Here is a 125,259-nt window from a genome sequence, read left to right on the forward strand (position 1 = left end):
GGGAAGAGTCCTGTTGTTAAGTGACCATGGTCCGAGTCCTGCTCTGCCACCAGCTATCTGGGTGACCTTGGGCAAGTCACCTATTTTCTAAGCATCAAGTTCTTCATCTGGAAAATGAGAGCTTGGCATTGGGTCCCTTCTAGCTCTGTGACTAATTCTTAGCCAGGATAAACTGGGAGTGTGACACAGAGCAGAGTGGGGCAGAGGACAAGCAAGGTAGAGAAACTGAGGCTTATCTGTGAAATGGGAATTACCCTTGAATGATCTATGTTACAGAATGCTATGAGGAAAAAGCAATATACAGCCTTCCAGAAGTGAGTTACTGTTAGCATTATAAACTAGTAGACATCGGGGTTTCACAAGCCTTGATTGTAAGAAAGCCCTGCTTCAACATTTATTTTCCTAAAGTTATTCTCCAAGGCTCAGTCGACAGCACACTGCGTGACTCGGGTCTTCTCACACCAGCGAGTGAAAGAGATCCAGCCTCTCACGGTACAGCTGGTGGAACAGTTTGGCCAGACAGCGGAAGGGAGCCTCAAAGTTTTCCATCTCCTTCTGCAGAAAGAAGTGGAAGAAGTCAGGCAGGGGAAGGTTCTGCCATCTACAAAGCAGCTAGAGCAGCCCACTAGAGAGACTCCCAAGGGTCAGTGGGGAAATGCCAGAGCATTTGGGGAAGGGACAAGATATTTCCAAAGGAGTCTAGAGTTGGAAAGAAAGACCCTGGACTTGGAGTCCAAAACCCCGGGAACCCATCTGTAAGATGGCAGGACTGGGCCAGATGATCCAAAGTCCTTTCTGCTCTAAATCCTAAAAACTAATTACTCCAAGTTCAGTGTTTTTTCCTCAGAGATGAAAAAAAATCCCTCAAACTCAAAGCCCCATATGGGCAAATAATTTAGAGCCTAGAATGCCTAGAGTTGGAAGGGGAGGAAGGGGAAGAGAATAAGCATTTATGTATCACCAGCTGTGTGCCAGGAACTGTTCTAAGTGCTTGTAAATAACTGAGGCTGGATTTGAACTCAGGTCTTCCTGACTCTAGGCCCAAGTGCTCTGCACACACACTTAGGTGCCTCTGACCTGGAAGAGACCTCAGAAACCACTGTGCACAGCAACTCTTACACTTTATAATAGATAGGAGCTTAAATAAATAAGTCAATTTAAGTTAGTGACTTGTGGTCACCCCCAAAAGTGGGTGAGCTCCAGCTCTGGCCTAGAACCCAGATATCTCCCTGCCATGTCCAGTGGTCTTTCTACTGATCTAATTCAGGGAGGGAGAAGCTGGCAGGCTAACCTTACAGAAGGACTAGGTAGGAATGCTAGCGCCAGAACCAAGACAAACGCAATAAATTCCCTATTAGCTGAAGGTGCAATAGTGCTCATGCAGTGTTTTAAGGAATCCATGGAGAATGGAGTCTCTGCCCACTCGCATTCTGGCCCAAATCACAGAGGTTTGTCTACCACTGGACAGATGGAAAATGACCCAGTTATGATGGAAGGACAAGTGATTACTCAGCAAATCGCTGGGCTGGCTACAAGTGTGGGGTGAGACACTGGATGGCAGTCATCTAGGGGTCAGCCTCCCAGTACAACCCCCACCATGAGACAGGGGCCTGGCCAGTGCTGCCCTTTGCCCTTACGCTGCCCAGCTTCTCTAGAAGGTGCAACCCTGAGCCTTGGGCCAGCTAATCCAACTTCAGCCCAACCCTGGTACTGGGCTACCTGGATGGGTGACCACAAGAAGAATCTGTCATCTGCCTTGGGCTGCCCCCACCCCCATCCTGACTTCTGCCTTCCTCACCTGGGCCCAGCAACCAAAGCCACTCCTCCAGTGCTTGTGGACAGGCAGCCCCACAAACCAACTACCAGGCAAAAACTGCCCCCCAAGACCTCCCTCTTGAGTGTAAGCACCTCACAGGCAGAGACTTACACTTTTCTGTTTATGATCTCAGCCCTTTACATATTTCCTGGCCTCCCTCCCACCTGCTCTCTGCCAGCCTTCCTCCCTCCCCTTTCCTTTTCCTCCCTCCCACTTTTCCTCTTTCCCTTCCCTCTTCTCCCCTCCCCTTTCCTCTCCTCCCCTGGTCTCTCTTCTCCTCCCCTCCTCTACCCTCTCTTTTCCTTTCTGCCTCCAAGAATCTGAAACCTAGTCCAGCCTTGAGAGGCGAGTACTTTCTGAACAGACGGTCTCAGTCTCTGGCACAGAAGCGGCTTCACAGAGGCTTCTTCAGGGAATGGATGTTAACATGAGTGATACAGCCCGTGAGCAGAATGTTCGTGAAACACATGTGAACTGAATCATGTTTTCCGTGTTGGGGGAAGGAGGAAGAAGATTTCTATTTAGAGGGCTTCTCAGGTGAATTCTCCAGAAAAGCAAAGAACTCTCTGGAAGGTGAATAATCATGTGATGATGGGGCTTCATGTAGTGGGGAATGCCCCTCTATCCCTGCAGACACTGAAGCAGCATCTCTGCCACCACTCGGTGCTCGGGTATGTGAGGCTGGCCTGATAAGGTGGCTGCTGGGGCACCCCCTGACTCTCCCACCCTGAGGGCCTGCCTGTAGTTCAGAGGTCTGTCTGGTGCTTTGTGGGAGCCTGTGACCTTCAACCTCCAAAACACCTCCTGTAGAGGTGGATTATTCCTTTTAAACACTTCTGACTTTCCTTTCAGAGGAAGAATTTGAATTCTTGGTCCATAAACTTATCAAATTCCTTCTTGAACCTATTTGCATTTTGATGTTTATAAGTTCTTTGGGGGATGAATTTCCCCATTTATTGCAAATTCTATCCCCTAGTGCCTTCTGTTAACACTGGGAGTAAGAGTCAGAGGCAGCATTTGAAGCCAGCCTGACACTCTTTCCACTATACTACAGAGTGCGGTGAGGTACCACTGGCCATGGAGGGACCAGATATGGAGCTCTGACTAGGGGGTAGAATTGGTAGGTCCTCTGGCTTCAGGGTCAGATGGTCTCCCGAGGCAGGCCCGATTGGCTTTCCACCTGCCTACCTGCCTGAGCTAATCCTCAGCACCTGTGCTGGCTGTGGGCAGGGGGATTTTAATCTGTTCATTACAGACCTCTATTGGACAACACTGTGTGAGCCCAGCCTTACTCCATGTTCTTGAAGACATGGGAGTTAGATTACTTCTTTTTAATCACCATTCGTACTTTCTATGCATTGTGATGGGCTTCTCCATCCCAACTGGTTGAAATATTTCAACTCTCTGTCTGTTTTCTCATCTGTAAAATGAGGTTGTTGGATCAGCTGAGCTGATGAAGGGGAGCATCATGCCCCAATGTCCCTACGGCAGTGAGAAGGCACTGATGGGGGCTCGTGGCCCCAGCCACCTTCTCTCTACCATGGGAACAAGGATAGCGATGCTCATGAGGAGGGAAGAGGGGTGCAGCAGACAAACTACTGTCCATCAAGGGCTGCCTGACTGAGTTGTGAAGGAAGAGTTTTACAATGGGAATTGCTCTTGTATCTGTTTCCTGCCCTTGTGTCAGGGGGCTCCAGAGGGCAGCCCCAGGAGGCCTAAGGAGGAGGAGGAGGGAGGCATATGCCTTTGCCTTTGGCCTGAGAAGAGCACGTCTTCAGTTGGAACAGAGGCCTCTGGAGGCCAGGAGCTATTGGTCCAGAGGTGTTCTCTATGAGGCAGCTTCCCTGGAAGGGGCTTGCTCTAGCAGTTCCCCCACTGTGACCCGGGGCTCCCCAGTAAATGGCTCTGCTGAGCAACTTCAGGAGATACTCACAGCGGATGTTTCGAAATATTCCAGGCTGTGGCTCGCAGCCCATTCTCGGGCTCGACTCGCCTCCACCACGCGCCTGCCAGCCAGGTCAATCTTATTCCCCACTAAAACACCTGTCCAGGGGAGAGGAACAGGAACATTTCAGTGACGGTGGCTGAGCAGCACAGGTGTGAAAAGAATGTGAAAAGTCTAGTGTGAGAGCATTTAGGGCAGGATTGGGATAGTCAGCTGAGCAGTGGGTCAGAGCCCAGGGACGCCTAGCTTGGCCACATGCTAGCTAGGTGACCTTGGATAAGTGCCTCCCTGCACAAAGACTCAATCTTTTCATCTCTAAAATGGGGATCGTAATGCCTGTATGACTCATTGTGAGGGAAGCAATAGAGAAGTGTGGGCTACTGAGCACGGCTTTATAAAAGGCAGGAAAACAAAGATGCAAAACCCAGAAGATTTTCTCCCTGGCCCCAAGCGGCTGAAGACAAGCATGCTTTGCTTTTATCCTTTCGGCATTTGATGTCTATCTCTAGGCTCTTTTAGACCACAAGCCCTGTTATCAAAGCCCAGACCAGAGGTCCAACATAAGGCCTGCAACTGCTGGGGCCCCTCCCAGAATGCACCTGGCATTTCTTTTGCATCGACTTATCACAAGACTTGCTATCTCCCTAGGAGAATGCACACTGCAGGAAGGTGGGGAGGGCCTTATTCTTCATTTCCATGTCCCTGGGGCCATGAGCAGTGACTGGCCCATAGTATAGCTCATTGACACAGACCAGGCCCATGCCATCATCCATGAAGACTCTCCAAGATCCAGTTCCCTTTTCTGGCAGCCATGTTCCAACTCCTCTGCTGCTCATGACTCTACCCAAGAGCTGATGCTGGTTGGGACAAGGATGCCTACCTGGAAGAGAAGAGCCTTGAAGTTGGGCCCGCACCCTCTCCAGCCACTTGGCACAGTTACTGAAGGACTGCTCGTTGGTCACATCAAACACAAGACACAAGAGGTTGGGGTGTTCCCACTAGAAGAAAGAAAGAAGGGGTGAATGGGAAGGCATTTATATGTTGGCCATCTGTGGAACCCCATGCTGGGCTCTGCTGGCACAAATGGAGAAGACAGTCTCTGTTTTCAGGGAGCTTACATCCTAATGGCGTTTCTATCACAGGTCAGAGGGAAAGGCATGGGGAACCTCTGGGGGCAGCAGCAAAGAGGATGGTCACTCATCTTCTTTACTGGAAAAATACAAGGTCAGCAACAGTTGAAGCTGACTTCTAGGTATCCAGTCACACTAAAAAACTTTAGAGAGGAAGGAGCTGTATGAGCAGTGAGGGCAAAAGAGAACAGCAAAGGATTCCACAATTAAATGCAGTAGGACCCCATAATTAGGCCACTGACCTCCGGTGTAGACTGAGGTCTGTCACTAACATCAGGAAGGGTGTGGGGCAGAGCCCTGGCCTGTGGGTTCCCTGACACAGGAATTGACCCTGAATCGGCCCTGACCAGGGCCTGTGAGAAGCCTTGGGAAACTGGGCTGAGGTTCCAGAGAGCCAGGCCTGGCTCCTCAGCGGGGTCAGGAACATTCTCCCTGTGGTGGATTCTGCTCTATACATCCTAGGAGACAGCTGTGAGGCCCTGAGCTGGAACTCTCCCATTTCTAAGCTGTGTAACGTTGAACAAGGGCCTGCCCTACATGGAAGGAATAATGGCTGTGAAAGTGGAGGGGGAGACCTAAGACACCATGTAGGCTGAGATCTAGACTGCAGATAGCACATTGCATTAGATGGGGAGGAGGGCAACTACCAGTCTCACCTGACCCATCCTGGCTCATGAGCCTGGTGTCTCCATGTCGTGGTGCTGGCCAGGGTGCTGACCTGCACTGATGGGGGAGTCCCCTGTCTCAACCCAATCCCAGGCCCTATCCTTGCCCCTAAAGCATGGCATCAACATAAGATTCCACTATTAGGGCTCTGGAGCATCTGGATGCAGCTCCTGGAACACAGGCAGCTGTCTGCCCCACTCCCCAGCACAGACTAGGATGGCCCCCTACAACCCAAGACACAAGATACACTGGTTCTGGGCAGCCTCAGTCAGTGCCACAAGAGCCATTTCTGGGGAACATGGCTAGCCTGAGGGGCCGAGGCCTGGACAGGAGAGCATGCCCAGGCTGAAGCAGTCCCTGGAGGGCCAGGCTAGGGCACTCATAAGCTGGACTAGCTGCGGTTCAGTCCCACAATTACAAGGAGCTCTGTCTGTCCCAAGTGCTAGTGATGCTGGGATGGAGAGGATACAGGCCCTGCTCTCAAAGAGCTGACACTCTAAGGGGAGAAAGGGGAGCATACAAACCACTGCTCCAAAGGAGAGAGAGGTGAGGGCAAAGGAGAGTCCAGGGAAGGTGTTCCTGTGTGTGACGCACCTCTGAACTGCAGAGCACCCCAGGGATGCTGGTAACAACCATCCTTCATCCTCTCATTCTCCTAACTCCCAACTCCCAACTAAAACCTCACATCTATGGGCAGCCTCTCCCAACCCCTCTTACTGCCTTCCCTCCACTCACTATTTTCTATTCTGCAAAGAGCTTGTTTGTCTAGCTCTGGTGACAGGGACTGCCTTTTCCTCCTTGGGTATCCCCAGTACTTAGCCCCGTCCCAGGCACACAATACATGCTTAATTAATGCTGATTATTTATTACTGAAAGAGGGTGCTGAGGGAAGTAGAACAGTTACCCCAAGATATGCAGGATGGAGTTGAGGCCAGGTCTCGGGTTTTCCACATTCCTCTGGGATGAGACCCAATCCCTCCCGCCTGGGCCACAAGGGCACTGCCATATATATGATCTTCTTGTGGCTATTCTGCTAAAGCCTGAGCTCTGGACACAGAGTCAGTGTGTCTTAGGAATGGTGTTTTCAGGTGAGTCTTAGGAATGGATACGGGGCTCAGCCATTTACCAGTTTCTCCAACATTTCTGAAAACAGTTCCTTGCCAGCAGAATCAAAGATGAAGAGTTCCTAGAAACAGAAACCAAGGTGTATCTCAGCTCCATCATGAGGCAGGAAAGGACCTCTGCCAGGGCTGCCCCAAGTCTGGGGTGGGGGGTGGGAGGGTGGAGGGGGTGGGGAGGAGAGAGTGGGAGGGGTGGGCGAGGTCAGACAGAGGAGTAGGGAGGGGGACAAGCTCAGGACTTCATCAGGTGCAGCACAAAGCGTTCTCCCACTAACCACAGCCAGACCCTCTCTAACAAAGAGCCAGGCACAGAGCAGGCCTTTAGCTGCCCTTACTGAAAGGTCTCTCAGCCAAGTGGTCCTTTTTACCTCTTGTCGAAAGAAAGTCACCAACTGGCTTTAGAGATAGAAACCCTGGTTCCAGCCCTTCCTCCAGAACAGGGGAAAGCACAGGTCAGTCACTTCACTCAGCAGCCTGGGAGCAAAACGTGTCCTGCCTACATACCCGTGGGTGGCACTGAGAAAGACTAAAGCCTTCTCCCTGTGCGGCTTTAGGAGAGGAGGCAGAGATCATCTAGTGCCCTTGTTTTGATACTGGTATAATTGAACTGTAGCTCAGTAGGATTGGTTTCCTTTATAACTGTATCTTTTTCTATTTTATGCATTTAAAAATGTGATTGTGAAAAGGGTTTACCAGACTGAGGGCCAAAGGGAGACTAGGACACAAAAAGGCCCAGGCCTTCTTTTTCTACTCATGACCCCTTCAGTGCTGATCTAGCCCAACCCCCTCATTTTACAGATGAGGAAACTGAGGCTGAGAGAAGCGATGTGACAGTCCTGAGGTGATCTATTAGGCAGTGAGCAGCAGAACAGGATTCAAGGCTCGGCCTCCTGACTCCAAACCAAGTATAGCTTATGCCAAGCTGCCTCTCTGGGCCTCTGGAGGCTGGACTGAATGGTCACTAACACCTCTTCAGCCCCCATTCGAAGCTGCCTCATCATGGCAGGCAGGCAGGAAACTGTGGCCAGTCTGACCACAGTGGCAAGGCCTTGAGGACTGTGTGTCACTCAGCTGATGGGCAGTCTGGTGAGGCAGAGAGGCTAGGCCACGGAAACTGCCAGAGATGGCCCCAGGATGCAGAAAAGAGAGAAAAGGCACAGGGAGGAAAGTCTCAAGTTAAGTAGTCCCCATGTGTAAATGTGCACATGTATCACTAGCCAGGCTGATCAAGGTCATTTTCCCTCTTGTTCCCAAGGAAATCCCCATGGCATGACACCAGTTTTCTCAAAGGAATGATTTTCTGTGCTGCCTGTGAGTCTTGAAAAAGAAGAGTCTGTCGGTTTCTGGGGCAGCCAAGGCTTGGACCCAGAGGCCACCAGCTCTTTCGGCACCGACACCTGATCAGAAATCTGGATATGTGCAGGCTGCATGAATGTTTTACAATTACAATGACTAATTAACCCAAGCCTGCTAGCATCACACCTGGTGTCAGTGAGTTACGCAACAGTAGCTGGGGAGTGTCAGACCCTCCTGCCCTACCTGTGTGTGGATGTTTGTTAATTAGGTAAAATTTGTTTTAATACAAATAATACAAATCGCAGGCAGGTGGTGGCTGGAGGTCAGGCAGGTTGCATGCTGGACCACTAGCTTGGAGATGCTTTCCTAAAACCAGTTTCATGATGTGGCTTCCAAATGCTGGCAAATATCCAGGTCAAGAACTAGGAAGCCAGTCACCAGCTGAGATTCGTGGGCCTCACAAGACAAGGTCTGGGTGGCTTTTGGCGGTGTCATGGTGCAGGCAGGACTTACCACACTGTCGTTAGTGTCAGGAACGGCCAAATGCTTCACCAGCAAATCCACCCCTGTAGTCTGCCAATGAAAACCAAGGATTAGCAGGGGAAGGCTCCAGAGGCACGTGATCTCCCTGAGACTGTCAGCTCCTTGAAGGCAGGGGCTGGGAGGTTCTTAAGCTCTGCACCCACAGGACTGGGCAAACAGTGGCACATACTAAATGCACTGCATGGATCTCAGCACATGGTGCTTCATATGAGGGAGAGGCTGTGTATCAAGACTGGTCAAGACTGACACTGGTGAGATCTGTAAATACCATGTTATTGTAAATACCATGCTATCTGAGACCTTTTGGGAAAATGATCTCCACTGGGTTCTCTGGCAGGCATTCCTTTTGCTGGCTTCTCTAAGGATTTACTCCTCTTTCTTCCTCTCAATCACAACTCTAACTTGGGTCATGGACTGCCTTTGGACAGACACTCACCAGCGTATAGTTCTTCTGGAAATGGGCCCCATCGCTCCGGAACATCTGAGCCAGGGCACTCTTCCCCACTGTGGCATCACCTAGGTCAAAGGAGCAGAAGAAAAGCTACAAGCCCTGGTCAGACTCGGACCTTTCTTGCCCTTGGACAAACGATTTGCCTTCAGTCTGGGAACTAAGACCATCTGCCCCCCATGGCTACAGGAGATGCTGCAAACATCCATGAATTTACTAAAGGGAAAAGGTTATCATTAATAGAGACTTTCAACGACCACAGGCACACAGTGTGGCCTTTGAAACTCACAACATCCACACGGTCTCACTTCCTGCTTGCTTACAATAACAAGTTGGTCAAAAAGCATTTATTAAGTTCCTACTGTGTGCCAGGCACCATGTTAAGCACTGGAAATACAAAGAAAGCAAAAGACAGTCCTATCCTCAAGGAGCTCCCAGTCCAATGGACAACTCTAAAATAACGTGTCGACAACTACGTACAGACAAGCTTCAGACAGAGGGGCTGCAGGGGGAGGCATTTCGTCTAAGACAAAGTTGAACAGAAGAAGGGAAGCTTCCCCCCACCCCTGAACATTTAATGACAAAGATGCCACTGTTACTACTAGCTGGCAGTCCCACATACCAATGTGACTAAATGGAATATTTCAGGCATGGAATTTCCATCTGGATGACTGAGTTCAAACCCCATCTCGGACATTTGGGCTGGGTGACCATGGGTATCTTCACCTCTCTCGGTGGGTCTCCTTTCTGCAGGCTCTAAAATGAGAGGGTAGAACTAGCTGACCTAGTCCAGCTGCAGCATAAGGGTCAGATTGACTCACAGAGAACCTGATTTGGAGAACCGGCTCTGCCATTTACTACCTGTGTGAACTAGAGCAAGTCACACAATATCTCTGGGTCTCGGTTTCCCCATCTGTCACCTGGGGATAATAACCCCCTGCAAGGATGTAGGAAGCAAAATGTTTTTTAACGTCCAAAATTCCACAAAAATGATCCTATAAATTAATTTGGCCAGGGGAGGGAGACCAGTGGTCTTTTAAAACTAAAAATCAGCTGCAGTTATGGGAAGCCCATGTTCAAGTAATCTCGCCCAAGCTGCTCAGCAGCCTGTTACCATCACCGTTCTGTCCCTACAGACGCTGCTCCTCTGGTTCCTCTTGCAGATGCTCAGTCTGTTTCGCCAAACTCCCCTTACACCTACTGAGATTGATTTTCTCAGCTTTCCTTGTTACTTGATAGCACCATAAATTGGAATCTCAAAATGAAAAGGGCTCTGGTACTGAGTTCACCCTGGGAGCGGCTGACTCGATGCAGCGAGCCTTGGAGAAATTGAATTCTTCTTGGTCGGACAGCACTCAAGGGCGCCGGTGTCTGGCCTGGCCTTTATTTCCTTTTACCCTCCCTGCCTTTGCTGTAGATTGCTGGCCTTTCTTGCGATGTCTTGGCTGGTTTGTTTCTGCAATATCTTCTCCTCTCTAAGAGCCTGTTACTGTAACACCTGGCTCCCTGACAAAACCACCTGCTTCCTCAGCCCCTTGATCTACAACCAAATCATCTTCTTTTTGATTTGCCATCCTTGGGGCCCTCTCCTCACCTTCGCTCCCCACAATGCAGCATGACCTGGACTGACCTAGTTACTCTTTCTCAGTCCTCTGCTCACTCCTGACTTCCCATGACAAAAGCCTTTTTGCAAACAGGTGTTTGACTACTAGAACCAGCTGGGGCCCAGCGCTTCAGATCCAAGTATTCCTTTTTTTTTTTTTGTCCTGGGCAAGTTTCCTCTTGCCTCCACATCCCAGATCAGAAGCACTACCAGACCCTCTCCCTGCAGGCCAGACTCTTAGGCCACCCTTGGGTCTGGATAAACTGTTCTGAGCCTCTGGGAATCTCCTCCCTGGCCCCTCCCCCAATCTGGATGCCCTGGCTCACTGGCATCTTGGCCTGGAACATGCTCCCCTTCTCTCCCTGTCTATTGAATTTCTAGCCACCCCTTAATGCTTAACTCAACTGTTGCTCCTCCATGAAGTCTGTCCAATGTCCTCAGTCAGTGAAGCTCTTCCCTCTAGGATTTCTTAGAGCGTATGGCTTTGAAACTCTCAAATGCATTTATCACGAATTGTAGGTATTGTATGTTTTATTACTCTACTAGACTATAAGCTACATGAGGGCAGGGATCACATCTTAAACTTTGTATTTCTGCCAGTGCTCGGCTCATACTGCATGTTGGTTGTAGTGAAAAAAGCACTCCACTGAGGAGTCAGGAGCCCTGGATTTGAGTCCTAACTCTGAAACTTGCTGGCTGTGAGAGCACACATACATACATCACTTAGCCAATTTGAGATTCTCTTTCCTTGTCTATGAAATGGGAATGATTATAGTTGGATTTGCTACCTGACATCATTGTGAAGAAAGTAGCTTGTGAACCTTCAGGCACTTTATAAACGTGAATTAATTTTTAAGGAAATGGGGATGTTTAGCATGGACAAGAGGTGACTTGGCAGGGGGTGGGAACATGGCTTTTGTCTTCAAATATCTAAAGGGTTGTCAAATAGAAGAGGGATTTATTTATTGTATGATTTCAGAGTCTAGAACCAGGCCTGATGAGGAAATGATAAGAAGGCACAGGTTTCAGCTCAATAGCCACAATATCACTATCAACAACCTAGCAACTAGAGTTGTCAAAAAATGAAAAGCCCTGCCTAGTAAGGTAGTGAGTGCCCTGCCACTGAGGGAGTTCAGGTTGAGACTAGATGACCATTTGTTGGCCCTGCCAGGAAAGGTTGAATGTACCGAGGCAGGGTTTGGGTGGGATGCCTTTTTGATCCCTTGTACATCTTGTAGTCTATGACAGATTGGACAATCTCACTTGTTACTATCCTAAAGAGGAAGAAATCAAGGAATTCCACATTGTACAAGGAGTCCTGGGGCCCTGGTGCTCTCTTAACTTCCCTAGAGGGTGTAGGCTCTTTACAAGTGTCTTTTTGTCAAAGGAGGCTCTAAGAGTTAGGAGTTAATACATGGTGGCCGAGTGTTCCATCAACAACCCATGACACATCCTCCTCATGCCAGCCCATGTGCCTTGTAACTTTCGTCTTCCTCCAAATAAACCCTTGGCTTTTCTTGGGTGCAAGGTCCCCTATGATGTTTCTGTTCCAGCTGGCTTCCTGCATGGATCCTGCTTTCAGTCACTCACTAGAAGGTCACCAGTGCTTACAGAAAATGGACTGTGTGGAGGGAGTCAAATCCACCATCGCAAAATGACTTAGAAGCACATTTGTGGAGGAACAAGGCAAGTGCAAACTCAGCTGGTCCAATCAGAGACCCAGCAGGCTTAAGCCAGGGTGGTGGAAAAGAACAAGCTGTCAGGCGGGTAAAGCATGAAAGGCCAGGGCAGAGCAGCTGGGGCGGATGAAAGAAGTAGCCAACCCCCACCCAGAGCCAAGACAGCAACGTGGGTGGGTACAGTGGAGATCGTGAAGCCAGCTGGAGGAAGTGGATGATGCAGTCAGTGACCTAGGGGTCACAGAGATGGCACTGACAGCCACAGTGGGGGACAGAGTACCTGGGACATGCCAGACTGGTCCTGTTGAAAACTTTCTTTGCTCAGAAGGTGGAATGACCTGAAGTGCTGCTCTTTTGGGTCTTTTCTATGATCAATGAGGAAGAGTCATGTAGGGAAAGAAAAACAATGGGTTCTTGAGAGGAAGGAGTGCGCCACCTTCGAGCTTGGGAGGACCAAGGTGAGGGATGCTGGGCAGAGAGGGTTTTAAACTCCCGCCTAAACATAAGCATTGTTTACTTCAGAAAATTCAGAGATAAGAGAGGTTCCTCCGATCCTTCAGTAGAGTCTATGAAAGTCAGTACAAGAAGGATGGGGATTCATAATAATAAAATTCTGCCCAGACATTTCTCATTGATGGCAATTTTCATTCCAATCAACAGGAGAGGAAGGTGTCTAAAGAGAAGGATGTAGCTAAAGAGGGAGCTCATTAAACACACTTGAATTTTTAAAAAGGACTTATAAAAGGGAGGCAAGTGAGAGCTGGCACCCGAAGACAAATATTTTAAAATGGTAAAGTCCTCCTATTAGAACAAAGTCAGGAAGGTTAAAGTCCAGCATGAGCACAAAATGCAATAAATGCCAAAGACAATAAAACAGGCCTATTTTTGGGCTAAGAAGAAGACTAAGTAAGGACTAGGCTTCCCATTCCCTTTATCCTCCCATTCAGTGGGGATGCGAAATTGATGACAAATGATAGAGATGTACAAAACGCCTCAAATTCTATTTTCTCTGTGGTTTCCCTACTAAGGAGAGAAAGACAGAACCAAGGTGGTTAATAGGAAACTGAAATCCAGGAGAAGTAACGAGGGTAGAAAGCATCGTGCTGCCCCTGAACGAGGGTAAGTCACCTGGTCTGGAACAGCTACATCCCAGAACAACTCAAAGAACCTGCAAATGATTAAAAAATCGATAATGAGCTTTGAGGAATCACTGCAAACAGAAGAGGATGCTTGGGAATCGAGAAGACAATTTTCTGATTTTGAAAAAAGAGAATATTCATTCATCCATCCATTCTTTAAGCCACAGTCCAGAAAGACTAACATAATTTCCTCATAAAATTCTAGACCAGGTTATGACAGGAACAGTTTGTGAGCATTTTGAAAGGAAGGGGTGATCACTGAGAGACAGCATGGGTTCATTGAGATCAAGTTAAGCCAGTCTAACTGTGTTTTCTTTTTCAACAAGGTTACTAGATTTGGATTTCAAATCAAATATATTTTAATTTCAACAAGTCATTTAATAAAATATTTCATCATATTCCAGTTTATAAGAGGGGGTAGAGATTAGATGCTAATATAGGGTAGGTTTTGGAGCTGACTGACAAAGAGAGGCTTCTACCAATCCTGCTGGTAGAATATCATGATTTCTTCAACACCCAATTCTTCCTAAGGCACAGAATGAATGGTTAGGAGGCAGTCAAGACCAGTGTTTCTTCCATGTGAGAAACCAGTCCAACACCTTAAGGAAGCACCATCAATCAGGTGGCAGCCAGAATCAGGTTCTCAGGGAGCTTACTGCCTACTGGGGCAGAACTAAGAGCAGTGGGTAGACATGTACTGTAAAGCTTCTAATAGGGAGTAAAATGGGGATTCAGCAAAGGCTGGTAACTGCATCAATCAGGGTTTCTTACTTAGGTTTAAGTTGGAGACAAGCCCACCTCGGTGATTAAGAGCCGTCCAGTTTATAGGCAAAGGAATCGGCTGTAAGGACGAGAGAGTTGTCCAGCTGGACAAGAGAATTACTCTTAATCTGCCTACATGATCTTGGGCAAACCACTTCTTTTTGGGTATCAGCTTCTTCATCTGTAAAATGAAGGAGGAAGATGAAATGACCCCTTTCATCTCTATGTCTGTGAACCTATGAGAACGGAGGGACTTCTCTAGTGAAATGCCCTGGGGTTCTCACCCACCAGGTCAGCTCAAGAGTTTATCACTGGGTTGTTTGCTCTGTACTGATTAATCCACCTCTGGAGTCCTGAGCCCAGATGCATGCCCAGTATCTTAGAAAGGACACTGGCAAGGTAGAGTGCATACATAGGAAGGTCTTCAAAGAGGAAACAGATAATATAAACAATGACAGTGGATCACTGGATCAGTGGAAGGAAGGAGGGAGGCAGAAGAGATGAAGAGCACCAGGCTTGAGGTCCAAAGGCCTGGACTTAAATCCCATCTCTGCCTCTTCTCCCTCAGATGACTCTGGGCAGGTCACTTCCCCTCTGAGCCCCTGTTTCTTCATCTGTAAAGTGATAGGGATACAACAGAAGATCTGGTTACCTCTAGGACAGACACTCTGGGCTTCCATGTTGAAACAGGAAAAGGTGAAGAGAGGGAGGACATTTCAGTCTTCAAACATAGGAAGACCCTAATTCTCCTTCATGTGGCAGAGGGATTATCCCATGCTCTGGAGGACATAACTAGAAGCAGAAGAAAGGGAGATGGTCTGACTTTGGCTTGGCAAAAGGAAAAATTTTCTAACAATCAGAGCTGGGGAAAAAATGGAATGGATTGCCTGGGGGGAGAGGAAGCAAGTTCCCTAGCACTCTAGGTCTTGGAGCAGAAGCTCTTATTATGACATGTTGAGATGGAATTTTCTAATTTTGTCCAGAGGCTGGATTAGATCTATAAGGTCCCCTCCAACCATAAGAATCTGTTCTTCCAGGCTTATTAAAGGCAGGAGTTTTGACATATGTTATGAGGCAAGAAATGGACATCATTTTGACATGGAAAGGGAGATGGGTAATTTTGGTGACTGGGGCAAAGCATGAATCACATCATTAAATAAAAGATAAATTCAGTTGGTGGGAAAGGGGTTACACACCTGAGTCACCATGGTGGGGGGAAAGGGGAGCTGGAGAAAGCTCCCTGGGGCCTGGATGCTGGAGGAGAAAGTACCTTCTGGACTGTTTCCTATAGCAACTGATTACTCTGGCTAAGTACGTGATAAGTCTTCTCAGACATTATAAATTGCTCCTGGGAAGGAGGATGAAACCCAGCCACCCCACCCCACCCTGTGACCAGCCCTGGTGACAATGTTCAAAGATAGGATACCATGAGGTCACCAAATACCTTTTCTCCATCCTCATGCTCTTTGATCTGCTTACAACACTTGACATTCCTTGAGACTTTTCCTTTGGTTTTGATGTCATGGGACCTAAGCTCCAATCTCACCTGAGACTTGCCTTTGTGACCTCTGTTAAAAGGGAGGAAGGTGGGGCTGGGGTGCATGGGGTCCCTCTGAGGCTAGACATCCAGGATCCTCTGATCTAGATCCTTTTCCTCCCCTGTGATGGGCAGCTCCTTTCATGTTCTTTTGAGGGACACCTTCCTGCCACCTGCATTTGCCAAGGTTTGGTCCCAGGCTCTCCTTTCTTCCCTTTCAGCCTCTCTTCTTCCTGAGTAACCATCTCCTTCCTCAAGTCCAACTTACTAGTTGACTCCCAGATGTTTATGTTTAGCCCAGCCTCTGCCCTTCCCCCACACATTTCCAATTGCCAGCTAGTCACTTCCACTTAGGTATCAGGCCTTTCCCTCTGCACTTCAAGACATGCTTCCCTCCGGAAAAATGACCATTTTCTGCTGACTTGCCCATTTCTGTTAATGACCCCTAGCTCAAAACTTCAGTCATCTTAGATTCTCGCTGTCTGCATTCCCCAAAGCCTCATTAGGCACTGATCCTTGTCAAATCTCTCTTCACAAAATCTCACATGTATGTCTTTCTTCCTATTAGGAAGTGCCTCTTAGCAGTGCCAACACTGGTCCGGGCCTTAGCACTTCATTACTGGATCGGTCCTTCCACGCACCCCTCAGTCTCCACCAGATTCAGCTTCCTGAAACACCACTCGCCCTCGGTCACTTGCTGCTCAAAGTCTTTTAAACGATGCCCACTGTCTCTATGACTTCTTCTCTTGGCATTTACGACCCTCTCAAATCTGTCCATAAACTGTGGCCAATCCCATCTCTTTCTTCTCCTTCTTCTGTGATAGTCAAAATGGCCTACTTGGTGTGCTCTAACTACTCCTTGCACTGCAACTACTCCTCTGTGCTTATGCTTTCTAAAGGATCACAGGTTTGGAGATGGAAGGGACTTAAGGACTATCTAAGGCCCAGCTTCCTCACTTTACAGCTGAGGAAACTGAGGCTGAGTGAGGTTAAGGGACTTGCTCAGGGACACACAGTTACTAAGTATCTAAGACAGCATTTGTCTCTCCTCCTACCTCTTAATGTCTCTTCCTACTCCCCTCCGCCCACCCCCACCCCCACCTCAGGCCATCTGGGATGGCCTTCGCACTCTTCCTCATCTAGCCAAGTCCTGTGTGAGGACCAGAGTCAGAGGATGGAAGGTACAGGTAGGCACTTTTGGGCCAATGTAAGGGAGAACTTCCAAGCAACCCGGGCTAACCCCCTTTATGTGGGGGTCACTGGGCTTCCCTGCCTGCTCCCCCCACCCTTCAGCAAGAATCAACCATCCAGATTGAGATGAAGGAGACTCACATGAGTGGGAGCATTTGAACGATGACAAATCCTGGCTATGACACTTACTGTCAGTGTGATTTGGGGAAATCACCAACCTTTTCTAAGGCCCAGCTAACTCACTTGTGAAGTAGAGCCGTTGGTGCAGTCATTTCAGAGATCAAGGAAAACATCTGGAAACTGCCACATGCTCTATGACAACTATCATTTATAGAGTGCCTACTGTGCGCCAGGCACTGGGCTATGCCCTTAACAATTCTCATCTCCTTTGCTCCTCACAGCAACCCTGGGAGGGACATCTCTGATCTAACCTTGATTCAGGCCAGACTCCTAGAAAGAGAGCCTGGTACTCAGCCCCTCCCATTCGAGAGGCCTCCAGCCCCCAATGCCAACAGTGTCCCTTCTTGCAAGGTCACGTCAGGGGTTGCTGCTCCCAGGAGCATTTTCCGATTCCTTCCCTTCCCTTCCTTGCTCCCCAGCTAATGAAACCATTTCTCCCTCCTCAGGCTGCCCCATCCTTTCACCTGGGCCTCTTTGATTTGTAAGAGTTCTTTGGGCATGAGCCTTCCCTTTGTATTAAAAAATAAGCCCTTTGGGCTTACCCAATTTTTTAAATCACCAGGGCCTAGCATGAAGCAGATGTTCAATGCATGTTTGTCAGGAGGGAAAGGACTTGATTCTCTTGAGGCATATTTTGGATTCAGGGCCTGCTGTGAGCCCAGCAGTAGGCCAGATACTTAGGGAGACACAAAGATGGTTGAGTAAGACACAAGGTCTCTGTTCTTAGATGACTGATGGGACCCAGAGGTCATCCAGGCCCTCACCCCTTTATGGAAAAACTGGTAACCTGACCACGTCAAAGGCAGGAGCCAAATGCCTAGATGATGAAGATCAAACACAATGCACTTTCTACCGTGTTGGTGAGAATGGTGACTCAGTCTAATGGGTTCACAGTTATGACGTTATGACCCATCAAAAGGACCCCATGGTTAGGAAGGGAGGCAGAACCACAGAGGACAGGGGAAGGCTCTCATAATGTGAAGGCCAGGACCCTCTGTCACTTTCTGTGGGATGTCGATGACCCCATGATTCTCTGGGGCTCCTCCTCACCCTAAGGTTCTATGGGGAGAAAACTTGGTGTGGAGGAAACAGTGCTGACTTTGGAGTCAACAGAGCTGAGTTCAAATCCTGACCATCACTCACTAAATCAGGGCTCCTTGCTAAGATAAAAAAAGAATAAGGGAGGGTAAAGAAAAGTTCTCTCACTCTTGTAACTGCCCCCAAATAGAACAGTCTGCCTTGGTGAGTAGTGAGTTCTCTGTCACTGAATGTCTTGAAGTAGAGAAGAGATGCCCAGGTCTGCATGGCTAACCCTAATACCAGACCTTTCCTGACCTGACCCCCTTGTCCACACCCTCCCTCCCTCTTCCAGTGATTATTTGTAGAATGCTGCACACACATTGCCTTTCCTCCTCTGTGACAGGGCATAATTCGGAGTCCAAGAACCTGGGTTTGAGCCCAGATAGGATCTCAGTGGTCCCTTGTAGCCCTAGATCTGGCTAGGATCCCAGAATTTCCATGTGCAAAATGAGGCATCTCACACATCCCAGGAGATCCCTCGTCCCCTTCCACTTCTGAACTTCTAAATCATTTCACCCTCTGAGCCTCAGCTTCCCCCAGTGTAAAAAACAGAAGGAGAGGTTTAAACTGGATGACCTTGAGGTCTCTTCCATCTTTAAAATCATGATTCCCAGTGGCAGAACTGGGGATTGATGTCTTAGGATCCCAGACTCAGACTTGGGTCACAGAACATCGAGTTCAGACCTCTCATTTTAAAGAGGAGAATAGAGAGGGGAACTTGTTATTTTAGATCTATAAAATGGGGGTGATCATAGACCTCCCTGTCAGGGTTGTTGTGAGGAGCAAAGGAGATGAAGTTGAGAACAAACCAAAGACTTGGCAAAGGCCATCTAGCTAGTAAGTAAGCAAGCGATCTGGGACTGCTTTCATTATACCACACGCCCCTCTCTGTGACCCGCTCTGCTCTTTTGTAAAATGAAGATGAGACCCAGACAATCCCCAGAATTCAGGGGATAGATGTCACCACAGAATGTGAACTCTGGAGGCCAGGGCCAGACTCAATCTTACCTCCATCATCTCAGGTTATGATTCACAACTCTGAGAGAGAAATTTCAGGGAAGGTGCTGCTGGGAGAGGGAAATGCTCACCAGAAGCTCCCTGTCCTGATGAGAGCAGAGGCCCCGAAAGAAAGAAATAAGCATGTAAGTAAACAGATCTTAAAAAGGTAAAGAAATAAACAAAAACAGAAATAAAAATATAAATGGGTAACTATATAAGCAAACAAATGGATAGATAAATATAGTTAAATAATCAAATACAAACATAAATAGGTAAAGTTAGATAAATATATAAATAAATGTAAATTAAAACATAAATAGGTAAATAAATGAGTAAACAAATTGGAATCCCAGATGGAGTGCAGCAGTATGTTGTAGGTGCTTAATAAATGCTGAACTGAATTTCAAGAGCAGACTTGGAGCCGAAGCCTCTGAGGTAATGGCCAGTTGTGGGACTTTGGGAATCATGGCTTTAGAGATGGAAGAGACCTCAAGGTCATCCAGTTTAAACCTCTCCTTCTGTTTTTTACACTGGGGGAAGCTGAGGCTCAGAGGGTGAAATGACTTAGAAGAAGCTTGGAAGTGGAAGGGGACGAGGGATCTCCTGGGATGTGTGAGATGCCTCATTTTGCACATGGAAATTCTGGGGTCCTAGGCAGATCTAGGGCTACAAGGGACCACTGAGATCCTCTAGCCCATTTTACTGGGGAGGAAACAGAGACCCAGAGAGGGGAAGTGACTGACCCAGGACCGAACAGCAAGGAAATAGCGAGCTGGGATTTGAACCCATCCAGGAGTCTTTTCTCCTGTGATACTTCCTGAGTGACCATGGGCAAGTCACAGCCTCAATTTCCTTTCCTGTAAAATGAGAGATGTGAATTCCATGGCCTCTGGGGTTCCTTCCAGCCCTAGATCTAGGATCCCATAACCTCTCAGTGCCTCAGTTTCCTCCTCTGTAAAAGGACGGGGCTGGCCTCTAGCTCTAGACCCAGGACCCACTCCGTGCCTCAGTTTTCCCTTCTGCCACAGGCGTGAGGCTAGGCAGCTTAATCTCAAGCTCCTCCAGCTTAGACCCAGGACCCTCTCTGTGCCTCAATTTCCCCTTCTGTCATGCGGGGCGAGGCCAGGGTCCATGGGCGCTAAAGCTCCTCCAGCTTAGACCCGGGACCCTCTCCGTGCCTCAGCTTCCCCCGTGGCCACACCGTGACCCGTGACCTCAAGCTCACCTGCCAAGATGCACTTGGCCGCCAGCTTGACCATGCTCTCGGTAGAGGGCCGGGAGGCCGGTCCGGCCTCGGTATCCCGTCAGTCGCTGCAGGGCTCCGAGCCCCACCTCTGTCGCCGCCCCACCTTCTCTACGACTGCTTCCCTAGCAACGAAGCCTCCCTAACGACAGCGCCCAACCGCCCAGTGCTCGCACCCCGTTGGCCAGATCGCCCGTCCTTCGCGTGCGACAGTAAACGTGTCGGGGGAGGCAGCTATGCGTAACGTGAGGCGGGAATCTTCCTGCTTCATTTCAATTCGACAACCGGCTTGCTCATCAAAGCCACTCCACTGACTGAATGGTCAATAGCATAAATCAATCATGTCAAGTTCCCACCCCTTTCAGGACCAGGACTCCACCCCCACAGAATTGCTAAGCTTATTTAGACCCTCCGGAAAAGAACCGTCCTGTTGGTCACCCCAGCAATTGGTGACGAAAACTCTTCTGATTGGCCAGCGTCTCGGCGGGACCAAGTCGAGAAAACAGGAGAGAATAAGAATAGCACGTCATCCCCTCCTACCTTTGGAAGTCAGCTCACCGTTTGGGTGACGTCTCGTCCAAGCAGCGCCTGCACGAGGAGCGGGCGGCTGCGCGAGTCCTCGTGTTACCTGGACAGATGTGGAAGAGGCAGCCAATGAGCGTGATGCGATGTATGTCAGCCCCCAAGTGACCACGTTAGAGCCCAGTGATGCAACGTCCGTGGCTCACATGGAAAAGATGGCAATGATGGTGGGAAAGCCTTCCTTTTTATTTTTATTTTGGTTGTTAAATTAAAGTTTGTAAAGTATTTTTTTCCTTCTCCTACTCCTCCCTCCCTCTAAGGAGGGACATGAGAGAAGGTGTGTTTTACCTGGTGCAGAGAAATACAGTCTCCCCCTCCCCTCTTCCCCAGTCCTACCAGTTAAAGTTCAGACTCTGTGGAGGTCTCTGAAAGAGTGCATAAGAGCATGAATTTAGAGCTTAGAAAGACACCCCAGTCAATACCTTCCTCAAAGAAATGAGGAAACTGAGGCTCAGGTAGGCCAAGAGATTTGCCCAAAGTCAAACAAGTATTATATTTGGATTTGAACCCAGGTCTTCTTACTTTAGATTTATATTCTTTCACAGTGTTAGGCTGATGCTGCTCTGTTAGGTAAGGTCCATGACCTTAATATGTGTGTATACATATATGTGTATATATTTATAGAAAGAATTCCATATAACTATATGTAATAAATTATCTGCCCATCCATCTATCCATCCATCTATATGTATCTATGTACTACGTATTTATATATCCATCTATGTATCTATGTACCTATCTATTGTATCTATGTATCTATCCATGTATTTATGTATCTATCTATTGTATCTACCTATGTATGTATGTATATATGTATGTATCTGTCTATCTCTACATGTAAGTAAGTAAGTAAGTAAGTATGCCAAAGATACTAACTAGTCATTTCTCTCTGCTTCATCTGGAAAATGGGGCTAATAGCACTTATCACAGGATTATAAGGATCAAAGTGAGTTGACATGTATGAAATACTCTGAAAACCTTAAAGCTCTGTACAAAATACTTGCTATTATTTTATTTTATAGATCAAAAACATGATTCTTAGAAGGGATACATCCACAGAATTCCCCAGACTGCTCAAGGGGTCCAGACACAGAAAAGTTGAGTCCCTGTTGTAAAGAAAAGAGTGCTGTATTGGAATGGAGACAGTGCTAGCCCAGGGTTCTTGGACGAATCATCTCACTTGCTTTAGCTTTTGTTTCCTCATCTACAAAATGGGTGCGATAATCCTGATACTACCCAAGGCCCCTGGAGTAATTCAGGGTAAGTAAATCTTATAGCTCTGTTATAGGATTTAGAGCTGGAAGGAGTTTCAGGGATCAGTTAATTAATCTAATGTCTTACTTTTATGGAGCTGGGACTCAAAGCCAGTGCCTTTGAATCTAAAGGAGTGGGGAACCTTTGGTGTCGAGGCCAAATGTGGCCTCCTAGGTCCTTGGGTTTGGCCTTTTGACTGAGTCTGAGTTTTATAGAACAAATCCTTTTATTAAGAGTACTTGTTCTGTGAAGTTTGGATTCAGGTTCCCCACCTCTGACTCAAATCCATTGCTCTCTGCATCACACTTAATTGAACTGTCTCCTTTTACCTCTATGTCCCTCAGAAGATGTAATGCATTGCTGAGCAAAGAATAGGGGCTGGCTTGATAATTATTGATTGATGGCTGAAAGAATGAAAAATGTGACACTTTCATAAATCATTCCTTTTCTTCTTTTTGGTCAATACCTGTGATTTCATCAGTGTATGGAATTCCATGATATAGACTTTGCCTCCCCCTCTCTCCATCTCCCCTCATCACCAAGCCTCATTGTCTGTGGTTTCTAGTCTCAGGAAGTGGGGGAGGGGCATCACTGAGAGGCTAAGTGATTTTCTTTGGTTTCAGTTTGGATAGTGGGTATTTGTCAGAGGTAGGACTCGAACCCATTTCTTCCTGTTTCTGTAGCTGGCCCTTGATCTTGCCTCTTATAAAAATCACTGTATGTGAATGCAAACCACATTTGGATTGATGGTAGGGCATCCTCTAAAATGATGTGGAGAAGGTAGAGTTAAGCAATTGGATGTTAAGTAGGGAACTGCAAGAAATTTCTAACCTTAAGTCAGATAGAGGCTTTGGTCAGAAACATAGCTCTTAGTGAGCAGGAAGTATTAGTGAATTGCTTCTGGAGGCTACTTCGCTGGTCAACCATTCTGAATTCCAAAGATCTTGGCATCTCTAGAAGTTTCCTTCCTTCCCTTATGCTATGGATTTAAAAGCATGATTCAGAGAAGAGATGTGTTCTTTACCAGAATGACTATTTAAAGGATCCATGACACAAAAAAAGTCAAGAATCACAACTTTAGATTAATCGAGGAAAGTCCTTGAAAACTATTGAGTGAATTGCAGTAATATTTCATAGGAAGTCTCTTCCAAGTAAGTGAGGAGCTTGGCAAGGCCCTGTGGGGCCTGGAAAAATTGTGGAGCTAGGCCAGGGCTAAGCAGATTTGTGTAAACAGAGAGGAGAATGTTCCTGAGAAAGAATCTATGGTGGGTAGGGTAGGTGGGTGGGGGAAGTGGTGGAGGAAGCGGTGGAGGAGGAGGAGAGACCTAGGACTACACATATGTAGAACATTACAGACAGAAAGGGCCATAAAGCATAGAATGTTAGATCTAGGAGGGGCCTTAGAATAGGGAATGTCAGAGCTGGAAGGGGTCTTCGAACAGGGAAGGACAGGGTTGGGAGGATAAGAAGACACGTCAGCTAGAGAAGGACTTTTGAAATAGTTTAATCCAGTCCCCTGTTTTTGACAGAAGAAGAAACTGAATCCTAGAGATGGCATCACCCAGGGTGGCACAGCTAGCCAGGAGCAGCCTGAGATAGAGAAATGGCCGCTGTCATTTGTTTTCATTGAGCGTGGGGCTCTTGAGAGGGCTGAATCACTTCTCGCCAGCGACAAACTGCCTGCATATTCACTGCAGCGCTTTCCTAGTGACAGCAGCAGTATTTCACATGCAGGGCTTGTCTTCATCATGTCCAGCTAAGGGCCATTTCTCATTCTGCCTGTGAAACTCTCCCATTCTCTTTAGCTTAGTCTCTCCAGGAAGCATTTTGCATCACATAGAGTCAAGACAGATGGCAGTATGTTGTCAAAGCTAAAAACAAGTTTGAAAGTGTCTCTGTGAATTGGCTGTGGCCAAACCTGGCACTTGGGAATAAATATAGGCCCTTATGTCATGGGCATATAGATAGATAGGCCTTAGAACAGGGGATGTCAGAGCTGGGACGGGCCTTAGACCAAGGAAAGTCAGAGCTGCAAGGAGCCTTAGGACACAGGGTGGGCTGCTAGCACAGATTCTTTGATCTGTTTTTCTAAAGGAAAGACAGCTTTAAAGCAGTTAACAATCTTACTTTAATTAATAGACAAATAAAAACAGATAAGTAGTCCAAGAAAAAAATCTAATAGACAGGGCTCCAACTGTCTAAACACAATAATACAACCACTTACATACACCACCAGATGGGGGGCACCAATATGTGAGTAGTGGCTCAATTAAGTGAGGAGCTTGGTAAGGCCCTGTTGGGCCTGGAAAAATTGTGGAGCTAAAATTGGCTAGCTACCCAGAGTCTAGTCCAGGGAATCATAAGATCCTTTTCATGAGTGAGCCCCAAAGCAAAATCCCAACCTCCTAGAATATATAAGAAAGACTAGGCCCTGATTGGCTCAGAGCCAGAAGACATGAAACCTATGTGATTCAGCCCAGCTGTGAATTATCAGGGTTCAAAGGAGATTAGTCCTTCAGATATTTACAATTTAGCCTGAGCCTGGGAAATTGAACTCCAAAAAGAAAACAACAAAAATCCTACTTTGCTTGCATTTGCAGTATCTAAGGCAGAATTTGAACCTGGGTCTTCCTGATTCCAAGTCCAGTATCCTATCCATTATTGAGTCTACTCCCTCTGCCCTCTCCAATTCATAAAGGAAGAAACTGAGACCTAGACAGGTGAGTGACTTGTCCAAGGTCACATTGCTAGTCAGCAAAGGAGCCAGGCTTGGAACCCACTTTGGAAGTATTCTGACTTCTAACCCCAGTGCTCTTCAGAAGTCATGGGGGTATGGCAAGGAGAGGGGGTGGCTAGTATCCTGACTTATTTGGGCACAAGCAAAAAGCTGGATGACTACTTGTCAGGTGTGTTATAGCAAAGTGACTTCTGAGTTTCTGAGATTCTGTGAAATACAAACCTTAGTCTTGCCCTACTTCGAATTAGCCAATCCAAATACTTCTGGGATTCCAGATTCCAAACTCAGAGATCTTCAGATTATGGGGTTGGAGGTGGATTGGATCTTGATGGTCCTTAGTCTCCTTTTACAGATGAGGAAACTGAGGCTCAGTGAAGTAAGTGATTTTTTCAGGGTCACATAGGTAGCAAACAGTGAGGTGGCACAGTAGATAGAGTGTTGGACTAGGAGTCAGGAAGTCCTGGGTTCAAATGTGGCCTCAGACGCTTACTAGCCATTGTGACCATGGACAAACCACTTGTTAGTCTGTTGTAAAATGGGGCTAATAACAGCACCTACCTCCAAGGATTGTTGTGAGGATCAGTTGAGATGATATTTGTAAAGTGCTTTACAAAACTTAAGAGCTAAATAAAACCTAGCTATTATTATCATAATTATTATTGATAATAAAAATTTATCAGGCCATGCTTATGCTCCCATGGTGTAGAAAGGCATGGAAGTTGGATTTCAAATGTGTAGATTCAAATCCCAGTTCTGGGTGACCTTGGGTATGTGTCTTCCCCTCTCTAGGGCTCAGTTTCATCCACATCAGAAAGAGGGAGTAGGACCAGAATCCAAAGGATATCTGAATTCCTTTCCAGCTCTAAAATTCTAGGCATTAGGTTTAGAATTTCATTTGATGTACAATCCCTGGTTCTGCCACAAGAGGTCAGCAGCAGCTGAGGAAACATCCATCTCTGGACAAGCCTAGCCTAGTGGTCTCTGCTCAATACTCCTTGAATTTTTTTTTTTTACTCCCATTTATTTACAGTTGAACAAATAGTCTTTCTAAAGCTGTAAGCCACTTTAACAGCCCACTTGAGTTCTTCAGGAAAGCTCCAAGAGCCACTTTCTTAGAAATGTTGACTTCTGGTGTATTCTGCCTTCCAGGTTCCCAGCGAGATCCCGAGGACACTTGGTGTGATGGAGGTAGGCCAGAGGATGCCATACCAATAATATAGTTGAGCACTCATCTGGCCGCTGGCTGCCATTCCACCGACACTGTGGGCCATGTTTTCTCCTCTTGCCTGACTGTATTCCTCTGACTCTCTACATTCCTCCATACACCTCTCTGGAGCAAATGAGCCCTAAGAGAGACCAGAATAATATAGGATGGCCACGCCCTGGCCCAAGCAAACTCAACAAAGGTAAATATGACTTGGGGACCATCCTACCACCTTTTCTTTGCCCCTCCTCCTTAGTTGCCTTCATCCTTTGGTTTAGACTTAACTCTTTTTTCCCCCTGGGCACCCAGTAAAAACATGGCTGTCAGGTAGAGAGGCAGAATGGTGAATGGAAATTGTGCTGGACTGGGAAGGAAAAGTACTGAGTTCAAATCTTGATTCTGTCCCTTATTGCCTGTATGATGGTAGGTTGGTCATTCCAGTTCTCTGGGATTGTTTCCTCATAAATAAGAAGAAAGGCGTGTACTAGACAGCCTCCAGAGTCCTTTGAAATTCTAAATCTATTTATATTAAAAAAACCCTGAGCAATCACTTCCTTTTAACATGGGAAAACTGAGGCCCACAATTAGAGCCCCCAAATTGTCCTAGGATCCTAAGGGATCCTAAGGGATCAGCCTGTCACCCAGGACTGGTGATTGAGTGATGGAAGGGACCTCAGAGGTATAGTCCAAGTCCCTCATTTTACAGATGAGGGAACCTCATGGAGGTGAAGTGACTTGACTAAGTTCATATAGGCAGTAAGAAGCAGAGCCAATATTCAAACTCAGATCCCACGATCTTGAGTTCATTGCTCTTTCTGCCATAACACCCTGCTTCCCAAACCTCTCCTTTCACAATTGTGGAAACTGAGGCCCAAGCAGGAGAAGGGACTTGACCAAGATCAACTTAGAAAGTTTGTGATTTAGCCAAGAACTTGCACTAGATCCTCTAGTGCTCTTTCCATCACATTATGAAAAATCCTCCCCGAGTATTACAGTAAAAATGAGTGTCTGTGCTCCAGTTCTGCTGGGCAGGATTGATTCTAGGGTATCTGAACCTTGTTCTCTAAATCCCTCTTTGAGTCAAATTTCAAAGTGCTAGCTAGGGTAGACCCAAATTTAGAACCCCTCTCCAAAGAAAAGATTTGAAGTCATTGTGAGCATTGGTGTTTGATTCTCACTCCTTGTGGGAATTTGGATAAGACTCCTCACCTCTCAGAGCACTGTCACTAGAGTCTTGAAGAAGAGGCTGGCCAGTTATTTCTATCTGCTGAGCTAGCAGTATAAGTGCCCTCTAACTTTTGAAGCCCTAAGGCAATGGCTTGATGGCCAAACCTTAGTTCTATCTCTGCTGCTTTCCCACTGTTTGATTGTAAGCACATTGATATCCTTGTTTTGTTTCACAATAAATATTTGTTGAGTTGGAACAAAAATAGAGAGGGCAAGTTTCCTACTTTTAAGGATGTTTTAGAGGAGAGGGGCTCCCTCTTCGAGAACAGGCTGGACTGGATGAACCTTGATGTTCATCCTCTGAAATATGGGGATTTCCCTTCCTTGAAAATGCTGTTGTGGGAGGGTGTTTTATAAACTTTGTTGTTGTTCATTCAAGGGTCGTGCCTGACCCTTCATGACCCCATGAGACACAGAGCACATCAATACTGTCTGGGGGGTTTCTTCGGCAAAGAGAAATCTAAAAGTACTCTAATAGACTGAGTAATAATTCTGTTGACCATGTTCTCTGGAATGATGATAGATTATCATTCCAAATCGAAGGGCTCTGGGAATCTCTAAGATGCCACTAACAAGACAGGACTGACCTGGTTTGGGCTGCCAGGTGAACACCTTTCTAGGGAGTCACCTTCTCAGAAAGAAGTCTGAGAGCCAGAAAGGCCCTCAAAGGGCATCTAGTTCACCCCTCTCATTTGTCAGAGGAGAATCTGAGGCCTGGGGAAACTGATGGACTTGTCCAATGTCAAGCAAATGGGATCAGAGGCAGAATTTGAAACCAGGTCCTTGACTCCAGAGCTCTTTGTCCAGCACACACCTGCCTCCTCCAGCATGGAATTTTTGCAAATTTATTAGGTTCTGGTCATTTCCACGCTGGTTTCTGTCTGGCTCAACACATTCTGTGAAGGACCTAGAGCAGCTTCTCAGTGATGCTGCACAACTGCTTTGTCTGGATTCATTCCCTAGGACTTCACGGGCGTGCATGTTATAGAAAGTGTGACAAATGGCGCAAGACCAGAAAGAATGGAAATTGAAATGGAGGAGGGAGGAAAGAAGTGGTTTGGGGAAAGTGGTCACAGTCAGTACTGCAGAGGCCTCATGAGAAGGAAAGCAGCTCCTGGCTGCTGACTTTCATAGGGACCCAATGCAGAGCTTTTTTTTTTTTTTAGTTAATCTTTAAAGAATGCGGTTAAATAGAGTGTCACAACTAGAAAAATCCTTAGAATACGTAATGTCAGAGCTGGGAGGGGCCTGAGAACAGGGGAAGTCAGCTCTTGGTGAGGAGGGGCTTATAGATCTGGGAGTATCAGAGTTGGGAGGAATTTTAGCATATGTAATGTTCGAACTAGGGTTTGGCAGGAGGTGAGAGGGAACTTTCTAATAATAAATCTATAATCCTTTGACCTTTAGCCATCTATCATTATGTATGGAAACCATTAGCCAACCCTCTAGCATGAGCTTCCTTAGCTATAACATTAAAATAGTGTTACAGTCTACCGAGGGTGGGATACGCATTATGATACAGATACAGCTGAAGGTAAGACATGGTAGGGCCAAGGAAACATCCAGACAAATCAGCCTAGAAAAATTCAATATGATCTTTGACTCCTCTTTCTCTCTCCCCTCTCAGACCCAAGCAGGAACTAGCTCCTGATGATTAAACTGACAAAACAAGTCCTGAATCTGGCCTAGTCCTATCCCAATTCTATTATTATATTTAATATAATTAACATAATTATATTAATAATTACTATGTAATAGTATAATTATATATAACATAATTATAATAATTATTATGATGTTCTCAAATCCTTGGCAACACTTACCTGAGTGCTACAATAGCCTCCTTATAGTTTGCCTTGCCTCCATTTTTTTTCTATCTCTAATCTATCCATGATGCACACATCCTTTGTGCACAGATATAGCTGTGAATCATGATGTAATGAAAAATAATGGATTAGGAATCAGAGGACCTGGGGTTGATATTTGCCTTGGGCATATCATTGAAATGTTTGGTGTAGCCAAAAGAGCATTGGATTTGTAGATCTGGGTTCAAATCTCAACTCTGCCATCCATGTGACTTGGGCTAGTTCACAGCCTCTCTGGGATCAGTTACCTCCAGCCCCAAATCTAGGCTTCTGAGACCCTGTGGCTTATTTGACTTGGTTGGATGTGATGACTTTTAAGGTTCCCCAGTGTCTCTAAATCTTGGATGCTGTGGCTCCTAAGGCTCCTTCCAGGACTAAATTCTGCTCAAAGTTCTCTCGACTGCCCTGTCCTCGGAATAGCAGCATGGCCTCCCCTTCTGCCCTGCAAGACTTCCCTGAAGATGTTGGAGACAATATGTTGGACTCTTAGAGAGTCCCCTTGAAAGTTAGAGGGGCATCAGGGAGAGGAGTCAGGGGGACTGTAGGAAGCCATTTGTCATCAGATCATAGAGGCAGAACCATCTAGTTCAGTCCTCTGCTTGTACAGGTAACAAGAGTCAGAGCAGGAGCACAGGCTCCTATGTCTAAGGCTGGAAGGGACCTCAGATTCCATTTAACTTAACCCTCTCTTTTTGCCAGTGTGCCAACTTAGGCCCAGAGAGGTTGAGCAACCGGTCCCAGGTCACAGAGGAAGTGGTGGCAGTGGGATGTGAACCCGAAACCTCTGACCCCAAAACTAACATGCTTTGCACAACAACACAATTTCTTAATGTTGTTTCCTTGGTGCCCTACAATTTCCTCTGTTCTTTGATTTTTTTTTTCCTTTCCTACTGTTCTACTCTACAAGACACCTGCCACTTTCTACCCTCTAGGCCATATTTCACATCCCATCTTATTATCCTCTGGGCAACCTGGGCCTAGGGGCCACTGTTTGCAGTCTCCTCTGCCTTCTAGCTCCCCCCTCCTAATCTTTGCCACCCCCTACTTTTTACCTCTTGCTCTGAAAACAGTGAACAAATCAATATGACCATTGCTCCTGGGAAAGCAGGACAGGTAACTGACCTCTGGCTCATTCACCACTGACAAGTCATCATGGTGGCTGCCCACATTGAAACCCCTTTCCCTGGTCACCACTTCTCTCCATGTACCATCTACATGTGTTTGAATTTAAATTCTTGAGAGCAGGGACAGTTTCACATTTTGTATTTGTATCCTTCACACCTAGTACAATGTCTGGCACATAGTAGGTCCTTAAGATATGCTTTTTCATTTATTTATTTATTCACTCATTCATTCATAACATAAGCAAGAAAGAGACTAGCTCTTGGTAGTCTATCTTTGGGGTAGAGAGATTTTGGAACCTTGACCCCCAGGCTTACCCTCAACTCTCTTTACTTCAAAGGGACATTATCATCTTAAAGCCTTAATCCTACCTCCAGACCTTTTTTTTCTTAATTAGATTATGAGTTCCCTGAGAGAAAGATAGTCTGTTGCCTTTGAGTGTTTCTCCAGCCTTCCCCACAGTGTCTGGCACATAGTAGGTGCCTAATAAATGGTTATTGACTGATTATTCTATCAATTCCTACTGATCCTGCACCATCAAACTGGAATTTATATAGGAGTCAGAGGTTCTAGAGCTAAAAGAGGGCTTAAAGGTCACCTTGAACTAGTGTGAAACTCAAGGAGAACTGGAAACCATACATGGGGATCCCTGCAGGCCTCAAATTGACTTAGAGAATCTCACATTAATATTATCTATGTTTTATTGTATTTTTATTCATTTTGTTAAGTATTTTCCAGCTATGTTTTAATCTAGGTGGGGGGGTCATTCTAAAATGTGGGTCATGTGTGATCTGCAGTCTTTGTATTTGACACATAATCTAGACTGATCCATTCATTTTCCACATTGGGAAACTGAGGCCCAGAGAAGGGAATAGACTTGCCCAAGACCAGGTTGAACATTTAGAGCAGAGCCTGGAGTGGCAGCTTGAAGCAACAGCTAACTCTAGGACAGCCCAGGGGTAGAGATGTCTAAAGAGAACTTTGGGGTAGATCTAGAAAGGACCCTTGGACACAATCTAGACCTTTTTGTGTATGTCCTGGACCCCTCTGGCAGTCATTCTGGTGAAGCCAAAGGACCCCTTCTCAGAACCATGTTGTTAAATGCACAAACTAAAATATGGAGGATTACATAGGAAACCAATTCTCTCGAACTATAGCTACCAAAAGAATTTTTTTTTTCAAGTTCATGGACCCTACTTTAAGAAGTCCTGTTCTGGTCCAACTGTGATTTAGAGGAAATTGTTCAGAGAAAGTAAAAGACTTATCTAAGGTCAAGAGCAAGTACACAATAGCTGAGATTTAATTTAGGACTTCAGACTCAGTAGAGGGTAAGCTTCTCAAGGGCAGGGATTATTTCATTGTTTTTTTTTCTTTTTTGTGTCAGCACCCAGCACAGTGCCAAATCCATGCCTATTGATTGATTAGTAAATTAATGCTGATTGCAAAGACAATGCTCTTTCTGCAATACCATAAATCTACAGAGCACAGCATTATTCTGTTGTGGAACACCAGAATTTCATCTGAAACCACTTCCTGACCCTCAGTCTGGCTGTCAATGGCTGGCTCCGCTTTCTCAGTAACTCAGTTCTCACTAAAGTGGCAGCTGCAGGCTGATGTTTAACCCAACTGCCTTCCCCTTCCTCTTCTAGTCATTTTCTTCCAATCTAACTATTTTCTTCAGAGTGGGCACTGTAAAATGAGGGGGTTAGATTGGATGACCTCTAAGGTCCTTTCCATATCTATATTTCATGATGCTACAATATTTTCTGGGCCTCGGTTCTCTCATTTGTAAAGTGATGTGGGTTGATTAAGTTCCCTTTAAGGCCCCTTCCAGCAAAGGGTCTGAGATTCTCATGGTTTTCATCTCCAGATCTAGGATCCTATGATTCAATCCCATCCCTTCTCCCTTACCTGGATTCAAATCCTACATCGTAATGATCTTGGAGAAACCACTTAAAACCTTCCTGAACCCCAGTTTCCTGCTCTGTAAAATAAGAGTGTTTAACCAGATGACCCCCAGGCTCCTCTCAGCTCCAGTGAGGCCCTCTCTCCTCACCCATGTTAGAGAACCTGGCTGGGTGATCTTGAACATCCTGGAAAATGCCATTACTGCAGAACCCAGACTATCTTTGGATCTTGGACTTCAGTGCCCTAATTCTACCTTCAAGGAAGACTCAAAATGCTTAATACCTACAGATCCAATATACTCTGCTTTCTTCCCCAATGTAGAACACTATCATCTGGGTGGCTGAATCTAGGGCCTGAGTTTCTCAGGGGCTGAGCTGAAACTTTGTTCGGGCTGCTTCTTTTTTCCTGGTCTACCTTCCCATCTGTTAAGTGGGGATCACCAGTTGGCAGCTCATCTGGAACAGACTGTGTCTGGGCTCTCCCCAGCTGGCTCCTTGGGTGCCAGGCCAGCTGGCTCTTAGGTCCCTGCATGCACAGTAAGGCTTCCTTTGTGGCCTCTGTGCCTGGGGCAGCTTCAACAACTCACATTTATTCAATACTTTACAGCTTCTAAAGCACTTCCTTCACAAGAACCCTGTTAGGTAGGGAGGGTAAGTATTGTTAGCCTTACTTTACAAAGGGGGAAACTGAGGTTCAGATAAGTAAAGATCACTTGCCCAAAGTAACATAGCTAATAAGTGTCCTAGCCAAGTCTCGAACTTTGAAATTCTACTGTCTTTACTGCTGAATTCTCCACAGCTCATTATAATAGCTAGCACTTATTGCAATATGCTGTACATATGCCATCCTCTTTAATCCTCAATCCCTGGTAGGTGGGTGCTATTATTATCTCTATTTTACAGATGAGGCAACTGAGGCTGAGTGGCTAGGATCACACAGCTAGTCAGTGAGGCAGGATTTCAGCTCCCAAGTCCAAAGCTCTTACCTACTTTGGTACCTAGTTGGATAGAAGCCCAAAGCTTCCTGGTATGACTGACCATATTCAGCCACGCAGCCCCATATTCCTACCCAGTGCTGTTCTTTCCCCAATCATCCTCCTGGAAAAGGAAAGGGAATCAGACTTGGAATCAAATAACCTGATTTTGAGTCATGACCTTGCTGGGGATTAGCTGTATGACCCTAGACAAGTCTTTTGATTTCTTTGAGTCTTAGTTCCTTTCTCTGTAAAATGGAGCTGATGATACTTGTGTAATGGGGGTCAAGTATATCCCATGGAACAAGAGTGAGCGTAGTTGCCCCTGGCTACTTCTGGGGATAGATGGCTTCAGCACTGAAGGAGTTTGGGATGACATAGCAATCTCTTTGGTCTCTATGGCAGCGGCAGGGGGAAGGGAGCAGCATCAGGAGCAACTGACCTGAGGGTTAGGGAGAGCTGCCCACTCAGCAGATTTTAAAGGGAGGGCCAACTTCTGCTCCTATTTCTGCCTTTGTCTTTCAGATGTGGGTCTTGGGACTCCAATAGCTCTTTCTTGAACTTCATAGGAGGGGTAAGGGAAGGGGATTTGTTTCCCTTCTATCTCCTGGCAGCAATGGCATCAAGGTTACATAAACATTTCAATAAAGTCTGTGCTTGTTAAAATCTGTGTATATGTACACACATGCATATATGTATATGTATGTATACATACTTATATATAGATATATACACATATGTATATGTAGGTATATGAATATATACCTATATATAGATACAGATATATGTATATGTGTATACACATATACATACACATGCATGTATATATGTATATGCATGGATAATATCCCCCCTCCCCCAATTCTTAGCTCTTGGGCCATACAAAAACAGATGGTGAGCTGGATTTGGTTCACAGTCCATAGTTTGGTGACCTGGGATGTGTGTGTGTTCGTCCTTTGTTCCAAGTTAAGAACCCCTGATTCAGGAAGAGGAAAGGGTTAAAGATGACTCAATGGGTGTGAACTTGTTTGATTAGAAGGATGGTCAGGCCATAGATAGGAAAAAGGAAGTTTGAAAGGAGGATGGGAGAAATGTCAAGAGTAATGTACTGTAGCATGGCTCCACCCCACCCCTTCTCAGGAGACTTAGTCGAAAGTACACCTAGAGGAAAACTAAGAAATGGAAAGGAAGTAGCCTAAGCCACTTAGCTGATCCCCCCTTGACCCCTTTGCTTGAGCTCAATTCCCTACTCTACAGGAGATTGAATGCAGGTTTTAGACCATGATAGTTACAGTACCTTTAATGGTGGTACCTTCCCCTCTCCTACTTATCCTGAACAGTTGAGGGAGGTGATGTGTGTGTGTTCGTCCTTTGTTGCCAAAGAAGATCATGCCATCAGAGAAATGATGACATGATTTGCACTTGACTTTGTTTTGAGTGAGGGAGGGCTGTGCAGGTCACTAGCCTCACTTCTCCTCAGAGCCATCTGAATCCAGTGACCAGATAATTCATCAGGATGACCGGAGATGATCCAGGATGAGGCAGTTGGGGTTAAGTGACTTGCCCAAGGTCACACAGCTAGTGAGTGTCAAGTGTCTGAGGTGAGATTTGAACTCAGGTCCTCCTGACTCCTGCACTGGTGCTTTATCCCCTGTACCACCTAGCTGCCCCCCTGACCTGGGATATAGAGCTTTAAGGTCTGCAAAGTGCTGTACATATATTATCTCACTGGATTCTTACAACCATTTGGGCAGGTAGGTGCTATTATTATCCCCATTTTATAGATGAAGAAACTGATAGTGAGAGAGGTGAAATGTCTTGGTCAGTATCTGAGGCAGGATTCAAACTCAGGTCTTCTTAACTCCCTCACCCTAGAGCCCCCCCTGCTACATGAATGTTCTGTTCATCCTATCTACTATAGGTCCTTACAAATCCTCTACAGAAGATGTATAGAAAGATAAGAATCATCACAGAGAATGAATTTTGATCTGTGCTGGTATAAGGATTAGTCCCACTGCAGTCATCATGAATGCACTGAAATATGGGAGGAGAATCATGCCGTCATAGGCTTTCAAGGGTAGAAAGGACCTAAAAGGTGATCTGGTTCAAATATACCCTTTCAAAACACAGGTCCATTCAGTCTCTGACCAAAAGTCCCCCCGTGAAAAGCAATTGCTCCCTCTAGAGGCCGCCCAATCCACTTTTGGGCAGCTCTGATTCTTAGGAATTTATTTTCTTCATGACATCAAACTGAAATCTGCTCCTTTTCCATCTTCACAAGTTTCTCAGATGCCTGGCATATAGTGGGCATTTAACGAATGCATGTTAACTTGTTGAGATTACTGTTTTTGCCCTCTTGGGCCAAACAGAGTGAATCTAATCCCTCCTCCATAGGACAGCCATTTGAATCCTCAGAGACAATTGCCATATCCTGGCAAGTTTCTCTTACCCCCTCTCTCCCTTTCCTTTTTCTAAACCAAATATCCTCCAGTTTATCAGATCCTCATGAGACAGTTGCCAATACCCTCAGCATTCTGGTCACCTTCTTCTGGAAATGATCCAACTTGACAGTGTCCCCCTCCTAGGGTATATGTTGCAAAAAAGCTTTTGATTTGCATTGGCAGAGGGAGTTTCCTTACTGGGGAGCTCTCTACACCAACAAAATCACAGGTCAGGACAAAAAAAGAAAGAAAAAAGTACTGCATTAGCTCATTTGGTTTCTGTAATAGCTGACTCAGCTTAGGCAGCTAGGTGGTGAAACAGATTGAGCATTAGGTGAGGCTTCAAGAAATCTAGCCTCAGACACATACTAGCTATATGATCTTGGGCAAGTCACTTAGCCTTTGCCTCAGTTTCCTCAGCTGAAAAATGGGAATAGTAATAGCATCTAACTCTTAGGGTTGTTGGAGGGATCATATGAGATCATGTTTGTAAAGCACTTAGCATGGTACCTGGCATGTAGTAGGCTCTGTATTAATGCTTATTCCCTTTATCCCCCTTTCTACTTCATGTTAAACTTAAAGCCATTAAGGCCCTCAGATCTTTTTCCTCTTCCTTTCCGTTACATTTGTGTGGTTAGTTTTGTCAACTTGAGTGAAGGATTTTACATTTTTTTTCCATTTCAAGTTCATCTTGATAGCTTAAACTCACTGAGCCAGCCTGAAATGGTGCTTTTGGATTCTTTCTTTCAAATTGCTGGTTAAGATTTCCGGCTTCATGTCATCTATGCTTTAATCCAGATTATCCTTCTGGGTGTGAGTCATGGATCTCTTTTATTGGCCTGGTGAGGCCTATGGAACTTTTCTCAATAATATTTTTAAATGAATAAAACACAAAGAATTTCAAAGGAAATCAACAAAATTGAAATGGGTTATCAATATAGAAAACCCCCAAATATATGAACCCCAGTGTAAGAACTCCCACTTTAATGCAAGTCATTGATAAAAGAATAACTAATACAACCAGGGACAACTCTCTGAGTTACTCCACTGGAAACCAGTGTCTAGGTTCAGTAAACTCCTGTTTGGTTTAATCCAGTTCAATTTAACAACATTTATGGAGTGACTATTTTGTTCTAGTCAGTGTGCTAGGCATTACAGAGAACAAAAACAGAAATGGTCTCTGCCTTCAAAGAACTTATATTCTACTAGGGGATGCAAACAAGAAAACAGAAAAGTAATTGCAATCCATTACTTATTCTTTGAATCAAGTCATCCAATCAGCTCCCAATTCATCTAACTGTGCCACTGTCCAACTCTTATCTCCCCAATTTTCTGAAGAGCAAAACATGAATGATTTTGTCAAATGCTGAAATCTAAGCATCTTCCTAAATCAAATTCTCTAGAAAACTTATATAATAAAAGTTCCAACTGTGGAGAGGTTCCATATCTGGAGAGGGCTATCAATATGTGATTCAAAGAGTGGTTGAATAGATCTCACCCAAGGAGAAACTCCCCAAAGTCTCTAAAGTAGGGGATAGGGACATGATGGAGACTGTGCCTTCTTTCATGTCTTCCCAGAATCTTTTTCCTTCAGCAACATGAAGTGAAGTTGGTTTTTTCTGTCTTCCCTCTCAAAGTTGGAAGCCAGGAGTGCCTGAAGGAACTTGTCACTTGATGAGTCCTGAAGAGGGTTGGAGAAGGTTGGAGACTTAGAACTCAGTACAGGGAAGAGCTTCATCTCCACCAGAAAGGAGGGAAACGGGCTTTGGGACAGGGGTTACCTTTGGCTAATCTGTCTAAAGGATTACTGGGTACAGAACTGAGAGAAGTGCTGAGGACAGGCAGAGGTAAATAAGCCAGTTCCCGCCTTCATGGAGCTTATGGCCAAGGAGTTTAGTAGTCTCTTGGCTGAGGCAGGAATAATCATAATGTAAAAAAGGGGGATGTGAAAAATGTATTTGCCTGTGTGTGTGTACTGAATGCAGAGTGAAGAGAGTGCTGGCTTGGAGTTAGGAAACCAGAGTTCTAGTTTTTCTTTACTATTAGCTAGCTTGTCACATTGGACAATCCAGTTCTCTCTGCATCTCTGTTGTTTATGTGTAAAATTAGCATGGCAAGAATCATAACTCAAGACACCCAAATAGGCCTCCTTCAGCTTGACGACGTGTTTCCTCCCACCCTGCCCCTCTCCTCAGCCTAGGTTCTCCCATGCTAGGCATGGTCTGTCCATTGTGCTGGCCAAATTGAGGTTTAGTGTGAATGACACAGCAGGTTGGCCATGGTCTGGAAGTTAAGGTGAGTAGATGTGGGAGATGACAGGCCCTGAATTTGAATTAGTTGATGTGTTGCCAACAGGCCAGGGAGCCTGGCTTCAATGGCTGCTGTAAGAATCAGAATTCAGAGTGATGAGGAGATACTTATCACACCATGGGGACTAGAGAGAAACCTGTTCTGCATCAGGAGGGAAATTAAAGAAAAATAAATCTAATCTGAATTCTCCGTGACATGAGCATCTCCAAGATTCACGTAAGCTGGGAAGGTGATGACTGACACAATAAAGGACAAATTCCAGCCTACTCAGTGTGGGTTAGTGGGAAAAGCCCAGACCTTGGCTGCTAGGATCAAGAGGTGGATTCAAATACTGCTTCTGGCACTTGCTAGTTGTTTCAGTCAGCCAGGACAAGGTCACTTGACCTTGACACACTCTCTCAGCTTCATTCTGCTTCTCTGTGAAATGAGGATCATGATGCCCTTAGTACCTTGGATATGAGGCTCAAATGAGATCATGGAAACAAACTTTCACGTGCTCTATGAATACCTGATATTATTCTAAGCCATGAAGGTAACTGTAATAATGACAGCTCCCTATTACAGTGGTTTAAAGTTTGCAAAATGCTTTACATATATTATCTCATTTCACTCTGGGAGGCAGGTGTTATTATCATCTCCATTACAAGTTGGAAACTGAGGCAGACAGAAGTAAAGAGTCTTTCCTATGGTTAGACAACTTTTAAGTATCCCAGGTAGATCTGAACTCAGGTCTTCTTGATTCCTGACTAACCACTGCACCTCCTAACTGCCTCAATGATAACTGATATTAGTATGCTGCTACTGTAGGTAGAACACCTACTCCATGACAAGTAGGTTAGTTTTGTCTTAAAGGTAGTAAAACTGTGCTGGAGACTTAACTGGTCCAGCGGACCAACCCTTTACTGTTGCAGCTTCCTGGTTGCCTGAGTGCAAAAGCCCCCATAGGAGGAGCGGAGGACTCCTCAGGTTTGACTTGTGTTTGACTGGCCAGCTGCCATGGGAAAAACTGAGGCAGAGAAGCTGCTCCCAAGGGACTTGATAAAGAAGCTTGCTGAGGGCAGCTGCTGTCTCTTTTTTAATCTTTTTTTTAAACGTCTAGCCCTTAGTTCAGTGCCTGGCACGTAATAAACGCTTAATAAATGCTTTTTAAAAATTGAAATGAAACAAAAAAAGCAAATGCATGTTGTAATCTTTTCAATAAACATTCTTTGTCCAAAAAAAATGCAGCAACCACAAAACCCAATGGAATTTATGCTGGATCATTGCTGCATGTGCTTTTCATACTATGGCTAAGGAGGCTGACATTTTAATTGTTAGATGGTCTCTGAGCGCCTAGCCCAGAGCAAGTAATTAAAAATGTATAAAATGCTTGAAAAGCATTACCTTGAAAAAAAAGCCACATAAAATGCTGAGGTACGTACTTGAACTAGGATTCTTAACCTGGGGCCGATGAACTTGATTTTCAAGAGGAGATCAAGCCAGTACAATTGGTTTCTTTTTTAATCCTATGTATTTTTTTTAATATATTTAAAAACATTATTCTAAAAAGGGGTTCATGGACTTCACCAGCCTGCCAAAGGGGTCCATGAAACAAAGATGGTTTAGACCTCTTAGACTGGAGACATTATCAGCTCCATTTTGCAGATACTGAAGCCTGAAGATTAAGAGGTCGAAGTGACTTACTTCTAGTCACATAGGTAACAAGTGGCAGAAATGGGATTAGAATTTGGATCTCCCTAACTCCACTTCTAGCACCCTGCCCACGTTGCCATGTTGGCTTCCAGGGATAAAAGAAAGAACACTATATTTGGAGTTGGTTCAAATCTTGGGCTCAACATACTCCATGACCCTGGTAGTGGCAGATCTCATATTCTGCCCCTGCTCCCAATAATGAGAGGGTTGAATGAGAAGATCCAGAAAGTTCCTTCCAGCTCTCAATCAATGATCAAATAAGCTGTGACCAGAGTTCTATGGCATCTCACAACATCATGGACTTTAGAGATAATTCAGTTCAATTTTTGTATTTTATAGAGGGGGGAAATAGAGGAGAATGAGGAGACCCAGAGGCAGGAAAGGGTCTTTTTCAAGGTCACACAGGTAGGAAGCAGCAGAGCCTAGATAGGATTAAATATCTTCTGAGTCTAAATCCCATGTTTTTTTATCCCCATTGAAATACATCGTCTGCACTTTGTCAAGTCACATGATCAAGGTGAGATGTCCTGGGAACCTGATGGTTCATGAGATGACCTCCAATGTCCCTTTTAATGCTCTCTGAATCTGCTACCAATCAAGACAATTGTTAGTATAGGTTAGAAATTATTTTCAAAATTCTCTAAATATTCTTAACTCTTAAAACTTGCTTTTCCTCAGATCTAGACAGCCTTTTCTTCTGTTCATTTTAAGGCAGGAAAAAGCTAAGAAGTACAGGAAAGTCAAGCATGATAGGTTTAAGGATCAATGAACCAAAAAGTATTTGAGATTCTGGCACATGCCTAGATGTCATGGGAATGACAAGAGAGTGACAGGGTATTTAACACAGGGGAGCTTTTAAGCCTAATCAGAGAGATAAGACATTAATAAAAATAATTGAGCATAGTCCTATAATACTTTACAGTTTGCCTAAAGCATTTTCACCAACATTCTGGGAGGTAAGTACTCTAAGTATTATTACGTCAGGTATACAGATGAGGAAACAGAGGCTTTTATGAGTTCAGTGACTGGCCCATGGTCACATAGCTAGTAATTGTTTGAGGCAGAATTCAAACCCAGTTATCCTGATCCCAAGTCCATAATTTTTTCCATTTTACCTTGCAGCCTCAAATATATACGTGGAGGCAGAGCGGTGATTTTGTTGCTAACAGTAATTCAGGGCAAATGTAGGACCCTATGTCCTGCCCCTCCAATCTTTCTAAATGAAGCTCCTTATGGACCAGTATTGGAAAGATTTTCTCATTCTAAGTCAAACAAGAACTGAACTCACAGAGTTCAGTGGGATAGACCTGAAGTAAAAAAATATTCTAGTTAATAATAAGCCTGAGGACTCTTGCAGATTGTTTGACCCACTGTGGGGTTTAAATCACAAAAGGGCAAGATAGTCTAAAGATTATGATAACAATGGAAAATTTACCACTTATTTAGAAAGTCCAAAGTGGACGTTTAGCAGAAGATGGCAGCAGAGAGCAACCAAGTTATGGAGAAGTGGTGATGGCTGGGTCATAGAGAGAGTAGCCAAGCTGAGCAACCCAGCTTCCCAGTAACCCACTCCAGTCCAATCCAATTCAATCCAATCCAGTCCAGTAGCCTGCTACTCAGCTGACTTAGGGATCAATTCAGTAACATGAGCAGTGCTTTTGCATTGGACACAAGTAGGCTGGGTTGCCAGTCTAGGAGAATTAGTTGCTTTGGTTGTGTATGTTCTCAGTGTTGGTTGAGCCTACACTTCAGAGCGATGGTTTAAGTTCCATCATCCAGGGCCATCTCCAGTCATCCTGATCTGTATCTGGCCACTGGACCCAGAAGGCTCCAGAGGAGAAAGTGAGGCTGGTAACTTTGTATAACCCTCCTTCATTTAAATCCAGTTTACTTGTAAGTCATGGCATCACCTCCTGATATGATCTTTTCAAGAACGAGGGACAAACAAATTTGGATGTGTGCTTTTCCCCATCCATGTTACTCTGAACAACTCTATCTATATTCCCTGGCCATGTATGTTCCTTATGTGCATTTTCTTACTTACTATTGGGGTGGTAACCTTTGGGAAAGTATATATCCTCTCGTATGGGTGATAATCCGTACTATTTATTTTATGTATGTGTGCATAAATGTGCGTATACTGTTGAACTAGTGTGTACTCAGGTTGGTTTGACTGAAGAACATTGCTGGTGACTCATAAGCTACAGTTTTGATTGGATGTTAACTCAAAGAATGCCTTGAACCTGCTGTAACTCTTGGGATGGGGGACACCTGTGATGGGGCCTATGTGCTACACTGTGTACTACACTGAGTGCTATCAAAGTACTCAACTAGGAATCAGGAGAACTAGCTAACATTTCTGGCTCTGCCTGTCCTTTTATTTTCTTTTACTTTTATTTGGGGATCTCTTCCAATTTCCATGGGTTCATTCATCACCTCTAAATCTACATCTCTTGCCTCCCCCACTTCCTGCCTTACTTGTCCTATAAATAATTCCAAACTCAACATCTCCAAAATTGAACTTATCTTATTCAACTTGGGCTTCCTCTTCATTTTCCCATTTCTGTGTCTTACCCCAACTTTCTGTTTTCCCCAGAATCTAGCACAGTGCTTTGAACATGGTATTAATGATTAATGAATGTTAATGGATACAAATTCCTCTTACTACAATTTTTAGTTATTGTTGACTTCTCCTTTTCCTTTGCTATATTCAATCAATCACAAAGTGTGCTAATTCTACAATATACCTTGAATCTATCCCCCCCCCCCCATTTCCTCCCCAATGATCAGGATAATTCCTCTGCTTCTAGTCTCTCCTCCATCTTATTTGTATAAACTGCCAAATTAATCTTCCTAATCATCCTATGTCATATCATGTCAGTTTTCTGCTCGTAAACCTTCAATGGTTCCCATTTGCCTACTTAATAAAATCTAAGTACTTTGGCCTGACATTTTGTGATCTGACCTGGACCTACCCCCTTCTTTTTCATCCATATCTCCCATCACTTCCTTTCATGTACTCCATAGTCCAAAGATGTGAACCTTAGGAAAACCTCTTCACTGTTCTGGGCCTTATTTCCCCAATCTGTAAGATGAGGAATTTGGGCTACATTATTTCTAATGTCCTCTGACTTTGAATTCCTATGTTCTGAGGTCCTTCCTGGCTGTGACATTTCACATTCTAAGTTTCTTCCCAGCCTAACATTCTACGTTCTAAGGCCTCTCCCCACCTCTAGTACTCTCCATTCTAAGGATCCTCCCAGCTCTGATAGTCTGTGTTCTAACATCTCTCTTAGTTCTGACATTCTATAGTTCTATGTTCTGGTACTGTTATTCTGTCTGTAACTCATTGGAAGTCTTCTCCCACTGCACACAGTATATGCTTAATGTATATCTGTTGACTGATCCTCAAAGCACTGTGCCAATTTATAAACTGTGGACTCATTAATTGCCTCCTTTAAGCTGCCAACTTTGTTTACCAAAAGCCATTCAGGAACAGATTTGCCATCTCATCTTTCCAAAGACTGTCTCACCTCTCAGCCTGCTTCCTGCCTCTCCCAGACAGAAAGGGTCTTCAGATAATGAGTCTAGCCTCTCAATGCATAATAATGAACTAGGACTATTGAGGAAGGTTAAGACAGCAAGTCCTGCTTGGCTGAGGGGAAAGAAATCATGACAGGGAAGAGCAATGTATGTTGACAAATTTATTAAGGGACAGAGATCAATGGTGACTAGGATCACTTAATGGAAGATAGAGCCTGCTTTAACTGGCACCAAGGAGTATTGATTGGCAGGGCTTGCCCCCCATTCGGGTAATTTCAAGGGCCTCTTTTAATGAAACTGTTTCCTGAAAATCATACATTTGAAAATATTGTAAATGCCTTATACTCAAATTTATGGGAGCAATGCTACAAGTCAGTTGCATGAAGGGTAGTTTTAATCAATTCTCTTAACACATCTATGCAATAAATTCTTTATGAAACAGAATTACAAGGATGGGAGAATGTACAAACTGAAACCTTGGAAACCTTAAATGAGTTCCCTCTCTCTTCCTCTTGCATGCGAGGCAATCTAATCTGAGAATGATTTTGAAGTGTTCATGTAGCCATAATTAAATGTTGTTCAGGACACCTCAGTCTTGGACCTCTGAAGGTCCAAGGTTCAAGGCATTTTTGGGGTTATCCTCCGCTCAAGATGGGTAGGTAGGTGGTGCAGTGGATAGAGTGCTGGGTCTGGAGTTAGGAAGACTCACCTTTTTGGTTCAAATCTGGCCTCAGACACTTGTGACCCTGGGCAAGTCACTTAACCCTGTTTGCCTCTGTTTTCTCATCTATAAAATGAGCTGCATAAAGAAATGGCAAACCACTACAGTATCTTTGCTGAGAAAACCCCAAATGGGATCCAGGAGAGTCAGACATGATTGAAATGACTGAATAACAACAGACACTCAAAACCATGGCTTATGAGCTGCCATTCATTTTTCTTTTACTAGGCCAAACAGAGAGTACATTGGTTTCAAATTTTAAAAAAAGACATTTGCTTATCAGTATAGCAAAACAAACGACAAGGAAAATCTTCCCCCTTTTCCTGCCTTCACAGGAATGTTCTCTTCCGTAGATCATTGGTGGGAGAACACTTGGAAACTAATCATACATGGCAAGAGAGTGCATGGATATCCAGAGCAACTCATATTCCCAGGGCTTCATGTCAGCTAAAATACCCTCTCCACCTCCAAAACTGTTGTTGCTTCCTGCCCACCCCCAACATAACTGCTAGACAATTCTGTCTGTTATACTGCCACCTCCTGGGCCTCCATAGCGTCATCATCTATGGTATTTCTTCTGGACTTCTCTCCTTGGTCACATGCTGCTCTCTGCTGCAATCTGTTCATCTTCTACTAAATTGTAGCTTCTCTGTAATCTGCCCCTCAAAGAAAAGTTCTTGTAGCTATCTAGCCTCAGGACTCTCTTTGTGAGTCAAACACCCAACTGCCCCCAGCCAGCACAAGCTCTAAGGCTTAGCTTTAGCTTTTCTTTGACCTGTGTTTCTATTTCAGGATCTTGCTCCTTCCACTTAGCTTTCTCTTTAAGTTGTGGGCAGAAGTTCTTTTCAGTTACCTCTTGGTTGTGGGGATAAAGTTCCATGTCCCTGGTTATTGTCTGGGGCCATGAAAATAACCTTAGAAGTTTAATTTAGCAAGATCAGAGGGGCAGAATGGAACTAGGTATTCTGCTTTTCTGACAGAAGCAAAATATCTCCTCTTCCTTTACAAATGACAAAGAGCCAGTACTGCTTCATCGAGAGAAATCATGCCAGACTATTCTCATATTTTTTGGACTTCCTGACCTCCTATACTGACTATACCTGTATTTAACCAAGCATTTGCCCAAGTCTTTTATGTTATCCTTGTGGACAAAAGAACTGATGTAGACTAAATGATAGTATAGCTAGGTGAATCCAGTACTTGTTGAAGTAATGGGCTTAAAACTAACGAGTCAATGTCCACCTGGAGGGAAGTCTGTACCAGCATGTCCCAAAGATCTATCTTTGGCCTTGGACTGTTCAATACTTTTTTCCCCATTTTCATGTTATATTCTATTTTTACGTTATTTACTTTCCCAAAATACCTCTTCCCCTCTTTTACCAAGAGAGTTATCCCTTATATAAAATAATAATATAGGAAGGGGGAGAAAGTAGTTCAGCAAAACTAACCCATCAGTCAGATCTAGTACATATAGTGTTTCATATTCACATTCATGTTTGAAAAGAAAGGGGAAAGATATATTCTCATATCACTTATTGGGGGGAAATCCAGGCCTTTATAATTATACAGCATTTCATTTCAATTTTGTTATCGTTATTGTCAATATTTTCATTTACATCATTGAAGTCGTTGTGAATATTATTTTCCTGGTTCTTCTTATTTTACTTTGCTTTGGTTCATTTAAGTCTTCCAATGCTTGCTTTTCATATTTAATGTTTCTTACAACAGAGTAATATTCCATTACCTTCATGTACTTTTGCACACTTTTTATCAATGATTTAGATAAAGGCATAAAAGGATCATAAGATAGATTTAGAGCTGGGAAGTATTGCAGATTGTAGATACCACCTAGTACAACCTCTGTATTTAATAAATGAGGAACTGGGGCCCTGAGACATTAAGTGACAGCCATACTCATATTTCCAGCTGTCTAATGCATTCACTGACAGAATCAGAATGCAAAAATATTATAATAGGTTAGAATAATGGAATTGAATGGAGATAAATGTGAACACTTGGATTAAAAAAACCAACAACCACAAAAATTGTTGAGGTATTAGTAGGGAATAAGATGGAGAATGGGGGCAGGAATGACAAGAAAACAACTTGTGAAAAACATCTGGGAGCCCTGGTTTATTTCAAAGTCATTGGGAGTTGACCTTGTGACAAGGAAGCCAGAAGAGGCAATGTAGTCATAGACTGCACTTAAAGGGTTTGAGTCAGAATTAGGATTAGGGTTCGAGTCAGAGCTGGAGGCAGATTTGGGTTGGGGATAGGGTTAGTTTCAAAGTTAGGATTAATAATAATGACAAGTAGTTGCAAAAAGAACACCATGAAAATATTTGCAGCTTAGGTTGTTTAGGATGAAAAAGTAGAGAAATTCTATGAAAAACTTCAATAAGACCTTCAATAGCAAATCAATTCATATTTTAATAGTTGGTAATGTCAATGCAAAAGTGAAAAAACAGGCTTAGGAGAGAGATTTGGGCAAATGGAGTTCAGGAGAAAGAATCATGATGAGGCAGAAGCTTTCAGAAGAGAAATCTCACTCTGCAATGTTATGAACGTGTTCTTCAGAAAGAAATTGACAGGTAGTGGATGTGGCAAGCACCAAATTACATCACAAGCAATGAAACTTACTCTTTTTTAATAGACACAAAAAGACTTATTATGAGCATGGCAATTAGCTTGGAGTCAGCTGTCTGTTCAGATCATTGACTCATCGGAGCTAAGATCAGAATTTATAAGAAATGAGAAGAAAGAATAGTAATGAGAAAAGTATATTAAAAGTTATCCCTAAATTATTTAAGCAAGTTATTTAAAATAAAAATGGGAAGTGGACAACAGAAATGACATCAATATTAACAATGATAATTTCATCCAGAACTGATACTCATTTAATTTAATTGTTATATAGTAGCAAGGAGTCCAAAAAGCCTAGAAAAGACCTTCATCAGCAAATATTTAACTTACTCAAATCTGAAAAATTATAACAAATTACTTTCTCAATCAAAAACAGGAAAAGAGTCAAACTTGGACTCTAACATCACAATCTCTGAGGTGCATGATGGGGAGCAGAAACGTTATGAAAGACTTATAGCAAAGTCAGTTATATATAAAGGAGATCCAGGTTGGTGGTAATAAACTTAGGAGGGTATTAAAGTACTGACTTACAAAGTAAACCATTTTTTACAAAATTTACAAGGTAAATACAAGATATACAGGAAGGGAAGGCACAAAGAGCATGAGAAAAAAAATCTCAGACCTTGTTAACTCCCAACAAGATGACTAAGAATGTATTAACAACTACTGACTCATATGTCTTCTCTCCCATCTGGCTGAAATCTTTTTAATTACCTATATATATTGAGCACATCCTCAATGAGGTTATTAATAGGCAACCAGAAGGTTTTCACAAATGATATTTAACAACAGATCACATCTTTATCGATGTATACAGAAAAACATAGAAAATGTAAGATCTTACTGTGCTTATGTAATAACAGAATTCACTTTGGTAAATAGTCTCTTGGTAATAACCATCAGGCAAAGCATAAAAGGAGGGAAGGTATGCTTGCCACAATTTTTTACCACTGTGATGGAGGAGTAGAATCCAGGTTGAGGGGGGATTCTATGTGTATGGTGAGGTCCTCTGGACGCTCTTGTTTGCAGAGAATGGTTTATTAATTACATCAAACTCTAAGATTTTGCAGAATCTCCTAGAAGAGACTTATAATTACTCAAAGGGTGTTTAGCCTGGCCAGACACCCAAGAGAAGTCAAATGGATGAAAAATGTCTATTGTCCAGATTTCAACATGCACCTGAATGGACATCTTTAGAGCTTGTCCAGTTCTTGTGTGCCTGTATATTGCACATCTCCTACCTTGAGTAGATGGCTAGCTCATCAAAGATAGAGAATTAGGGACGGTTTTCAGTGTTGTCTTTCTTTCTCCAGTGGCTGGCACAGAGTTGCTCTTTAGCTAATGCTTGTTGATTGCTTGGCTTCATCTCTCTGGGCCTCAGTCTTCTTATCTCCAAAATGGGGATGATAATATTTGCTCTCCCTTCCATGGTGCTAGGAGGGAAATGTTTTTTATAAAACCTAATAGTGATACAGAAAAGGGTAGCTAGGGGGCACACTGGATAAAGTGCTGGTCTAGCAGTCAGGAGGACCTGAGTTTAAATCTAGCCTCAGACACTAGTTGTGTGATCCTGGACAAGTCACTTAACCTTGTCTGCCTCAGTTTCCTCATTTGTAACATGAACTGAAGAAGGACATACTCAACCACTCCAGTATCTTCGATAAGAAGACCCCAAATGGGGTCATGGAGAGGGGGACATGACTGAAATGTTGCAACAACAATAACAAAGTGGTACAAAAGTGTTAGCTATTTTTTCTTCTCTCCTCCCCTTAACATTTGAATTTCTATCTATCCACTAAAACCTAACTCAACTACCACCTCCTCCAGGAAGCCATCCTTCATCCTTTCTGCTCTTGCATGTACATATTTGTGTGTACCTCCCTCATTAGAAAGTGAGCAGCTTGAGGTCAGGGACCACGTTTTCACCTTTCTTTGCATCCCCATTAATTAGACCATGCCTCGTATACAGTAGGTGCTCAATAAGTGCTTCTTGTTGTTTATTGAACCATATCAGTGCTTGTTGCTGTTTACTGGACCTAGTCATTTTCCTTTCCTGGGCCTTACTCTCCTTAAGTAGAAGATAGGATTGATTCAAATGAGCTCAAAGATTCCTGTTCAAAAGGCAGCACCTTTTACTGGATAGGACACTGCAATTTGAATCAGGAAGAACTGAATTCTACTCCTGCCTCTGATACCTCCTAGACTGTGGGCAAATCACTTAATCTCTTTCTGTTCTAGTTTCTTCATCTCTCATTTGAGGATGTTTGACCTCATGACCTCTAAGGTCCCTTCCAACTTTAGGTATACAATGCTGTGATCTCACATCTTATATTCGTTAAAAACCAGACCAAGAAAAAATAGTCCCTTAAGCCAAAAGAGATTTGACTTTCTAACAAGTCTAGCTCTGTTGAGTCAGATGGCTCCAAGCACTGTTACAATTCTAAATGGCTCAGCTTGACATTGTTATAAGTTTAAAGGAGGAATGGATTAAGCCAGTAGGAAATGTCAAGGATGCTGCATTCTGTGGTTCCATATTTCTACTTTAACTCTGTTAGAAATGCATTTTCATTCTGAAGCATTTTGCCACATAAATGTCCTTGTGATTTCATAAGCATGTATCCGTCATACTTGTTCTAATTGTCAAAATTTCTCCTCCATGGAGTCAGTGTGGTTGCTCTTCACATTCACACATAAATCTTCTGGGCCAGTGGGGCACAGTAGAAAGATGAATGGCCCTGGAATCAGGGAAGACCTGAGTTTGTATGAATCCTGGCCCTGACTCTTATTAGCTGGGCAAATTTTTTAACCTCTCTGCCCATTTTCTCATCTGTAAAATGGAAATAACAGCATGCAATTGTAGTATATACTTCACAGTTTCTACTCAAACTCAATAAACATTGACTAAGCACCTACTATGTGCTGGTCACTAAGCTAGGTGCTGGCAAGACAAAGATGAAGATGAAATAATCCTTATCCTCTAAGTTCAAACATGGCACACTCATTTAATACACTCCTCATTGTTGGAAAGAATGATCACTCAAATCTGTGTTCTTACATGTGGAGTAGGCCTGAGAGCTTGGAAAAGGAAAAACTCTTCTAGTCCTCTAGCTTTGAGAAAGGAGATGTGTGGCTCCTGGATCTCTTTAGGGGGAGGCCCCTGGAGGGAGAGAAAAAATTTTGAGAACAAGTCAACTTAGATAAGAACCAGGACTCTAAACATATCCTTGATTTCACTAGAGACTTTGGAGTTCATTTTTTGGGATAAGACCAGGAATATATTCTCTTGGTTGAGCTATGATAATCCCAGTGGGAGAGCTCATTAACTTTCTGTACTGTATCATCTGGTATATTCTGATCTGTATGACCTCTCTGATTTCTATTTGCCGTTGACTTGGATCAAGGAATCTGCGAATCGCTATTTGTGATGATCTTTGTGTAACTAGCCTTTGTTGAAAATGGAGTCAGTGGCTAAAATGATAGATGCCCTTCAGCTGGAGAATGGCTAAGCAAGCTTTGTGTATACGATTATGATGGAATACTACTGGGATATAAGAAATGATGGGCTGTTGATTTACAAAAAACATGGAAGGACCTGGACCTATGAAGGAAGATGTTATTCACCTCCCGAGAAAGAACTGACAAATAGAAATATGTATAGTATAGTCTTACACACACACAGATATACAGACACACACATATATTTATATATACACACATACACGTGTGTGTATACATTTTTATGTTTAATTGTAGCCCTAAGGTGGGAGGGTGAAGGAGAAAATAAAATAAACAGTGAACAGCAGAGAACAAAAGGAAACCTAAAAGGAAGCACAGAAAAGCTGGGTAGCTTTGACAACAATGTGTGGTATTTATTACATAAGGTTTTTTGAAATGGAAATTTATTGTTTATATTGAATCCTCTCATGTTTGGCTGTGTACATGGAAAGTTATTTTCTTTTCTCATTTTGTACTTAAGTTTAAAATGAATAAAAGAAATTTTAAAAAAGGCTGTCCTTTCCATTATGGGAACAGGGAGAATAAAATAAGAAAAGAAAAGGAAGCCAAACCTTTGAGTTAATTTGGGGCACATTTTCCTTCCCTAATACTGCATAGGACATTCCCCTTCCATCCCTCAGGCTCATAAGTTAGAAGTCATCCTTGACTCCTTCCTCACTGTTTCCCACCCTCCATGTCCAATCTATTGCCAGTGTCTGTTGATTTTACTTTTGGAACATCTCCCCAATATGCCCCCTTCTCTCCTCTGATTCTACCACCCTGCTGGTGCAGTCCCTTACTACGTCACACCTGGATTATTACAATAGCCTGCTGGTGGGTCTGCCTGCCTCAACTCTATCCATACTCCAATCCATTCCCCATTTAGCCAGTAATGTGATTTTCCTAAAGCACAGGTCTGATCCCACTGTTCCTCCCTTCCCTCGCCTGTATCCACTGAGCAAATACAGAATCCTGTTTGGCATTCAAAGCTCTTCATAATTGGCCCTTCTCCTACCTTTCCAGTCTTCTTACAAGTCACTCCCCCACAGGTCTTCTTCAACTCAGTGACACTGGCCTCCTGGCTGTTCCATGAACAAGACATTCCACCTCTTGGTTCTGGGCATTTTCTCCACACCTGGAATGTTCTTCTTCCTCTGCTCCAAGAACTGACCTAAATAAATGTCTTTACTGGAAATTCTTGCTTTTATCTCCTTTACTGTGCCCACCCAGCCCCCACTCTAATTCAGGACCACATCACCCCCTAACCCATCTCACCTTCCTATCACAACAGCCTTTGCAGCTTTCCCTGACTTGTTTCTCTAAGGAATCTTTTACTGGAAGTTTTCCTCAACTCCTCTTAATTCTCATGCCTTTACCTCTGTCAATTATTCCCTATTTGTCCTTTATATAGTTAGTTTTATATATATTTATTTTCATGTTATTTCCATTTTTAGTTTTTTAAGCCTTTTGAAGACAGGGACTGTATTTTGCCTCTCCAACACTTACGCACACAACCTGGAACACGTTGAGTACTTAATAAATGTTTATTCATTGACTGAAGCTAAAGGGAGAGTGACTAAGAAAATGGTTTTACCTTAAAAATAATTTAACCCTAGCCTAGAAGTATTTGGAGGTCAGGGTTAGGGTTATCCGGCTTATCCCTCTAGTCTTGTATTTCTTCTCTGAGGAGTGCAGGGAGGGCCAATTTTGTGGCCCCAATATACTGCTTCTCTCTAGGCAGGAACCCAAATCCCTCTTGGAGAGAGGTGGCTGAAATTCCAGAGATATCTATTCATGAATTCCTGTGGACCACATTTAGAGAAACCCACAAGAATGTGTACATAGCCCACATAGGCAATGCACACACTCTACATGTGAAATAAGTCCGTAATGTTAGCCTAATGCCAGACTATGGAGGACTTCAAATGTCAAAGAAGAATGAGTATTTTATTCCACAGGCAATGGAGAGATGCTAAATCTTCTCAAGAAGGCAGGCGAATGCCTTATTCTGACATTTAGGAAGATTCTTTTTTTTTTAATTTTATTTTTCATTTTTAACACAGTTCATATCACATAAAACAATTCCAACTTTTGGTCAGGTGATACTTCTTTTTAAATCATTTATAATATGGACCACAAAAGAATTTTTTTAAAATATTAACCAACTGAGACATAAACAGTATTTATGTATGCTAACTTCACAAACCCTTGACCTAATTGTCTCCACACTATTACTAAGAATTAAGGGACCCTAACTTATTGTTGTTGGTCTAAAGCCCTATGCTCAATAGCTTAATTTTAGACAACCTTGGATGTTCCCCTACCCATAATCTATAATTTAATAGATCTGGTATTAAGCTTACAAACCTTTTGACTATAGGAAATTTCCACTGAGTGCGGACATTGCAGGGAACAAATATCTCCCCAACTTCATGTCAGTTCCAGGTAGGAGTAGATTGTCAACTCGCATTCATTCAGGCTTAAAGTCTGCCAGGTGTCGGTGGGGAAATTGAGTCAGGAGAATCCTACCTCAGCCCAGGCTGAACAGCTGCTCTCTCACCCTTCCCACGAGATCACCTTTTACTGTTCATACCAGCATCTCACAGGCTTACTGGCATCATGGACTGGAGGCTCAGACCACCTTTCTTGCTATCCATACCTGGAGTAAGACTCAGAAGAACAGTCACTTAATAGTCCCATAGCATCTTAAAATAGTAAGTTCCAATACCAGGTTTCAAGTATGACTATAATTTCACTTTGGCTAAGGAACATCTTTTGAGGCAAGTCTTAAGTGGCTTACATGCCTTTCTATACATGTTCTAGTTCTGATTAAATAGCAATCATAAAATCAAATATACCATTAAAACCTTAACTTTTCCATCAATGCCAAATTTTACCCAAGGTTACTTGCCTCTGGGAAATTTAGACTAATATTCTTTTCCCCAAACTAAAGATGTCTTTGACTTATTCTCAGTAATTAATTCAGTTGATTGCTTTAATACTAATTGCTTTTACATCATTTTGTAACATGTCCAATTTTTCTCCCCATCACTCCACTCCCCCCGCTTCCTAATACCTTGCATTCTAATTACTCCTTCCCTCAATGTACCCTCCCTTCTGTCACACCCCTCCCTTCCCTTATCCCCATCTTCTCTCTTTTCTTGTAGGGCAAGATAAATTTCTATACCCCATTCCCTGCATTTCTTATTTCCTGGTTATATGCAATAAAAATTCTCAACATTCATTACTAATACTTTGAATTCCAACTTCTCTCCCTCCCTTCCTCCCTACTCATCCTCACTGAGAAGGCAAGCAATTCAATACAGACTAAATGTGTGTGGTTTTGCAAAAGACTTCCATAATAATCATGTTGTGTAATACTAACTATATTGCCCTCAATCCTACTCTATCCCCCCTTATTTTTTTATTCCCTCATTTGACCTTGTCCCTTCCCAAAAGTGTTTATTTCTAGTTACTCCCTTCTCCCATTTGCCCTCCCTTCTATCATTCCCCTCACCTCACTTGTCACCTCCTCCACTACTTTCCTATAGTGTAAGATAGATTTTCATATCAAATTTAGTGAGCATGTTGTTCCCTCCTTCAGTCATATGTGGACAGAGTAGCTTCACTTTTCCCCTCTCCCCTTCTTCCTTTTCCCCTCCATTGAACAAGATTTTTCTTATCTCTTTTATGGGTTATAACCTGCCCCATTCCATTTTTCCCTTTCTCCTCCCAGTATTTTCCTCCCTCACCCCTTAATTTTTATTTTATTTTTTTGTGTAGATATCATCTCTTCTGATTCAACACAACCTGTACTCTCTGTCTATATATGTGTATGTGTGTGTGTATGTGTGTGTGTATATGTACAATCCCTCCACCTACCCAAATACTGAGAAAAGATTCAAGAGTTATAAATATTTTCTTTCCATGTAGAAATGTAAACAGTACATCTTTAGAAAGTCTTTTATGATTTCTATTTCCTGTTTACTTTTTCATGCTTCTCTTGATTCTTGTGTTGGAAAGTCAAATTTTCTATACAGTTCTGGTCTTTTCATCAATATGAATGCTTCAAAGTCCTTTATATCATTGAATGATCATTTATTCCCTTGAAGTATTATACTCAGTTTTGCTGGGTAGATGATTCTTAGTTTTAATCCCAGTTCCTTTGACTTCTGGAATGTCCTATTCCAAGCCCTTCCATTCCTTAATGTTGAAGCTGTCAGATCCTGTGTTATCCTGATTTCCACAGTACTCTAATTGTTTCTTTCTAGCTGCTTGCAGTATTTTCTCCTTGACCTGGGAACTCTGAAATTTGGTCACAATATTCCTAGGAGTTTCTCTTTTAGATCTCTTTCAGGAGGTGATTGGCGGATTCTTTCAATATTTATTTTGCCTTCTGGTTCTAGAATATCAGGGAATTTTCCTTGATAATTTCATGGAAGATAATGTCTAGGCTCTTTTTTTGATCATGGCTTTCAGGTAGTCCCATAATTTTTAGATTATTTCTCCTGGATCTGTTTTTCAGGTCAGTTGTTTTTCCAATGAGATGTTTCACATTATCTTCTATTTTTTCAAACTTTTGGTTTTGTTTTTTAACTGCTTGGTTTATCTCATAGTCATTCATTTCCCTGAACTCAATTCTCTCTTTCAATGAACTGCTTTGTTCAGTGAGCTTTTGAACCTTCTCCTCCATTTGGCTAATTCTGCTTTTTAAAGCCTCCTTCTCCTCATTGGCTTTTTGGACCTCTTTTTCCAATTGAGTTAGCCTCTTTTTAAAGGTGTTATTTTCCTCGGAATTTTTTTGGTTCTCCTTTAGTAAGCTGCTAACTCTCTTTTCCAGCTCTTCTATTGCCTGAGCCTAGTTTAAGTTCCCTTTGGAGGCCCTGGAGGCAAGGGCCTTGAATTCCTCTGACAGTATGCCTTGTTCTTCCTCATCTGAAAGGATGAGAGGAGACACCTGTTCACCAAGAAAGTAACCTTCTATGGTCTTATTTTTTTCCCCTTTTTTGGGCATTTTCCCAGTCAGTTACTTGACTTCTGAGTTTCCTCTCTACAACCACCTCATCTCCAGTTCCACCAAGCCAGCACTGGGGGGCTGAGATTTGGATGAGCTGCTCCAATCCCCCAGGGGTTTTAGGTGGGGTCAGGGCTGCTATTTAGTGTGAGATTAAGACCAGCTGCTCAGGTGGGGTTAGGGCCAGCACACAGGGTTCAGTTCCCTCAGAGGCTTTACTATGCCCAGCCCTCAACAATGGATGTGGACTGCTGCCTGCCTTGGGAGTCCCTGTCTGCTGCTGCCTCCACAGCTACCCCCAGAGGAAGTTTGAGTTATGGGGACACCCTGCTCCCTTCTCTGCCAGCTGAAAAAACCCTCTCACTGACCTTTAGTGCCTGTGGGTTGAGGGATCTGTGCTGCCACTGGAGATTCTGTCGCTGAAGCCTGGTTGGTCCTGCTCCTTCTGAGGCCAGGGCTGGGCTGGGCTCTGCTCCTCGTCCATGGGAGAGACCTTTACTGTCAGTCTTTCAGGGCTAGAAATCTCCTCCACTCCATTGTTCTGTGGCTTCTACTGCTCTAGAATTTGTTGAGAGGCCTTTGCTGTGGGGGAAGAGGTAGTGTATGTGTGTCTTTCTTCTCTGCCATCTTGGCTCCGCCTCAAAGATTCTTTTGGTAGTTTTATGGAGAACAGATTGGAGTGCTAAAAGACTTCAGTCAGGGGGCCCAACAGACAGCTGATATAGTTGAGGGGGATGATGTTGGCCCAAATTAGGGTGGTGGCAGGGTAAGTGGAGAAAAGGAGATGAATCTAAGACATGTTGTGGAGCATGGCTGATGTGACAAAACTAGGTAGGAGTAGGCTAGTAAATGTTTAACAATGGGTGCTCTGAAAAAAAGTAAACACTGCACATGTTTAAGTTTAATTAAATTATTAATATTTTGTTCATTTTCTTAAGTCTAGACAATCAGCAAAACAATAAATCAAGCACGAATCTATAGCATTTTCCTGTTCTAAGGTATAAATGTTCATAGTGAAAATTCAACAGTTGGTTGGTTAGAGCTGGTTCCAGCACACCCCTGCACTGATGTGATTAGAAGGACAGTGGTATCCTTCATTGAAATAATGAAGATGGGAGGATAGGTAGATTAAGGGATAAATCAATCAATAGACTAAGACAATAGACTTAAGTGACTATGACCTGCCAGACGCTGAAGAAACAAATACCAAAGTGAGATGGTACCCACTCTAAAGGAACTTGCATTCTCCTGGGAAAGATAACAAGTTGGATTTTGGACATGTTGAGTTTGAGATGCCTATAAAAGTGGAGGTGATCAGTGGGGAGGTGATGATGGGGCTCAGTAAAGAGAAGAAAGTTGAAGGTGATTATGGGATGATACTTGAAGCAAAGATCACCAGTAGAGTAAATAACAAAATAAATAAAGTAAATAAGAGAGTATAGAGGGAAGAGAAGAAAATAAGAAGGAAGGAGAAAAGAGAACAGGAAAGAAAGAAGATGATTCCATGGAAGAGATTGAAGAGGTTTAGATAGATAGGAAGAGAACCAGGAGAAAGGAGGATCCTAAAAAGACAGAGGAGTGGTCATCAGTGTCAAAAGCAGTAGAGAGGTCAAGAAAGATGAGAACTGAAAAAAGGTCATAGGATTTAGCAAATAGATCACTGATGATCTTGGAGAGAATAGTTTCTCTCCATAGTTTACTTACTGGCAGGATGAATTCCCAGGAGTTGAAAAGCAAGTGGAAGGTAAAGTGAAGGCAAGGGGTGGCAACCACTCTTTCTGTGAGTTCAGCTGTGAAAGAGTGGAGAGGTATATACCAAGACACCTTGAGGGGACGGTACAGTCAAGTTGAAATTTGTTCTTAAGAATGGGAGAAAACCGGGGATATTTGTGGGCAACAGGGAAGGAACTAGTAGAAAAGGAGAGATCTACAAGTAGAAGGAGAAGGGATAAGGAATGAATGATTGAAGGGGTGAGCACCAGAGAAATGGAGTCAGGGAGGGATAGAAATAAAGACCCAAGTATAAAAGTGAGCCTTGGTAAGGAGCAGGCTCATTGAACAAAGGAAGAAAGAAATAGGGTTGATGGTGAAGGGTTATGAGACATAAAATAGGGGGAAGGAGGGAGATCACAATGTGTGGCTATTTTCTCAGTAAAATAAGAGTCTTGGTACTCTGTTAAGAGTTGAAAACAAAGGGGGAAGGTGGTAGTTTAGGTAGCTTGAAGAGAGAAGATTTGCAACAGGTCTTGTGAATAGTATAATAGAGAATCAACTAGAGATGAATAAAAAGATTCCAGCAGTGAGGACCCAGTTGAGATTAGATAGTGTATGTTTGTAGGAGGACCTAGTTAATACAGTTGTACTCTTCCATCAGTGAAGGAGGAGGATGGGATAAGAAGAAGGAGAATTTCTAGGGATGGAATTTTGCAAGAAATAAATGAGAATAAGACAAGGGGGCAAGGAATTCAAGGGTAGAGGACGGTGTGTAGTTGAACTGAGCATGTATTCATCCTTCGTTACCGAAGAAGACCATGCCATCAGAGAAATAATGACATGACTTGCACTTGACTTTGTTTTGAGTGAGGGAGGGCTGTGCAGGTCACCAGCCTCACTTCTCCTCCAGAGTCATCTGAATCCAGTGACCAGATATTCATCAGGATGACTGGAGATGACCCAGGATGAGGCAATTGGGGTTAAGTGACTTGCCCAAGGTCACGCAATTAGTGAGTGTCCACTGTCTGAAGTGAGATTTGAACTCAGGTCCTCCTGACTCCTGCACTGGTGCACTATCCACTGCATCACCTAACTTCCCCAACTGAACTGAGTAATAAAGGATCAAGAGTAGGGATGGGTAACCTGCAGCCTCGAGGCTACATGCGGCCTTCTAGGTCCTTGGGGGTGGCCTTTGGACTGAGTTGAAGTTTTACAGAACAAATCCTTTTGTTAAGGGGATATGTTCTGTGAAGTTCTGTGAAGAATTCAGTCAAAGGGCCACACTTGAAAACCTAGAGGGCCATATGTGACCTTGGGGCCACAGGTTCACCACCCTTGGTCAAGACTATGAAGGGAGGAAAGTCAGGAAAGAGCAAAGAAGATGGACTAAGAGAGTGAGGTCATATGGAGTGCTTGTGAGGAAGGGCTTTATGAACTTGAAAATTCTATAGGAAAAAGAGCTATCATTATTATTGGTCAGCTGAATTGTAGCTACCCCTGGGAGAGGTAACATAGTAAGTTTAACAGTCATTTAAACCCTAGTGTGAATGAGTCAATCAGATTCTTTCCTAAGAGCAGAGTTTGATGGCAGGAATAGTGAGGGTGGGCATGGTTGGGTGGGGAGGAGGAAAGAAGAGAGGGAAGGAAAATTACCAAAATGAGTAAGGGGGATGGAGTGGGAGAGAGGGAGAAAGAAGAGGGGCACTCAGGAGAAACTTCTTTACGTTGTTGCCTGTTGGCAGGCTCTGCTGGTTGTAACTCAGCCTCTAGTGGTATTGAATGAGTGCAGTTCTTACCAATGAGAGTCAGGAATCTTGGTTGGGTCTCTTTCCTGGCTCAGCCGCTTCACTTTTCAGACCCTCAATTCCTTCATCACTAAAATGAGAGGGTTTTGAAATCTTTTTTGATTCTTTCCTTTGTGATAGTGTGTGTTTTTTCCCTGAGGACACATTCCACAGGGGCCATCTGTAGGAGGCTTTGAGGGAATAAATGACACTTTGTGGACCCTCCTTTTCCTTCCTCTAATCCCAAGATTTAAATCAGTATTTAGAGCTGAAAGGGACCCCTGTTTTACAGATCAGGACGTATATTTGGGGTACAAAAAAGAACCAGGGTAACCCATTCATCATTTATACCTTTTGACCTCCTGATCACCTCTTGTGGCTCAGCTCAAATACCACGACCCCTCCAAAGCCCATCCTGATCTTCTAAGCTGGAAAGAAGTTTCCAAAAGAAAGTATGTAACCAAGGGTGAGGGATGGTTATTGAGGATGCTGATATTTGTGGCAGGGGAAGAGGCTGCATGCAGACATTTGCACTTTAACACCAGCTGGGGGAGCCTGGGACCCTCTGTGCCTCCCTCATTTTGTACCAGAGGGTACAGGATCAGGACCAGCTCCTGCATTTCACTCAGTGAATTCTTGCAGCCTTACTCCTGTAGGTTTTCTCTTCCAAGGAGAATGATCTTTGGTTTGGTAAAGATAGAACAAAGCGATTAACAGGAAGTTGAAACTCAAGATCAGTGAGGAGATGGTAAGAGAGTATCTCATTGACCTCAATGAATTCAGGTCACCAGGTCTGGATAAAATACACCGCAGAGTTCTAAAAGAACTGGCAGGTGTGATTGCTGAAGCCATTGTCTTGGAAAAATCTTGAAGAGTGGGAGAGATGCCATAGGACTGGAGAGGAGCAGGTGGTGTCCCAGTTTTCAAAAAAGAGAAATGAGTAGATTCTTCAAGCTATAGACCACGCACTCTTGATCTTGACTGAAAAAGTGAAGCAATGACCACAGAGTCCGACTTCACGAAAAGAGGTCATGCTTGACTAATCTCACTGTATTATGTTATTACTAGACTGTCAAAAGACTGATCAGAGAAAATATTATTGATTTCTGCCAAGTGTTTGACAAAATCATTCATGTTATTGTGGCCAAGATGGGGAGACTTTGGTCAGACAATTGTGCAGTTAGTGGGCTCGGAATTGAATGAATAATCAGATCCAAAGGATTGTCCTAATTAGATCAATAATGAGTTGGAGAAGGGAGTTTCCCAGTGGAATGTCCTGCTGATCTGTCATTGGCCTCAAGCTGTTCAATTTGGTAGAGAATGATTTGGAGGATGTCACAGATAGTATTCTTATTACAGGTATAGAAGACACGAGGTTGGGAGAAATAGTTGACATCCTAGATGACAGTCATGATATGAAAAGTTCTCACCAGGTTAGAATGTTGGGACAGAGAAAATAAGATGAAATTTAACAAGAATAAATGTAATATTCTGCATGTAGCATGGGTCCCTTATGACACTAGAGCACCTCAATGTCCACGGTTCAGTGTGATTGCTTTGGGAAATCAGTTATACAACTCATGACCCGAGACTGTTGTTTGGCACATTCTTTATTACTAGATCATACACAAGAAACACAAATTCAATGATAAAAACATTTAACTAATACAGGAAATAAATGTCAATATCAGGAAAGGCATCAGATTATAGAGTTATTCTCTACCCATGAACAAAGGGGCATAAATCTCTCCCATCTCTTCATATGTGGAGAATTGGACAGTAAGCTTCTGCAGAAGGGAGGTAGAGTGGGAAAACTTTCCCTCCGCATGTGGGCAAACAGGATGAAAGAAGACATCAAATGGTTCCTGTCTCCTCTCAGCAGGTGCTAAATGAGCAGCACAAGAATTTGCTAACATCTCTTGGCAAACTGTCATCTGCTGAAGTCTTTTGGCTTAGCTCTGAAGAACAAGCTTCTGGGATGCCATGGCACTACCACTCCTTAGACTCCTATAAGACACTGTGCTGTCTCCAAGTTAGGTAGTCTGCTCATGCTGAACCCAGCTGCCTCTCCATTTCTTCATTTTGCTGCCTCCTTTTCTTTTTCCATGTGACTTCTTCCCCCACACAGTTTTCACCCCTTTCCCATATAGCACAAGCACCCTTGATTTTTAAACCATGTATAGCATTCTCCACTAATCAGTCATCACTTGATGACATCTCTTCTGGGCAGCTAGATGTACAGCTTTCTGGGGAATGTCACACAGGATTTCTCCCAAGGAGCAATGCTCTCTTATTTCTAAGCAGTGTGGGAAATGAAGTCTAAGGGACTTTTCTCTTTGATCATTCCCACTACATACTTTTAAGACCAATGAATCAGCCTTACAAGTACAGGAGGGAGAAAAGGGGATGACAAACTCAGTATGACACAACAGTGCAACACAGCAGCCACTTGTTTACACACACACACACGCACGCACGCATGCACGCACGCAGGCACACACATACTTTTTGCTTCTCCTCACTATGTAGCCCTTGGTAATCTGGTGTCTGAGATTGCGCTGTCCAAGGTTTCTAAATATCATTAGCTAAAACGTCTTTTTCTCAGTTGTTTTGACCTCTCTGTAGCTGTTGATTCTGTTAAGGCTCACTCTAACAGGACACGCTCTTCTGCCTTGGTGTCAAGGGCACTGTTTCTTTTTGCTTTTTCTACTTCTCTGACAGTTCCTTCTTAGTCTTCTTTGCTAAAACCATCATCCATTTCCCACTCCCTGACAATGGGTGGCCCACAAGGTTTTATCCTGATCCCTCTTCCCTTATCTCTTTCCCCTTTCTCAGTGATCTCACCTTCTCCCAGGGGTTCAATTATGATCTCTATTCAGATGACCCCCAATTCTATATTAGTCCTAGGTGGTGAAGTGGATAGACTGCTGGCCTGGAGTCAGAAGGACTCATCTTCCTGAGTTCAGGTATAGCCTCAAACACTTACAAACTGTCTGACCCTGGGCATGTCATTTCACCCTGTTTGCCTCAGTTTCCTCATCTGTGAAATGAGCTGGAGAAGGAAATGGGGATCACTCCAGTATTTTTGCCAAGAAAGCCCCTATGGGGTCATGAATAGTCAGACACTACTGAAATTATTGAATAATAACAGATCTCTCTCCTGAATTCCAACCCCCATCACTAATGCCTTAAGGACACTGATGTGTCCTGTGTCTTCAGCCTGTGCTCTTTTACACCTAGATGCTTCACTGGCATCTCAAACAAAACATTCTGAAAAATAAACTCAATTTCTTCAGGGCCATAACTAGAAATCTTTGCTCCCTAGTCAAGCAGTACAGACTCTGGCTGAGTCAAATGATACAAAAGCACATGATGGTCAGAATTGCATCCCTTGGCAGCCATCTCAGGAGATCTCAGGATACTGACAGGAGGTCATTGCAGGGGTGGTTGAGAGAAGTGCTTGCCATCTGAAAGCTTTTTGTTTTAACTAATTTCTCTCACTAAGTTGGTGCTAAGCTCTATTATTGCTACATTGCTGAAGAACAGTAAGTGCTAATAGAATCCCGAAGTTCAGTACCTTCTTAATTCAGTGCCTTACCCTGGGGACTAGGCCCTAATTGCCCTACCCTAGTTCCAGCTCATGATCTCTGCCATCCCTAGTTTATCTCTCCTCTAAATTTGATTACTTTTGTTGAATGTATCACAATCTTTCCAGTCATCTTAGATTCTTCACTATTCCTTACCCTCCATCCAGTGTATTTCCAAGACTTCTCAGATTTCAACAACAGCTTACAATGTGCCAAACCTCTGTCCCCTCTTTTCTACTTACATGACCACTGCATTTGTTAATATCCTCATTACCTCTTGTCAGTTCTCTTCTAAAAGTCACAGCACTCTCCTGCTCAAACACTTTCAATAGCCCCCTGTTCCCTCTTGGAGAGCATGCAGACTTCTTTCCCTGACCTTGAAAGTTCTCTACAATGTGACCCTAATCCTCCTTTCCAGATTTGATTTCACATCACTGTCACTCAGCTAAACTGTTCCCCAAAGTTGGCATTGCATGTCCCATCTCTGTGCCTCTAAATGGCATATCTCCTATACCTGGGATGCATTCTCTCCTCACTCTTATCTCTTATGATCCTCCTCTTCCTTCAAGGTTCTGCTTAGACACTGCCTCCTACAGGATGCCTTTCCTGATTGCTCCAGTAGCTAGTGCTCTCTCCCCTCTCCAGTGATCTTCTGTTTGCTTTTATGTGTAGAGCCCCTTCCTTCCCCAGTAACATGTAATCTCTTTGTGGGGCAGATGTGGTTTTATTTTTGTCTTTGTCTTTCTAGCACCTAGCACAATACCAACACATAGTAGGTACTTGCATGTTTGTTGAATTAAATTGTAGACAAAGAGAGGTTCAATATAAAGAGAAAAACAAGAACTATCCAAAAGTGGAGTAGAGTGTTTGGAAAGGTGGTGATCTCTCCATCACTGCAGAATCTGCTTGGAAGCTCTGTAACCCATAGTCAGGGATATGTAGAGGATGAACCTGTTCACCTACAGATTGAACCATAAGGTTTCTGATGTCTCTTCCAGTTTCTCTGAAATTCCCTACTCTGTGGCTATTTCATCTAATGGGCAAGTTGATCTCTCTTGCCATTTCAGAGATTGGTCGATCTCTGTCTGTTTTAACCTGTGACTGTGATGAATCTTTACTTCTGGCTCTCGGGTACCATATTGACAGGCACCTCCCTCATTTCCTCCTATCCCTGAGTCTGACACTCCTCATGGAAGCATGCTGATTTCCCCTTCCAGAAAAGATGGGACAGGTATATTCCAAGTGGTAACAGAAGATTCCAGGAAAACATGTTATTGTCACGCTTACTCTATGGGAGTTCCCCACCCTCTTATTGGTCAGACTCCTACAAAGACAGAGGTAGAGGATGGAGTGACTTATGGACAGTCAACTGTGGGCTGGGCTCCAGTTAGGGTAGAGAGGACTTGGACTTTAACAGCCGAATTTGAGATAGGCCATTATCTCCCTATGACTAAAAACAAAAACCAAAAATCTGGAGGCAGGACAGTTAAGGGGTGGGGACAAGAAGGTAGCAATCAATACCTCTAGTGAGGACACCAGCATTTTGCCTGCTCAATGGTTGCCTGCAGTAGATGAAAACAGAAAGGCCCAAAACATCTGGACTGGTATTCATCCAACTATCCCCTATATTGTGACTTCAGATACAGTCTCAATGATGGGTGAAGTTTAGTTCCAGGAATTTGGTCTTTTATGCTTATGTTTTAGCATCAGAGTTTTATTCTAAAGATCTGGTTTTCCTGAGTTGCTTTTTCCAGGTATGTGGGTATCTGAATTGCTTATGTCCCTGGGGAAGCCATATGTGTCAGGCTGTGCTATGAGCAGCCTGAGGTCTTGGGAACAGAAAATATCTAATGTTTTGGGCAATGATGAATTTGTGTTGCAAGGTCAGCAGACCATTCATGAATACCTATGGGGGAAACCTTTGCTTGTGTGTTCCTATTTCAGAAGTCAAGGGATCTTGAAACTCCTGGTCAGTGTGATGGCAGCAGGGAACATCAATGCCTATTTGTGTGACAGGGTCATTTCAAAGTCTTTAGACTTCCCATCTGATTCTCCTTTTTGTTTTGTGTATATCTCTTCTCTTTGTTCCCAGCTGAGTGTAGGCAACCCAGAGGGCAGGGAGCATTTTCTCTTGCTTCTCCTACAGTGCTGAGGAAAGGTGCCCAGTCAAAAGGGTAGGTTAATTAAGAACAAGTGAGACAAATAATCCATTAGAGTTAAAAGCATATTCTCAAAGGAATTCTGGGATGTGTCCCAAGAAGTGTGGAGGATTATGTCAAAATCTGGTAGCAACAAAAACTGTCTCCTCTGTTCTTACTAGCTATGTGACCCTGGGCTGTGATTTCCCCATCTAAAAATTGAGGATGATAATAATATTTCAATGTTGTTAGAATGGGAAGTGGGGAAAACACAGACTTTGGACAATGACCATGTACGTAACCATGGACAAGTCACTTTTCCCCTTCTGAGGAGTGAAATGAAAGGGTTGAACTGGATGGTCTATAGGGGCTCTCTCATTTCTAAAATCTTGTGCTCAACCTGGCATAATCAAAAGCATTCTGGCATGGGACAGGAGCCCTGCCTTTTAACCACTCACTACTGTGTGACCTTGGGCAATCTTGAGCCTCAGTTTACTCCTTTCTTAAAGCAGTTAGCTTAGATGAACTCTAAGGTCACTTCCAGCTCTAACATTCTCTATGATCACAGATTTTGAGCTGAAAGAGTCTTTGGAGGGCATCTACTCTGACCCTTTCCTTTTCCAGATGAGAAGTCTGAGGCCCAGGGAGATGAAGGAACTGGCTATCAGTCACATGGTTAGTAAGTGGCCAAGTAAGGATTCGAACCCATGTCTTTTGATTCCAAATCCAGAGCTCCTTCCACTTTACCTCAGGCTTAGATAATCTCTAAAATTTCTTTCAAATGAACATCCTCTAAGTGAAGAGATGTGGCTTTGACACTTACAAGCTCTGTGACCTTGAGAAATCACTTCACCTTTCAGGTCCTCAGTTTACTCATCTGTAAAATGAGGATAACCCATTTATACTACCAACCTTCCAGGGGTGTTATGAGGGCCACATAGGACACATGAAGGATTTTGCAAAGCCTGAGTTGCTTGGATGTTGAGTCTTGCATTTTCTAGACCACTCCCCACCATCCCCCTAAGAAGCTTTCCTCTCCAAACCAAAAGCAAAGAAGCAAGAGGGGGCTGGCTCATCAGAGTATCAGGAGTCAGGTGGATTTGACCTTTATTGTTTCTATCAGCATTTTCCAGAGTAGTGATAGAGTTACAGGGCTTCAGGGAACAGTTGGAGTAAAAAATAGCATAAATAAAAAGGAGAGAAACCAAGGAGGTCGGCAGGAAGTGACTGGAATCCGGTCGTTCAGGGGCAGTCGAAGGGCTGGGTTGGTCAGAGCCGTTTATGATTCAGCCACCAGAGTAGAGAATTCTGCAAGAAACAAGGACAGTGGGGATGGGTAGAGGAGAGACAAAGGGAAATGAATCAAGGAACATTGGTGAAGCAGGGGGGCAGGACAGCAGATTGAATCTTAGGCCCTTGATGTGCACTGCAGCTCACAAACCCTGGAGCAGACCTGGAGACCAGAGGGCTCCTGGGCTCCTGTTTGGATAGATAGATAGATGGATAGATAGATGGATAGATAGATAGATAGATAGATAGATAGATAGATAGATAGATAGATAGATAGATAGATAAAGGGGGGAGGGTGACCCTCAAACATCATTCCAGATCTCCAGGTCCAATTCAGGAATTGCCAAAGTGACATCCGGAGAGAGCACTGAGTTGGAAGTTGGAGGAACTGATATCAGGTCTGCCACTTCATAGCTGTGTGACCTTGGGCAGATAATTTTCCTAAGATTAAGTTTTGAGGGGGATGGACTAAAGGGTCTCTGAAGGATCAATGATCCTCTGACAAATCTGGGCTCTGCTGAATACAACCTATGTGACCTTGGGTTGGTCACTTCTCCATGGGCTCACTTTTCTTATCTGCAAAATGAGGGGACTAGACCAGCAGGACTCTTGTCTCTTTCAGCTGTAGGTGGTGAAGTGGACAGAAAACCAGCTCTGGAGGCAGGAAGATCAAATCTGGCCTCAGACACTTACTAGCTTTGTGACCCTGGGCAAGTCACTTCACCCTGTTTGCCTCAGTTTCCTCATCTGTAAAATGAACTGGAGAAGAAAATGGCAAACCACTGCAGTATCTTTGTCAAGAAAACCCCAAATGGGGTCATGGAGAGTCAGACACAGCTGCACAATAAAAGTGATCTTTTGACAAATTCTCACTCTGCTGCTTACAGTCTGTGTGACTGTGGGCAAATTGGTTCGTCAATCTGGATCTCTGTTTTCTCTCAACAAAATGAAAGGGTTGAAATAGATGGTCTATGAAGGCTCTTTCATTTCTAAAATCTTGTGCTCAACCTGACATAATCAAAAGCATTCTGGCATAGGACAGGAGCCCTGACTTTTAACCACTCACTACTGTGTGACCTTGGGCAATATTTTGACATCTCTGGTATCAGTTTCCCCATTTGCCAAATGAGGGTTTGAACCTGGTGAGCTCTGTGCTCTACCATCTACATCTCCAAGGCCCCCTCCTCCAGAGAGCCATCCTTGACCATTCTGTACCTGGTGCCCTCTCTCTCCTCTGAGAACATCGCAGTGATTGCCTGTCCCATTCACTTGGCACGTAGCAGACATCTGCTGCATCATGACGTCTCTGATACTGTTGCCTTGCCTGGCTTTTTAACTCTTCACTTGCTATTCAGTTATTCTTGTGTTTACTTCTGGACTCCCAGGTTATAAACTCCTTGAGGGCAAAGACTGGGTCTTATATTTCTTTGCATTCTTCACAGGGTCTGACACAGGCTGGGCAGATACTGGCATCCAGTTAATGTGCTGACTAATGAAATCCTGTCCCCAACTCTATTTTCCCCAAGTTTCCCTTTCTTCCTGACTCTCACATCCACTACACTACATAGTAATTTCAAGCCTGAAGTTAAGGGATGAGGGCAGGAGGAATCAAAGGCCCAGAGACTGAAAGCTGGAAGGGGACATTTGAGGTCACTGAGTCTCCTTTCTCATTTTTTTTCAGATGAAGAAACTGGGAGGCAAGGTCACACAAGCAGTCAAAGGCATAGGGAGGGTTCAAACTCAGGTCTAACATCCTTTCTATTGCATTCTCTAACTTTTGTCCTCCATTTTCTCCCAAGTTCTGCTCTCAGATCACCAATAACTTTCCAGTCACCAGATCCAATGGCCTTAAAAATGCTCCTCCTCCTTCTTAAGCTCTCAGCAGCACTTGCCATTGGCGAGCCTCTTCCCCCTCACTCCCTTCTGGATACTCCCCTCCCTTGGTTTCAGAGATGACATAGTTGATGGTTCTCTCTCTAATTCTTCCTTCTGTGACCTTAACTGGCTCTGAATCTTTCCTCCAACCTTTTAGATCTCTTCCTTTTAGTTCTCCTGCCCCATGGCAATGTCATCTGCTCCCATTTGTGTAACCTTATGCATGTCAGGTTGAGCCATCGTAACCTCATCAGTCTGGGCAAGTTGAACCTGACTTCACTTGGCCTAAATTTCCTCATCTATAAAATGAGGTGGTTGGACCAGATGGATTCTAGGGATTTTCCATATTTCCATCTATGATCACATAGATAATGGATAAATCACCTTTCTCTCTCTGGGTCTCAGTTTTTCCAACTATAAAATGAAAAACTCAGATGAGATATCCTGTGAGGGGGCATCCTTTCCAGCTCTAGGTCTCTGATCCCATGATTCCTTTCTGAACCTCAGTTTTCCTTCTCTGAAGAATGAAAAGGTTATATTATTCTCTGGAGTCCCTCTCAGGTCCCTATGATCTCCTGCTACTCCCCTCAATGCATTGCATACTCTTAGTCAAACTGAAGTATTCATTGTCCCCTTCCCCCCCTTCCTCTGTTCCTTTGTTCACCTTCCTCTCTTTATCTTTTTATCTCCTGGTCATCTGTAGAATTGTCACCCATTGAAAACCTTACTCAAATGGTACCTCCTCCAGAAGTCTTTGTTGTCTGCTGTCCCCTATCCCCATGGGCAATATCCATACACCCCTCCCAGAACATTTCATTTGGAAGGTTAGGTTAACACTCCCTTTGATATCATTGGAATGGATCTAAATGTCTTTTTTATTACACACGTATATGTAGTCTGCATTACTATCCATTCTGAGGCATCTAACCATGTTTTTTCTCTAATAGAATATAACCTCTTTGAGGGCAGGCACAATTTTACTTTATATATCTTCCCAACACCTACCATAGTACCTGATTTATAGTTGGTACTTAAAAATGCTTATTGAGCATGGTACAGTGGAATTATCACTGATTCTCAAGTCTGGGGACCTGGGTTCAAATCTCAGGTATCATCCTTCCCATCTGTAGGACTCCATCTGACCTCTCTAGGTCACAGTTTCTTCATTTGAAAAATGAGGGGTTTGGTCTGGATAGCTTCAGAGGTCTCTGATCTCTTTATGGTTCTATAAATCAAATTGGATTGACTTCTAGAATGCACTTTTGTATTCTTATATGTGATTTTTCTTGATGTGCAGATCAAACCTTTTCCCTGAGGGCCAGCACCTCACATAACAGACAGCAGGAAGGAAACGTACTTGCTGAATTTAAGTGAAGCCCTTACTATGTGTGAAGCATTGTCTTCAACACTCTATATACACATATATACATGTACATATCTCTCTGTCTGTCTGTCTGTCTATCTATCTATCTATCCATCTGTCTGTCTGTCTATCTGTTTATCTGTCTGTCTGCTTGTGTGTCTGTCCATCCATCTGTCTCTCCATGCATCCATCTGTCCATCCATCCATCTGTCTGTCTATCTATCTATCATCTATCTATGAATCCATCTATCTATCATCTGTTGTGTCTAACTCTTTTTGACAGTGTGTTCCCACATTCTGAACTGATATGATTGATCTTTTGGACCTAAGTGCATTACTTTACATTTATCCCTTTTAAATGTCATTGTTTTAGATTCTTCCCATGATACCAGTCTGTTGAAATCCTTTTGTATTTTGAATCTGTCCTCCAACACATAAACTAGTCCATCAAGCTTTGTGCCATCTATAGGACATCACAAGGCAAGAGCCCTGTGACACATCAGAGAGGACTCCCTTCAGGTCAAAAGCAACTTTTTAGTCATCAATCTCTAGGTGTGGGTAGGTAGATATTCTTGAGGAACTGGTGAATTCTTTAAAGGAAACAGACAAAGAATTCTTCCTATTTAGAAACAGTAAGCAGCTGGCCAATATTTTCTTTTCAAGGAATTAGGCTACATTGAGCAGAATGTTTGCTACATAGACAAGACTAATGTCTAAAGAAAGTAGGATTCTAGTAGATTTCAGATGAATCTCAAGGAACTAAGAGAAGAGTTGGTAGGGAGGTTGACCATGTTACACCTTTCTCCCCATTCAGTAGCTCTCTATTTACCTCTTAGATCAAATAAGCTCCTCAGTTTGGTATTTAGACCTCTGCACAACCTGGCCTCACATAACAGACAGCAGGAAGGAGATGTACTCACTGAATTTAAGTGAAACCCTTATTATATGTGAGGCATTGTCTTCAACACTCTATATACACATATATACATGTATATATCTATTTGTCTGTCTGTCTATCTATCTATCTATCTATCTATCTATCTATCTATCTATCTATCTATCCGTCTGTCTCTCTGTTTTTCTAGCCCAGTTACCTATTAGTCTTCTCCTTCACACACTCTATAATCCAGCCAAACTGTTCTTTTTGATATGTCTCATAAGTAACGCTCCATTCCTGTCTCACAGACAGCCTAGCCTGTTCCCCATTTGAAGAATGTTCTCTTGGTCTTTCAATGAAATAGAGGACTTTCAAGCATTCTTGATGAAAAGACCAGAGCTGAAAAGAAAATTTGACTTTCAAACACAAGAATGAAGAGAAGCATGAAAAGGTAAACAGCAAAGAGAAGTCATAAGGGACTTATAAAAGTTGAACTGTTTACATTCCTACATGGAAAGACAATATTTGTAACTCTTGAAACCATTCAGTATCTGGGTACTGGGTGGGATTACACACACACACATAGAGAGACAGAGTGCACAGAGTGAATTGAAGAGGATGGGATCATATCTTAAAAAAATGAAATCAAGCAGTGAGAGAGAAATATATTGGGAGGAGAAAGGGAGAAATGGAATGGGGCAAATTATCTCTCGTAAAAGAGGCAAGCAAAAGACTTATTAGTGGAGGGATAAAGAGAGGAGAGGAGAGAAAAACATGAAGTTTACTCTCATCACATTCCACTAAAGGAAGGAATAAAATGCACACTCATTTTGGTATGAAAACCTATCTTACAATACAGGAAAGTGGGGGATAAGGGGATAAGCAGGGTGGGGGGGATGATGGAAGGGAGGGCATGGGGAGGAGGGAGCAATTTGAGGTCAACACTCATGGGGAGGGACAGGATCAAAAGAGAGAATAGAAGTAATGGGGGGCAGGCTAGGATGGAGGGAAATATAGTTAGTCATACAACACGACCAATATGGAAGTCATTTGCAAAACTACACAGATTTGGCCTATATTGAATTGCTTGCCTTCCAAAGGGAAGGGGTGGGAAGGGAGGGAGGAAAAGAAGTTGGAACTCAAAGTTTTAGGAACAACTGTCAAGTATTGTTCTTGCCACTAGGAAATAAGAAATACAGGTAAAGGGGTATAGAAAGTTATTTGGCTCTACAAGACAAAAGAGAAGATGGAGACAAGGGCAGAGAGGGATGATAGAAGAGAGAGCAGATTGGTGATAGGGGAAATTAGAATGCTTGGTGTTTTGGGGTGGGGGGAGGGGACAAAAGGGGAGAAAATTTGGAACCCAAAATTTTGTGAAAATGAATGTTAAAAGTTAAATAAATAAAAAAAAAAAAAGAATGTTCTCTGTCCTCTCTTCTGCCTCTTAGGGCTCTTATTTCCCCTGGAGATTTAGCTCAGTCACCAGATAAGCATGTTCATGGCTACTAGTGCCTTGTCTCTTCTCTTCCCCTAACCCCTGCTGCCAATTACTCTGTACTTATTTTCTAGAAGGCAGCTAGAACCATAGTGGATAAAGTGCTGGGTTTGGTGTCAGGAAACCCTCAATTCAAATCCTGCCTCAGATCCTTACTAATGGTGTGATCCTGGGCAAGTCACTTAACTCTATTTTCTCATCTGAAAAATGAGGAGATTGGTCTCTAAGGCCCCTTCCAGCTGAGATCAGATGAGAAAATATCCCTAAAGTCTTAGCAGAGTATGCTTAGTAAATGCAGTTCCCTTCCCTTTCCCTATAGGAGTATGTGTTGTCTTCTCTGATTGACTGTAAGATGCTAAAGGCAAGGAAACTGTTTTGTTTTTTATCTCTAGTAATTAGCAAAGTAACTGGTCCAGAGTAATGGGTCAGGCAATAAGTATTTATTAAACACCTACTAAGTGCCAGTAAGTGTGCTCAGCACTGATGATATAGTATCTGATTCTCTTAACAATCATTTGTTGATTGATTGATAGGATGACGTTTTTGTTGTTTGTCCTTCCTTCTTGAAGAGGACCATGACATCAAGAATGTGATGCCATGACATGTAGATGATTTGGGTTTAAGTGAGGGAGGTCTGTGCAAAGTCACCAGCCTCACTTTCTCCTCTGGAGCCATTTGGGTCCATTGACCAGATATAGATCAAGATGACTGGAGACGGCCACTGATGCAGTGGGAGACGTTGGCCTTTTTAAGCTCAGGTCTTTAATAGGTCTCAGTTTGCCTGGGGCAACACCTTATTCAGTGATTAAGACTAGGTAACGTAAAGATACTCAACAGTGGGTTCAGATAATGTGGGCTTCAGGCCTAGTTTTGTGACCCTGAAGTTTAATTGACTTATCTGTCAAACAGGGCATTGATAGTTATGCTTGTAGTACCTATCTCTTGGAACTGTATGAGGACCAAGTAAGCTAGTTTGGATAAGCCTCTGAGAGCCCTAGGTGCCATAGCCTTTGAATCAGGTCTAGATTTGACTTCAAAATCTCATGCTTATCAGCTGTGTGACCCTGAATAAATCACTCAATTTTTGAGCCTCAGTTTCTTTGTCTGAAAAATGAGGACAGTAATAGACTCATTTTCATGCATCACTTTGAGGAAAACGCTTTGAGAATCTTAATTAATGAGCCACTGTGATTAAGCCCAGAAAATGAAAGTGACTCTGGGGGCTCAGAAAGTGGAAGTAATTTGCCCAAAGTCACAGCAGCATAGGCTAATAACCCTTCCTGCGTGTCTCACAGGAGAGTCAGAGTGGCATAAGCAGGAGGCAGGAAGGCCTGGGCTGGATTCTTCTGAAATGACCTGAGCAAGTCACTTAACCTTAACTGCATCTGAAAAATGGGTATAATAATAGCACATATATCCCAGGGATGTTGTAAGGATAGAATGAAGAAAAAATGCCCCCAAACAATATTCTAGGACTGTAAGTTACAGATAAATTACCAAATTGCATCTCAGGAACGAATTTCCTTACTGTGAGTTCCCTCCCTGGCTGAAATCACTGGTCTGAATCTATCTACCTTCATAGGTTGTGGGGTGGATGAATCTTGATTCACTCTGGAGGTCATATACAACAATTCTTTCATTTTCTAGGTGAGGAAATGGAGATCTGGGATACCCTCATATCACACAGGTAACATGTGGCAAGATTTAGATTCTTACCAAGGTCCACTGGTTCTAGTTGGGAAAATATTTATGAAAGCCAGTAGAGATGTTAAAGACATTATTTTGCATAAAATATTATAATGTAATTTACTGGTATAAGAACATAATGCTGTCTAATATTTTATCATAATATAGAATGCCACTATATTATGGTGGGGGGGAGGTCCTGTGATTTCCTTTGTGGAAGAAACACCTTTGACCAATGCAGGTGAGCCCCTTTTTTACAACTAGAAGTCCAGAAGGGTTGCCTAGGGGCACTGAGAAGTTAGGTGACTTGCCCAGGGTCACAGTCAGACTTGAACCCAGGTCTTCCAGACCCTGAAACTGGCTTAATTCACTACCCTTGGCTTTCTCTTTCCTGAGTGGTATAGAACAAGTATTATATATGGTGATTAGTCTATACTATTATAGGCTGTGGGCAAATCTTCCTTCAGGAAAATTGACTAAGCAATTAGCCATCCCCTAGAATAAACCTGAGAAAGCCTGGAGATGTCTCCCTTCCTGGAGCATCTTCCCCACACCCTCATCCTTCCAATCAATAAAGGCCCTGAAGGAAGGAGGTGGGTGGAGAAGGAGGAGGAGGATGAAGAGGAGGAGACGAAGAAGGAGGCGGGAGAGCAGGAGAATCACAAGACTGTCCTCTGTCTCTCAGGAAACTGAAATTAGCTTAATTTTCTGTGTCCTCCTGCAAGTCTTTGTGCAGATCTGACAAATTTAGATGCTATTGACAGGCAGATTAGCTGAAAGTGAGGGCCTGGAACTTAAAAGAAAGGACTTTGAGTGAGAGGTTGGGAAAGTGCCCATTCTCTCATGTTCACCTCTTTATCTGAGTTCCAGGATCCCCTGAGATGCCAGTATCTGAGCTAAGACTCAGAGATGTCTAGTCCCACCTCCTGATCTCCACATCTATAAGCTATGGAGACTGAGACCCCAATGACTTGTCTAGGGCCTCACGACTAGTAAATGTTTGAGCTTTGATTAATGGACAGAAGGGTTACACCACGTTCTTTTACCATTTCCTACAAAATGTTGAAGCATTTATATGATTAGAATATGATGCATTGTATTTGGCACTGGAAGACCCTGATATAAGTTACTTTTCCCTCTGACCCACAGTTTCCTCAAAAGAGATTGCACATGGCTAGAAACCATTAATTAAATTAGAACTGGAAGTTCCCTTAGAGATCACCTGGTTCAAACCTCTCATTATACAGATTAGCAATGTGAGATTCAGGTAAAGTGTCACACAGCTTTTAGCAGGAGTACTAGCTCTAAAATCAGAGGACCTGTGTTCAAATCCCACTTCAGATATTTTCTACCTTTGTGACTTGAGCAAAGGTACCCATACCTCAGTTTCCTCATCTGTAAAATAAGGGCCCTCTGAAGTCCTCACTCTGAATCTACATTCCTATGACATTCTGACTTCAAATATTGTGGTTTTCCCACAACAGCCTGAAGGAAATATGAGTTGGAAGGATTAATTCTGCCATTTTGTGGTCTAGTGGCTAGCATTGGACTTGGAGTCCAGAAGACCTGGGTTCAAATGAGTTTCTTTTTTTCTCATCTGCCAAATAAGGAGGTTGAACTAGATTCCATTGAGGATCCTTCCAGCTCAGAATCCATGATCTGATGTAATCTTTTTTTTGAGTTAAGGTCATTTCTTTGTGTTCAGTCATCCTTGGCCATAATCAACATCTGTGCCAGCATCTTACTAAAAAAAGCCTTTATGCATTGGATGGGGAGAATCAGATCACCACTTAGCCATTCACTGCATGATCTGGGCATGTCACCAAGCCACTCTGAGCCTCAGTTTCCTACTCTGTCAAATGAGGATTATAATAGCCCCTACCTCCCATGGCAGCACTGGAGATCAAATCAAGCACATCAGAAGCCCTCGCAGACCTTAAAGTGCCTTATAAATGCTAGCCATAATTTTTAGATAACATCTATGTCATGTGGTTTCTACTGCAAGAGAAGTCCTTTATAAAGCATAGAAAACGACAGAAAGGGGAGCACTCCCTCCTCCTTAGAGGTGGTGTCGTATAATAGAGTGCTTGACTGGCAGTGTTGGGTGATCTGGATTCACCTCCAACCCTTACTATTTTCTAGCTGTATGACCCTGGGAAGGTCAGTTTCCTTCACTGAGCTTCAGTTTCCTCATCTGTAAAATGGGGCCAGGAATATTCATAAAATGAGGCTAAAAATGAGTGGATGCGTGATGTTTAAATGTTAGTTATCACCACCACAAACAAAAATTTTTCCAGTGAAGCAGAGTTGGAGAATGCATCTACCCAAGACAGTGGCAGGATCGAAATAATTACAACAGTAATGACAATCCTCCATTGCCTGCTTTGGCTTCTGATGGGACAGAACTCCGAGTTCCCTGTGCCCTGAGACAAATGACTCCATTAGCTTAATTATTTGGAAGGGTGGGGTGGAGGGGGGAGGCAGGGAGAGAAATACAGAAAGAGAAAATGCCTTCATTCCTCCTAACTTCAGTTACTTTTTTAACCATAGGCTAGTTACATAATGACATCTTCTACTCCCTCGGCTACATCTTATCTGGTGCAGAGACAAGATGTCTTGAATGCAAGTCCATCTGGGAATATGAATGAGCCATCAGCTCTGCACTTAAGCCATTAATAACTCTCCAATTTAGGCTCTGCCTCAGTGGAAGGAATGAAGGAGTCAAGGGATCTGAGTTCTGACTTCACTTCTGGTTTGGCTGTGTGACCTTGGAGAAATCCTTTGACTTTGCTATGTCTCCATGTTCTTATCTGCCAAATGGGCATAAGCATCTCAGTTCTTGACCACCTCACTGGGTGATTATGAGGCCATGAAAGAAGTGGCAGCAGGATACTTTGAAAAGCAGGCTCAATCTAGAGTCCAAGGACAAGGATCTGAATCCTACCTTGACCAGTCAGTGTCTGTGTGACCTCAGACAGACCACATGGTCTCCTTGGGTCTCTGCATCTTCATCTATAAAGTCAAGGGATTGGACCAGATCAAGGTTCTTAACCTGGGGTCCATGGACCCTCAAGGTGTCTGTGAATAGATTTCAGGGGATCCATGAACTTGGAAGAGAAAAATAATAGCTTTACTTGCACTGACCTCTAACTGAAATGTAATATTTCTTTCAATTATTTAAAAGCATGGTTCTGAAAAGAGGTCCATAGGATTCATCAGACTGACTTGCAAAGGGAGGCAGGACACAAAGATCCTATGTGAATGCTCTCTGTCTCTCTCTCTCTCTCTCTCTCTCTCTCTCTCTCTCTCTCTCTCTCTCTCTCTCTCTCTCTCTCTCTCTCCCTTACTCCATCCCTCCCTCTCCCTCCTTTCCACTCTCTCCTCTCTTTTCCCTCTTTCTCTCTCTGTCTCTCCCCTTTCCTCTCCTCTCTTCTCTATCTCTTCCTCCCTCTCTCCCTCCCTCACTCCCTCCCTCCATCTCTCTCTCTCCCTCCCTCCATCTCTCTCTTTCTATCTCCATTAGGTTTTATAACATCCACACAAACAAGGCATTATCATTCTTGCTATTGATCATGCAGCCCAAGGGTTTAGCTACTATCTACGGTTACATGGATTTCCTTCCTCACCCCTCTCTCAGGATCTCAGTGTTAGAAGGGGCTTTAGAGATCCCCTCAGCCAACTCTCCTTGAGCTATGTTTATAACCATCTTGTGCCCTTATTGTGGCAGTGAGATAGCAGAGTGGACAGAGTGCTAGGCCTGGAGTTAGGAAGATCTGGATCCCAACCCAACTTCATACACTTCCCAACTGTATAACCCTCAGCAAGTCACTTAACGTCCATTTGGCTTAGTTTCTCTAACTATAAAAGGGGGATATTAAAAGTACCTACCTCCCAGGATTGTTGTAAAGATCAAAGGAGCTTGTTGGAAAGTGCTTAGCACAGTTCCTGACATGCACTAGGTGTTAAATACATTCTGGCTATTGTTATGATCATGGAAACCAATACCTTATGCAGATTGTTATAGTGGAAAAGTCCCCTCACTTTGTAGATCTTTGAGAAATGGGAAAACTGAGGCCTAGAGACAGGTCATAAGGTAAAAGGTTCTATCTCCCTAGGGGTCTTGAAGCAGAAGCTGAACCCCTTGTTGGAGGAGAGAGGAAGGGAGAAGAGGAGAGGAGAGAGGGGGGGGAGGAGAGAGAGAAGAGAAGAGGAGAGAAGAGAAAAGAAGAGAGGGAGGAGGGAGGGAGAGGGAGATAGGGAGGGAGAGAGATAGAGAGAGAAGAGGGGAGAGGAGAGGGGTAGAGACAGAGAGAGAAGGAGGGAGAAGACACAGAGAGAGAAGAGAGGAGGGAGGGGGAAAGAGGGAGAGGGAGGGATGGAGGGAGGGAGAGAGGGAAAGAGAGAGGAAGAGAAGAGAAGAAGAAGAGGAGAGAGAGAGAGAGAGACTTTTTGCTCAGATACATATAGGACTGGAGACCTTCTGAGGTCTAGTCCACTTTGAGATTCTAGGCATAGGACCCTTATGTGGAAAATAAATAGGGTGCTGCCCAAGAAGACGATGCTATGGGCCTGAAACCTTTGGATGCCACTAGTTTTAAGAACATAAAATGGTAGAGATGAAAGTGACCTGAGAACACACAATGTCAGAGCTTAGAAAATAGGATGTCAGACCTGGAAGGGGAACAGAGAATATGAACTGGGAGAGACCTAAATGTAGAATTTTGTAGCTTAAGGGGACCTTAGATTAGACCTGTGAGAACTGCAGAGATCCTAAAACAGAGGATGTCAGAGCTTGGAGGGACCTTAAAACACAGAATGTGTTTGGAGAGTTGGAAGGGGCCTTAGAACCAAGAGTGTTAGAGTTGGAGGAAAAGCGTTTTAGAAATATCTAGGCCAGTCTCCTGTCTGTAGGGATAAGAAAACTCAGGCCTAGAGACAGAGACACTTGTCCAAGGTCACAAGGATAGTTAGCAATCAAATCAGGATTTGAATCTGATTCTCTTACCTCCAATTCCAGTCTTCTTTTTTTTCTACAGATTGCCCCTTCCTCCGCCAGAACAGTGGACCAATTCCCTCTCACATTTCATTTTCTTCTTTCTCTAAACAGGTCTCAAAATACCTCTATGCCCAGCCTTGACCTGACTCCCAGAACAGGCTGTGAGAATTCACTGCTAAGGCATGTCTGCAAATGACTGTCAGTTTCCTGAAAATGACCACTAATGATGAGCCCCTAATTTATAGGGGTTATTTGTAGGAGCTGAGGTTTCAGACAACTGAAGAGCATCATGGATATGGTCTGTGGGCCAATGTGGTCAGCCCCCTCCTCCTATTAGAGAGATTGGGTCATAGATTGGGGAAAAGATGAGGTGCCATCTGTCCAAGGTCACAGGCCAAGCTAGTAGGGGGCAGAGTGGAGAATGCTAATTAGTTTGCTGCTTACTTAGCTGTATACCTGCTAGATCATTTATACCATTATTGAAAGTTGGAGCTGAATAGGGCTTTAGAGACCATTTAAACCAGAAACCCTGAAGTTATAGATGAAGAGGTCAAAAAAGTCTTTGAGTTGCTCTCTTTCCTTTCATCTCAGGGACCCAGTGCCAGTTAATAGGAGAAGATGGCTTTGAACCCAGGTCTCCTGACTTTCAATTCACTGCTCTCACCATTTTCCATCCAGCTGCTTCCTAAAAGAAGGAGATTTCTCAAGGACACTGACACATAAAAAAGATGAAACCTTGGTCTTCTCAGGGAAACCTGAAGTATCACAGCTCTAAAAGTAGGAGGAACATCAGAGGCTAAATCTTATCCACTGTCCTTCTTTTACAAATGAGGAAACTGAGATTCAGAGAGGTTAAGTAATTTAGGAGTACTGGGCCATAGATTTTAGAGTTAGAAGAGTTTTAGAAGCTTTTGAATTCAATTCATTATTTTACAGATGAGGAAACTGAGGCTCAGAGTGGTTAACTCACTTAACTGGAGTCACATAACTTTGGAGCTAGGATTTGAACTTATGGCTGCTGACTTCAAGTTCAGCATTCTTTTCCTTTTATCATCCTGATCTGAAGCATGTTCTTGAGCTCCCAGGATCTTCTAGAGAACCTAAGACCTTTAGGAAGTCAAGGTGAAGATAGAGCTAGGGTCCTATAGCCATCATGTCAGAGTTCTTAGAAACATCTGAGGTCATTTAAATCCACTCCCTCATTTTACAGAGGAGGAAACTGAGACCTAGAGAGAGTGACTTGCCCAGGTCCCCATGTGGAGCTGGAAACGTCTCCATCTCCTGAACTGCTCTCAGAAGTTTGGAAGTTGAGAAAGGATGACTTGAGGGAAGCAGCAGGGTATGGTTGAAAGAGTACTTAGCAGGGAGTCAAAGGACCTGGATTCTAATCTTCATGGTACTACTTTTTAGTTTTGTAACTTTGGACAGACCACTTCTTTTCAGATGTGCCTTAGTTTCTCCCATTAAAAGAAGAGGTTTGGACCAGATGATCTCTGAAGCCCCTCCCAGCTCTACCATTCTGTGCTTCTCTGACAGGGATATCTGATTCATTCTCCTGAGCAGCTGCAGAAGGCAGAATTTCACCCTAGTCACCAAATGATTAATGAGTCTTTAGTATCAAAAGCATAGGATAGAGAGGGAGGGAGGGAGGGAGGGGGCCCATGGATGAAGCACTTGTTCTGTGTTCTTTCAGGCAGCATACAGAAGCCACTCATGCCCAGTCAACCATTCCAGTCTTCCTGAGAACTTCTGAGCAGCCCAAATAGACTGCTGATGAGAGAAGGAAAGGGCTGGAGAAGCAAGCCGGAGCTAGCTCTGTTTATGTGCAAGCCTAGAGCAGTGGGAGGTAACTTGGTCAGACAAATAATCAAAAAGTAGACACTAAACCTGAGGCTTTCCCTTGGATTTAGTTCCCCTACTTAGTATCATCGATTTCATACTGAAAGGGACCTTAGACATCATCAAGTTCAGAGTCCTCATTTGACCAGTAAGGAAACTGAGGCACACAGAAATGAAGCCCCTTGCCCAGAATCACACACCTAGTAAATCTTTCTGCTTCCTTACTTTAACTTTGATATTAGGGGAAAGAGGGCAAAAATATCCCTGGAGTCTGGAGTGGAGAGGTGCAATTATTGGCTACTCCACAACCAAGCCTGGACACTAAAGCCAGAATAGGCTTACTTTCCCATTTCCTAGCAAAGCAATGGGTGAGTTCTTACAAATATAACTGGGATAAAGAGACAGAAAAAGGGACAAGGAAAGGAGGCAGAACAGCAGAAGGGGCAAAGTAGTGAACTGGGAGTTGGGAGATATGGTTTAAGATGACCTGAGTTCACATCTGTGCCATTATTCTCAGTAGCCATGAGACCATTGGAAGTCACTTAACTAGTGTAAGCCTCCATTTATTAGTCTAGAAACTGGATAATAATTCATGACTTACCCATAGAATTGTTGTGAAGTGGGATCTCAGAAGCCACATAGTCTAGTCTTCTTTTATTGCAGATGGAGAAACTGAGTCCAGGGTTGGGATGTAACTTGCCCAAGGTGACAGGGCTTAGTCATAGAGTTGGACCAGGTCTCAGTTCTAGGCCATCTGACTCTAAGCTCAATGCTGCCCCCCTCCCCATGACAACCCCTACTTCTTTGGGGAAGGAGGGGGTAATTTCTGCTTTCTCTGATCTCTGAGAAACAAGGAATTCTGTCCTTTGGACTTGGAATTCTGCTTCAGGGACCTCCACTCCTTTCCCAAAGGGCACCAAACACTTAAGGAACCCCAAGGTGGACTTGGTGCCCAGTCCCTCCATCACTACCCACCTTCAGCCCCAATTTTGCCATCACCGTCCTTATCCCCAGCAGCCAAAAGGATCTTGGTTTCCTTGTCTGACAGATCTCGACCATCAGCTACAAAGCCCTTCAGGATGAATCTAAGAAAGGAGAAGGCAGAGAAGAAGAAGGGTCAGGCTGAGATTGTCTCAGCCCTAAGTATGCATGCTAGGGTGACTGAAGAGTTCGGCAGAAGGAACATGGGATTTGGAGGCAGAAGACCCAGACTTCAGTCCTGCTTCTGCACTTAATTCTTGGGGAAGTAATTTCCTTTCTCTGATTCTCCATTTCCCCCTCCTCTAAATGATAGCCTGAGTAGCATCCAAGGTTCCCTGTTATCTCTAGGATAAAATAGAAATCCCTCCATTTGGCACTCACAGCACTCCGTGGTCTGGCTCCAGCCTCTCTTTCCAGGCTAATTACACATCGGTCCCCTCATACTCTCTGCTCCAGCCAAACTGCCCTCCCTGCTATTTCCCACATCCCACCTTGGTGCTTTTGTACAGGCTGTTCCCCTATGTCTAAAACACTCTCCCTTCTTACTTCTGCCTCCTGGAATTCCTTGCTCTCCTTAAGGCTCTGTTTTAGTCTTAGCTTCCCCAGTAACAACTGGGATAATGTATATGTGTAGAATATAAACTCCTTGTCAGCAGGGTCTAGCTACCTTTGCATCCCTATCACCTTTCACAGTACCTGACACACAGTTGCTTAAGTGATGTAACCAGTTATATTGGAATGCATTTATTAAAATATATTTTTAAAAGTACTCTCAAGTTCAAGAGCCAAGGTTAAACTACCTTGTTCCTGAGCCTGTATGTGAGTGAGGAAATCTGGGTTCATTTCCCAGCACTGTGCCTTCTTAGCTGGGTGACCTTGCTCAAGACATTTTACCGCTTTGAGCCTCTGTTGCATATGTCATTAGTAAAACGAAGGGATGAGACCAAATAACCTCTAAATCTCCACTTAGCTCCAATTGATGGTGGTGTCCAAATTGGGCCAAAGGGTCATTGCTATAGAGTCTCAAGGGTCCTTAGTTGACTTCCCTCATTTTATAGGTGAAGAAACCAAGGCATAGAGAAAAACAGATGACTTGTCCAAGGTCATCCAGCTAGTGAGTGGTAAGGCTGGGATTCAAACCATGGAGCTTGGTAAGGGGTGGAGGTGGGGGTAGGGTGAGTACTACTGAATTGGAACTCAAGGGAGACTCTCCTGACTCCCAGACTCTCTTGAGGAAGAGCCGAGCTCTCAGAAGTGTTTAATTATTGAACAACATCATTCCATTAGAAATATTAAATGCCTCCAACTTAACCCAGTTAGTCCTGCCCTCTTCCAATGACCTTAGCCTTTCCTGAAACCAAAGAGGGAGGAAGCCAGTGTCTTCCAGCCCATTAGGTCTGGCTCCTCAGTAGCTGTGAGCCAATCATGGACAGAGAAGTGCAGATCTTTGATGGATACCCCTGACCAGGAAGCAGGTGCCCCCCCTTCCCTTAAGAAGCCTCCCAGCCCTGGGGGTGGGGGAGGGGCAGGCTGGCTCACTTGAGCTCTTCCTCCTCGATGAAACCACTCTTGTCTTTATCTAGGATGTGGAACACCTTCTCCACATCCTGCTTGCTTTTCTTCTTCAAGCCCACCATCTCGAAGAACTTCTTGTGGTTGAAGGACTCGGCAGCTGCAGGGAACAGGGCAGTTAATCAGGATGGGAGGCAGGAGACATATGGTGTTCTGCAGCAGGCAGCATCTCCTAGCCCAGGCAATAGAGACTGCTTTGCCCTACATGAATGGGGGGTGGTGGGGAGGAGGGGAGCTTAACTAAAAGGGGGTCTGGAGACTTTTTGCTTCCAGAATGTCAGTTCAATAAAATATTGGGGGGTGGCTGACTGAAGGTGAGATCATAGGACCATAGATTGAGAATTGAAAAGAACCTTAGAGGTCATCTAGTCCAGTCCCTGACTACCCCAATGTTAGGTTATACAGCTAGTAGGTGGCAGAGGCAGGATTTGAACTCAGATTCTTTGAATCTGAATCCAGGGCTTTTTTGGGGTGGGATGGAAGGAGCTAAGGCTTCTTCATTTGCTTTCTTGGGGAGGAGTAAGAAAAATAAGAACAGAGAGGGCAAGCAGCTCTCTCAAGGTCAAACAGTAAGGTTAGGAGATGCTGCTGAGGAGGGAGAGCTGGGGCTTCTTAGCACTCCATTCTTGGCTCAGCTGCAGTCCTGGTTCTCCTAGGCTCTCAAAGGGCTTCTAAGAGGTACCAGAGAAATCAGGGTAGCCACAATGATGTGATCTGGGAGTTAGACAGGAGAAGGCTGGACATCAGGGCAAAGGTGCCCACCATCTCGACCTGGTCTCCACCCCGGGCATGACTGGGAGAGGATGCATGTGGGTGGGGTAGAGCTGGACAGGCCGACTTAGAGACAAGGTTTGGGGGCTCTGGGAGGAAGTTGTGGGTGGGTTCAGAATTGAATGAAGGGCAAAGTTCAAGGATGCTAGTCAGAGCTTCCCATACTGGGGGAACTTGAGAAGAGAAAATGGGGGACAGACATGGAGAGCCCCCAACCCATTTTCCGTCCTCTTTTTGGACCAAAAGTTGACTACTGAGAGAATAGCCTTGAACATGTATTAGCTGAGCTCACAGCTCCAATTAATTTGGGAAGGTCATCTTCCTAGTGGCCAGTCTTGGACAGCCTAGAAGAGAGAGGATGCTGGGGTGTGTGTGCAAGAGATGAACCCTGAAATACTTCTTTGTGCATGTGGGAGACCAGGGCACCTAGCTCAGGAAGGGAGAGGGTATTTGTAACTGAGAGCTGAGATGAAGGAAGGGGTGCATGGTGAAAAAAATGGAGGGAATTGTAGGTCTTGAGTTGCTAGAAAGGAGAAAGGACTCGGGTCTCTGGCTGAACATTGTCTCCTCCAAGTCGCTTGGGTGGAGATGAAAATTCGAAGCATCCACTCAGCTCCTGCATCTGGACTGAATTCCTAGTGTTTAGCTTTGGTCCCGGCACCCTCGCTCTACCCCTTTCTGGTCCCCACCCTTACCCCTGGAGCGAGGTCGCCCTGGACTCCTGGCCAAGCTAGCCTGGGCACTCACTAGGGCATTGGTACCGGCATGAACACGTACCCGAGGATCAGTTCCTCCAGAGTACGGGGAAGTTTTTGAGGACAAGAAGCTCGCTCCAGGCAGGACTCATGGAGCTGCCCAGCGCGCTCTCGGGGACGTTTGGGTCCTCCTTGTCTCGAGGACTACTGCGTCCTCTGATCCCCTTACCAAACTCCCTACTGGAGAGCCCAGGCATGCAGCCCCGGTCCCTTCCATCTCCGGGCTGCGTGAGCGAGGATGCTCGGGATGCTGGGGCAGAGGGCTGGCGAGGAGAGGAGATGGGGCATGGGGAAAGGCGATGGGATGAGGAGGAATGGGATGGGGAGGGGTGGGGAAAAAGCAGCTCACCTGCAAAGGCTGCCACCGCCTTCTTAATGTCCTCTGCGCTGAGCAAGTCTGTCATCGACATGCTGCCGGTGTGGGTCGGAGCGGGCTAGGCGAGCAAGTACGAAAAGATTAAAAAGTGCCTCCCTCGGCGTTTCTGCTCATATGACCAGCGCTGCAATGCTGCGCCGAGGCCTCGCGCCGGGGAGGGCGAGGGCGGGAGGCTGGCACCGAGCCAGGCTCGCTCCAAGGCCCAGCCCTGGGGCGTCGAGGAAAAGGGTGGGGGTGGGGGGAAGACCCTGGCCCCTCGAGGCCTTCCTAAGGGACTGGGAGGAGCCCGGTCGGCACACTAAACACAGTTCGGTCAAGGGCATGGAAGTGGTGATGCCCAGGACCGTCTGGAGCAGACCACCCTGCTCCCTCACCCGGACCATCTCCGAGGGCGCCTTGTCCCTGGGCTCAGTGGGCAGAGAGGGCGCAGCAAGACTGCAGCAAGTCCCCCCTCCCAGTCTTCATTAGCTCCTCTCCCCTCAACTTTCCTCCTTCCACTCCCTGGCCCCCGGGCTACGCTAAGTAAGACAGGAACCCGATCCTAGAAAGGAGACTATGCTGCTTGAGCTTCTGGGCAGCTCCGCGCCCCCTGCCCAGCATGACTGTGTTCTGCCGGCCTTGGGCCTTGAGCCTGAGTCAGCCCCAAGAATTCGTTTGGCCCCTGCGGCTGCCAGTCCCAAGACCCCCCACCCCCACCCCCAGCCTCAAAATGAGACTCGCTCCTGCTGCTTCTGAGGGATGGGGAGGGGCGCAGGTTTCGACACCCCTGTCCGCCCCGCCGTACCCCTCTTACGACTCTTTGGAGCCTTTGTAGTCTGTCTTTGCGTCTTTTACATTCATTAGAGGGCAAATTAGGAGGCTTTTCTTTTCAACCTGAAGATGCTCTCTTTCCTTTACCCCTACTGTCTCGGGATCCAAACTCAGACAGTGAGTACATTGCTTCCAACTCTCCCCCCTAAACTTTCCGCTGCGTCTGGAAGTGTAATTCACCATAGGGGTCTTCCTACTGACCTCAATGGGAGCATAGCCTGCTGAATCTGGAGAGTTGGGACCTCTTCTAAGGTTCCTGTGTGACCTTGGACAAGTCTCTCACCTTTTCTGTTTCCTCTCATTTGCAAGGTGAGGTGGTTAACTAGATGACCTCTGAAGTCCCTTTCAGCAGTAGATTTATGCTCCTAATCACTTCCTTGGGGTCAGAAGGCTTCCCCCCCTTTTTCTGCCAACTGAGAGGGCTGCCTGCAGCCAGTATGTTGGTGGGGGGAGGAGGGGAAGTACTTCAAAATGGAAGAAAATTAGGAAGTCAGCCAGGACAAATCCTTTTTTACATATAAAGAAATGGAGGCTCCGAGAGGTCACAGGATGATAGGATTTAGTCCCGAAGGAAACTTAGAACTGAACCAGTGTAGTCCCAAAGAGAAAATTGAAGTTTAGAGATCTTATAAGATTTAGAGGCAGAATGGAATGAGAATCACTGGCCCTGAGCTTGTGGAGCTGTGAGTTAGCCCTAAGTCTTCCAAACTGGGCTGCACCCCCTCTACTTCTCCATCCTTCCCCCAAACAGGACAAGGATAATTGTATAGGAGTGAGTGGGGGCAGGGTTTCTCCGCAGATCCCAGTGCTTTGGGAACACAACACCCTCCAGAAAAGAGCTCCTTTCCAACTGGTGGAGGGCACCCTCCTGATTCCTGAAACTTTTCCTCCATTTGTCTGAGGAATGACATGAGATTCAAAGAGAGATGGTCTTCAGCCCTTATCCATTACCCCCATCAGAGTGTTGGGAAATGACTTCCCTTCCTCCCCTAACCTAAGGAAAAGATGTGTCCTAGTCTTGACTCTGCTGCCAACACCCTTTGTGACCCACCTTAGGCAAGTCATTGCCCTTTTCTGAGCCTCAGTTTCCTCATCTGAAAAATGTGGAGGTTGGACTAGCTGGTCTGTCAGGCTCATTCCAGCCCCTCCCCTCCCAGTTCTTCCAACTTCCAGGCCTTTCTTATGAGTGCTGAACCTCTGGACAAGACCAGAGATCCCAAAGGGATATTTGCACCTTCAAGCATATTTTGAGGAGGCAGCGTATAGGAGAGTGCACTAGGCTTGGAGTCAGAGAAACCTGGGTTCAAATCCCACTACAGATACTTATTAGCTATGTGACCCTGACTGAGCACATCACCTGAACGTTTTGGGTCCCCATTTCTTCACCTGTGAAATGAGGAATATGTTGGCCTCTAAAATCCCTTTAATATCCTTCCCTATAATTCTATCAGCCTTTTCCCAAGTTGTCCTTGGGGGATGAGGGCTAGTGGGGGAAAAGGGCCAAGAAAGCCCAGGAGTCTGTAGGAGGGGAAGGGGCCAGTGGGTTGACTGAGATCTCAAGTTCCTTGTGCTTTTTCCTCTTGCTGGCCTGGCCTCTCCCCACCCCTCTGCCAGCACTGGGGCACTGGACAGCTGCCCTGAACTGGGAACCTTAGCAAGCTTGTCTGTCAGGCATGCTTGAGGTGAGTCAGCCCCTTTGAACCCTACCAGCCCAGCCAGCTGGCATGGATGGGGCACAAGCCGAAGCTTTTGACCTGATATCCTCTGGCATTCTGCCTTTCCCCCAAATTCTGCAGCCGTAGCTGCTACCAACACCACCTCCAGTCCCCTCTTCCAACCTCCTTCTCTGGAACCACAGAGCCAAGAGGGAGGGGTCACCTACCCCACCCCATCATCACTTCTACTTAACCCCTTCCTCACCTACACAGACCTACCTCTATCAGCACTTAGAAGCAAAGAGTGTCACAGCTGGAAAAGAGGACCTCAGAGACCATGGGACCTCCAAGCCTCCTACTTTACAGAAAAGGAAACTGAGACCCAAGAGATGGAGTGTCTTGTGCAAGCACTCCCAACATGGCTTTAACCCCCCTCTACCCATCTTCAGACTCCCAGACTAGCTCTTATTCCACAATACCATGAAGTTTATTTAGAGCTCAAGAGTCAGTCCTGGGTGGTTTGTGAGAGGCCTAGAGAGAGGGGTGAGAGCGGGGGGATCAGAGGTGCTCTTTAGCCCCTTAGAACTGGTCACGCACTGCTGCCCTCCCTGGAGCTTCTAGCCAACTGTAACTCACAAAACCTCTGATACACATCCACCCAAAGACCCAGCTGGGAAGGAGCACTTCTCACCCCTCTCTCCTTCTTCTTCTTCTCCTTTTCTTTCTATCCAGGTTGCCATTTTCTGGAGCTTTGTGCTTTTTCTCTATCTATATCCTCTCAGGCCACCCCACTGTCTCGGCACCTGTTGGAGCTGGCCATAGAACTAAAGAAGAACCAATAAGAAGAGACCTTTGAAATCACCTAGTCTGGCCCCACCACCCCCTCCCATTTTACAGGTGAGGAAGCCCAAGTAGAACCCCGACTGGATCCCAAGTTGTCCTGACACCCAACCAGCCTCCATTCCACTATTCCCACTGCCTTGTTTCTCGTTCCTTTCACTTCCACTTTCTGCTGTCTTTTTCCTTAGGCTCGTTGAGCCTGGAGTCACTTCTGCTCCATCCTTCATCTAGATGAGTCTAGATAAAGGGAGACTCCTTTATCCACCCCCAACTCAGGCTCCCCATCTTCCAGAATCCTCCCCCTCTCTGTTGCAATCACTTCCTCCAGTTTATGGTGGCTGTTCCACTCACCTTGGATTGAGGTAGGGAGTGCAAGCTGACTCAAGGCACTGAGAGGGTGAGGGAGAGAAGGTGGTCAAGACAAGCTAAGCCCCAAGGCAGGATCTCTTCCTATATAGGCTCCTGGGGTCCAGCTATTTTGGGCAAGTGGTTCTCCCTCTCTTCTTGCCCTCCCCCAGTGGTGTCAGATGCTCCTAGGCCATGGAGCCTGGTGCCTGTATCACATTCACCCTCTCTGGGCTGATCAAGTAGGGCCTATTAATAATCCTTGGCACCTGCCTTCTTCCAGCACCTAAAACCTCAGGCCCAGCTGAAGGCCCACCTAGAATCATAGAATCTTGAAATTGGAAGGACCTTGGATGCCTAGTTTGGTCATCTAGTCCTACTCCTATCTGAAGTGTGGATTTACTTTATAAAAGTGGCCATCCTGTTTCTGTCTGAACACTTCCAGTGATGGACCTCACAAACTAGTCTATCCCCTTATTTAAAAGCCTTAACTATTAGGAAATTATTCCTTATGCTGAATAAAGAAGCTGCACCCATTGGTCCTGGGTTTGCCTTCTGAGGTCAAGCAGAATAAGTCTAATGCCTCTTCCATGGGACAGTTCCTAAGACACTTAAAGAAAAGCATTCTGTCCTCCTTAAATTTTCTCTTCTCCAGGCTAAATATTTCTAATTCCCTTCAACTGGTTTCCATATGGGATGTTTTCTAGATTCCTGAAGATCTTGGTCATCCCTTTCTGGGGTAACAATGTCACAGGCAAGCCTACAGGTTGAGAGTGATATAAGAGGGAGATGTTCAAGAAGATATGACTAAGACCTCTTACAGTCAATTTGAACATCCTAGGACTAGTTGGAGATACAGGAGTGGTGTTGCAAAAAGCTACAGAGACAGATCTTGGCATCATAGCATAGAGGAGATTTCTGAAGCTCTGAAAACAGACAAGTTCTTTGAGGGAGAGAGTAGAGGGCCAAGACCTGAGCCTTGAGGAATGGCCACAAGTAGCTGGTGAAGGGGATTTGTGGGCAGCAAATACTTGGACCACCATAATATTATCCAACAGTAAATTCTTGGTGACTAGCCTTAACTCTCCTCCAATCTCTGTCACCCCCTCCCTATTTATGGTGACTCAGCCTGTCAAAAGTTGTTATCTCCAGTGACCTGAAATAACTTAGGTGGGGTGATATATCAACTACAGTCTTTCTAGGGAAAGCAAGGAAGAAGATGGAAATGAGAGGGAGTGGGGAAGAGGGGGGGGGAGGAAAGAGAGAGAGACAGAGAGAGACAGAGAGAAACAGAGAGAGAGAGAGAGAGAGAGAGAGAGAGAGAGAGAGAGAGAGAGAGAGAGAGAGAGAGAGAGAGAGGGAGAGGGAGAGGGAGAGGGAGAGGGAGAGGGAGAGGGAGAGGGAGAGGGAGAGGGAGAGGGAGAGGGAGAGGGAGAGGGAGAGGGAGAGGGAGAGGGAGAGGGAGAGGGAGAGGAAAAGGGAGAGGGAGAGAAACATGTTTTTGAGGAGCCGGGAATATCACCTGTTTATCATCAAAGGAAGTAAGTTAAATGACTAAGTTATTAACTTTATAACTAAGTAACACAACTATATTACTAAGTAAAGAAGGGTAACTAAATTAAGTTACTAAGTAACCAAGTTGATAACTAAATTATAAGTAACTAAGTTGTTACTTAGTAAATAAGCTATTAAGGTAAATAACTATGTTGTTACTAAATAAGTTAAGTAAATAAAGTAACTTCACTTAATAAGTAAATAAGTTACTAAGAAACTAAGGTGAATAACTAAGTTGTTACTGAGTTAACTTGGGACTCCATGGGAGTGGAATAGTGTTCCTGGGAGACATGCTGAGCATGGCAGCTTTTTGGGAATGAATATTAAGGTTTGGGGTAACTAGGTAAAGAAGTGGATAGAGCACCAGGCCTGGAGTTAGAAAGATCTGAATTCTAATGTGGCCTCAGACACTTACTAGCCTTGTGTCCCTGGGCAAGTCACTTAACCCTCTTTGCCTTAGTTTGCTCGTCTATAAAATAAGCTGGAGAAGGAAATGCAAACCACTGTGGTATCTTTGCTAAGAAAACTCCAAAAGGCATCACAAAGAGTTGGCTAAAATGACTGAACAGCAGAAACCAACACTGAGAGTGCAATCCTTTGCTATTAGTTTGTTAATCTGTTTTAATTAAATGTCTTTATTTTGAATTCATATTGAATTTGAATCCAACTGTCTTGGTCTGATATAAAGAGATATATCAATGTGGGGGGGCTCATAACTATGATTTTGATAAGTTACTACCTTGGCAGTCATGGAATCTGCGTTTGAGTAGTTGAGAAATGGACTTTCCTAATAAGGGCGATGAAGTCCAGAGTGCCCTGAGGCTCATGGTCAGATTCTTTAGAGATCATGAGAAAGAAGCGTTCAGTTTTTGAAGCCTTCTCTTCTACCTAAGCCCTCCACAATGTTTTTTTCCTTTTCTAGTCTGTTCTCTTTCAGCACTGGCTGGCGTTCTCAAATGCAGCATGCCATTAGTGAGTAGCAGTCACTTCTATCCCTCTACCATTGTCTCCAGCTTATTCCTCTTCCTACTTTGCTTCTGACTTTGCCATTATACCTAAGTGCTTGGGACCTTGGGACCTTGGGACCTTGCGACCTTCTAATCCTGGAAGTCCCTCTCCAGGGCTGGCCAGTTTTCTCGTTGGCAAGTTTCTCTTGGGATCTTGATTTTGAGGAGGGGTCCAGGCTGGTTTCATCTCCCTAATGAATTTGCTTCTGACATCCCAGGCTTTGGCACCATGACCCTGATCCCATTAGAATAAAAGCTCTTTGAGAGCAGGGGCTGTCTTTTTTTCTTATATTTCTATGTCCAGTATTTGCACAGTGACTGGCCCATAGTACGTGCTTATTAAGTATTTGTCATCTTGGCTCATGGCTGGCTTCCAAGATATTTCAATTAATTCTCCTGGCATAAATGTAAATGCAAACTCCTCCCAACTAGTGTTTGCACACCCCTAACAAAGTCAATCCATTTAAGCCAACAAACAACTAACAAATACTCATGAAGTCCCTACTATGTGCCAGGCACTGTGCTAGGTACTGGGGCTAGCTGCCCATAGGCAGCTTACATTCTGGCATGGGATAAATGATGCACAGACTAAAAAGCACAGAACATTAAAAAATGGATTCAAAGTGATTTTGATTGGGGGAAAGGGAGGGACCACTAGCAACTGGAAAGATCCAGAAAGAACTTCTGGCAAAGGTCAGCCTTGAGCTGAGCTTTAAAGGAAATCATAAGGATTCCATGAGGTGGAGGTGAGGAGAGTGAGCATTCCAAGTGTGGAGGATAGCTGCAAGTTTAAAGGCACAGAGATGGATGATTGAATGTTGTGTATGGGGAGTAGCAAATGGACCAGTTTGGATGGAATGTTGAGTGTATGAAAGGGAGTAATGTGGAAAAGTTGGCTGGAGCCAGGCTTTAAATGCCAAACAGAAGAGTTTGTGTTTGATCTGAGAAGCAAAATGCAGGCTCAGGAGCTTCTTGAATAGGAGAGTGACTTGGTGAGATCTGGGCTCTAGGAAGAGCCATTGAGTAGCTGGGAGGTGGATGGATTGGACAGGGGAGGGACTGGATGCAGGGAGACCGAAGAGGAGGCTTAAGTAGCCCAGGTGAGAGGTAGAAAGGGCCTGAACAAGGATGGTGACCATGTGAGTGGAGAGAAGGGAATGGAGGTGAAATGGCCAAGACTTGGCCAGTGATTAGGATAAATCTGGTGAGGACAAGTGGGGTTAGGGATGACTATGGGTTGTGAACCTGGGTGCCTGGAAAAATAGCCCAAGCTGCAGTAAGTATGATTTCATGATTTTAAATGTAATTGTTATACCAGGTGTTTCATTCCCACCCAATATTTCTAACCTTTTAAACCCTGGCTATGAATAATAATTGATATTGGGATAGTGTTTCAAGGTTTGTATAGTTGTTTACAGAGTCCCCTAAGTTCAAAGTTATTCCATGTCTTATCTACATTTACAGATGATAAACCAGGGTCTTAGAAATGTTAAGACACTTGTTCATAGTTACACAGCTAGTACATGGGAGGGAAGAGGTTGGGAAAGAATTTGAACACAGGTCTTCCTGATTCCATGTTCAGCACTCTACCTGCCACATACACTGTCTCTGTATAGGGACTGTGTATTTTGGCTTACCTATTATTAAATGAAACCAAATGTGTACAACACATTTTCAGTCTCCTGTGAGCTAGACAAAGGTCAGGCATTGTTTATTCCAGGTTGACAAATGAAGAATTTAAGGCAGAGGCATTTTCCTAAATACTTGGTCACCAGTAACAGAAGTTAGGATTTTTGACTCTCAAGTCCCATGGTATATTGGGGAGGATCCTGGATGTTTGTGTGTTCGTCCTTCACTTTCAAAGAGGAACATGACATCAGAGAAATGAATGCTGGATGTGAAGTCAGAAGGAAGATCTGGCTTCAAAATTAGATGTTGCCACTTACTACCTATGTGACTTTGGGAAAAATCATTTGACCTCTCTGCCTCAGTTTCCCTTTTGTAAAATGAGACAATTAGATTACATGATCTCTATGGTCCCTGTTGAAGAGTATTGGACTTGAAATCTGAAGACATGGATTGAATTTCAGTTCGATTACTACCTGTGTGACCTTGGGCAAATTGTTTCTCCTCTCCGGGCCTCAATTTCTTCATCTGGAAAATGAAAGGACTAAAGCTCCTTCCAATTCTAAATCCCTGTTTTTATGATCCCATCTAACTAGCATCTCAACCTGGCCTGGTTTTTCCACATGCCCACCCTCTATGGGCTTCTGAGAAACTCCCCAGGAGGTGAGGTCATCTCAGTGTACTTGGCCCTCCTTCCCTCCTAGTTCTAGTCTGTTTTAAAGCTACTCTGTCTGGTCAATGCTGGCTCCAGCTACTTCGGTGCTCATGGGTTAACCTCTATATAGTACTGATCACCTAGTACAGTCATATTCACATACAGTGCCCCTTAAAAAAAGCTTGGACTTAAACACTAAATAAGATGGGTGTTTTCATATCAATAGAAGGCCAAAAAGAGGACACTGTATATTTAACTCTAGATCTCTATTATGTATAGCTTGCTTTACTTTCTGAGTATATAATAAGTTCAAAGTATGTAATAAATTTCATAAGTATAGGAATAGGTATATAATAAGTATATTATGCTTATCATAAATATGTCAAGTATATTCTGCTTATATAGAAAGTATATAATAAGTTTCAAAGTTGTCCTGCTTGCCTGAGCTTCTTACTGGTCTTCCTCTGCTTTAAAAAAAAGTTCACTGATCTTTTTTATTAATTATTTCTTTATTAATATTGTCTTTATCATTTCTTCTTCTGGTGGTACTACTACTACTGCTGCTATTACTACTACTACTGCTACTACTACTACTGCTACTACTACTATTACTACTACTGCTACTACTGCTACTACTACTACTACTATTGCTACTACTGTTACTACTACTACTACCACTCTATCCTTATTTAGCCTTGTTTTTCCATCATTCTTCACAAAGGGGTGGAGTATGGAGTAAGAGAAAGACAAACTCTTTGTAACAAAACAAATTGCCTAATCTACTATTTTGCATCCTGAGTCCATCACCTCTCTGACAGATGGTGGATAGTAAGTACTATGTACAATTCCCACTAAGAGTGAGGGACTGGAAGTTTCTTCATAGGCTAAAACTGAGGGACACATACCCAGAAGGGGACGTGAGGGTTTATAATAGTATTGTAAGTCACATTGTAAGTCACGAATGTCTGGTAGTAGCAAAAACTCACCTGAGCAGTTGATTATCCATGAATATGCTAGTCTGTTCTCTCTCATGCAGGACTGTGTCCCATTGACATTTGTGGAAAGAATGCTAGATTGGGTCCTAGTCCTGGCTCTGACACCTCTTGGTAGTGAGACCCTGGGCAAATCATGCTACCTCTCTCATCCTCCATTTTGTTATCTGGAACTTCAGCTATTTCTCATAGGGTTGCTGTGAAGACCATGCTTTGCAAACCTGGCTTCAATTATATTTATTATAGTTTCTCAGTTTCCCTAAGTTCCCATAACCAAAAACATCCAAGACTTGGTGGTCAACCTTCTGGCAACAACTCTCTCTTGATTTAGCTAGGCCAGTCCATGAACAAAAGATGATCTGTTCTCAAGACTGACCGTTTCTTGTCTGTCAATTGGCCTCGATGTTTATCCAGGTAGGCAGAATCTGCTCGTGCTTGTGCCTTGTTGATATCACCTCTAAGAGCCCAGGGTCACCTCCACAACATGATGGGGCATCCAAAGAAAACTTAGGGAAGGCTAGTGAGCTATGGACTTTATGCTTATTTTGGGCAGAATGTAAACTCCTTAAGCTCAGGGAATGTTTTCCTTTTGATCTTCTATATTCGTTGCATGATAACTTGCACATGAAGTCCTCTTGGATGGGATTCACCATAAGCATCTAATACCCTGGTGCTCTGTTGGAAGCTACCATGGAATAATCCATTCTGCACATGTGAAGAGATCACAAGATTTTGAGTTGGAAGGGACCACCTAGGCCATCTAGTTCACCTCCTTATTTTACAGATAAGGAAACTGAGTTCCAAAGAGGGGCCCAGATGTAACATAGAATAATCAAAAAGTGTTGCATTTGGATTCAGAGGGTCAGGATCTGATTCCTGGCTTTGCTTCTTGTTGTATGACCTTGGGAAAGTTAACTAACCTCTCTACATCTCAGTTTCCTTCTCTGTAAAAACAGTGGAGACTAGATGACCTCCTAAGTTCAATGGTTGTTTAGTCATTTTTCAGTCATGTCCAATTTTTCATGACCCCATTTGGGGTTTTCTTGGCAAAGATCCTTGAGTGGTTTGCCATTTCCTTTTCCAGCTCATTTTCCAGATGAGGAAACTGAGGCAAACAGTGTTAAGTGACTTGTCATGGGTCACACTGTTAAGTATCTGAGGCTGAATTTGAACTCAGGAAGATAAGTCTTTCTGACTCCAGGCCACTACATCACCTGGCTGCCCATCTAACTCTAAATTTATGGATCTAGGATGGGAGTTCCTCAGTCACAGGGTATGAACAGTTTAGTAATCATTATATTTTGAGAACTTTTCATTTCATGTAGTTTGGAGGCTATGAGAATCTATCAGAAATGTTTCAAAATTTTTATGGATCAGTGTTAGGTCTGACAATAGTTTTGTCAATAGCAAAACACCCATAATGACTGATTTCTCAGATGAGACAGACGTAAACCATATGGGAGCAGGGTGAAGCACATCTCCCATTGGAGCTGTCCCGAGTGCTTGGAGCAAGTCTACGGGGGATGAGCTTACATTGCAAAACTTGTATTCAATTCCAAAAAACAGTGATTTTATCCACTTGTGTAATAGTCTAAAAAGCATGAAATATAAAACAAATAACAGGACAGTGGCTTACCTAAATGCCCTCAAAAAAGATAAGAAGAATGATAGATGAATAAATGAGAGGGAAATAGGTAAGAGAAAGAGACGATAGAAAGAGGGAAAGAGAGGGGGGAGAAAAAAAGAAACAGACAGAGAAGGGTGGGGGAGGAGGGGAGACCGTTTATCATGTATTTACTATAATCAAGCATCTATGTGCTAAGTGCTAGGGATAAAAATACAAGCAAGCAGGGCAACCCCTACCCTCAAGAAGTTTGTCATCTAATGAGGTAAGACAAAACATAAAGCAGAACTGGAAATGGGGAGGAGGCATGGTGTGGAGGTCTAAATCCTGGCAAGATAAGGCACAATTTCCTTATCAAACTTCAGGTTACTAAAGGGGGAATGATTGTCTAAGCAGAATGAGAAAATAATAGCAATGATCATTATTACAGTATAATAATTATTATGGATTGAGGGAGAATAGACTGTAGGCTCAAGAGACTCATTAAAACACTAAGGCAACCATCCAGCTAAGATATGATGAGAGCCTACATCGGAGTGGCAAGTTTAGGCTTTGTTTATCTCCTCTTTCCTGCATAGTCTCAGCACAGGTGTGGGCACTTAGTAAACATGCCCTGAGTTGGAAGGATCCCTCCTTTCCTTCACTCTCCCCTTCATGTCCCTCTCCTGAGGGAGGTGGTAGGTAGGAGGAAGGGTGTGCAGGTCACTTGGCTCTCAGCAGCGGCAGGCAGGGAGAAGGGACTGTCAGCTGTTAATTTCTTTGCAATATTTCATTAGTTCACACTATTTGCACCTGCTACGGGAGGGAACAGGATACAGAGCTCATCACTTCTTGGTCACCGACCAAGTCAGTAGAGGCCATGAGTTGTTATGATATCCGTGTGCGAACTGTCTGACTCTTCCCTCTCCCTCACCCCTTCCCCCACTCTGAGTCCTGTGGTGTTGAACTTCCCCTCCTCTCCATTCCCATGGAGATCTCCCAGCCCCACCCTGGTACAGTGGAAAGGGAATTGGTGCTGGAGGAAGGAGATCTGGCTTCAAGTCGGTCCTCTGAGACATCCTACCTGTGTGACCCTGGCCAAGTCACCTTATCTCCATTGGATCTCGATTTCCTCCTCTGTAAAAGGAGGAGATTGAGTAAGATGGTCCCTCTAGTTTTAAATCTATAGTCCTGGTTTAGTTTCAGCCTCTGGTCTGCCTTCACACAGTTGCCCAAATAATTTCCTCTTGCACTCCTCTATGTCACTTTTCTATCTAAAACAAAACAAAACAAAACAAAAACAACCCTTCAGGGGTTCCCCATTACCTGAGGAGCAAAGCGCATGCTGACATTCAAGTCTCTTTATAATTTGGTTCCAACCTATATATCTAGATTTTCTGTCCACTGTTTCCTTATGCATATTTCTGTTTTAACCAAACAAGATTTCTTTCCATATTCTGTTCTCATCCTGCTCTCTCCGTCCTTGTTTTCCTCTGTGTCTATCTCTCTGTCTCTCTTTATCTGTCTTTGTCTCTCTCTTTCTCTTCCTCCCTTCCTCTCTTTTTCTCCCTCTGTCCTTCCTTCCCTCCCTTCCTCCCTCTCTCTCTTTGTCTCTGTCTCTCACTATCTATACCTGTTTAAAAAACCCCTCTTTTTTTCAAGGCCCAACACAGAGAACACCTCCTACAGGAAATCTTCTTTGACTACCTTCCCCCCTTCCCATTTGAAATTGGTCCTTTCTCTTTGAAATTTCTCATTGCCTTTCTCTGCCTCACATGGTGAGGTGCAGGGGAAAGAGCCTGCTAACTGAAGCAGTTAGGTGGAGAGACTGTTGGACCTGGATTCAGAGACCTGAGTTCAAATCCAGATTCAGATATATACTAGACCCTCTGCTCATCATTGAATATCTGTCTGCCCCAATTTCCTTCTCTATAAAATGGGGATAATAATAGCACCTGCCTCCCAAGGTTGTTGTGATGAAAAAATGAGATAATATTTGCACAATGCTTTGTAAACCTTAAAGCGCTATGCAAATGTGGGTCATAATTGTGAGTCAGAGGACCTGAGTTCAGAGATTGTCTTTGATACTCACTACCTATGTGACCTCAGCACACCATTTAGGCCTCTCTTGTCCTCAGCTTCACCTTCTATATGGGGAGGGTGGGTGGTGGTGTTTAGACTGTTAACAACACCACCATCAAACATTTCTATAGAGTCTACAATGTGCTGGGCGCTGTGCTAAGTGGTTTACACATATTATTTCATTTGAGGTGACCTCTGACCTTCCTTCTAGCTATTCTTAGGAGATGAGCCTAGATCTGGACATCTTCTTGCTACTTACCATGCACTGCTATATGTCTCAGTCACCCATTTAAATTGTCAGGTTGTGTATGTGTCTGATTTGATCTTTGACTGCTCACTACTCAGTGTAGGGGTTATACAAATGGTTGTGGGCTTGTATTTATCTGTGTTTTAACTGCTCAGCTCATAATAGCCCCAAATCACTCTCAGTGAGGTTTCTCTGATTCATTAATAGACCCATGCCTACTGCCTTTGAGGGTGACCAGAGCTGTAACCAGCAAGGGGCACTAAGGGCTTTGTCCCAGGGTGCCAATATCTTAGAGAATTGAGGAGGAATGCTCCTCCTGATGGGTAGCCACTTACCATATTCTTCATCTTTTGAGAGTCTACCCCCAGGGTCTAGTCTCTGCGCCATACTTCAGGGTCTAATTTCTGTGCCATACTTCACCTGGGCCCACCATTCCACCCAATCACCACAGGCTCCCACTTACCCAATATGATTGATAGTCATCCTACCCTTCTATCTTCCACCTCTAATGGGGGAGGGAGGGTTCTAGTACTATCTCTAAGAGTGACTTCAAAGCCAATAGCTAACCTGGTGTCTGTACTTGGGATATTTTGATGTCCTCCTTGATTCTCTTGGCCCAGAAGAGGAAAAGGCAAAGCTTCTTCCTTTGATTCCACTGAGGTAGGATCAGAGAGGGGGCAAGGATTGTGTCTGAAATCTCATTGGGTGCTGATTCACAGCTTTATCCCTAATAGAAGGAGTTAGATGGGGTGGTGGGGAGAACACTGAACCTGGAACCAAGATCTGGGTTCAAATCCAGCCTCAGAATTTTACTAGCTGTAGCACCCTGGGCAAATCACTTCATTTCAGTCACTGAAACTGTAAAATGTAAAATAGAACTGCCCTCTCAGGGCTGTTGTGAGGATCAAATAAGGTAATGTTTGTAAAGCACTTTGAACACTGCCTAGCCCACACTGGGCACTTCATATATGTTTTTTTCCTTTCCTAATAGGCAAACATTCAGTGGCCTGCCGGGTCCCCTCCCTGAGAAGCTGTCCCCTTAGAATGGAAGCTCTGCCAGGGCTGGAGTAATCTTATTATTATTATTATTATTTTGGTCTTTGTACCCTCAGCACAAAGGAGAACACCAAGATATGGTAGGGGCATACCAAATGCTTGCTGATTGATGGTGAGAGAGCTGGGTGCTACATCTGGTCCTGCCACTTCATTCAGCAGATGTTTACTAAATGCCTGCTCTGGAGATGGCACAGCCAGGTGCTTGGGATATGAGCAGAGAAATGCAATGGCCCCTGCCCTGGAGGGCATCCTCCTAGGGTGGTGGCCCATAGATCAGGATAAGTAACCAACACACACACACACACAGATGTATACATACATATACACTCATGGATATACATGCATGTGTATGTTGTACATGTCTACCCATATAGAAATATATTATACATGCACATATGTACATACATAGAGGCAAATATATACAAATATGCACACACCTCTACAATACACTTATATGTTGTTTATACATATGTACACACCCACTCTTGCAATTATGTGTGCACACACATGTGCATATAATTTGCATACATGCATACCCATAAACACATGTACATGTGTGTAGACACAAGGCAATAGGTACACTTATATGTGTGTATATGTGTGCATGCAAATAAGACCCACACGTGCATGTGTGTACACATATGCACACATATAATATACTTATAATATAGTGTACTTATACACCTACATGTGCACATATAGACGTGCTTGGGAGTATACATACACAGATATATACATATGCACGCACATATAACATGCCTGTACAGTGTATTGACACATATACTATAAAGACATACCCCCACACACATAACATACATAGACATATATATTTATATATGCACATACACAAACCTGTATATATAAAATCTGCACAGACACCTATAGCTGCATACATACATACACATAGCTGTACATACAACAATGTGTATATACGTACATGTGTAGTAGACACAGACATCTACATCCACACGTACATATCCAAAGTCACATTCCCTTAGGTACTGGGAGAATGCTGAAAGGCCTCCTGTAGGAAGTGGCCCTGGAACTCAACCTTGAAGCAGCTTGGGCTCCTGGGAGGGGGAGGGGAAGAGGGCGCTCATTCCAGAAGGGGTGGGGGCAACTTACTCCAAGGCTGGAGCTAGCAGGGGGAATGTCCTGTGTGGGGAACCGAAAGCAGCCAGCTTGGCTGGAACGCAGGGTATGTGAGGCCAGCTGGAGCCAGACGGGGAAGGGTTTTCCATACCAGGGAGAGATGTTTGCATTTTATCCTGGAGGCCAGAGGGGCCCTCCAGCAGGAGAGTGACAATTGTCTGACCTGTGCATCTATTTCATTAAAACAGAAATGTCACAATAGTTGTATTTTTTAATTCAGAGGTGCAGCTGAACCTGGATGAACTGAGCCTGGGGGCTCAGGCTGGATAGTGTTACAGTTTCACAACTGAAAGGACTTCAGGGTTGCCCTGGACCTTTCCTGTAGGGTGGCATCCAGTGGCTCCTTTACTATTTTTAATTAAATTTAATTTTTTTCAATTAAAAGCATTGATAATCTCTGTCCCTGTAGCTATATGTAGCTAGCTACCTACCCATCTGGCCATATTTTATTGTGCACCTTGAGTGCGTTGCTGCTTTAATTTGCTACATGTTAGACTACCTGAATTTACAGGAATAGAGTCTCACATTACCATCAAATAAACCTTACTAGCTATGTGACCCAGGAAAAATCATTTAACTTTTCCAAGCCTCAGCTTTCCTGTCTGTAAAATGAGTGTAAGAAGACCTGCTCTGTTTGCCTCCCAGGGTTGCTGTGAGAATCACATGAGCTTTACAAATGTCAGCTGCTTTTATTTCTCCCTCCTTTCTCTCTCCTTTTGCTGGCATCTAAACACATTCCTGGGCTGTTGTGTGGAGTCCTGGCTTTGGGAACTGGCACCTCACACAAAGGCTGGCTGTGCAGCTCTCAGCAAATCTCCACTTTTCTGAGCCTCAGTTTCCTTCTCTCCAAAATGGGGAAGGTGATAGCTGCCTAGCTCAGTGAGCAAATGCACTACCATATATAAAATGCTTTGGCAATCTTAAAGTGTCATATAAGTGCCAGTTATTATTACCATTATAGATACAAAAAATAGAGCGAGTGCTATAGATGACCCCTGGTGACATGTTTTACATTCCATGACATCAGAGACAAGATCTTAAAAGACAAAACCAAACCAAACCTATTCCTGTCTCCTAGTTTCTAGCATAAAGCTTCTGACCATAGAAACAAGTGACTAAGAGCTTAGAGATCATCTAATTCAACTACCTAATTTTACAGATGAGGAAACTGAATGCGCACAAGGAAAATGACTTGCTTGAGGTCACACAGGCAGTAAGTGCTACCCAAGTACCTTTCCTTGAATCCCCTAAAAGGTGGGAAACCTTTGATCTGGAGGCCACATGTGGTTCTCTAGATCTCAAGTGTGGCCCTTTGACTGAATCCAAGTGATTAACAGTGAAATTTGGATTCAGTCAAAGGGCCATGCTTGAGGACCTAGAGAGCCACAAGTTTCCCAACCCTGTCCTAAGCTTTACCTCTTACTAGGGAACTCTTCTTAACCCCGTGTGAACTGTTAGATATACTACAGCCACTACTTTACTAAGTGGAGATTCTCCCCCCCTGCCCTGGCAAATTTTCGTCATAATCATAGTGAACTATTTGAGGGGCATCATCTTAAGTGGGGCCCCTCAGGCCTCAGCTTTGGGCCTTTCTCCAGCCCACTTCAGTGATTTAGGAGGTAGTAAGGAAGAGATACTGAACAACAGTCTCAGAGGTTTTTTTTTAATGTTCTCCAAAGCTCAAAGTTTCCAGAACTAGACCTAATAGAATACCTTGAAACTCTTAGGATGCCACCTGGGACCTTCTTGCACTGAATCAAGCAGAACCTATCCTTTGGCTTCTGATTTTCCTCTGTAGCCATCCAGTAACTAAATCAAGTTACTAATCAAGATTAGACCCCACTCAAGATGGTATAGCAACCAGTAAAAGGCATCGATAGTTGGCTTTTTGTTAGTTGACAGCTCAAACAGTCAATGACTTTTGTAGAAAATGGGAGAGCTAGCGTGCTCCCAAGGTTATGGGGAGAAATGTTTGTCCTTTGGTTTTTGCTATATCTTCCTTTCTAAAAGTTAATTGATTATGTGGACCTAGGATGTTATTCACTCAGTGGTGTTGGTGATGGGGAATAACACAGAGTCAGTGGGGACTCAGGCTGATAGTATCACAGTTATATTAAGCAATCAAAAGGCATTTATCAAACATCTCTTATGTCAATAATAGTCAATATACATTTATTAAGCACCTACTATGTGCCAGGTTCTGTGTTAGGTGCTAGGGATACAAATACAAAAAAAGACAATCCCTCAAGGAGAGGGAGAGCTTACCTTCTAATGTCAGAAGATGAAACACAAAAGGAAGCTGAAAAGGGGAAAGTACCCTATGTAAGGCTGTGGTTTGGAGTTCATGGCCCTACCCTCCAATCAGAGAGAAAGAAGGTACTGATGAGATCAAGCATTTAGTCAAAGGTACGTTTGGATGATGAGCAGGCAGATTTCAGAAGAACTTACTTGAACTGATGCTGAGTGAAGTGAGCAGAACCAGAACACTGCACACAGTAACAGCAACATTGTGTGATGACCAGCTTTGATGGACTTATCTCTTCTCAGCAACGCAAGGTTCTAATACAACTCTAAAAGGCTCATGATAGAAAATACTGTCCATATCCAGAGAAAGAACTATGGAGTCTGAATGCAGATGAAAGCAAACTATTCTCTCTCTTTTTTTTCTTTCTTGTGATTTTTCCCTTTTGTTCTGACTCTTCTTTTACAACATGACTAATGTGGAAATATGCTTAATATGATTGTACATGCATAAGCTATATCAGATTGCATGCCATTTTGGGGAGGGGGAAGGGAAAGGAGGGGGAAAATTTGGAACTCAAAGTTGCATAAAAGTGAATGTTGAAAAAGAAAAATAAATAAATGAAATTAATATAAATAAATAAATAAAAATCTTAAAAAAGAAAAAAAACCAAAGGTGCCTTTGGAACAAGAATTCTTAACCTGAGGTACATAAGGGGCAATTATCCTTTTCATAACTATATTTCAGTATACTTGGTTTCTTTTGTAATCCTATATGTTTTATACATTTATAAGTATTATTTTGAGAGAGTCCATTGACTTCACCAGACTGTCCAAGGGGCTCAGGACATAAAGATGGTTAAGAACCTACATCTTAGAGAATTTTAAGTACATCTGAAAGATGAGGAATAATGGCAGTTGTGGTAATGGGTTGGCACTGGTGGTGGTGGGTGGTTGTTAGGAGTTGGTTGCTCCTTGGGAGTTGTAGATGGTTGTAATGCTAGAGGTGGTGTTGACTGGTGCTTGGAGTGCTTGGCCTCCTGAAGAACACATTTTAGCTTTCCTAAAAGTTTTTCTTAACTTCCATTTTGCAAACTCTTAATTAAGTCTTCCGATATCTCCATAATGGGAATTCACCATCTCACCTTTTGACCATTAAGCTGACACAACTTTGGGTTGGATTTTCCCAAAGCTGTTTTCAGCCTGCTCCTTTTGTGCTCATAAAATAACCATCTTGAGACCACTTTTCTCAGGATTAAGAGACCCTTGTTTGTCATTGTAGGCTCCCTTGTAATATACAAACTGGCTGGTTTCCATTACAGTTGTTTAATGAGTTCACCAGGGAAAATATTTGGAAGGAAGCCCTTAAAGTGGAATGTGGTCTATACAGTGGCATCATCTGAGTTAGCTAGTCCCCAGCATAGTGCTCTGCAAGAGCCAAGTGGTAAATATTTACTGAATTTCAGTTCTGTGAGTGGGAGTCAGAGAACATGAGTTCAAGTCATGGCTTTGCCATATGCTACCTGCATAGCCAATCACTTAATTTCTTTGGGCCTCAGTTTCTTTCTTTATGAAGCAGTTCCTATTTGAGCAACAGTTGATGCTTTGTATCTTTGGTTGGGCCTCTTGATCAGAAAGAACAGAAAAGCAGAAGGGCTGGGGTGGAAATGAAGTAAGCAAAGCCATGGAGTGAAGGGGTAAAGAATTAGAAATTGAGGGGATACCCCTCAATTTTGGAATGGATAAGTTGTGGTATATGAATGTAAAGGCATACTATTGTTCCATAAGAAATGATGAGCAGGCAGACTTCAGAAAAACCTGCAAAGATATACATGAACTGATGCTGAGTGAAATGAGCAGAACCAGGAGAAGACTGTACACCGTAACAGTCACATTGTGGGATGATCGACCCTGATGGACTTAGTTCTTCTCAGCAATTCAATGATCTAAGACAATTTCAAAGGACTCAAGATAGAAAATGCTGTCCACATCCAGAGAAAGAACTATGGAGTCTGAATGCAGATCAAAGCACACTGTTTTTCCTTTCTCATGGTTTTTCTTTTTGGTTGTAATCCTTCTTTACAACATGACTAATATGAAAACATGTTTAATATGATTTACTTGTGTGGTCTATATCAGATTGTATGCTGTCTTGGGGGAGGGGAGGTAAGGAAGGGGAGAAGATTTTAAACTCAAAATCTTGTAAAGGTCAATGTTGAAAACTAAGAATAAATAAATAAATATTGTTTAAAAAAAAGAATGAAGGGTTGGAGGGAAGAATGAGGGGGATGGAAGATTTCTTTTTCTATTAGGACTTTTCCTTTGTTCATTGTTCCATTAGCAATGAACAAGTCATGGGGGATGTTTGGAATCCTGTACAGGTTAGTTGATGATATATTCATGTCAAAAGGTCATTGCAGGGCAGGACAAGAGGTGCTAGCCTGCAATAGAATAGTGACAAAGAAAATGTTGCTTTAGGAAATCTTTTCACTTCAGCTGTCCTGATAGAATACCTAGTCTCCTTGAGACTAGGCATCATTTCACAGTCTTTGTATTCCCTGCACCCAGGACAGCCCCTGTCAAACATTTGTCAAGGTGGATAGATTGATTGATGGATGAATGACTTCAACTGACTGGCCTCAAAGCCACAAGTAGAACAAGTAGAAGTTAGGAGACACTTCCTAGCTTTAGTCCCTGAAACATTTTTGAGCTCCCAGTGGGCGTGGCTGATAAGAGGATCTTGATCCAAGCATCTGAACTATGTTCCAGGATTCTAGAACTTGGGTCATACCTCTAAGTGTGACTGAGGGTTGCCTGGGTGAGGCTGGGAGAGCCTGGCTGCACTGCCTGTTCTATACAAATGCAGTGATGGTGTTCCTGTTATATGCCAGGCACTGTTCCAAGCACTATATGAATATGATCTCATTTGAGCCTCACAACCATCCTGGGAGGTGCTATTATTACCCCATTTTAGAGTTGAGCACACTGAGGCAAGCAAAGATTGTGACAGCTAGTAAGTATCTGAGGTGGAATTTCAACTCAGGTCTTCCTGGCTCCAAGCTCTGAGACAGGGTCAATTTTACGCAGAGGTTCAGTAGGTTTGCCCATGGTGGTAGCATTTAAGACACTTAGGCTATGGAACTGACCAAGGAGTCACAGTGCCTGCATCTTCACCATTTGGCCCCAGAAATGGCGAATTAGGATGCTCTCAGCACATTTTCCCAGCTTCCCAAATGCTTAAGAGGTCTATGACAGTTGAACTGAACTGAATAGAATTACAAGGAACAAATGAAATCTATCTAGAATAGTACTTTGCAAAGGCAGTAGGTTATAGTAAAAAGAACACCAGATCTAGAATCAAGGTACTTGTTGTGCTCTAATCCTGACTCCTAAACTAGCTGCATGACCAAGGGCCAGTCACTTAACATTTCTCAGTTTCAGATGAGGAGAAGAGTTTGGGGAATAGCAAATAGCCCCCTTTGCTGGATTGTAAAGTGCGTGAAAAGGGGTAATGGATAAGTCTCTAAAAAGAGTCTGTAGCCACATTACGAAGAATTTTTGATAGCAAGCTAAAGCATTTGTATTTTATCCTTGGGAGCAATAAGGAGCCATTAAAAGTTCTAAAGAATGGGAGTAACAGGATGGGATTGTTGCTATTGAACACAATAGAGGCTGAAGACGTGTTTATTGAATTGAATTATTTTCAGTATAGCATAGTATCAAAGTTAAGATTCCACTGTCCTGGGCTCCAGTGTTAGAGCTCCCTTTAGGGGGGGTGGGGGGGAGCAGGTGACCCTTTATATAGGACAGTGTCTGAAACTCAAGCCTAGTTCATCTTGACTAAGTGATAAAGATGCCTCAGAATAGGATCCTTAGCCTTTGAAATATCTGCCCATTCATCCATCAGTCCCTGGCTCCCTTCTTTTTTCTTGTTGCCCCCCTCGTCCCCTCCTATTGTACCAGCATCCATTTCAGCAGCTAGGACGAGACATCCACAGTGGTTTCTAACCATTCCAGGAAGCATGCCAAAGAGAATCAGTCAAGGTGAAGGTTTTATTTTGGGTTTTCTCTCTCTGTGTCTCTTTCCTTCCACGTAGCAATTAGTTTATAAAATATTACTGGGTTCATAAATAATAACACTAATAATAGTTGTGATAATAATTATCATAGCTCATTTTTATGTAACTCTTTAAGGTTTTCCAAGCATAGATCACAGATTTAGAGCTCGGGAGGGACCTCAGATATCTTTTAGTCCAACCCTCTTCATTACACAGAGGTAGAGATGAAGGTCTATAGAGGCAAGAGTCTTACCCAAGCACTTTTATGTACATTGTCTCATTTGATCTTCACAATACCCCTGGGAGGTTGTTGGTACAAGTATTATCACCTCTGCTTTACCGCTGAGGAAACTGAGGCTCAGCAGAACCCGGAGAGAGGCCATAGCAGAGCTAGGAGGCTAATCCAGGTCTTCTGCCCTCAACACTAGTACTTTTAGTCTTTATGATTAACCAGTTAGAAAGAAACTTTTGTCCAATGATCAAGTTGAAACAGAGACCTCCATTTGTTTAGGAAAGTTTGTCCGTTGGCAACCAGGCTGAATCAGCATGTTCCACCCAGATCATTGACTGAGCTTTTGTTTATAATTTACCCATCCTCCATTCTAATGTTGATTTCCTCCTGAATCCCCACTGCCAGCCCTTTGCTCAGGCTGAGCTATGTCAGCTGTGAACTAGCTCTCCTTTTATCTACATCAACTTAACTAAGTCTGAGCTAGGCACTTCTTTTTGTTTGCTGGTTTTGTTGTTTTGTTTTGTTTGTTTTCTTTGATTCATTCTTTTCGTAAATATCTGATTGAATGACTGGACATGACTCTCTGGGTGATACAGAGATAAAGACATAGTCCTTGTTCTCTGCTGATTTATGATCTAGTAGAATAAATGGATTACATTCACAAATAATTGAAATTCAAGGAAGCTACAGGAGAGGTATCAAAATGGCCTTAAGGAAGTTCAGGGAAGCAGAACCTTAACTATTTTGTTGTCCAGGCCAAACATCGTTTGACATGAGCAAGAAATCACTTTTACACGTATTCAACAGAGCTGTGATTGTGTCAGGATAAGGGGCACTATCCATCTTCTCTGCCACTTAGAGTTAGGGAGTTGTTTGAGGCCCCAAGGAGGTAAGTGAGTTGCCTAAAGTCACACAACCAATGTGTGTCAGAGCAAAGCTTGAAAATAGGTATTCCTGATGCCAAGGTCAGCTCTATTGCCACCATACCACGATGCCCCTCAGCCCTATATTTACTGATGTATAAAAAAAACAGAAACAAATTAAGGCAATCTCTGTTGTCTAGAAGGAAGGAATGGCAATAGGGTCCCAGAAATAGAAGTAACCTTGCATGGTAACCTTCCCAGTCACTGGAGTTTGGGGGTCCTGTGCTCTAAACTCAAGAAGTCACAGCATGTGGGAAGGAAGGTAGTGTTGGTACTATCCACCATGGGGTTGGGGGGGGGGGGGGAGAGCCACTGCTTGAAAAGGAGGCAAATCCATCTGGAAAGGATGGAGGAAATGGGAAACACTTTGGTGGAGGCAGGGCAGATTAGGGATTTCTTTATAGGAGTAGAAGGAGAAAAGGAAGAACTAAACAGAGTCCAAAGCTCTTCTTCCCTTTGATGATAGTTAGTACAAGACTCTCAAGGGGGGAAAATCCCAATGTGAACCAATATTCCAAACTGAACTCTCTTAGCAATATTCTTTTGGGGTTATGTTAAATTTTTCCACCTTGTAATTTATAAGATATATATATGTTACATGTGAAATTTGGCACCCTCAATTCTGATGGGAAAAGCCTTTGATCTTGTTTTAGTTGCAGACCTATAGCAGTAATAGATCACTCAGGGATGGGGTATTTGGAGGAGGCTTCATGGAACATGTGAGATTCAATTATTCATTCAACATACTTTTGTTTAGTACCTACTCTTAGCAAGGCACCATACTGGGTTAAATAGATGGATATAGAGATGTTAAGACACAGTGTCTCTCTCCAAGGAGCTTACAATCTAATAAAGGAGATTACTGATAATTGAGTTGGACTTTGTAGTACAAGTAGAGCTTTTATAGATGGGAATAAGGATGGTGAGTGGAATGTGTATGTAGAACAGAGTAACTGAATTTGGGGTGTGTTGGGTGCAATTCCCTCATCTCCCGATTTATTAAAGATATAAAACTGTGGTCATCTATACAGATGAATTCACAGAGGCTGTAGACTGACTTTATATATTACAGCTCCTTATTTTGGCATTCTAGGAGTGATGATATATCATGACCACGTCCCTTATTTGTTTTGCATATGTGAGCTTCACATATTGTTTATTTCATTTTTGTTTCAATAAATGAAAAAAAGTTTATTGTTTTCTATGTGCACTGTGTTAAGTGCTGAGGGTGAAAAAACCCTCCAAAACCAAACCCCAAAACAACTCATGAAAATCAGATGACTTGCCAGAGGGTCACATGTGGCCCTCTAGGCCCTCAAGTGTGGCCCTTTGACTGAATCCAAACTTCACGGAACAAATCCCTTTCATAAAAGGACTTGTTCTGTAAAACATGGACTCAGTCAAAATGCTTCACCCAAGGACCTAGAAGGCCACATGTACCACCCCTCAACTTGCCCATGGTTATGTTGCTTGTAGGCACTGAAGATGGGATTTGAATCCAGATCCCTCCCATTTCCATGTCCAATGCACTTTCCACTAACATTCTTTAATTCCAAGATTGCATGACTCTTGGTGCCCTCTCCAACCCCCAGCTAGAGATCACATTACATTGACTTACTGGAATACTCAAAAGTTACTCTACACCACCCATGTCAGCAGCTATATTATTAAAGTGGTTTGGGTGGAGAAACAAGCAAGACAAATACAGTTCTCATTCACCCAAGCAGCACACGGTTGTATCTATAAAGGAGTAGTGTCTGTGTGTATATGAGTGTGTGTATGTGGGGGGAGAGGGTGTGATGGTGGATGGAGGAAGGAGGCAGAAATAGACATCTTCTGAACCACAGTGGAATTTGCCCAGGTCAAGGGGGCTAAGACCCCTGATTAGCACTTGGATTCCTTCTAAGAGTTAAAGCAACATCCCAAGTGAGGGAGAAGAAGTGTTATTCTTAGCAGACCAGTGAAAGATGAGCTGGCTCTCTGAGTGACCCCAAGGGGTCAGAGCCTGATGTCTTATCCACAAAGCAGATGAAGTCAGAACCCAACACCTTCAGGACTTTGAGTCTCAGGACAGGGGAGGTAATTGGAGTGCCCCAATAGCCTTGGACCAGGCTTCCCCTCGGCATCAGGAAACCTCATTGTGACAGGCCAAAGTACTGAAAAATCACTTCTCTTCCTTTCTTTCTTCTTTCCCCTTTTCTCTCCTTCACAGTGTTAGACCTGTTGCTACCCCCCATCTTTGTTTACGTCATCCTGCCCATCTCTTCTGACTTTAAATTTCATCTAGCCTTCAAGGAGTTTTTGACTACTCCAAACTATGTTGACCTTTTGCTGGCAATTTCTGAATCTCTTTAGCATCTATAACCTGCTTGGCACAGTTAAGCATTGAATTACTATCTTGGGGGTATTCTCTAATAACCCTCATCATTCATGACACTTGGATTTCCAACCAATGTTTGCAAATCCTTCTCTTGCTTTACAGGCGCCATATTCCCATATTCTATGTGGAGCCTTTCTAGGTGCCCCAATTGGTAGCATTCTGTCTCCCAAATTACCTTGTTTGTATGTTGTATAGATTTGTATGTATCTATTGTCTTCCCAATTAGAATATGAACTCCTTATGAGTAGAGATTTATTTTTTCTTTTTACTTTTATCTCAAGAACTTGGCACATAGTAGGTGGCTTAAAAATGTTTGTTGTTTGATGGATGATCACAAACTCTCAGTGTTGGAAAAGACCTCAGAGGCTGATGAGTCCAATTGTTACTTGAATGGGAATCCTCTCTATAAGAGTCTCAAGAAGGGTTTGGTGAGTTTTCACTTGAAGATTTCTACTGAAGGGAAGATCACTGCCTCCCAGGGTAGACTAGTCCACTTTGGGGTGGCTCTAGTTATTTATTTTTTTCCTAAAATTTGTCTCCTTGAAAATTCTTCCCATCCTTTATAGTTCTGCCCCTTGGGGCCAAGTAGGACAGCATTGACCTCTGTTTTATATGAGAGTCCTTATAAGGTAGGTGCACAGTGAAAGCTTATGGATAAAAAGAAGTTAAGTGACTTGCTCAGGACTACACAGATGATGAGCATGTGAGGTTGGATTTAAATTTGAAGGTACCTGTTTCTTGTTGTTCAGTTATTATCAGTTGTTTCCAACCCCATTTAGGGGGTCAAACACTTGGCCAAGATGGTTTGCCATTTTCCTCTCCTACTCATTTTACAGATGAAAAAAGCTGACACAAACAGGATTAAGTGATTTGCCCAGGGTCACGCAGCTAGTAAGTGTCTAAGGTTGGATTTGAACTCAGGAAAATGAGTCTTCCTGATTCCAGGACTGGCATTCTGTGCACTGTGGTGTTCTTTTGCTGCCCTGAGGTACCAGCTATGTCTTCCCGAAGTCTTCCCTTATTTCTTCTTGTAAAAGATTTATCTGTTTCAGTCTTTTCTGCTTGCCTCAAATATATATATCTATCTTGAGGTCAAGATATCTTCTTTTTCATCTAAATGTCCCAACTAATGTTCCTTTTACAGAGATGTGGTCATATCACTCCTTGGCCTCCAAAGCTGGCTAGTGAACTTTGAACTATCAAGGTCCTTTTCAATAATTTGCTACTTTACATTTCCAGCGTTATCACATATCACTCCTCAGCAACCACTTTATGCACCAGAGAAACTTTACTCCCCAAATGCCCCAAGCTCTTCCACCTCTGTTCCTTTGCCCATGATGTTCCCTGTTTGGAATGTACTTACCAACCCTCTTGTCTGTCCATAAAGGCCTGACTCTCATACCACTTCCTCCATGAAATCTTGATCCAGGCTGGAATCTCCCTTTGGACCTCACTGAGTCCTCGGTTTGCACCCAATCTGCTCCTTGTTAGACTCTTAGGATGCTTGATTTGAAAAGCAGACAGCTGTGCATGGAAACTGATAGGTCTTGCCACTTCCTATAATTGGTAATCACTTTTTTGTGAAGCTATAAAAGAGGGGCATGATGTTCTTTGGACTGCTAATCAGCATATGGGGGGGGAGGGGGAGATCCTTTGGACTGTGGAGTACACAGTGGACAGAGAGAAGGTGACTGGGATTTTGGTTATGCAGAGAGTGAATAGAAGTTAGAAGTCAGGAGAAAAGAGAAAGTTTGAGCTAACAGTATGGTATCAGATGGCTAGGTGGTGAAGTGAGTTTGGAATCAGGAAGACTCATGTTCCTGAGTTCAAATCAGCCTCAGACACTTACTAGCTGTGTGAGCTTGGTCAAGTCACTTCACCCTGTTTGCCTTAGTTTCCTTATCTGTAAAATGAGCTGGAGAAGGAAATGGGAATTCATCCTAGTATTTCTGCCAAGGAAACCTCAAATGCGGGTCACCAAGAGTTGGAGATATATAACTGAAATAACTGAACAACAAAAAACAGTACGAAAGCTGAGAGTCTGTGAGCAATGGGAGGGCATTTGTCTGCGTACAGATGCTCAGGCCTTTTGTGTCTTGTATTGATTCCCCAATGGTTTCGTGGGGTTTTCTGAGTGTGAATCCCTGAAGGTTAGACTAAAGAGTGTTAATTTGTAGCAGAGTACCACTTGAAATAGGATGTTAGATGAAGTACAAACAGTTCATACATCCAGGTGCTGAGATGGAGCATGTCTAGGTCTTAGACCTTCCCCCTGAGATGATCCTAGCATCTGGTGACCAAGATGTCATAATTCCTAGCAAATACTCTGACAGTCCCAGTTCCGAACCTCCAAAAATCTCTGCATGGGAAAACAACTCATGGGGTGCTGGATGTGTAAATGGGCCCAAAGTCAGAGTCTACAATCTGTATTGAACTGATTGAACATTATTTCTGTTACAGCGATTGATTTGTCATAGTTCCCTACTAGATTGTAAACCCAGTTAGGGCAGGGATTGTGTCTTAAAACAATCACATAGCTAGATAAGTGTCTGAGGCAGAATTTGAACTCAGGTCTTCCTGACTCCAGGCCTGATGTGCTATCCACTGTGCCGACTAGCTCCTTATCTTTATTCTAATCCTTTTCCATCTTGTATGGCTTAGTCCCTTGTTTTGGTCCACCCTCCAGCCCCTTTGGTCCAAAGCTTTTCTGCCTTCTCTCCTCTCAACCTAACATTTCTGTCCCCCAAATTTCTGATTTTGTTTAAAAGGCAGTTGATGTCTTACCCTTCTCTGAGGAGGTTTTAATTCTAAGCCTGAGGTCTTACTGTGTGGGCTGGGGGCAGGGGGGGGGAATGGAGTGGTGCGGAATCAGGGCCGCTGATCCCTGGGAAAAGAATTTCACATCTTAGCTAGCTCAGCTGGGGGCTGAAAGGGAGGGTGGTTTTCCAGGTCCCCTAAATCATGCCTTGCAAGCAGCCAGCCACTCTGCTGGGGCTCTAGGCCAGCTCTGTCTGCACTAAACCCAGACAGATGGCTTTTCCCTTCTAGAGCCTGGGTCGTCCCTCTCCAAGAAAGCCCTTTCTCCAGGCTGGCTCTGAGGGAAGCTCCAGTCAGTATATGAAAATAAATTGCATTATGTAATTCAATCAGAGGTAACCCTCATGGCTTTAGGAGGGGGAGGCTTGGCTGAGCTATTGCTGGACTTCTCTGTGTGCCTTGCTGTAAGAAACAGGAGAGATGCTGAGGGAGGCTCTTAACACAAGGCTGCCTAGGGTCAGCATGGGCTTCTGTCCTCTCTTGTAGGGGATTTTAGTGGGGAGGGGATATTAATGTTTCTTTCATGTTGCCATCCTTTTAAGTACTTGGGGTCTGTCTCTTATGGCTCCCTTCCCAGGGCCAGAGTCTTTTTCTCTCCTGTGTGACCTTATACATGTCATCTCTCATCTCTGGGTCTCTCAGGGAACTTTAAATGAGGTAGTTTTAGGCATAATGATTATATTGATTAGATAATTATTAGTCTCTATGGTCTTTGATAGTTTCTGTCCTAAGGCTCCTCCTAACTCTGATATCCCAGTTCTGACATCCCCTGTTCTCAGACCTGTCCCAGCTCTAACATCTCCTGTTCTAAGCTCTCTCTCAGCCCTGACATCCCCTGTTCTCAGGCCCCTCCCAGGTCTATTCTATCATAGGATAACAAGGGCAAGTGTTCTTTAATATGGCCTCTAGAGCATAAGTTTCAACACACTTTTAATGTCTAAAATGTATATTATTATAACTACTGATGCTATCAGCAAACTTTTTTCAGCACCTACTATCTGCAAGGCACTTTACCAAGTATAAAAAGAGGAATGGTCCCTGTCCTTGAGAGCCCTATCTTCTGTGTATATAGGACAATGCAAGAAGGAGGAGGAGGGGGAGGACAATAATAGCAATTTAGAGTTCTCTATAGAAATGTTAACATTTATGTAGCACCTACTGTGTGCCAAGCACTGTACTAAATTCTTTACGAATATCACCTCATTTGATCTTCACAACAACTCTGTAAGGTAGGTGCTACTGTTATTCCCATTTTACAGATGAGGAAGCTAAGGTAATCAGAGGTTTCTATTTGCCCAGGGTTACACAGTTAGTAAGGAAGTGAAATTAGAACTCAGGTCTTCCTGACTCTAGGCCTGGTGCTCCAGTCACAGAGCCATCAAAAATATTTTGTGCTTCTTTGGGTCACTTGGTGTACTCTAATTTGTACCTCAGCAGGATGCAGTGACCAGAGAGCTGGCTCTGGAGCCATAAAGACCCAAGCTCAAATCTTGCCTCTAACACACAGACTGTGTGACCTTAGGCAAGTCACTTAAGTTTTCAGCATCCCAGGAAACTCTTTAAGACTGAGTTTCAGAGAAAATGGTCAGCCTGCATTGGCAGAGAGTTTCCTTATCCAGGAGATCTCTACATCAATGACATTCCTCTGCTCAGTTTATTTTTCAGTGTCCACATCCTACCTACAGAGCTTGTGAGCAATGAAGACAATGTCTATGTCACATCCTTCCATCCCCCACATGAGGATTTTCCATAAGAATAGATTGTTGAATGACTAATTTGTGAAATAACAAGGTAGCTCAGATTTCATCAGACATGTGGAAAGCTGGGGTGTGGCATGCTGTATATTTTGTCAGGTGAGGTTGATGCCTCACTTGGTTTCACTGAAATGTTATTTATTTTTAAATTATTTTGATAAAGGAAAGCCCTCTGAGCATGAGATGTAAAAAAAAGAATGCCAATAAAATGACAAAATGATAAAAGAAATAGTAATGTAGTACAAATGCTTGCGATTGAGATAGTCATAATAATATTTTTTCTTTCACATAGCACTTTGTGAGAGAAAAATGGTATTGTTGTGTGAGGTTTGCACCCTAACCCTTCAAGATAAGCAGGACAGATATTATTGTCCTTGTTTTATAGAGAGATGGCCAAGGTTGAGAGAGAGAGGGAATGATCTGGCAGAGGTCACCCATTTCTGTGGTTGTCATCCTTCATAATTGAGGAGGACCAAAATGACACCACTATGTCAGGGTCAAGGTACAGTGTATCCAACTGTGGTTGATCAGACCAATATGAGCTCAGAAAGCTCTACCACAAGTCAGGCACATATAGTTCATATAAACACATCTAGCCAGTAAGGAATTGATCTTGTATTACAGTTGTGTCCATGGGTGTTTTATTTCCCTACTAAACTTGAAGTTCCATGAAGGAAGGAACTCATTTATCCAAAGGTCATCTTTCCCTAATCACCCAGCACAGTGCTCTGCTCAAAGAAGGTGCTTAATAAATGTGTTGTTGTATTGAATTTAGAGGAGACTTGGGTTGGTAAGAAGGCTTCAATGTGAAACTTGAGCTGAACTGTGAAGGATGGTTGAGATATACAAAGCAGAGAGGAGATGGAGAGGTAGATAATCTACACAGAAGAGATATTGGGAATGAAGGCAGAGGGGAGGAAAGAATGGAAATTGTTAACTCGGGAGTGGGGTCACATCTGCAAGTGAATTCACCTACCTGGGCTTCAGTTTTCTTATCTGTAAATATTGGAGATGGCACAGGTCTTTCTGACTCCAAGTTCAACACTCTATTCACTGTTCTCCACTGCCTCTTATGGTTTGGACAGGCAGGGCATGGTTACACTCCGGCTCTCCACTGAAGTCCATCTGATACACTCTCCTTGAGCCTCCAAAGTTTAATTTAGCTTAACCCTTGGCTGCTATCAACAGCTGACAAATTTAGTTGGGGGATCAAGGAACCTATAAGATTAATAGTTCCTTAAAAGGAGCTTAAAAATGGGGATGGGGAGGGAGAGCAAAAGTCAGAGCAGAGTTTGAAAGCTGCCTGGAAAGGAGATGTAAACCTCTTGGAGAGGGGCTTTTTAAAGCATCTCCTGGGAAGGAGATATGGTGGGATGGTAGAGAATAATGCTGAGCCAAGGAAGAAAACAATCATTGACTGCTTTGTGAATTCCTGGGTTAGCCTTGTTCCTACTATGGGGTAACCCATTCTCAATCACTGTCCCCCATCCTAACAAAGAGACTCCTATTTGGTGGTCCCTTTGTCCAGTAGAGTTCTTCTCCCTCTTCACCCTGGACAAATACCAAAAACTAGGGCTCTCTCGTGTGACGGCCCCTATTGCCTGCCCCCAGACCCTCCACCCCTATCTTTCTGTCCCCTCCCTGGCCTTGCCCGGACTGAAGTCGGCTAATATTACTCTGCATTACAGAATCTCAAAGTTGGAAGAGATCTCAGAGATCACTGAGTCCAAACTGTACCTTTAAAAGAATCTCCTCAGCAGTATGTCCACAAGTGACCGTACAGTCACCCTTCACTTGAAGAACTCCAGGGACAGGGAACTCACTACTTGTTTTGTTTTGGGACAGCTCTAAATATTCTGAAGCTTTTTCCTTACCCAGAGCCTAAATCTGCTTCTTTATGCCTTCACACCCAATGCTCCTAGGTCTGTTCTTCAGAGACAGCCTTGACAGGCAGCTCTTTAACACCTTCAATAAAAACCAAGACCAATATTTATATAAAGCTCTAAGATCTGCAAAACAATTTACATTCATTATTCATTTACTCCTTCCAACAATCCTGAGAGGGAAGAGTCATGGATATTCCCCCCCCCCCCCCCCCCCCCCCCAGCCTTTTACTACTCAGGTAAATTAACTGGTTCAGGGACACGAACTAGAAATGACAGAGAGAAGATTCGAACTTGGCTATCTACTGACTCCCAAACCAGTGAGTCGTCTTTCCATGGTACCCGCTGCGCTAATCAAGCAGCGTAAGGTTAAGACGCGATCACAGACCGAATGCGAGGCAGCCCTGGCCAAAGTGCTTTTCTGAGGACACCAGTAATACATTATAACCAGCCTCCCTCCCCTTGGTAAAGTTGGGAAACTGCTGTAACTCTGTAACTCAGCTGTCAAGAAGCCAAGCACCCATTTATAACACTGTTGCTGTGACATTAACTGCCCTCCAGATCGTCTTTTCGACTAACGTCGCGTTTCCATGGAACCAGTTAACATTAGACAGGATGTGCTTATATTAAACAGAGATTACATTTATTTTTAAAAAATGAAACGAGGCTGAATTCAAATAACTAGCTCGCCTTCAAAGTAGTCCCCGTCTATACTTACACACTTATTCCAAAGATGGTACTGTTGCTGGATTCCTCTTCGGGAACTTCCTTTATAGATCATGATACATTCTCAAAAATCTTCATGGAAGGTTAGATTGTAAAAGCTAGTGGAGATCTTGTTTCCTTAAAGATGAGGAAACTGGGGCCGAGATGAAGCGTTCGCTGATTCTTCTCCCCTCCTAGACATATTCTTGTTCTCTCCTAGTATAGAATGTATGCAGTTGAGGACAGGGACTCTCATATTTAGTCTTCCAGTCTTGAGTGCCTAACCTAGAATAACGATCAACAAATTTCTTGCTTGATGGTTTGAAATCAGAAGAGTTAGTGAGCAAACAGAATTGGACCATCCGATTAGGTTGCTGGTCACCTAGTAGAGAGTGAGGGTTTGAGTGAATGGGACATGGTACAGGTCCCTTCTGTCTTTTTTTACATCAACGTCTTTCCCCAGTATCCTTCCCCTTCTCCCTCCCTGAGAACTATCTCATACAACAAAGAGGATTTTTTAAAGACAAAAATATGGGAAAAAGTCAGAGAAAAGGAAAGAAAATCAGCTTTAACTGATGAATTCATCAAAAAAGTCTGCAAATATATGCATTGTACCATACTTGTGGACCTCCCACCTCTTCAAAGGCAGGGTAGTGGGGGCAGGGGTGTCATTTCATACCTTCTTTGAAGACAAGCTTGTTCTTTATAATTTTGCAACATTTACTTTTGATCTGCGTGTGTGCGTGTGTGTGTGTGTGTGTGTATAACATGGGTGTGCTGTGTGTGTGTGTGTTTAATACCATTAATAATAATAATGATCCATTTTCAAATGGGCAAGGAGGGCCAAAGGTCCAGAGATGGGGTACTGAGACAAAACTTCCAAGGAATGCCCCCCCAGTGAAGAAGTCCCCCATAGTTTCTGCTGTCTCTCAAAAAGCCAGGAGGCTTATCTTCCTCTCCTTCTTAGGATCAAACTCTCAGCCAGTTAAAAGATTTCTTTTCAATTGAACCATCACTGGCAAATGGCTTTTTCTGACTTGTACAATGCACATACTATTTAATCAGATGCTTGCTGGACAGATATAGAACTCTTCAAATACATTAAATTCATTTGGCACATTTAATTACTTTTAAAAGCACTCATAAATAGCATGGAGAGTTATATTATAGAGGATTGGGCAGTGAACTTGGAGTCAGGGAGACCTGGGCTCGAATCCTACCTCAGACACTTACTATCTGTGTGACCCTCAGAAAATCACTTAATTTATCTATGTCTCAATTTCTTTACTTGTAAAATGAAGGATTTGGACTTTTAGATCCCCTCCAACTCTAAATGTATGACCTAATAAAAAAAGAGGGTGGGGGACAAAAAGCAGAATGAACACAACCATAAATGTCCATAACTATGCTTGGGACAAATTCAGTTTGGGAAAGGGAAGGACATGGCAATAGTTCAGAGCACTCATTTGCACAGGAAGAAATTGAGGCCCAGAGAGGTTATCTTCTACATGGTCACAAACCTAGTAGAAATAATAATAAAAGCTTACAATTATATAGCCTGTAAGAGTTAAAATTCACTTTTTCAGGATAGTCTTGTGAGGTATGTAGTACAAGAATTATTATCCCCATCTTACAATATAAAGTTGGAAATGAATTAGGAGCCATAGTATTGCAGACTTGGCACCATAGAGTCCAACCTCATTTCATACATAAGGAAAGCAAGGTACAGAGAGAGGTAGCTTTCTCGAGGTCACACAGGTAGCAGGTACTATGGCCAAGATTTGAACCTAGGACCTCTTACTCCACAGCCAGTGGTCTTTCCTTGGTACTCCATTGGTCACCTTGTCCAGTCCCTTCATTTTATCTGTAACAACATACACATGGGCATGGGGGCCTAGGAGCTCACCCTCTCCTTCTATTAGGGGTCCCTCTTAGCTCTAGACCTATACAAGAAGATGAGGTTAAATCCTGTGAGAATCTTATTCCTAACAAGAGGGATCATATAATTTTCTCTCATACCCTCAGTTTCCTTTACATCCCTACCCCAGGGCCCTGGGGAAAAATCACTTAAAGCTTCCAATTGGCTGAAATCTAGGTCCTTCCAGAAGGGACATGTAGGAAAAGTACCTGTAAATCAAGACAAATATAGTTCCTCAACACAAAAGAAATGCTCAGCATGAAAGCTCCCATTGACCAAAACTTAAAGCAAACATAATATGTTTAGTAAAAATATAATATGTGTTTGACTCTCTCAGGACATAAAAACATCAAAATATGAAGCATTTTGAAGGACTACTAAAGAGCCATTTTATATTCCCACTGGTTCTGCTCTGCTTTCCTCAAACTCCCAGGCTCTTGACAAATGGTAAACCAGACAAAGTGGGGACTTATCTTTCCTTAGAACTTAGAGTTTCCTCTGAGAAAAGCGGTGTTATAGAACCTGCCCCCTGTTTCCATTGAGCTTGAGCTGAGGGACCCAGAATCACCAGACCTCTTGAGCCTCCAAAGCTTTCCCCAAGGCTACAAGACATCCATCTCAAGATTGCTGTTCAGTTGCCTATGCTTGGGAAAGGACATGAGTTAGGAAAAAACAACTAGGACTCTGAGATCCAATCTCAGACTTGTCTAAGCCTATCCATGTTGTAATTGTTATGAATTTGCAGTCAACACATTACTGGATTGGAGAAAAGGTGGTTCCTCCCCCATACTTCATAGGAAGCCCAGGGAGAGACCATAGGGTTTTCAACACCATTGGTAGAGGAGAAAAGAGAGCATGGAAAGAGTTTTTCCTCTTTAAAACTGATAGTCCCTTTCCTGCCACCAACAGGTCTGAGTTTCCATCCCTGGGTTAGATCAGAGCTTTACATGGGTCTAACAGAAACAGAAGAGGTTTAGTGCTTATGTCTTGAGGGCTAAGAACAAGAATCCTACAAGCCTACAAATGAGGCTTTGCCCTTCCTCCACTGCTATCCCTAAGTGTTTCCCATGAAGTCCAATCTCTGGCTAGATCCTTACTGTCTGCTTTCTTACACCCCCCAATGGCAACTGCCCGCCTGCCTGGACTTGTGCCTGATCTCTGGTGCCAGGCTCCATGACAACACCATGTTCCTCAGGCCTGCCAGGAAGATGTCTGTCTGTTGCCTACTGTCAGACCTTTCTGATGCCAACTGTCCATTTGCCTTGACCTCTTCCGGTGGCTCATTGCTTAGATCTTCCTTGATGACTTCTCCCATCCCTGTGGGCCAGTCAAGTCATTAGATACCAGTCATCTCTTCGTCTGAGATACCACACTGCTGACTGAGCCTTGGTTTTCATTCCTAAAACTACTCCAGAGTGGGAAATCTTGAGGATTGACAAATCACTGGTAGCCATCTCAACCCGAGAGGATGGCACCAGCCAACTTGTACAAGCAATTGGCATCAAGATCGTCTCTCAGGACCAATTGACTTCTTCCACAAATTCAGATAGCTAATCTCTCTCTGGCCTCCAGTTCAGTTCAATTAAGCTCAACTAAACTAGTATGGCCTCCTCATTTTATAAATTGGGAAATGGAACCCAAAAGAGATGAAAAAACTTGTTTGAGTTCATCTAGCAGATTAGTGACAGGACACTGTCTGCTCTATTATACTACCTCGTATAGTTGATGGAAAACCAATCTCCCAAGGCAGCCATCTTGCTTTTGCCCAGTTCTAGTTGTTATTAGTACAAGAGAGGTGGTTTGGTGCTAGAGCACTTGTCCTAGAGTCAAGTAGACCTGGATTCGAGTCTGCCTCTGATATATACTGACTTTACGAAAACCAATTTCACTTCTTAATGTTCTCAAGGTGCTCTTCAAGATCGTTAACTGCAGAGAAAGTGTTGGCTTATGTTGCTAGAGGCATTTGCTATACCAGTTAAGTAGATAATAGATTTGTTTGCTTTTTAAAAAGTAGTTTTTGGCAATTACTAGATCATAGTCAATTGGTGATGGAAACTTATTGAAATCAGGTCATGTCTAAGCCTCACCCTGTTAATGGTGGCCCCAGTGGAAGGGGGCAGTCTTTTTCATGTACTGTAGCTACTCTCATCAGAACAGAGCACAGCAGATTCTGGAACCTTGAACCTGGATGGGGATAAATGACTTGCTACCTCATCTGGCCTGGAACTAGATCTCCACATCCTGTCTATCCAGAGCCAAAACCTTTGTGCTACCCTTTCCAGCTCTGGCCCCCGTATATGTGTTATCTTGTCCTATTTGGCATGAGGGTAGAGATTGTCTCATTCATTCTGTTTGAATCCCCAGGATGCAACACAGCATTTGAAAACACAGTAAGCACTGATCATCTTGCTTGTTCACTCATTCATTCATTCATTTATTCATTCATTCCTTCTCTCCCCCATGGACTTGCTGGTGCTGCCTGAAGTCCCTGTAGCCTGCTATGTTTTGTTGAGTCATTTCAGTCATGGCTGACTCTTTGTGACTCCATTTGGGGTTTTCCTGGCAAAGATAGGAGAGTGGTTTGTCATTTCTGGCTCCAGCTCATTTTTTAGATAAGGAAACTGAGGCAAACAGGGTTAAGTGACTTAACCCAGGGTCACACAGCTAGCACGTGCCTGAGGTTAGATTTGAACTCAGGTCTTCTGGACTGTAGACCCAGGGCTTCATCTACTGTACCACCTAACTTGTTAGAAGTTAAGTTATCCCCTACCCTGCTACCTGCCCTTGTTAATATGCTTTATCCCTGGGAATGGTAAGCAATCACTAAACTCTTTATGTGAGTTGATTTATCAGACCTTGCCAGCACTAAGGGCTAGCTGAGGAGAAACTGAGTGATGGAGGAAGGTGGTTGGGAGAGGGAGAAATGGGAAGGTCCTCCCTGAACTGGCCCAGATGCTCGGCCCAAGTAGCCAGGGCAGTGATGAAATAAACTAAGACTCGTTCACTGGGACATGGCTCTCACAGGGTTCTCCTCCTGACTGCCTGACCTCTCCTTCCTGGACTTCTTTGCTATCATCTTTCTCCTACCCCCTAACTTCAGGCATGTCCCAAACCTCTATCCTGGGCCCTCTTCTCTCTTCTTTTGTTCATGTGGAAACCTCATCAGGTGACATGGATTTAATTATCAGCATTGTGCAGATAACTCCCCAAAGTACAGATGTTCCTCTGGACCTCTAGGCCCTCATTATCCCCATCTTATTGGACTTTCATATGCATCTCAAACTCAATATGTTCAAAACACAACACATTCTCCTTCCCCTCAAACCAATCCCTCTTCCAAATTTCCTTATTTTGGTTGAGGTGGGGGGCATCTCCAGCCATCCTGCTCCATATCTGGCCACTGGACCCAGATGGCTCCAGAGAAGAGAAGAAGGCTGGTGATTTTGCATATCCCTGCCTCACTTAAATCCAATTCACTTAGAAATCATATCATCACCTTCCTGTCACGGACCTCTTCAAGAGTGAAGGACAAACAACAATTTTGAATGAAGACAATTCTAGCCTCCTTCTAGCCTTATGACCTCAGCGTCATCCTCATCTACTCACTCTCCCTCACCCTACATAGCCAAACATTTGCCAAACATCACTATTTCTCTTTATTCCTGAGACCACCCCTCATTCAGGCCTTTAATATCTCTTACTATTGGATTATTGCCATAGTCTTTTAATTGGTTTTCCTGTCTCATTTTTCCACGTTCCAATCCATCCTAGGCACAGCTATCAAAATGATTTTCCTAACACCCCAGGTGTGACTATGTCCTTCCCTGGTTTCCTTTAAATCTCAAACAAAATTCCACTTTTTATAGGAAGTCTTCCCCAGCCTCTCGTAATTCCAGTGCCTTCCCTTGGTTAATCATTTCCCATTTATCCTGTGTATAGCTTAATTTGTATATATTTGTTGCATGTTGTCCCCCTCATTAGACTGTAATCTCCTTAAAGACAGAGACTGTTCTTTGTCTCTTTTTTTTGTATCCCCAGCACTTAGCACATGGTAGGTGCTTAAATAAATTGATTTAATTCCTCCTGCTTCTAGGATCAAATCTAAACCTCTCTGGCATTTAAAGCCCTTTACATGCTGGCTCCAAGTTCTCTTTCCAGCCCAATTACACATTACTCTCCTCCACACAGTTTGTCCTCCAATCAAACCAGCTTTCTGGCTATTATTCACAGAAAATGTTCAGTTTTCCCACCTTTCTGTTTTTGTACAGGCTGTGTCCCTTCTGCCCAGAATGCTCTCTGTCTTCACCTGTGCCTCCTAGAATCCCTTCTTTTTTCCAAAGCTTTGTTCAAGGGCCACCTTCTACACAAATGAAGCCTTTTCTGACCCTTCCAGATGCTAGTTCCTCCTGCTCCCCCTTCCACTTCCTCCTCTCCTGTCCCACCACAAAATTACCATGTACTAATTTTTGTATATACATACACATTACCTCCCCTTATAGAATGTCATTTCCTTGGAGGAAGAGACTATTTCCCTTTTGCTTCATACCCCCTGTGCCTCACATGTTTATTTTCTAAAGCAGACCTGTGATTCATTAGGGTAGGAAGCTTCTGATGATTCTTTCCTCCACTGAGGCAAAGGAGCACCTGCTCTATACCTTGAAGTCTTAGAGAGATGCCCTGAAGATTGAGTTCAATGACTTTGCCCATTGTCACACAGCCAGTCAGTATCAGAGAAGGGGACTAGAACCCAGGTTGGTCAGACTCTCTATGCCACTTCTAATGCTTATTATCTAGGTGATCTTGGGCAACTCAGTTTAAAAAACAAGGTTTTTCCTCAGTAAGATGAGGGGCTTGGACTAGCTGGTCTCTGAGGCTCCTTGCAGCTGTGGATCCTTCTATTGTCCTATGTTGCCTCACTCCAGACACGTAACAAGTGTTTAAAAATGCTTGTTAGTTGCTTGGTTGATCCAGGCATATAAATTTTATGAGTTTTCTTCATCCTTTGCAACAGTTTAGTAATCAAAAAATAGACAAACAAATAAAACTATAGTATATTAAAATTTTAAAATGTATACATTTTAATGGAACCTTAAGAATTTGGAAAAATCTGAAGTGGATTGAAAAGACAAAAGAAAGACAATGAGAAGATGTAAAAAAAAGTAGATAGCTATGGCTTGAGACTAAACCATGACCCAAGAGGCCTTATCAAAGTCAAGGTCATATACGATGGGAAAAGAGGTTCATAAGAAAGATGACAGATGGACAGCCCAAATGCTTGCAGAGGGTGAAAGACTTAGAGGATCACTGCCAAGTGGGTGAATGGATTCTTCATGGGGCATTAATAGAAGGATATGCCCAAGAGTGACAGGGGGGAGAAGTCATGAATGAGTTGTGATCTGTAGCAAGGGGTTCAGGTGGGGGAATGATGCCTGCATTGATGCTACCACAGATCCATTACTGGGGGACTGAGGGTATGAACAATCCCTGCCCCCGCCTAAAGGAAAAAGTTGATTATTCTATCTTGCTATTTGGAAATGTCATTTCTTTCCTCAGGTTTTCTGAGTACCCTTTATCATACAGCGAGAGCTGGAAGGGTCTTCCAACCTCATCATTTTACAGATGAGGAAACTAAGGTCTGGAGTGACTTGCCCAAAGTCACCCAGCTAGTAATTGACAACCTATAAATTCTTGCTATTCTCTCTGCTCCCCCATGTGCTTGAGAGTCTTAATAATAGTTCAGGTTTCTAGGACACCTTAAGGCTTAGAAATCATTTTCAACCTTGAGAGGTTGAGGGACCGATAATTATTATCTCCATTTTATAGATGGGGAAACTAGACAATAGGGACAGATGAAAATAATTCATGGCCAAACAATTAATAAATGCAAGATACAGGATCCCAGCCTAGTTTTTCAGATTCTGATTCAAGTGGTCTTTCCAGACCACCAGGCATGCTGATAGCCATGCCATCCTCCTTCCCTTCACATTCCCTTTGGCTGATGTCCTCTGCCTTAGATCCCTCAAACATCCTGTGTTTCTGATATGGTAGAAAAAAATTGATGCTGGAGGATTGAGTTTGAATCCTCCCTCCGCTACTTATTCCCTGGGTGATCTTGGACAAGTCATTTAACCTTCCAAGCTTCAGTCTTCTCCTCTAAAAATGAAGGAGTTGGACTAGATGACCTTCAAAGTTCTCTTCAACTCTGTGGTGCTATGATCCCATTCTGTGTCCCAGGAAGAGAGGATTAGACTTCATTTACCTGCAGGTTCCCTTCACTTCTAAATCCTGAAATCCTGTTAGGGTGATCAGCCATCCCCTGATGGGGCGACTGCCAAATAAACCCCTCCAAAACACATTATATAGCCTTTCATTTGGAAACCAGTGGGAAGACCTGGCTGACCCCTTTTCCCCATATTTGCTGCCTGTCCATCTCAAGTGATCTGACCCTCCCATCTGTCTTGGGTCTTTGCCTAATGATCCACATGCCCTCTGGGACTCAGCCGGAATGGTTACCAGT

General features: G+C 43.7%; 2 protein-coding genes and 2 long non-coding RNA genes across 7 annotated transcripts; 2 read left to right on the forward strand and 2 right to left on the reverse strand.

Annotated features, from left to right (window-relative positions):
* Positions 1–365: 365 nt before the first annotated feature.
* IFT27 (intraflagellar transport 27) lies at positions 366–20,642 on the reverse strand. 3 transcript variants are annotated; one of them, XM_072655938.1, is made up of 8 exons: positions 20,361–20,614; positions 14,801–14,940; positions 8,954–9,033; positions 8,488–8,547; positions 6,684–6,743; positions 4,642–4,759; positions 3,750–3,859; positions 366–555 (listed from the first exon to the last, which is right to left on the reverse strand). In XM_072655938.1, exons 2-8 carry the CDS (start codon positions 14,826–14,828, stop codon positions 457–459), a joined length of 555 nt encoding a protein of 184 aa, XP_072512039.1. In that variant the 5' UTR covers positions 14,829–14,940; positions 20,361–20,614; the 3' UTR covers positions 366–456. The 3 variants fall into 3 exon arrangements, with proteins under 3 accessions (XP_072512039.1, XP_072512040.1, XP_072512037.1); XM_072655939.1 differs by lacking the exon at positions 20,361–20,614 and adding an exon at positions 15,593–15,711; XM_072655936.1 differs by lacking the exon at positions 14,801–14,940 and having other exon boundaries at positions 20,361–20,642.
* A 170-nt stretch (positions 20,643–20,812) lies between these two features.
* Positions 20,813–70,598, forward strand: LOC140534661 (uncharacterized). Its single transcript, XR_011977414.1, has 4 exons — positions 20,813–21,127; positions 21,983–22,220; positions 26,101–26,357; positions 70,045–70,598. It is a non-coding gene; the product is annotated as an uncharacterized lncRNA (long non-coding RNA).
* PVALB (parvalbumin) lies at positions 65,407–88,188 on the reverse strand. 2 transcript variants are annotated; one of them, XM_072655941.1, is made up of 5 exons: positions 87,864–88,188; positions 84,181–84,265; positions 82,273–82,405; positions 80,728–80,837; positions 65,407–65,639 (listed from the first exon to the last, which is right to left on the reverse strand). In XM_072655941.1, the coding sequence occupies exons 2-5, from the start codon at positions 84,239–84,241 to the stop codon at positions 65,611–65,613; spliced, it is 333 nt and encodes a 110-aa protein (XP_072512042.1). In that variant the 5' UTR covers positions 84,242–84,265; positions 87,864–88,188; the 3' UTR covers positions 65,407–65,610. The 2 variants fall into 2 exon arrangements, with proteins under 2 accessions (XP_072512042.1, XP_072512041.1); XM_072655940.1 differs by lacking the exon at positions 87,864–88,188 and having other exon boundaries at positions 84,181–84,807.
* LOC140534662 (uncharacterized) lies at positions 71,166–81,669 on the forward strand. The gene is made up of 3 exons (XR_011977415.1): positions 71,166–72,918; positions 79,607–79,759; positions 80,801–81,669. It is a non-coding gene; the product is annotated as an uncharacterized lncRNA (long non-coding RNA).
* Positions 88,189–125,259: the final 37,071 nt, after the last annotated feature.

Source organism: Notamacropus eugenii, chromosome 3 (genome assembly GCF_028372415.1).
Source record: "Notamacropus eugenii isolate mMacEug1 chromosome 3, mMacEug1.pri_v2, whole genome shotgun sequence".
Classification (NCBI taxonomy): domain Eukaryota; kingdom Metazoa; phylum Chordata; class Mammalia; order Diprotodontia; family Macropodidae; genus Notamacropus; species Notamacropus eugenii.

Excerpts from the sequence above, each read along its gene's own strand:
- IFT27 (XM_072655936.1), bottom strand. The coding sequence starts at position 20,394 with ATGGTCAAGCTGGCGGCCAAGTGCATCTTGGCAG. Across the intron at positions 9,034-20,360 it reads GGCCAAGTGCATCTTGGCAG|GTGATGCCACAGTGGGGAAG; the intron begins GTGAGCTTGAGG and ends CCTTTGACCTAG. Across the intron at positions 3,860-4,641 it reads TCAAGGCTCTTCTCTTCCAG|GTGTTTTAGTGGGGAATAAG; the intron begins GTAGGCATCCTT and ends TCCCCTGGACAG.
- PVALB (XM_072655941.1), bottom strand. The coding sequence starts at position 84,241 with ATGTCGATGACAGACTTGCTCAGCGCAGAGGACATTAAGAAGGCGGTG. Across the intron at positions 82,406-84,180 it reads GGCGGTGGCAGCCTTTGCAG|CTGCCGAGTCCTTCAACCAC; the intron begins GTGAGCTGCTTT and ends TGTTCCCTGCAG. Across the intron at positions 80,838-82,272 it reads ATCGAGGAGGAAGAGCTCAA|ATTCATCCTGAAGGGCTTTG; the intron begins GTGAGCCAGCCT and ends CTCCTTTCTTAG.